Source organism: Oryx dammah, unplaced genomic scaffold, assembly GCF_014754425.2.
Source record: "Oryx dammah isolate SB20612 unplaced genomic scaffold, SCBI_Odam_1.1 HiC_scaffold_2, whole genome shotgun sequence".
Lineage (NCBI taxonomy): Eukaryota > Metazoa > Chordata > Mammalia > Artiodactyla > Bovidae > Oryx > Oryx dammah.
The window spans coordinates 106,650,264-106,794,442 of record NW_024070186.1 but is presented as its reverse complement, the minus strand read 5'-3'; the positions used below and the strand labels follow the sequence as shown (position 1 = coordinate 106,794,442).

The following is a 144,179-nucleotide window of genomic DNA, read 5'->3' as shown; positions in this document are numbered from 1 at the left end:
CAGAATCAAAATAGAAGGTCTAGTGAATAAGGTATCTAGAATGAAGTATTTTGCCATAGGTATAACACAGTTATTGAATGAACAAAATGATATAATTCAGTTATGTACATAGGGGTATATATTGGAGACAGATGAAAAATAAGATAATTAAATGACAGCAATAAACAGAGGGTAACGCTGACACAGAAATTGTCCATCATAAGTGTTTTTAGTTCATATCCAGATTTCTCTCTTAAAACCTGAAGACTTTAAAAGGGCCTGTTTTGTACTCTTTGATTTATCCTAGCCCTTGAACTGGAAACTATTGTAAACAACGGAAAAGAATTAGAGCCAGAAATGATGATAAGCATGCAGTCTCGCATTTGACAACAACAAAAAAATCAATGGACTTGCATTAGGTTTTAAAGGGTTCCTGTTATATTCAGTAGACCCTTAGAAAGAAGAATGCAAAATCTTATCATCTTACCAACGTGCACTCTCTCACATTGTTCTCTCTCTCTCTCTCAGCAGAAGCAGGATACAATCTTCTCTTTGAAGTTGCCATCACACTATTTTTGTGGGCTTCTACTTATGGCAGGCTTACATGGTCTAGGGATGAAGAATCATAGAAAGCAGAGCCACTTGTCTATAACAAAGTATTGATACAAAGGCAGGGGGTAGAAGCAAGATATCAGTTGAACAGTAGGACTTTCATTTCAAGATCTATTTCTTGAAATGCAGAATACCTGCTTTCTCTTTTTTTTGCTGCATGCTGCTAAAGTGGAGACTAAATGATTGCAAGATATGGAGTTTATTAACAAAGAACATGAGAGAGGCAAAAAAGCAGAAAGAGATTACAGAACAGTGCTGATAGTAGTTAGTACCAAGTATTAAAAGCATCCCCTTTGCACAATTGAATTCAGTGTGGAACATTTGGAAACAATAGAAGCTAATAATAATAATAATAATAATAATAAACTGGCCTGGCCTTCTCCAAGTGAGGGAAATGCAGAGCTATGTAAATACTTTCAGAGCTATGTAAATACTTTCAAAGCTATATAAATACTTGGCAATGATGACAGCAGAAATCAGAGCAATGGGCTCATGATGAAGCTGACAAGAAGAATCTCCAGCTAGAATAGTGCAATCGCAAAGAGCAATATTAGTAGCACTGACTGGGATCCAAAGACTGATCTATGTTGATTCAAATAGTGAACACCCTGATATGAGTTTCTACCTTTGTTCCTCAGAGATGTCAAAACTTACTAAATCAATGTTGATTTTCTTCTTTTCCCTACCCTACAGCCACAAGTGTAAGTTCCGCTCACATGAGAAGAATGTATGTTTACAATTATAATTCTTGAACTTGGCAACATTGGTCCTATGTTTACTTACTTAAAATAGTATTTGAGTAACCCAGACTCTGATCACTATCAATACCAAATGTCCATGTTAACCTAGGCAGTCCTAACTTTATTCCATCTCAGCAGAGCTACTTTTCTGCTGATGAATTAAATAGCAAAATGTTGTTTCAGGTTGTGTTTTAAGGTTGTGCCCTAGAGAGAAATTCTAGAATTGGCTTAGTCAACAGAACTGCATTTCCTAGCCTACATTTTGATTGAATGTGTTCTGTCCACAGAGTGCTTTGGAGCAAAGACAGTAGGTGATATATAATAACTAAATAGATAGAACTATATTGGGGCACTCAGGGTGGGAGACAGAAGAAACAGGACCATTTATAGATGCTGCCATCAGGCTGTTCAAAGGGAACATTAAACAGTATGTGGTGTTAATAAGCTCAGATTCAATAACTCATTGTATTCATGTTAGAAAAAAAATCAATCACTTGGGTAGATACAATTTTTAAATATTTATTTGATCATCAGGTTTTGTACCCAGAGTACCCACATTCATTAATTTCCTTTCTCCACATCAATTTTCATCCCATTTTAGTATTCTACATTAATAATATAAAGTACACATTACTTTCAACAAAGTTAAATTGCCCGCCAAACACTGATAATATCTAAAAAGACCAGGAAAAGAACTATCTTATTGATACCAGTCAGCCCAGACTTATTGGGAAAAAAATACTATTGTTTTAAGTTACTAAGTTTGAAGTGTGATTTTTATGTTGCAACATATATCTAAAAACAACATAGAAGAAAATAAAAATGTTGAAATTTGTTCAGATTTTTTTATTTTTTCACATTGATAAAGTATGACCTCCCAAATTTATATTACATCTCAGTCTGCCATGAATTACTGAAGGACAAAAATCACAAACACACATACACACACAATGCTCACACATACACTCATTCTCTCTCTCTCATACACACACTATATTATAAAATAGAACTAAGTCAAACATTAAAAGAATAATAAATACTACAAATAAGTATGATGCTAGGAATAGAATGGAAATCTGGGTAATGAGGTATTCTCACATACAAACAGAAGGGGAATAATCTGAAATGATCTTTGGGAAGGCAACATACCAATATCAAAATTTAACATACTTAACATGCATATGCTTTTTTGCCAACTAATTCCATTATTAGGCACTTATCTGAAGGGAAGTTTGAAATGAAAATATGGCCCCAATACATACAAGATAGATGACTGATTGTGGCACTGTGTGTAAGAGTTAAAAACTGAAAAATAAAATCTAAATATCCATAAATAAGAAAATGATTTATTTTTAAAATCCTTATTTGGTAGAAGTTTACAATGAATTAAAAGGTATTTAATAGCTCTAAGATGGATATATTGAGGGGAAAATGTATGTTATAAAATGATACAGAATGAAATGAGCTGTTGCTACTTTCCGTATAAAAGGTGCATATGCCTTTTCTTGAACTTACATGCAAAATTGTAAGAAGGGTACCCAAGAAAACACTAAAGCCATTACAGTAACTAATTTGGTTAGTGGTATAGGGAAAGAGGAGAGAGAAGAGAGAACTTTACTAATTATATTAAACATTTCTATTTTTCTTGGTTATATTCATGAATTAGGTAGACAGAGAGACATTTCTTGTTTTTGCATTGATCTCAGCACTTTCTGATGCATTTTCTTCTTTTTCTCAAGTACTCCTGTCATCATTTTTGTTAGGTAAGCAAAGGTTTTTCTCAGTATCTCTCTTTTAATAAAATTTAAAAAATTTTATTAAATTTCTTAACTAAAAGAGATAATACAAATGTGTACATTTGAAACAATTATTTCACTTATAGAAATACAACTTAAAGCAATATTTTGTAAACTATAATTTTATTAATTAATGGGTGGGGAAATCAATTTATCAGGTAGAAACCAACATTTTACATAGAATAGAAATATAATAGAATCAAACAAGAAAATACAAAGTTCACAAGATGTAGAAATCACAAGATGAGAACTGTGTTGGTAAAGTTCTGATGTATATATATATATGCATATGTCTGCATATGTATGAATTGTGATGAATACTCACATTGCAAGGTTTTACCTTTAAATAATGGACCATTGGTCAGCCCCAAGCATGCTGCTACTTTGCCATAGACTGTGGTTATTGGCTGAGTAGACTGTACTGTCCTGTGCCTTGTCTGCTTTGCGTATTTCAATGCTATGTTACTTGGTGCTAAGTGAGAAGCCAAAACTCTAACAAGGAAAAGCTTGATAACTGAAGAAATCATAATTTTTGGAGACCTTTACAAAGTTAAAACCACAAAGAAACCTGATTAACTATATTTCAAATGGAAACAAGCCCCTTCAAGAAGCAGATTGCATGGTTTTAATTAGCAGCATCATAAAATAGGAAGAGAGGAAAAGAAGGTAGCCTTTATATAAGTATGTAAGAAGGAAACAAATGAAATTTAATAAATTAACTATTATTCAGTGTGAACTAGTGCAACAGTTTAGAATACTTGGGCATCTCAGATACAAAGGGAATTTTCATCCACTCTCCAGTCTTTTTCACAGACCTCCAAGAAATCCTCCCCCCAAATTAGGGGCAAAGTAGAAGATCTATGAATGCCATTTGGGCGGTGTGGACATCAAGGGTCGGTGTAGGTTTGAGGTTTGAGTAGCAGTACCTGGAGGCACCATTCATGCTTCGGGACAGGCACAGAATCTGCTATCTTCTTGGAACCTTCTATTGCCTAAGATAAGTCTGCTGTTAAGGAATGAGTAGAAGACCTCCTATTCACCAAGACTTGCTGTGGTACTTAGCAAGATATATTACCCCTGGGTTAGGCCTGTAACCAAAGAGGAGCAGGAATACTGAGAAAGTCTCAACACTACATTTTACTTGAAATGTTATAATAATATTTAAAAGATGCTTGTAAATTTGAGATCTATATTGTGTAAGTATAAAGGTTTCTTAAGTGTTACCATATGATCCAGCAATCCCATTCCTGGACATATATCTGGAAAAGAGGAAACCTAATTTGAAAAGATATGTGTACCCCAATGTTCATAGCAGCAAGATTTAGAATAGCCTGAACAGTGCAAGTGTCCATCAACAGATGAATGGATGAACAAGATGTAATAGTCTAAAAACAGAATATTACTCACCCATAAAATGAATGAAATAATGCCATTTGCAGCAATATGGATGGACCCAAAGACTATCATACAAAGTGAAGTCAGACAGAGAAAGACAAATCATATGATATCCCTTATATATGGAATCTAAAATAAAAGGTACAAATGAGCTTATTTACAAAGCAGAAATAGACTCAGAAATAAGCAAAAGAGACACAGATGTATAGAACAGAGTTTTGGACTCTGAGGGAGAGGGAGAGGGTGGGATGATTTGGGAGAATGGCATTGAAACATGTACACTATCATGTAAGAAATGAATCACCAGTCTAGGTTCGATACAGGATACAGGATGCTTGGGGCTGGTGCACTGGGATGACCCAGAGAGATGATATGCGGAGAGAGGTGGGAGGGGGGTTCAGGATTGGGAACTCATGTACACCCGTGGCAGATTCATGTTAATGTATGGCAAAACCAATACAGTATTGTAAAGTAAAAACTAAATAAATAAATAAAATAAAACAAACTAGTGATTAGCAAAGGGGAAAAGTGGAGGCGGGATAAATTAGGAGGTTGGGATTAACATATACATATGACAAGGATGTATTATATAGCACAGGAAACTATATTAAATATCTTGTAGTAACCTATAAGGGAAAATAATTGAAAAAGTATATATATACATGTAAAACTGAATCATTGTGCTGCATACCTAAAAATGTTGTAAGTCAACTATACTTCAATTTCAAAAGAAATAAATAATTTCTCTTGGATGTATGGCAAAAACCATCACAATATTGTAAAGCAATTGTGCTAAGTCACTTCAGTTTCGTCTGACCCTTTGCAACCCCATGGACTGTAGCCCACCAGGTTCCTCTGATTCTCCAGGCAAGAATACTGGAGTGGGCTGCCATTTCCTTCTTCATCCAAAGTAATTATCCTCCAATTAAGTTAAATAAATTTAAAATGAACAAATACATAACTCTAAAAAATGATTTTAAAAATCTATTTTGTAAACACTTGAGAGCATACTTTCTCAATCTTGGAGCTGTTGACATTTTGAGCCCGGTAATTTTTGTTTTGTAGGCCTGCCCTTGCATTCCAGTATGTTTAGGAGGATTTCTTACCTCCATCATCTAGATGCCAATAGCATCTCCCAGCTTCAACAGCCAAAAAGGTCTCCAGTATTGCCAAGTAGTCACAAATATAGAGACCAACTGCTGCTGCTGCTGCTGCTTAGTCACTTCAGTTCTATCTGACTCTGGGCAACCCTATGGACTGCAGCCCACCAGGCTGCTCTGTCCATTGGATTCTCCAAGCAAGAATACTGGAGTGGGTTGCCATGCCCTCCTCCAGGGGATCTTCCTGGTCCAGAGATCGAACCAGGTGTCCTGCATTGCAACCAGATTCTTTACCACTGAGCTACCAGAGCAGCCCGGAGACCCATTGGCCTAGATCCATTAGATAGGGTTTAATCATAAGTTCAGAGAAGGCAATGGCAACCCACTCCAGTACTCTTGCCTGGAAAATCCCATGGAGGATAGAGGAGCCTGGTAGGCTGCAGTCCATGGGGTCGCTGAGAGTCGGACACGACTGAGTGACTTCACTTTCACTTTTCACTTTCCTGCATTGGAGAAAGAAATGGCAACCCACTCCAGTGTTCTTGCCTGGAGAATCCCAGGGACGGGGGAGCCGGGTGGGTTGCCATCTGTGGGGTCACACAGAGTTGGACACGACTGAAGCGACTTAGCAGCAGCAGCAGCAATCATAAGTTGGGCTTCCCAGGTGGCACTAGTGGTAAAGAACCTGCCTGCCAATGCAGGAGACATAAAAGAGATGTGGGTTCGATTCGAGGATCAGGAAGTTCCTCTGGAGGAGGGCATGGCTACCCACTCCAGTATTCCTGCCTGGAGAATCCCATGGACAGAGGAGCCTCGCAGGCTACAGTCCATAAGGTTGCAAAGAGTCTGACACAACTGAAGCAACTTAGCATCATGCATACAATCACAAGCTAATATAGAAGATAAAATTGAATCACAAAAATGGTCAATTTTTAAAGAGGTAGGAAAGAAAGAAAAGGAACACTGAGTAAAGAGACAATAAACAACAAGATATAAAGTTTAATCATCTAAGCACTCCTTGGAAGGAAAGTTATGACCAACCTAGATAGCATATTCAAAAGCAGAGACATTACTTTGCAAACAAAGGTCCATCTAGTCAAGGCTATGGTTTTTCCTGTGGTCATGTATGGATGTGAGAGTTGGACTGTGAGGAAAGCTGAGTGCCGAAGAATTGATGCTTTTGAACTGTCATGTTGGAGAAGACTCTTGAGATTCCCTTGGACTGCAAGGAGATCCAATCAGTCCATTCTGAAGATGAGTCCTGGCTGTTCTTTGGAAGGAATGATGCTAAAGCTGAAACTCCAATACTTTGGCCACCTCATGTGAAGAGTTGACTCATTGGAAAAGACTCTGATGCTGAGAGAGATTGGGGGCAGGAGGAGAAGGGCACGACAGAGGATGAGATGGCTGGATGGCATCACCAACTCGATGGACATGAGTTTGGGTGAACTCCAGGAGTTGGTGATGGACAGGGAGGCCTGGTGTGCTGCGATTCATGGTGTCACAGAGTCAGACACAACTGAGTGACTGAACTGAACTGAACTGAACTGAAGCACCCTAAATAAAAGTTAAAAACTATTTCCATTTAATCTCAAAGTTATCATTTTGGGTATCTCACATGTCAGTGAATGTGTGGTGATACCTGACAGTCATCCCTGAACTTCTTGTTTTCCCCCCTTTATAGGTCCCCACCCTACAGTAACCCTCATGTTTTTAAGTAGACCACTTAACTCTTCACCAAAAATTTAGGCCTTAGAACTATCCATCAAAAAAGTTTTTTTTTTCATTTAATTATTTATTCTAGATTCACTTCTTTAGATGAATCTTGACATTATATCATCTGCTTATCCTATAGGATCTATATGGAGCTTAATGATGAGAGGGACTTTACTATGCTTTATTCAATACTCATGTTCAAGTAGTTAGAACAGTGCCTGGAACCTAGAAGTTAAAGAAAAATACTTGTTGAATGAATGAATAATTGAAATTATGCAGTAATAAGTATTTAATTTCCTCTTCAATGTTATCTGCCACTTCCTTATAAAGAAAAGAATTCACCTCTCATTTTATGGTTTTTGTTATAATTTTTGTCCCCATTACAGATAAGATGAGGATTAATTTATTTATGCAGGAGACTCAGGAGACACAGGTGCAATCCCTGGGTTGGAAAGATTTGGAAGAGGGCACAGCAACCCGCTGTAGTATTCTTGCCTGGAGCATCCCCACGGAGAGAGGAGACTGGCAGGCTACAGTCCATAAGGTCGTGCAGAGTCAGACACAACTGAAGCGATTAGCACAGCATATAGTTTTGAGTAGAAGTTATTACCCAAAACATAGTTATCATTGCCAAGAAAGAATGTACTTTAAAAAAAAGTCAGATGGCAATATTGCAGCCCTCTAAGAAACTAAAACATATTTATGGGATCTAAAAAACTGAATATATCTAGAGAATAGCTACAGTTTATCAGTCAGTAGAGAACAATCTGCTATAAAAATGAAAGATGGGATCTGAGTGGTATAGGAAGTAAATCCAGAGAGAATTCCTAGAAAGTTATTTTTCGAATAAAATGTTGAATAAGGTGTTGGAACATGGATTATCAGCTCAGAATACAGAGAGCATTCTCTAAAAATTAAAAAGCTGACACTAAGCATAAGGAAATTTAAGCAAATTTCAATGCATGGAGCAAAATATTAGGAATGAAAAACAAAAGAGAAAAACATAAGAAAAATGACAAGTTCAATACTAAGGGGAGAATATGAGAGAGTTTGCCAATAAGTTTAAAAATATGAAATAAGAATTTAGAATTGAATTTGCAATATTTCCTAAATTATAAATGTCATTATGAGTCTTCATAAATATATAGGGTTGGGGCATAGTAAGTCAATACATTCATACATTCTCCTACGCCAAATAACAATGATGATTAAACACAAAAAGTGAAATTCTAGAAGAAAAATACAACTTAAAACCACTGTAATGATCTCTGTAAACAAGAATTGTAACAAAATTATGCATTACTGAGTTGAAATGAACCACGTAAACCACATATAGCCATGCTAGGCTCCAGTTCAGAAAAAGGCTGTCGCAGATGGGAATTCAGCTCCTTCAAGGTCACAGGGGCTAAAGTCCTGCATACAGGACAGGAAATCAGATGTCAGGGTTTAACAGCTGAGGCTTTGAAGCTAATATGCTTGAATTCAATCCCTAGCTCTACCACTTACTAACGAGTTATGACCCTGGGTAAAATGGGGATGTTAATAACTATCCTATAGGATAGCATGAGAATGAATCAAGCTGACACATGTAGGGCACTCAGAATACTTGGAAATCTAGGTGCTAGAATGCAACCCTTCTAATTCCAGCATTACTCCACTCCCTTCACATCAAATCTGTTCTTTCTGCTGGATCATACAAACATGTTGAGCTCACTATTTCCAGCAAGCTGCTCTCCTATTTCTTGCTCCCATTTGCAGCAACATTCTGAAAGTGTTGCCATATTAAGGTCCCCACTTCATCTACTATTATTATCGTTAAGCCCACTTTCATCACCCCAATGAAACTGCATGTTAGGGCCACTAATGACTTCTTCATACTTACATCCCCTAAAGTCAATTTTCATTCCCAATCTGTGACCGTTCTGCAGCATCTCATACAGCTGATGTTTCCTAATCTTTGTTGATGCCCCCCCCCCCCCCCCCCCGCTCCAACTTGGCTCTATGGGTTACTCCTTTCCTTTATTTTGATTAGGTTCTCCCTTTTCTCCCAGATTACTTAATGTTGTAGTAATGAGGCAGGGCTCACTTCTGGGTTGTCTTCTCTTCTCTATCATGCTCACTTCTTTGGTAATCTCATCTGGTCTGGGGCTTTAAATACCATTTGTATGCTGAAAACTTCTTAAATGATATATTTTATTTAAATATCCCATTCCCAATTCTAATTCCTCAATCCATTTGCCTACTAATGATCTCCACTTTAAAATCTGAAACACTCTAAACTCAGAAGATCAAAAATTGCACTCATAATCTCCCAGCTCCACGCCAGAGACTACTCTATTTCAGCCTTTACAACAGCTGATGTTTCCAAATTTTAAGTTATTCAAGCCAAAAAATAAGGGGGGGGGGCCTGGTGGGAAGAGAGAGAGAAAGAAAGAGAGAGGGAAAAGATCTGTGACATAAAACATAAAATCCACCAGCAACTGTTTTTAGCTATTCCTTCAAAACATATCTGAAATCTGACTACTTCCAACCATATTCATTGCTACCAACCTAGTATGAATCACTTTGTTGGCAACTCTAAAGCTTCTAGGGACTAAGCTCCTAAGGACTCCTGTCTTCATGTTTTTATTATCTATACTCAACACAGCAGCAAGAGTGATTCTTTTAGTGCTTATGAGTGAGTGAGTGAGTGAAAGTCACTCAGTCGTGTCTGACTCTTTGTGATCCCATGGACTGTAGCCCACCAGGTTCCTCTGTCCATGAGATTTCCCAGGCAAGAATACTGGAGTGGGTAGCCTTTCCCTTCTTCAGGGGATCTTCCCAACCCAGGGATCAAATCCAGGTCTCCCACATTATAGGCACATTCTTTATCATCTGAGTCATGAGGGAAGACCTTAGTGCTTATGGGGAGGGTAAATCATCTTATTTCTCACCACACTTTTCTCCAATAGTTTTCCATCTCATTTAGAGCAAAGTTAAATTCTTACAATGGCTTACTGTGCCCTCATAATCTACCCCACCTCTTACCTTTCTTGAAATCCTACTACATTCCTCCTGCCAGCCAAATTGGCCATTTTACTAATCCTCATGTGTTCTAGACTCACTCCTGCCTATGAGTGGTTCCTTGAAAACATTTCTCCTGACTCTTCACTGCACTACCTACCCCATCTCCTTCAAGTATTTGCTCAAATCTCAAATTCTTAATAAGGTCTAACTTACCACTTTAAATAGTCACTTGTAGTGCAATTAAAACTGTGTAATTTATTATATATCCCATACTCCTGTCACATAGAAATTCATCATAGATTGAGCAAAAAATGAGCCATTGAAGATTTATGAGGACATAAACTTAGAATTATAAATTTGGAGAACTAACTGTTTAGTTCATAAGGTGCATTAAAGCAGGGAGTGATGAGACATGAGTGAACTAGGTGAGAAATCCTTAGAAAGTCATAGTAAAATACTGGATTAGTGTGGAGATGGTGAAGTAACTGTAAGAGCAGAAATGCAATACATATTGTTGAAGGAGATATGGCAATTGATTGAATGCTTTCAAAATACAGACACAAAATTTTGGATAAATATGGAAAAGAAGAGTGATTAGCTGTTCATTTAATCTTGACATCCAATAATCAGTTCCAACTAATTAGTGTGAGTTAGTTTCTAGTATGAGCTTACTAGAAATGCATGCATTTGTATATGGTATTATTTTGTCAGTGTTCCATAATATTGACTACTTGAACTTCTAAAAATTCTGGTATTCTTCCTAGCTTCTCTTTCTTAGTCTCCTTTGCTAGATTTTCTTTCCCAGGTGACCCCAAAATTAGTGTACCTTAGATTCACTCTTAGACATTCTTATCAGTCTATACATTTTCCTTGGGCTAATTTAATAAGCTAATAACCCATAAATCTGTCTCTGAAATGCATTTCCCTCTACTCTATTCCAGAGCTATATGTACAAACTCCAAATTATTATCTCCATATGCATAACTAAAAGCCCCTTCAAACACATGATCAGAAGTAAACTTATTACCCTCTCAAAAATATTTTTTAAAAAAATCCCATAATGACGAGCTCTGAGCCCATATCAGTGTTTCCCACATTAGTAGTTAACACCACTATCTGCCAAATTATGCAAACAATAAATCTAGGAGTCCTCATAGAATCTCCCTTTTCCCACATTTGCCGTCTAATGAATCACCAAGTCCTTTCAGTTTGACCTGCCAATTATTTCTCAAAATGTTCCACTTATCTCTTTTCCCATTCCTTTGCATTAGTCTGAGTCACCATCATTTCTCCTAATGAGTTCAATTCTCTTACTCTTTCTAATCTTCTTTTTTCATTGCATCCAGAAAAATATTGTGAAATATAAATTTGATCATGTCACTCACATTTTTAAATCTTCCAATGTTTTCCTATGAATAAATAACATAAAGACCAAAGCCATCCTATCCCCATATACATGATTCTGTTTGTATAGATCTTGTGTTTCTCCATTCTCTCTCTATATATATATGTTATTTATATATATATATATATGTATGTATATGCTATATATTTTATTAAATGCAATATATACATTATATTTATAATTTTATTTCAGTTTCTTGAAATTACTCCACTCCCCACTCCTCTCATCTTAAGGACTTTATCCATAATGTTTACTCTATTTTACAAATACTCTACATTTTGCCACAGGAGCCATAAATGAGCTCTCATACTAGGTTCACACTATTGTTTTAAGGTTCCATTGTATTCTTTACTTCAACTTTTTAAACATATTACATTTCCAATTTCTAGGTCAGTGTTTGTCTTTTCCATTAAACTGTAAGATCAATCACCATTTGTTCACCATTACATCCTGAAGGCTCAACCCAATGCTTGGAGTATAGTAGACTCAATATTATTACTTACTTATTTACTTACTGACTAGTTAATTAATTAATACTGCATTTGGTTTTTAAACATTCACTTAATTTAGATACATTTCTATACATCTGCTAATGTTATTGAAGAACAAAAATATTAGTTTAACATTGTTTTTGATTTTGTTTGTTTTCATATAGTTTGATTAACTGATTAAGAGAAATAAGCTATGGGAATTTTGTACTCAAGAAGTTCCTTGTTATTTAAGCCAGTTCATGGCATAGAAAGAGCACCCTACTTCATTATTTTTTTTAAGACCATCATAAAGCAGTAATTGTACCATTTTGAATCAAGTAAAATTGAGTTACAAAGAGGTTGCTTAACCAATAAGGTCTCTAGATTAGACACCAGCAGATAGTAGGCGGTGAGTCAGGATGAATACATACATGCAAAAGGGTTTCAATAATACATATCAAAACATTGTAACCTTGAGGATCACTAAACAGGAAGGCTGAGAAGAACATTTTTCAAGGACCATTAATAATCCTACCATATACTTGTGCCATATAGAGAATTAGAGCTATTCAGTGATTTACCACACCCACCACTAAATCTTTCATTTCCAATGCTATTTACTCTGATGTGGAATATTAATTAGACAAGTTCTATACTGATATAGTCTCTTGAAGTGCTAAAGCAAACACTTGAAGTAGTCTCACTGAGACTGATGTTAATATCAAGTTCATCTACAAAATCCCCAGAGTACCTGAAGAATACATACTTTTAGTTTTGAAAAATACTGGGTCTGACATTTCAATTTATTCAAGTATTTTTTTTTTTATTTCCATGTTCTGTTTATGTGTTGCTTTTCATTTTTTAAATGGGAATGAGTTGAAATTAGTTGCTTGGTTGCATGAACTTAATAATTACAAAAATCTCATATGAGTTATTGAGCACACTCCATTTTAAGAGATGCTTTTGAGTAAGAAAAACTGACTGAAATAGTGTTTTATGTATGAATGCACCTTCAATGGAAAAAGAGTTCCCTGAACCTTGAGCTGATTGTAATGGAGTTTTGTATTTTTCTGTAACCATATCCTAGATTTTTTGACTTTTAGTTTTCTTTCAGTGCTCAATCACAGAGGTCACATCACACTTTAGAAGTCCATTCTTGTACAAAGTTCTCCACTCCACTTCTGAGAAACTTAAAATTTTTGAGACTAACAAAGCATGTACATACGCTCTTCAAATCCCTCCTGCTCATCACTTTCATTTTGGACCACAGATGCTCCCTAAACCTGCTACTAGCAAGTAGCTTCCTAAATAAAGCTCCTGTCCCTCACACTTTGCAAGCGTTGTTAACGAGTTGCTTTTTTCATTTCTCAAATCATGCCCTGGATTAAGACATAATATTTTAAAAACATTTTCACTAAAGGGATAAGAAAAGTGAGGAAACAATAGCCAGTGTCCCAGCCTAGCTCTTGGCAAACTGACACGGGGAAAGTCAACTCAGACTCCACCAAAGTTTAGTGTCTCAGTACAACTCTGCTTCCATTCTGGAACAAAAAAGAAATTCTGCTCCCATCCAAGACTTAAAACATTTCTTACCCCAGAGTTTTACCCTTTTCACAAGAGGGAGTTATTATTATTATTGTTGTTGTTTTATAGGGAAATTTCCATTTCCACCTACAAAATAGGATCCAGGAATGCGGGGGGCACTCCGCAGAAAGAGAGAGGCAGTGGAACTTCCCTCAGCAAAGCCGAGGGGTCCCGAGGAGAGGTGAGCCTGCTGTCCGCCAACCCAGCGAGAGACAATCAGACGCGACAGGGGTTCCGTCTAAGCAGTTCCGGTTTATTGTTGCAAGCTCTTGGTTTTTAAAGGCAAGCAGGGAGGGGTTTGTGAAGGACTTTCCATAGTTGCACCAATCACATTAAAGGTCAAATCATCATGTGCCATTATAACAGGAGTCTATGGTGATCACGCGCTGTCTACGTGCACAGAAATCAAGAGAGCCAATCAAAAGTTTTGACAGACAACTTAGGCCGCACCCTCATCTCTTCCGCCAGGCGCCATCTTAGCTCTAAACCACAAAGCTAGCCCTTCTTTTTTAAGGTTTCCCACATACGGCACCACACGGGAATCAAGATAATCATATGTATCTGGCTTTTAAAATATGACATAGCATTGTATGTAGGATTTTAATAAAGTACCACAAGTTGGGCTGTGACAGTCTCCATCCAGCTAATAGCCTTTCTTGTATGGAGTGAAGACACTATCAGATTTACACATCTTTTCTGGAGTGATCTGTTCTTCTAATAAATGCAAGTAAATGTTCAGATGTAAAAGAACACTATCTCCTAAGCACAAATAATAGTTTCCAGTCATGGGGTAGCATATATCCAGATTCGAAGGAAAAAAAAAATGATTTCTCTATCTCAGCAGGGAAACAGTTTTGCATAAGATAAACCTAACTTCTGTCATTAAACAGAACACATTTCGTTGGAAGCAGCTGCATTTTGATTACTTCTCTTTTTCAAGGTTACACTATAAGGAAAGGGTAACTATTTGCTTTATATATATATGCATGAGTAAAAGAGCAAACCAGAGTAGCAAGTTCTCTAGTCAATGTAAAGATATAAAGTCCAATTTCTAGCCCCAATCACTGGAACTTCCAGCAAACCCAAAAGTGGCAGTCTGAAACTTTCAACATTTTAAAATTAAATTTTCATTATTCAGAGACACACACACACATTCCCAAAAATCTAATAGTCAGTAACTCTATTTGCTTTTCCCCTGAGGAAAGCTGACATACTGTGTATTTCCTCGAATTTCTATTATGTCTTTTTCTGGCCAATGCTAATTAACCTCTCTCCTTTTAAATCTTGTAAATCGTTAAGCAATTAATCATTCACTGCCTTGGAAAATCATCTCAATTGTTTCCCAGTACTGCTTTTAATTACACGTTACAGTCAACTCCCCATCTCAATTGTATACTTGGAGGGTACAATTGTGGAATGGGGACAGATTTGTGTCTTTCAAACCACCTTGAAATGTTTCTCTGCACTAAACTGATAACCAATAAATATATGTTGATTCTATTCTATGAATACATTCAGAATAATACAGTCTCTAGTGTCTCTTATTAACCCTATTGTGTCCTCTATAAGTTATCGTAATTTTAGTTTCACTGAATATTAAACATGCTATCTCAGTTAAAGCTGTTACCTATCTCCTAAGTTATGAGCCCAAGTTTTAATAGGCCACTCTTTTCTTATTGTCTCTGTGAATTATCCAACAATTTAACTAAAATTTCAGCTGAGAAAAGCCTATGTAACTTTATCTCTGTCTTAAATTCCCCCTGTATTTGCCTTAGCTTAGGACTCACCTGGAATATTCTAAGGACTGCTAGTAATTCCTCATACCTTCAGTCAATTAACATGACTGTTAATCACGTCCGAAGTCAGGGACAGAAGCCAGGAAGACCCCATGCCCGAGGGGCGGTGGCCAAGAGGAGTTACCCCACATCCGAGGTCAGGGGCAGTGGCCGAAAGTGCCAGGCTGCAACAGCGCAGGAACGGCCAAGAGGAGCTACCCTGCGTGCGAGATCAGGGGCGGTAGCTGGGAGGAGCTATCCCCTGCTCAGAGGAGCAGGGGTTGCAAGGGCACAGGAGGGCCTAGAGGAGCTATTCCACGTTCAAGGTCAGGAGGGATGGCGGTGAGGAGATACCCCTCATCCAAGGTAAGGAGCAGCAGCTGCACTTTGCTGGAGCAGCCGTGAAGAGATACCCCACGCCCAAGGTAAGAAAAACCCAAGTAAGATGGTAGGTGTTGCAAGAGGGCTTTCAGAGGGCAGACACACTGAAACCATACTCACAGAAAACTAGTCAATCTAATCACACTAGGACCACAGCCTTGTCTAACTCAATGAAACTAAGCCATGCCCATGGGGCCACCCAAGATGGGCGGGTCATGGTGGAAAGCTCTGACAGAATGTGGTCCACTGGAGAAGGGAATGGCAAACCACTTCAGTATTCTTGCCTTGAGAACCCAGTGAACAGCATAAAAAGGCAAAATGATAGGATACTGAAAGAGGAACTCCCCAGGTTAGTAGGTGCCCAATATGCTACTGGAGATCAGTGGAGAAATAACTCCAGAAAGAATGAAGGGATGGAGCACTTTATTCATGTCACTAATATGGTACTCATGATATTTATTTGCTTATATGTTTTTCTCCTTGTTATGTATTGAAAATGAGTACATATTTGTACCCTACAAACTTAGTTCCATTTCTAGAAATTTATTGGCCTTACTGCAAGAAAAAATTATACAAGTCCAAGTTATAAAGATACAAGTTGAAATTTCAATTTTGTGGCTGGATTCAAAGTTAAGATCCAACATTGACTGGCTGTAGAAAATATTCAACCTTCCTGTAAATGAAATTATCTACAATATATAGCTTATAACACTTATCTAATCGCTATAATAGATAGTACAATAATTATAAAAATGATTTTACCTGTATATTATACACTCCCTTTAAATAAAATTTTTTTATTATATCACATTAGAAAACAGTTTAGGAAATGATTCTTTAAACTGTTCCATAATTTTATTATGTGGTTTAGCTTCTAGCCACTGAATCTGCACCCAATAACAGGTTAAGAAAGAACAGATATAAAACTACCTCTTCTGCTTAAATGAAAACAGTGCAAAGAATGTTGTTTCCACCTCCACAATGAATAAAAGCTGAAAAAACACAAAATCACAATTTCTTGAATCATAATCGAAGAGCAAAACTCATAAAGGACTGTCAACCAGGTAACTTTCAAAGAAACAAGCTTCTCCAATGAGAAACAAGGTACAAAAATGTCATATCTGTGATAGAGCACAGAATAAAGAGACACCAACCCACCATTTAAACAAATAAGAAAAAACAGCCAGAATTTAATTTAACTGCCATAGTCCTAGTCTAGACAAGTTTATCAGTTTGAAATAGCTGAATCCTGGACAAAAAGGAAGTCTCCACTCATCTGCAAAACTTTCTCATAGGTCTCTACCAATTGAGATAAGAAAGATTTGGTGCAGAACATGAGCAGAGAATGAGTAATGCAGGTGTGTGTTCTAAGTCGCTCAGTCATGTCCAACTCTTTGAGACCCAATAGACTGTAGCCCACCAGTCTCTGTCCATGAGGTTTCTCCAAGCAAGAACACCAGAGTGGATTGTCATGCCCTTCTCCAAAGGATTTCCCCAACCCACTGATTGAACCCTGGTCTGCTGTGGCTTCTGCATAATAAAACAAAGCTAGTCAGTGTCATTATTGCAATTTATCATTGTATTCAAAATCATACCAATACAACTATACAAGAAAAGGAAATGAATGGTAAAGAAATTAAAAGGAAAAAATAAACTTTTTAGGTAAAGAAAAATATTTTCTGCATAGAACATTCCAAAGTCTCCAGAGGGCCAGGGCAAGGGGGTGGGGGTGGGGGAAGCTACTAGAATCAATAAGTAAAATTATTTGTATCTTCAAGCTATAAATGAAAAACTAATTGAAATAATTATTACCATCTGAAATAATACTAAATATATAAAATTCTTAGAAATAAATCTATCAAATTATTTGAATTATCTATATGCTGAAAATCACTGAGGAGATAAATCAATGAACCAAAATAAATGAAGAGATATACCATGTACATGGATATGAAAAGTTGATATTTTTAATAGGACTTTTATCTCCAGGCCAGAATACTGGAGTGGGTAGCTGTTCCCTCCTCCAGGGGATCTTCCCAACCCAGGGATCAAACCCAGGTCTCCCACACTGCAGGCAGATTCTTTACCAGCTGAGCCACCAGGAAGGCCCCAAATAGATGTAGAGAGTGAATGTTATCCCATCAGAAATTTCAGAAGTCTGTTTTGTTTGTGTTCTATTTTATTTTGCTTAATAAACATAGGAATCTAAAAATTATATAGAAAAATAAATGACAACATGGATAAACACTTTGGAAAACTTAGAACTAACCTGAAGGATTCACATCTCCTAATTTAAAGCATACTATAGAGCTAAAATAATAACTGTAGTATTGACAAATCAACAGATATAAAAGTCAATTAAATAGAACAAAATCCAGAAATAGAAGCACATGTAAGAAAAAATGATCTCCAACAAAGATACAAAGATAATCCAATGGAAGAAGTTAGTAATTTCAACAGTAATGCATGAAATACTGAACATTCATATGCTAAATAAACTAACTTTTATTTTCTTGTGAAATATACTGATTTATGTACTTCTTGAAAATACACTTATTGCAGCAGAACATCCTTAATGTCTTAATTCATTTCCACATCTATTCTAAAGATTAAAATCCATAGTCTCATCTAAATCAGACATGGATAGGAAGAGGACAGCTCATCCTGAAGCAAAATTGTACTCAAGCTGCAGACGTGTAAAACCAGACAAGCTACGTGCTTCCAAAATACAGTGGTTGGACAGGCCTAAGATGGACATTTAAATTCCACATGAAAGAAATCAGAAGAAGGAATGGTGCTTTCCAAGAAAGTTAAACCTAGCAAGTCAAATTCCATCAGCTCTTAAGGTCTGAGAATAATCCCTTTTGGTTTGATGTTCTGCCCTACAGGACAGAGTTTAACAGTGTTACTCCAACAACTCCTTTGGTTCACTAAAGCATCTCCACTCCAATGGCTGTCTGTGGCAAATCCACCCATTAGACCTCTGTGATAACTTCCCAGTCAGCTGAAACCTTGTTTCCCATACCAGTGGAGAGAGTGGCAGTCCTAATGATCTATGAATCAACTTTGGGGTCATTACTCTCTTTTCTTGAAGGATAAAGTGTTCTTGCAGCTAAATGTACCCCTGACCTGCCCTGAAGAATCCAAAAGTCTGACAGATGACAGATTTCCTTAATTTTATTTCCTTTTATCTATCCCCTTTAATTCAAATTGACCTTGTCTCTGCTAGTATAATCCTCTTTCCCTTCATGGCTTGAGTAAGGTGGCTGATCAAATCCACGAATCACACTCATAATTTCCTAATCAATGACTGTTTAGTCACACTCTTAGTCTTCTCTTCAGAACATGCTATCTCATTTTTTGCAATGTGGATAGGTTGAGAATATTCTAGTTTTTCAAGTTTTGGTTTCTTGTTTTAACAATTCTTTCCAGTTACTTCTCTCCTCTTATAAAAAAAAGTTAAGGAGAGTTTACAAAAGAGTTAAGAGGACAGTTCATCCTGTCCTCACTCCTTTTACAAAAGAGTTAAGGAGAAGCAAAGCCACTCTTTCAACACAGTGCTTAGAAATCTGATTTTCTAAATATTCAGTTTCACTGTATGTAATTTCTAACTTCCAAAAAACACTGGAACACAATTCAGCCAAGCTCCTTGTCCCTATAACAAAGGATACCTTTCCTCCTGTTTTCGAATATGTTTCTAATATTTCTCTGAGGCTTCACCAGAATAGCCTTTAGTATTTCTACCCATATTGCTACAAAATTCCATTGCTGATGATATAAGAATAATAAAGGTTTAAGGTTTTCTCCATAGCTCATTTTTCCTTTTTAAGCTGTCATCAGAATCACCTTTAACATCCATATTTGTACTACCATTCTCTTCAAGACAATCTTGGCTATTTCTACCATGGACCTTCAACTTCTCCCAGCTCTACCCATCATCCAGTTCCAAAGCAACTTCCATATTTTTAGATATGTGTTAAAGTAACTCTCTTTCAGAAGTGTTTTTCACAATCACCAATATCTGGAAAATATCCACATGTTCTTCAACTAGTGGATGAATGAATTTAAAAAAATGTATCCAAGGATGGAATCAATATGTTAGAGCAGCAAGATTCTAAGCTTACTACTCCCATCAGTTCAGCTCAGTTCAGTCGCTCAGTCGTTTCTGACTCTTTGTGACCCCATGAATCGCAGTACGCCAGGCCTCCCTGTCCATCACCATCTCCCAGAGTTCACTCAAACTCACGTCCATCGAGTCAGTGATGCCATCCAGCCATCTCATCCTCTGTCATCCCCTTCTCCTCCTGCCCCCAATCCCTCCCAGCATCAGAGTCTTTTCCAATGAGTCAACTCTTCGCATGAGGTGGCCAAAATACTGGAGTTTCAGCTTTAGCCTCATTCCTTCCAAAGAACACCCAGGGCTGATTTCCTTTAAAATGGACTGGTTGGATCTCCTTGCAGTCCAATGGACTCTGAAGAGTCTTCTCCAACACCACAGTTCAAAAGCATCAATTCTTTGGTGCTCAGCTTTCTTCACAGTCCAATTTTCACATCCATACATGACCACTGGAAAAACCATAGCTTTGACTAGATGGACCTTTGTTTGCAAAGTAATGTCTCTGCTTTTCAATATGCTCTCTAGGTTGGTCATAAGTTTTCTTCCAAGGACTACTCCCATGGACAAATCTAAAACACAACTACATATAGAAAAAAAAAAGTCTCTGAAAAAGACCCAACAATTAGCAAAAGAGAACTTCTGCAATTAAAAATGTAAAGAAAAAAGACACTGAAACAGGTAGAAGGGATAGAGTTGCAATTTATTCAGGACCCATACCCCTGCCACAGTGACTCAGAGGCAGGGCACTGTCTTTCCTAAGAGGTCTTTCCTAAGGAGTGAGAGGTCTCAGCCATGCATTTGGCACTCCCGCCCTGGGTAATAGCACCAAGAAAAGTCGTCCTCATACCATCTGGTTTTGAAAGCCAGCAAGGCTTTTATCTGGGAGAGCTTGAGGGTTGAAGGAAACTAAGACTCCACACTTAAAGGGCTGATGTACAAGCACACTGGCTCCAGTACCAAGACAGAGATAGCAACTTCAAAAGTACCTGGTAGTCCAGCCATATTGCCAAGGCCACCCTAGTTGTACTTTAGATCAGTAGAGGGTATTACATAGTTGCAAGCTTTTTGAGATAAAGTCAAAAAATATCTTGCTTTCTAGGAATATTCATTCACAGAGCCCCCTGAACTGCATTGCAGGAAGTCTGACTATCTTGAAACCACTATAGTGGACAAACACAGAAGGAAATATACTTCAGAAATCATAACTATAAAGAGAGGGAGGGCTGCTTGCTCAACCCCACGGTAGGTATTGTAGTCATCCCAGAGGTTGTAGATCAGAGATTCTCTGCCCTACTCTACACTGAACAGATTGAAGGTTTATGAGAGAAAGGAATGATTGTAGTTTAAGTCACTAAGTGTTGGCATGATTTTTATGCAATAATAAATGAAAGAGAAAATATTAAAATAAAATATAATCATCATTAATTGTGTCTAAGCAATCAGGATAAATGTTAAACAAATGTTAATAACTCAAGCAAATAAAACTATATAGAACATAATTATTAAGAAAATAATTTCTTCCATTTGGGGGAATTTCTCTCCCCTTTCTTTTTCTGAAACTCCTTGAAACATGTTAATGGGAGTCACAAGATTGAAATAAAACAACCTGTTGCTTAAACTTAACATTAATTTAATCAAGCTTTCTTACACTATTTCAACCAATAGTTTAAATATGATATTCCTAAAATCTAAGAAATACATTATGATTCAGATTCACAACATGAGCATTCTTAAACCTCACCCCAAATCCATCTTTGAAATCTATGAAATACAGTTAAGCATGTGTATGATAAATCATAGGATAATCTATAAATTGCCTATATATTTGTAATCACAGCATTTTGCTCAACAAAGTTAAAGCCATTTCTTTGCTAGACCCAGCTGTAAGGATTTAGTTATGAAAACATGATAGTCATTGGCCAATTAAAAAAAAATAGTCTTTAAGGAAAACAAAAATACCTCTTAGAGAAGGTCTGTATATCTCCAGTTTTACCTTTTTTTTTTTTTAACATGTTAAATGTACAAAATTAATTCTATCTGCCAGATAATAGGAACTTTTCTGGGTGACAAATAGTAAAATGCAGAGGAGCACAGTTAAAATTTGAGGGGCAATCAAAGCCATCTCTGAAATTTCTGATGAAAGAGACCCAACTGAATTACTGTTGACACTGCTAGGCTTAACTATTGTGAACGCAAAAGAGTGTAAACATATATACCAAATGACATTCCATAGTAGAATGTCAAGTCAAGATAGCCCCAGGTAGAACATTAATGAACCAGATATTAATGTATTGAAAGTAAAATCTTGAAAATAAGAAGAGAAAATGGCTTCAGCTCAAATAAAAACTGATTCCTCCTTCACCTTTAAAAAAAAAAAAAAACACATTCTTCTCTAATTTTGTAACCCATTTTCCCACCATCTTTCCCCTTTAACCATCATTGTGTGTTAGAATGCACTATTTTTCAAATTTCTACATCTTCTGATAGCATACAAACTTTCAGAGTAAGCTAGAAGAGAGATGGACAACAAATTTACTGCACTGACATTTACTGGCCTGCTGTTAATTGGCTGTCCCCTTAAGAAGATAAGACTTCCTTGATAGCTCAGTTAGTAAAGAATCTGCCTGCAATGCAGGAGACCCCGGTTCAATTTCTGGGTCAGGAAGATCTGCTGGAGAACAGATAGGCTACCCACGCCAGTATTCTTGGACTTTACTTGTGGCTCAACTGGTAAAGAATCTGCCTGCAATGCAGGAGACCTGGGTTCGATCCCTAGGTTGAGAAGACCCCCTGGAGAAGGGAAAGGCTACCCACTCCAGTATTCTGGCCTGGAGAATTCCATGGACTGTATGGTCCATGGGGTTGCAAAGATTTGGACATGACTGAGTGACTTTCACTTTTACGAAGAAGACAAGAGTCTAAATCAAAATGTAAAATATATATATATGGAAAAACCTGAAAGAAGTTTCAAGCCAACCCAATAATTAGAGTTGTGGTAAATGCAACAGAAGGCTGTATCAGTATCAATGTGTAACTAAGTCTTCCAGGTACAGCAGGCTTGCTGAACACATCAGATAGACATTTATTGGACATTCATGAGTTTGCCAAGAGGGCAAGTGGTGAGTAGTTTGGCCCAAGAAGAGGAGAATAGTAGATGCAAAGACAGGAGGCTAAAACAGCATGATGCTAGGTATTTGATACATCATCCATAAGTATGATTAGGGCAATAGCAGGAAGTAAGAAGGAAATCAGATCAAAAAGGGTCTTATATTTATACCAAAGCTAGAGGGAAGGAGTGAAGTTCTTTAACTTGAAGAGCAACATGATCAAATAAACATTTTTTTAAAGATCACATTAGCAATAAAGTGAAGGATGGATACAGTGGAAGAAATTTAAAAACACATTTAGGTCACAATATATCTCATCATAAGATTAAAAAAAAAAGCCTTAAAAGTGGCAAAGGCATAGAGGGGTTAGTTCTGAGAATATCAAGATTTTTATTTAATAACTTACTAATAACTAATTAGATATAGACACTGAGCTTGGAATAACCCTTAGGTTTAACCTGCTGCTGCTGCTGCTAAGTCGCTTCAGTCGTGTCCGACCGTGCGACCCCATAGATGGCAGCCCACCAGGCTCCGCCGTCCTGGGGATTCTCCATGCAAGAACACTGGAGTGGGTTGCCATTTCCTTCTCCAATAGGTTTAACCTAAGGTAGTAAAATAACGAGTGAGTCATCATCCAATACAGGTACATAGAAGGAAACCATTTGGGGGCGAAGATTAGTTGAAGTCAGAAATTCAGAGGTTAAAGTGACCATAAAAAATATAGCTAGAAATGAAAATAGGAGTGAATAGTTTGGATTTCCTCTAGCACTTGGAACTCCTACCTAATCAGTGACATTTTCAGGTTGTATTATCTATTAAGGCATATTTTGTATGAGTAGCTGCATCATGTGTGCAGAGCACAGACTCCAAAGCCAAACTACCAGAATTCCTATACTTGCTCTGCTACTTGGAGCTGCATGAATTCCAGCAATTGCTCAAACTTTCTATGCCTCAGTTTATTAATCTGTAGAATGGAGGTAACAATGATTTTGTTTCCATAGGGATATTATGAGAATTCAATGAGTTATATTAGCACTGCATTAAAAACAGTGCCTGGCACATAGTGAGGACAGAGTGCTTGCTAAATAAATTAAGCCAAGAGACAGGCTTCTTTTGTGGCTCAGTGATAAAGAGTCCGCCTGCCAATGCAGGAAACACGGGTTCTATCTCTGGCTTGGGAAGATCCCCCGGAGACCCACTCCAATATTCTTGTCCGGGAAATCCCATGGACAGAGAAGCCTCGTGAGCTACAGTCTATGGAATTGCAAGAGTCAGACATGACTTGGCAACTAAACAGCAACAACTAAGCCAAGAGAAACCATTGTTTCAATAGGATATAATTTTGACCTGGTATAGAGACATACCATGACTACATTTTATCTTGATTGCACACCATAATGGCAGAAAGGGTTTTGTTTTTGAAAACATTTTCTTAAAAGTTGATAAAGTATTTGATTTATATGCTTCTAAAGAACTAAGGTACAGGGCTTCACCTTTGTTAATTTGTTTTTCTATTGATTGCAGTGTGGTTTACAGGAGACACAAATCTTGTTAAAGCTGTTCTGATTTGAAATTCAGCATTTAAATAGCTTACTATTTTTCACAGGAAGTCATAAAATCTGAAAAATAACTTTTTCATAATTTAAACTTGTTTTAATTTAACATTGGGGCATAGGAGAGGAATACTCTTGTTTTAGGTCAATAATATTATGATGGGAAAATATAATTTTTAATTCAGTGGCAATGTAACAGGGTTTTTTCTAGAAAAAAAAAGAATGTTTCACAGGCTTACTTTATTGTATAGCTCAGAAGAATGGTTCATGAACTTTTGTTCTGTCAAGATGCCTTTTCATCATTTTATTAAAGTTCAATGATCCCTTTCAGAATCCCTCTGAACTCACACCCTGTTCACTCTTGTCAACTCATTAACTAACTTCTGTTTCTTGCCTACTAGTCTGTGGATTTTGCATTTCTGTATCTTTTTTAGTGCCTTCTGGAGTTAAACATCTTACTCCCCTAGAGATGCTGCATAAAGTTGGAAAATTATGGGGAAAAATTTACTTTTGGAACAACTTCATTGTAAATATTGCAATTATAAAGATGACTCTGAACATATGGCAAAATTCCAAAATTGGAACTGATTTTATCTGACTTAATGGCACTTTGGGGGGAAAAATCATGGAACTGGTTAACTTTTCATCTTAATTCATTTCTAGAATATTACTTGAGTTTAGCTAGTAGTGATTAGTTTAGAGGAATCATTCTCTTGGTACTTGAGGTAAGAAGAAGCAGAGATCAGCAAATGAGGAAAATTAGTCTTTTGGATAGTCTCAACTGTTTAGTAGTTTCACCTTAACATAAACTCCTTTTCTTAAATAACTTTATGTTTTCTTATGGAATAAGTAATCTGGTACCATACTCTTGACTAATTCTAAATACAATATAAAACCATAGATATAATGAACAAAATGTCTGTTCTAAAACCTTTCTATTTTAAAATAATACAGCAATGACATCCTTGCCAGAAAGCCTACACAGAAAGCCCCAACGGTAAAGCATACACAGGGTGATTAAAAACCTCCACTCTCATATCATAAATTTAAAATAGAATTGTTACTTATATTAAGAAAGAAATTTGTTTCCATTATAAAAATTTAGTGGATTCTTGGAGAATAATTGTCTTGGCCCAGGTCTCTGCTAAAAAGCTATCCAGAGGAGCATGAAATCATGCCATCTTTTTATAAATTTCCCCGTAGCAAGCAGAAGCATTCAAAATCATTTCATTTGTTCAGACGGTGAGGACTCTCTAAAGGGACCTAGACCTTTACTGCAATCACCAGCACCTGCAGAATTTATTCTGGGGCTCAGCACACACCTGTGAGCCTTCATCCATCCGCATCAGAAAAACTACTTAAAAACGGGGCAGAGGGATTATCAGCCTCATCATGGGATTTGCTGTTGTGTTTCCACCGCACACATGGGTAAGAGATCCACCCATGCATTCAGGCGCTGATCTTCTCATCCCAATACATTCGTCACCTTTTCCTTCATAGCTGCTTAAATCCCAAACTCTGTCCTTACACTGCTGCAGCTTCAGCTCTCCCACCTGCCTTAGACTGCCTGTCAGGGACCTCAGCCTTCACATATAATATTGTGGATTCTATCCCCAGATGTTTAGTTTGAAAATTTGGCAAATACATTTAAAAAAAAAATCATTTGCCTCTGGAAACATGCTTGATTATAGTAATTTACAAAGTTCCTTTATATACACTGTTAAATTTTAAAATCATAACCATTAAGTGAGATGAAGAGTCAACGTTGTGTTACAGCCCCTGCATTTATCTTTCTCCTCCTGGTTTCCAGGGCTGAATCCATTCAGGGTCTTCACCTACAGACCCAGACTGAGTTTAGTTCCTGAGCCAATGAACGGTGGTTTGAAATAAAACTCTAGTAATGCTGTTTCCACACAGTAATTATTCAGTCTTTAAAATAACTCCATGGGCTAGAATATATTATTCTCTTCATTTTATAGACAAGGATATTGAGGCACAGATGAGCTTAATCAAATAGGAAACTGAGACTGTCACTGGAAGCAATGTCACTAAGAATGGTAACAATGATAGTAGCAGTTCAGTGACAGATTTTATTTTCTTGGATTCCAAAATCACTGCGGATGGTGATTGCCAGGAAATTAAAAGACACTTGTTCCTTGGAAGAAAAGCAATGACAAACCTAAACAGCATATTAAAAAGCAGAGACATTACTTTGCCAACAAAGGTCCGTCTAGTCAAAGCTATGGTTTTTCCAGTAGTCATGTATGGTCCAACATAAAGAAAGCTGAGCACCGAAGAACTGATACTTTTGAACTGTGGTGTTGAGAAAACTCCTGAGTGTCCCTTGGACTGTAAGGAGATCAAACCAGTCAGTCCTAAAGGAAATCAGTCCTGAATATTCATTGAAAACACCAATGCTGGTTATTTATGTGACTTAATAAAACTCCTAGAGGAGAACATAGGCAAAACACTCTCTGACATAAATCACAGCAGGATCCTCTATGATCCACCTTCCAGAATACTGGAAATAAAAGCAAAAATAGGAGGCCAATGCCTTATGTAAAGTAAAATAAAGTAAAAATAAAATATTAAAAAAATAAAAATAAAAAAAGCAAAAATAAACAAATGGGATCTAATTAAAATTAAAAGCTTCTGCTCAACAAAGGAAACTATAAGCAAGGTGAAAAGACAGCCTTTGGAATGGGAGAAAATAATAGCAAATGAAGCAACTGATAAACAACTAATCTCAAAAATATACAAGCAACTCCTGCAGCTCAAGTCCAGAAAAATAAATGACCCAATCAAAAAATGGGCCAAAGAACTAAATAGACATTTCTCCAAAGAAGACATATGGATGGCTAACAAACACATGAAAAGATGCTCAACATCACTCATTATCAGAGAAATGCTTATTAAGACCACAATGAGGTACCACTTCACACCAGTCAAAATAGCTGCGATCCAAAAGTCTATAAGCAATAAATGCTGGAGAGGGTGTGGACAAAAGGGAACCCTCTCACACTGTTGGTGGGAATGCAAACTAGTACAGCCACTATGGAGAACAGTGTGGAGATTCCTTAAAAAATTGCAAATAGAACTGCCTTATGACCCAGCAATCCCACTGCTGGGCATACACACCAAGGAAACCAGAATTGAAACAGATACATGTAGCCCAATGTTCATCACAGCACTGTTTATAATAGCCAGGACATGGAAACAACCTAGATGTCCATCAGCAGATGAATGGATAAGAAAGCTGTGGTACATATACACAATGGAATATTACTCAGCCATTAAAAAGAATACATTTGAATCAGTTCTAATGAGATGGATGAAACTGGAGCCAATTCTACAGAGTGAAGTAAGCCAGAAAGAAAAACACCAGTACAGTATACTAACCATATACATGGAATTTAGAAAGATGGTAATGATAACCCTGTACGTGAGACAGCAAAAGAGACACAGATGTATAGAACGAACTTTTGGACTCTGAGGGAGAGGGAGAGGGTGGGATGATTTGGGAGAATGGCATTGAAACATGTATACTATCATGTAAGAAATGAATCGCCAGTCTATGTTCGATACAGGATACAGGATGCTTGGGGCTGGTGCACGGGGATGATCCAGAGAGATGATATGGTGTGGGAGGTGGGAGGGGGGTTCAGGATTGGGAACTCATGTACACCCATGGCGGACTCATGTCGATGTATGGCAAAACCCATACAGTATTGTAAAGTAAAGTAAAAATAACAATTAAAAAAAAAAAAAGAAAAAGAAAAGACCAATGCTGAAGCTGAAACTCCAATACTTTGGCCACTTGATGTGAAGAGCTGACTCATTTGAAAAGACCCTGATGCTGGACAAGATTGAAGGAAGGAGGAGGGGACAACAGAACATGAAGTGGTTAGATGGCATCAATGACTCAATGGACATGCATTTGCGCAAACTCCAGAAGATATTAAAGGACAGGAAAGCCTTACATGCTGCAGTGCATGGGATCACAAAGAGTCAGATATGACTTAGCCACTGAAAAACAACAGATAACAACTGTAAGCTAGATTTTAACCCACAAATTGTTTTGCTTCTATAATCCATGCTCTTAACCAAGAGTCATTAAATTCTGCAAGAGCATGGACTTTGGATACTGCATCTTGAATCACTGGTTTCCTTTGCAGAGGAGGTTACTATCACCAGTCTGTGTGTTTCAGCATCACCCTGTGCCCAAGTCCCAGCTTTAGAATTTCCCTCATTTAGTAGACTATTTCCAGATATGATTATAAGAATATCTTCCATATCATATACCCTCCGCATAGTGATTTCACCACTCCTCTCATCCAATGGCGGGTCTGACTTTTTCTCCCCTTGAGTGTGGGCTAGCCTGTGATTTGCTTTGTCTATAAACCATGGTAGAAGGGACACAGCAGGACTTCCAACATCTTTTAGGAGCTCTGTACCATTTATTCTCACATTCCTAAAATCTTCCCTACTGGAACATTGCTTGAGATCAGGAGGCAGTGAGAAAGCCCAAACTAGCTCCATGTGAAGGCCCAGTGGAGGAAAGCTGAGTCACCTTGTCTGGCAGCCCACTGAGTCCTGCTCCTAGACAATTCCAGACCTAGAGGCAACATGAATCATCTAGGTTAGATCAGCAGTAAACTCACTCAGTCAACCCACAAAATCATGAAAAATGAATCATCTTGTTGTAGGACAATAAGTTTGGGGTGATTTGTAATGCAGAAGTAAATAACCAAAACATATTCCCAGTCCTGGGCACCTGGATTCCAGTATATCTCATACTTCAGTTGCCTGAAATAGCACAGGTGTGAATTTTAGAAAAGATGAAACAAGCTCAGAGAGATTTAGTAAACTGTTCTAGATTATATTTATGAGATAACAAAGCTTAGACTTCAACCTTACTTAGCCTTCTGAAATTTAAGTGCCCTAGATTCTTAAACCCACTCACTCCCCTATAACAATATATCATCCCTACCATTCCACCCTTAAAAACACAGGAAACCACATTCTAGTAGACAACCCGCTTATGTTCAGGCCTTTGAATTTTACCCAAGATATTTCCCAGACACAGCTTCTCCTGGAAAGCCCAGTGAGACAGCTGACACCACTAGTCTTATAATTCTGTTCTAAGAGCTAAAGTGAATGCTTTCCCATGAAAAATGGGAAAATGCTTCTCTCATGGACAACCACTGGTAAAGCAAGGGATTTTTATAACATTTTTCACTTTTACTTTCTCCTAAGTTCTCAATTTATTCAAAAGAACAGATGAACTAATTTAGCACCAATTTCTGAAACATTAAGACTTACTAATTGGTTATTATTGCCTTTGTAGAAATTCTATTTTACCACTTGTTCACAAATATCCCATGGCTGATTCATGTCAATGTATGGCAAAAATAATCACAATATTGTAAAGTAATTATCCTCCAAATAAAATAAATTAATTAATTTTAAAAATAAATAAAAATATCCTCCCAAAAAATCAGGATCCTTTAAATGTCTTTAAGAAGCCACAGGAAAATAAATGTTTACGATTTTGCATATAATTTTAAGTCAGCTTGAGATGGATTTTGTGTTCTGGCCATGTAAGAACTGTTGCTTCAGAATAGTTAAAATCTCATTTTAAATGGGTACTAATTAATTAAAAATCACTAGATAAATAACACTGATGAAACTAGAAGAATAACCATGTAACCACACAAATCAGAAAGGAATAATTAAAATTTATTGAGTGCTTTTGGTGAGAGTTTGGATTCTGCTATAAGATTACATTCTAAAATGCTTTGCTTTTCTAAGATAACAACATGGAAGAAAGTAATATTAGATTGTCCTCATTATTGCTCTAAATTAACTTTCTTCATTCTGTCACAACTAAAAAACTTTATTATAATTGACAGCACTCACTTGTCCTATATATTCTTTTCTATACAATTTTTGTAAATAAGATTCATTAATATAAAGCTAAATGTGATATAGGTTTTCTAATTCTGCAATAGATTTCATATATTTAAAAAAATAATGAATGGTATAGGCCAGGTAATAACATTTTTGATTGAGAAAATGCTGGAATCATGAGTATATCATTCTTTCCTCACATTTCAACAAAAACAAATTTAGGAAGAACAGATGTACCCTATACTCCTAAGGCTTAAGTAAGATTAAGATTATTCTTCTGTCCAGAGATATATTCTTGGAAGCAACATTATCAAGGAAGCATGAAGAATTCTCTGCTATAAAGAAATGCCATATGTGTTATTTCTCTATCCGAATAACAATATATTGTCATGCTTCCTTCTTCCTTATTGACTTATAATAGAAAAGTCATCCCAGAAAATGACTTTAAATGTTATAAGAAATTTTTTTAATTGCATGCTTAAGTACAATCATAGTGATGGAGATGTGATTTATACATTTTAAGCCATGTAAATTAAAGCTAATACAGATAAAGATGCACATTCCACACAGGCATCTCTGATGTAACTGTGAATAAATGTCTTTATCTATTTGTAACTCAATTCTCAAACTTAAATTTTCTTCTCTAAGGTACTTGTTTATAAAGTACTATACACTCATGCATAGTTGATGAGTACATACATCAGTGCATCAATCATGCATACATCAATGATTCCTCTACAGATAAAAATGAAAGTAACAGGTGTTCTCCATGTATACAGGCTAATAATAAAATTGTAATTGTAAAAGGACTGTGTACACTGTAGCAAGTTCTGGGAATACTTTAACTATTTAATTCACTTAGGACCCAGTAATAGCAACATCAGTCAGACATTCTTCTAGCATCTATCCATAATTTAAATGCAAAGACGGCTGTTGGTCAGTTCTCTGCATCTTATCACCCTATTTGACTGAAGTGCCACAGTTAAAAGTAGAGTCTAATTTTAACAAACCAGGAAGCAGATGATTTTTCTTTCTGTACCTTCAACTTTTCAGGACTACTTTGCCCTCCAACCCTTCGCATTCTGATACTATTCCATGTCCTGTTCCTACAGGACTGAGTGTCTGATTGGCTTTGCACTGTGGGATTAACAGATACAGCCTAAGATTTTCTAAGATGATTTACAATGTAATAGTTGCACTTTTGAAAATTAAAAACTTTTCACACAGGAGTGAATCTGTATCTCTGAAAGGACAAACTGTTGGGACTTAAATCATTAGCACAATGATTTCTATTTGCAACTTCATCACCTCCTAGAACAAAGATCAGATCCTGTTCTGCTTTCTCTTGGCATCAGCTCTAACAAGGCTTCTGTTAATGCCTCTTCCTGCTGATGACATTTCTCATACAAGAAGCATTTCTCCTTTTTATTATGAAGAGGAGAAGCAATGAAAAATTTGAACAAGCTTGCACATAAGTTTTAAAAATAAATATGGATAAATTATACAAACACACTAAGTAATAAAAAGCTGGGCAACTCTGTCAAAGTTCTATGACCCTGCTAAAGTATGCACTTAATTGAAGTTTCTTTCCATCAGTATGGCATTTCTTACCTGAAACATGTCAATTACTTTCCTATTAAATAAAACCTGTGTGGGCAGAAGGCAGAATATGATGACTCTGGGTGAAAGTTAATGATTCAGGAGTCAAAGAAGGCTTAGCTTCAAAAAGGTCTTTGAGATTCACATCAGATCACATGCAATATGAACAAGAGCTGATGGCATGTCAGCCGCAGACAGGACATCAGTGCTGGGGGGTTAGCGTGGCAACTCGGTAAGTGTTCAGAAATGGGGATTAAAAACTTCCAGGTTAGCAGATACTTTCCCTTCTCCAACACTTCAAGTGTCATACAACTTCATCCTGGCTAAACATAACAGATGATGTTTCCATTCTCCCTGGATTTTGCCTTGCAATATCATTGCAAGAAATGTGAAAACAATCAAGACATCCTACCTTTCAACATCAGTTTGATCTAGAGCTGGGAGGAATATAAAAATGACTTGGAGCCAAAATGTCCATAAAGAGAAATTTGACAGCCCTCTTTGGGGTTACCCTTTGGAAGTTACTCTTCACATACCCTCTCCTTGCATCTCTCAGTCATGAACATAAACCCTGGAATGTGTGCTTAGGAATGAGAAGCAACCTATGTGGGTCAAATGAAAACCAGACAAATAACAAAATGAAAACCAGGCTGTGAGGCTAAGTGACAGAGCATCTCTGCCTTTCTATTCCCTTTTCTTTTTACTTTCAAGGTCTCTTTGAAAGTATCAGTGCATCTGCTGTTGCCAGAAGTTTGTTGTGTGATAAGAAAAGGTAGAAGTAACCAAGGAGGAGGAAAATATCTGGAATAAGTGCTGAACAATCAAATGCAAAGGTTGGGAATCAGCTAGAAACTAGACATTCATATTACCTTTCAGAATGTTTTGCAAACTAGATCTAAAACTTAATGTGAGAGGAGGAAAAGGAATGGAAGCAATAAATAAATAAAGATAAGTAGAATAATTCACTAGAAAGGGGGAAACAAAACAGGGATCAATGTGACAACCTAAAGGTCATATTGAAAAGCCCAACTAGCTCTGCTCCTTTTCAAAACTTGAGCTGCTATTCTACTCCACTGCCCAAGCATAAAATCACTAGTGATGTGAGCAGCAGAGGCACGTTAGATGAAGTCACTTAAAAAAAAGAACTTCACAGCACTGAGGGTCTCTCAGAATACAGAGGCATTCAAAAGGAAAGTTATTGCTGTGATTTTCTTTGAAATAAAACTTTGCATCATTATCTGATGTTCTCATTAATTTCTAAGCTGTGCTAAGCATTTTTGTGGCAAAGGAAAAAAAAGACCCATGTTCAGGAAAAAGGGTTGCTTTTCAATAATGTGTGCCTGTGTGTGCACGCTCAGTCATGTCTGACTCTTTGCAACCCCATGGACTGTAGCCCATCAGGCTCATCTGTCCATGGGATTTCCCAGGCAAGAATACTGGAATGGGTTGCCATTTTCTTCTTCAGGTGATCTACCTGACTCAGGAATAGAACTCATGTCTCCTGCTCTGGCAGGTGGATTCTTCACCACTGAGCTAGTAATGGGAGCTCAATATTTAGAGGACAATCCAACAGTTCTGTGAATAGAAGACCAAATATAAGATTTCATATACTCTTTTAAAATGGCATTCAGAGGTTTCAACGTTGACCTTCAGACAGTGAAGGAATCTCCTGAAATAGAATGCTGAATGCATATGTAACTTTTGCAGAGAAAGAGGGTCCACTGCTTTACATTGATGAACCTATTTGCAGGGAAGGAATAGAGACTCACATGTAGAGAATGGACTTATGGACACAGTTGGAGGAGAGGGTGGGACAAACTGAGAAAGTAGCATTGGCCTGTATACATTACCATGTGTAAAACAGATAGCTGGTGAGGTTGCTAAAAACACAGGGAGCCCAGCCAGGTTTTCTGTGATGACCAAGAGGGAGGGGAGGGAGGCTCAAAAAGGAAGTGAGATGTGCATGATTATGGATGTTTTGCATTGCTGTATGGCAGAAACCAATACAATATTGTAAAGCAATTTTGCCTCTATTAAAAATAAATTTTAAAAAAAGAATTCAAAGGGACATATGTTCCCAAGAAATTTAAAAGCTACTAAACTAGAAAATCTATGAAGTTTTCTCTAAGTCTATGGTTCTGAATTTTAACATTTTTTATATCAAGATAAAATTAGTCAATGCTTTCTGAAAGGTATGACTGGAAATTTGAATAATACCAAAATGAGTGTTATATTTTTAAATATTATAATATGCTGGGCATTTGGCTTTCTAAACATTATCTCTTTTAATATACAAAACAGGCTTATAAAGTAGGTATTTTTATTGTTACTTACAATAGGAAATGGGAACTTGGGAAAGATAGATAATTTGCCAAAGATTAACAGGGAAAAATAAGAATTTGTCATAAAACCTATATATATATATCTTACTCCAAAGCTGGTGCTTTTATGAGTATAGTTTACAACATTTCATAAAGACATGAACATGTAGCCTCTGCCAAGAAATGAAAAAAAAAAAAATAAGAATTTTCCTTGAATGTCCAGAGCCATATGTGGGATACAGAATAGCAAATGGGAGAAAACTCACTTTGCCTGCCAGTTTTTTAATTCATGTGTTCAGTTCAGTTCAGTTGCTCAGTCATGTCTGATTCTCTACCACCCCATGGACCACAGCATGCCAGGCTTCCCTGTCCATCACTAACTCCTGGAGCTTACTCAAACCCATGTCCATTGAGTCGGTGATGCCATCCAACCATTTCATCCTCTGTTGTACCTTTCTCTTTCTACCTTCAATCTTTCCCGGGATCAGGATCTTTTCCAATGAGTCTGTTCTTCACATGAGGTGGCCAAAGTATTGGAGTTTCAGCTTTAGCATCAGTCCTTCCAGTGAATATTCAGGACTGATTTCTTTTAGGATGGACTGGTTGGATTTCCTTGCAGTCCAAGGGACTTTCAAGAGTCTTCTCCAACACCACAGTTCAAAAGTATCAGTTCTTTGGCACTCAGCTTTCTTTATAGTCCAACTCTCACATCCATACATGACTACTGGAAAAACCATAGCTTTGACTAGATGGATTTTTGTTGGTAAAGTAACGTCTCTGCTTTTTAATATGCTGTCTAGATTGGTCATAACTTTTCTTCCAAAGGGCAAACATCTTTTAATTTCATGGCTGCAGTCACTATCTGCAGTGATTTTAGAGTCCAAAAAATAAAGTCTGTCACTGTTTTCATTGTTTCCCCATCTATTTGCCATGAAGTGATGGGACTGGATGCCATGATCTTAGTTTTCTGAATGTTGTACTTGGATTAAAATAAGTATCAAGTGGTAAAAGAAAGAAAGAAGAAAACAGAACACTGTACATGGATTTGGCATATGAGCCAATAGCCACAGTCAGTTCAAGAGCCTCAGGTGCCTGGGGAATCAGCTCACAGGTAACATCAATAGCACATTCCCCAACTTTCCCAGGATCCTATCTTCCTTCTATGGTACAATGAAGGTACATGTTTCTTCTACCCTAGGGACAGCTCTGCTACTGATATTTGGAGGATTGCAGAGTTGAAGGGGGTAACCTTTGTAGGGCCAATTTCACAGTATGAGACCTGAGACCATGCTCAGAAAGACCCTGTGATTGTTTTAATGCTCTATAGTGCCATCTTGAAATTTTTAATAATTTTTGGAAAATGAATTCTACATATTCACTTTACAATGTACAATTAAAATTATGTAGCCAATCTTGGGTCTCAGTTTGAAGCTTATGTATTACCTATATATATATATATATATATATTTTTTTTTTTTTTACTTCATTTACACTGAACTGCTAAGTTCTATCCACATTAATTGTTCCAGCTTCAAGATAGGGGTAAGGGTAAAGCGTTAAGTGAGACCCTTAGCTGCCCGTACAGTACCACTCAGTATCAAGTCATCCATGTTACATACTGCATCCCCTTTCATCCCTTTAATCCAATGTATGCTAAAGGTGAGAAAATGCCTTAATCTTCAACAGACTGATACTCCCATTTTTATAGGAAACTGATTCACTTCATTGAGTTTCATTCAAGCCATGAAAAAAAAGATTCAACTAAGCCATTTCCCCACTGGTCCTTGAGACCGCCTGTCACACATAGAAACACAATCTGATGAGAGAGGCCTCATGCTTGATAAGTTATCTTCTGCAGGTGGCTGAGGGCTACTAGTTATATCTGAACATACTGGAGCTGCTTAATACACTTACTTGTGTTTCACAGTCCCTGAAGTGCTGAAATAAAATACTATATGCCCAATTAAACAGCTATTTCCTGGATATTTTTAATTCAGAGGGCAGAAACTTTATCTAATTCAGTTTTTCTTAAACTTTCCAATACAGGAACCATTTCAGTAAAACAAAGTCTACATCTTCTTACCAACACCACCTCAATAGTCATAGAGCATTTATTCTCACAACCATTGTAATTTAAACTATAGATGAAAATCTATTTATCTCATTTTCTCTGGAAAATATACATTAAGGAAATCTGTTTTTATCTGTATTTTTATGCTTGCCACCTGACAATATTAAGTATCTAAGAGAAATTCACAGAATTCTCAGAGAACCACAAATGAAACATCTTTCATATATGATATCTGGATAGAAAGAATACATTCTGAAGTACCTTGTAAGCTGTGGAGAGTAATAAAACATTGATTACTATTCTAAGAGTGATTATATTTAGTTCTTTTTCCAGAAAAGTGCACTTGTAAGAAATGTCAGTGAGACATTGAACAGTTTATTTAAAGTCATATAATTGTTTTGTATGTTGGAACATAAGCTCTACACTGAACAAAAAAAGACAGGATATTTGAGAGTTGTGGTAAGGTCTCCTTGTGATGAAGATTCTGTTGCACAGGTTATGTAAAATACTTAAAACATTATCACAAGGAATATAGCTTCTATAGCTCAGGAGTCCAGGTGTGACTTACCTGGGTCTTCAACACATATTTTCACAAGGCTGCAATGTGGTGAGATTGGGCTGCTTTCTCATCTGAAGGCTTAATTAGGAAAAGATATGTTTCCAAGCTTATTTCTCCTTGTTTGCCTTTATCTATACAAGCACTGAATCTATTAGTGTCTACAAGGAGAAGGTAATATATTAAGAAATAAGTTGAATTAGTTTAAGCTTTTCAATATTTAGGTAAATGAAAGTCCAGGAGTAGTGGGTGGTATACGGATGAAACAAAGTTTATGGTTAGTTTGATGTACTATTAGACTCTTTTACTAAGGGGTATGTACACAAGGAAAGTTCTTAAGAGGGTCCCAGAGTATAAACAGAATGGCAAAATGCCCCTGCATGCTGGAGAGAGATATCTAGATACATTATCAAGGTGTGTGTTAAGGGGGCAAAGCAGGAGCAGAAAGGGAAAGTACTTTGTCACTAGCCATCTTCATAGTCCCTGCCCCCCCACCCAGCAAGAGTCAGTCCAGACTGAGATTTTAACTTAAACTCATCATAAGGAATATGTGTGACACCTGTCAAGACAGGCAAGGTGTACTTGCTGGTTGCTCTGAGTTGAGCCTACGAGGGGAGGCAAGGTCAAATGATCAGTCACTACCTTAGAAGAACCTTTCTTTAGTAGTCATGCCAGTAGAACACAGTAATGGCTCATGTATAAGTATTACATATAAGGACAAAGACCTTCATGTCTATAATCTCTTTTAATCCTCAGAGACTTGTGTGGGTATTATCATGTGGCAGACAAACCCAAAGGTGACCCCCCCCAGTGAGTCATGCTTTTGTATAATTGCCTCCTCCCCCTAACTAGAGCTGGAGTCTCGGGCTTGCCTCTCAAAATAAAATGCAGTAAAAGTGATGGAAGTCATGCTTGATTAGGTTATGTCAGATGTCACTCTTGTAATTATTTTATATGAGATTCTGCATTAGTAGAATAGATCTAGAGTATCTCCTTGCTTGTTTGATGAAGTAAACAGCTATGTTGAGGTGGTCCTTATAGTAAGAACTTATGAATATTATCTGGGACTTCCCAGGTGCTGCTATTGGTAAAGAATCTTCTGCAATGCAGGAGACACAGGTTTAATCCCTGGGTTGAGAATTTCCCCTGGAGGAGGGCACTGCAACCCACTCCAGTATTCTTGCCTGGAGAACCCGATGGACAGAGGAGCCTGGTGGGTTACAGTACACAGGGCTGCAAAGAGTCAGACACGACTGAAGCGACAGCACAGCAATGCACAGGTAGCCTCTAGGAATTGCCATTATGAAGGATAATCAACAGTGAATCAGTTCAGTTCAGTTCAGTTGCTGAGTAGTGTCCGACTCTTTGCGACCCCACAAATCGCAGCATGCCAGGCCTCCCTGTCCATCACCAACTCCTGGAGTTCATTAAGACTCACGACATTCAAGTCAGTGATGCCATCCACCCATCTCATCCTCGGTCGTCCCCTTCTTATCCTGCCCCCAATCCCTCCCAGCATCAGAGTCTTTTCCAATCAGTCAACTCTTCGCATGAGGTGGCCAAAGTACTGGAGTTTCAGTTTCAGCATCATTCCTTCCAAAGAAATCCCAGGGCTGATCTCCTTCAGAATGGACTGGTTGGATCTCCTTGCAGTCCAAGGGACTCTCAAGAGTCTTCTCCAACACCACAATTCAAAAGCATCATTTCTTCCGGGCTCAGCCTTCTTCACAGTCCAACTCTCACATCCATACATTACTACTGGAAAAACCATAGCCTTGACTAGACAGACCTTTGTTGGCAAAGTAAAGTCTCTGCTTTTGAATATGCTATTTAGGTTGGTCAAAACTTTTCTTCCAAGGAGAAAGCGTCTTTTAATTTTATGGCTGCAGTCACCATTTGCAGTGATTTTGGAGCCCCCCAAAATAAAGTCTGACACTTTCCACTGTTTCCCCATCTATTTCTCAGGAAGTGATGGGACCAGATGCCATGATCTTCGTTTTCTGAATGTTGAGCTTTAAGCCAACTTCTTCACTCTCCTCTTTCACTTTCATCAAGAGGCTTTTTAGTTCCTCTTCACTTTCTGCCATAAGGGAGGTGTCATCAGCATATCTAAGGTTATTGATATTTCTCCTGGCAATCTTGATTCCAGCTTGCATTTCTTCCAGCCCAGCGTTTCTCATGATGTACTCTGCATAGAAGTTAAATAAGCAGGGAGACAATATACAGCCTTGACGTACTCCTTTTCCTATTTGGAATCAGTCTGTTGTTCCATGTCCAGTTCTAACTGTTGCTTCCTGACTTGCATACAGATTTCTCAAGACACAAATCAGGTGGCCTGGTATTCCCGTCTTTCAGAATTTTCCAGTTTATTGTGATCCACACAGTCAAAGGCTTTGGCATAGTCAATAAAGCAGAAATAGATGCTTTTCTGGAACTCTCTTGCTTTTTTCCATGATCCAGCGGATGTTGGCAATTTGATATCTGGTTCCTCTGCCTTTTCTAAAACCAGCTTGAACATCTGGAAGTTCACGGTTCACGTATTGCTGAAGCCTGGCTTGGAGAATTTTGAGCATTACTTTACTAGCATGTGAGATGAGTGCAATTGTGCGGTAGTTTGAGCATTCTTTGGCATTGCCTTTCTTTGGGATTGGAATGAAAACTGACCTTTTCCAGTCCTGTGGCCACTGCTGAGCTTTCCAGATTAGCTGGCATATTGAGTGCAGCACTTTCACAGCATCATCTTTCAGGATTTGAAATAGCTTCACTGGAATTCCATCACCTCCACTAGCTTTGTTCGTAGTGATGCTTTCTAAGGCCCACTTGACTTCACATTCCAGGATGTCTGGCTCTAGATGAGTGATCACACCATCATGATTATCCGGGTTGTGAAGATCTTTTTTGTATGGTTTTTCTGTGTATTCTTGCCACCTCTTCTTAATATCTTCTGCTTCTGTTAGGTCCAGACCATTTCTGTCCTTTATCGAGCCCATCTTTGCATGAAATCTTCCCTTGGTCTTTCTAATTTTCTTGAAGAGATCTCTAGTCTTTCCCATTCTGTTGTTTTCCTCTATTTCTTTGCATTGATCACTGAAGAAGGCTTTCTTATCTCTCCTTGCTATTCTTTGGAATTCTGCATTCAGATGCTTATATCTTTCCTTTTCTCCTTTGCTTTTCGCTTCTCTTCTTTTCACAGCTATTTGAAAATAGCTGTGAGGACTCCCCAGATAGCCCTTTTGCTTTCTTGCATTTCTTTTCCATGGGGATGGTCTTGATCGCTGTCTCCTGTACAATGTCATGAACCTAATTCCATAGTTCATCAGGCACTCTGTCTATCAGATCTAGGCCCTTAAATCTATTTCTCACTTCCACTGTATAATCATAAGGGATTTGATTTAGGTCATATCTGAATCGTCTAGTGGTTTTCCCTACTTTCTTCAATTTAAGTCTGAATTTGGTAATAAGGAGTTCATGGTCTGAACCACAGTCAGCTCCTGGTCTTGTTTTTGTTGACTGTATACAGCTTCTCCATCTTTGGCTGCAAAGAATATAATTAATCTGATTTCAGTATTGACCATCTGGTGATGTCCATGTGTAGAGTCTTCTTTTGTGCTGTTGGAAGAGGGTGTTTGCTATGATCTGTGCATTTTCTTTGAAAAACTCTATTAGTCTTTGCCCTGCCTCATTCCGCATTCCAAGGCAAAATTTGCCTGTTACTCCAGGTGTTTCTTGTCTTCCTACTTTTGCATTCCAGTCCTCTATAATGAAAAGGACATCTTATTTGGGTGTTAGTTCTAAAAGGTCTTGTAAGTCTTCATAGAACTGTTCAACTTCAGCCTCTTCAGTGTTACTGGTTGGGGTGTAGACTTGGATTACCGTGATGTTGAATGGTTTGCCTTGGAGACGAACAGAGATCATTCTGTTGTTTTTGAGAATGCACCCAAGGACTACATTTCAAACTCTTTTGTTGACCATGATGTCCACTCCATTTCTTCTGAGGGATTCCTGCCCATAGTAGTAGATATAATGGTCATCTCAGTTAAATTCACCCATTCCAGTCCATTTTAGTTTGCTGATTCCTAGAATGTTGATGTTCACTCTTGCCATCTCCTGTTTGACCACTTCGAATTTGCCTTGATTCATGGACCTGACATTCCAGGTTCCTATGCAATACTGCTCTTTACAGCATTGGACCTTGATTCTGTCACCAGTCACATCCACAAGTGGGTATTGTTTTTGCTTTGGCTCCATCCCTTCATTCTTTCTGGAGTTATTTCTCCACTGATCTCCAGTAGCATATTGGGCACCTACTGACCTGGAGAGTTCCTCTTTCAGTATCCTATGATTTTGCCTTTTCATACTGTTCATGGGGTTCTCAAGGCAAGAATACTGAAGTGGTTTACCATTCCCTTCTCCAGTGGACCACATTCTGTCAGACCTCTCCACCATGACCCTCCCGTCTTGGGTTACCCTGCAGGCATGGCTTAGTTTCATTGAGTTAGACAAGGCTGTGGCCCTAGTGTGATTAGATTGACTAGTTTTCTGTGAGTGTGGTTTCAGTGTGTCTGCCCTCTGATGCCCTCTTGCAACACCTACCATCTTACTTGGGTTTCTCTTACCTTGGGTGTGAGGTATGCTCTAGCATAGTGCTCTAGCAAAGCACAGCCACTGCTTCTTACCTTGAATGAGGGGTGTCTCCTCACCACCACCCTTCTTGACCTTCAACTTGGGATGGCTTTGAATAGCCAACAGAAATTTGTGGTCTTCAATTATACAATCTCAAGGAAACCAACTCTGCTACCAAACCCAGTGAGACCGGAATCATGTCTATCACCAGTCAGCATCCAGATGAGAATTCCACCCTGCCAGCACCTTAACTGCAGACTTGAATGACCCTGAGCAAGGGATCCTGCTAAGTTAGGCCCAGACTCCTGATTTACAGAAACTGTGAAATGATACATTGGTGCTATTCTAAACCACCAAGTTGTGATTTTTTTTAATGCTTTAATAAAAAGATATAAAACACTATTTTATAATAGGACTTAGATATCAGATAGGTTAAGTATCCTCATCCACCTTGAAACAGGGATCACACCTACATCTGTCCAGGAGCCAAGTCTGTGTTTCTTTGAGTCTTATCAACACAAACATCAGGTGATAAACACTCATTCTTTTCCCTGAAACCCCGATCTCTAAGTTTCTTACATTTATCTTGCCTTTTTCTTCAGCTTCTCAAATTTCAGTTATCCTTTACCAGACCTTACTCTCCACCTCTACTCTCCATAACTGCTGAGCCCAGGCCCAGAAATAAGCTTTGGGTGATGTTGATTTGGTTAAAATCTGAAACTATTCCAGATTTTTTTTTGGCTTATCCTTTGTCCTTAGAACAATATTAGAATATAAATTTGAAAGTTTGTTAACTCATTTTGTGTTCTAAGATACAAAATTTATCATAAATCTTTACAAAGCTTTTGTCCTGGAAAGGAGGAATTCTCGAAACTAGAGTTTCTTTCAAGTTTTGGACAAAATTAATGCTTTTTTACAGTTATATTTTTGCAGTTTCAAGGAAGGAACTAAATATTTTTTAATTTTTCTTTTAAATTATAGTTGATTAGCAATGCTATACTAGTTTCAGGTACACAGCAAAGTGACTCAGTTATACATATATATGCATGTATTCTTCAATTTTTTTTCTCCTTTTAGGTTGTTGTATAATATTGAGCAGGGTTTCCTATGCTATACAGTAGATTCTTATTTATTATCCATTCAAATATATCAGTGTGTACATGTCAACTTCAAATTCCCTAACTATCCCTCCCCCTAGCCCTTCCTTTCTGATAACCATAAGTTCAAGGAACTGAATAATTGACCAAAACATATTATACATCATTAGTGGCTTAATGTTGGGGTCTCCTCAGAATTCATATGTTGAAGCCCTGACATCCAGTGTAGCTGTATTTGCTTTTATGGAAATAATCAAGGTCAAATGAGATCATGACTATGGCCCTGACTTGATAGGATTAGTGTTCGTATGAGAGACAACAGGGATCTCACTCACTCTCTCTTTGTGTATGCACCAAGGAAAGGCCATGTGAAGACATAATGAGAAGGTGGCTGTCTTCAGGCCAGAAAGAGAGTCCTCACAGGAAACTGACTCCTACCACCACCTTGCTCTTGGACTTTCGAGTCTCTAGAATCATGAGAAAATAAATTTACATGTTTAAGCCACTCAGTATGTGGTATTTTGTAATAACAACCTGAGGAGACTAATATACACATTTCATGAAAAAAAAAAAACACTTCAGAATTAGAGTATAAGAAATTATTTCTGCTTCAACATTAAAGCAGATATAGTCAAATCTTACCACAAGCTAACTGAAAATCTTATGCAAAAAAAAAAAAAAAAAAATGTTCCCAGCGCACCACCCCATTTAGATTCTGATTTCATAAATCTTGGGAGGAACTCAGTTATCTATATGTTTAGTAGTATGAAGACCAAAGTGCACTAAGTGATTCATTGCTGAGATGCTTGAACCATACATTGAGAGGTATTACTCTAAGTATTCTGAGAACACTGAGGATATCTAAGTATGTATCTCTTGTGGACTGTGATAATGAAATAGGGAAATACTCCATGTATTTCAAATGCATACAATTATTTTTCAAGATGAAGGAAGATATTTATTTAGAGCTAATAACTTCTTGAATGTATGCATACCTAGGCATCCATGTTCAAATTTAATAACTGAAATTCTTTCTCTTAGAATAAAACAACAAAAATGTAATTCACATTAATTTTTTCTGTTCTAGTTGCATATTTGTTTTACCTCCACAGAAAATACACAAGGAAATATTTTTTTTCATGATTATTTTACAAAGTTAATATATACTTAGCATTACAGAAAAGAATCCCAGACCTAGGAAACTGAATAAGAAACAGATGTTGGGAAATTAGTGAGATCTAAAATGCAGCCTACCTTCATTGCTATTATAAAGAGACCCACATCAGGACCCCTGTTGTGGCTATATGCTCTTAACAGAAGTTTCATTTGGATTTTTTTCCAGTAATAAAACCCAAGTCAGGAAGTTTTCAAGCTGCTGATACCCCTACAAAGACTATGGATTCTTTTAGGCAACTGTTATTTTGAAAATACCTGTTCCATTCAAAAGATTGCTGCAGGGCACCAAAGCAATAGAAAATTTTTAAGCCCTGATGTCCTTATCATACCCCGTCTGGTGCCCAGCATGATATTCCATGAGCAAATATATGAGCTACTAGCTAAAGAAGTGTTCCTTTTAAAAACTTATTATTTACTAAATCTGGGGTGTGTCTCAGAACGTTACCTACTCATGTCCTTCAAATCTTCAGCCTGTAGATTCTTAGCTGAGAGGACATCTTTGAGTATATTAAGACCTACTTTACTAAAACTCCATTGCATTGATCCTTCTAAGAAGTAACTGTCAAGCCAAAATAAAGACATCCTTCTTATGCACTGATATCCAATTGGGTTTAAGAACCATACTATTTTGGTGTCCTGATTTTCTGAAAGAAAATTACTAGTTTAAGGCAATCAATAGGCTTCCCATGTGGTGCTAGTGGTAAAGAACCCATCTGCCAATGCAGGAGAACTAAGAGACACAGGTTCCACCCCGGAGTTAGGAAGATCCCTTGGAGGAGGGCATGGCAACTCACTCCAATATTTTTGCCTAGAAAATCCCATAGACAGAGGAGCCTGGTGGGCTACAGTCCACAGGATCACAAAGAGGTATACACAACTGAAGTGACTTAGCATGCCCACACAAAAGGCAATTAATGATACAGTCAGTCAGAAGCCCAGGCAAAGTGAAGAAATACTGCAGGCAGACATAACCAACCTTAAAGACTCAATTTTCCCTACATTCAGAAAATATTTTAAGTTTTTGAAAATAGTTTTAGAAAATGCAGACCTAGACAAAGTAAACTTGAAGATTAAAACAATTAACATTCTTTTACTATTTTGTATATTTTTTTAAACAATGTCAGGAACTAGTTTTTTTCCTTTACTTTTTGTTTTCTTTTTTTTAACTGTCATCCATACTCTTCTTAGAGTGTGGATTTTTGTTATTTAAATGTAGTCCTAAATTTCTTTTTCTTTTCTTTTTAAATAAGTTTGAACTCCCCTTTTTTCCTCTGGTCAAATCTCCTATGCACAACCACCCTTATACATTTTACTACTGCTTTACTATGTTACATCACTACTCCAATGACAATTTCATTGATCAGTTAACAAAAGCCACCTGGTCGGTCACCTTCTGTAAAAATAATCTCCTCCCAAATTTGTGAGATGACCGTTTAAACATAATTTTTATTAACTTACTTGTGAATTTAAGATATTTCTCCCCACAATAAGAATAACTATAAAACAAGCAAACTAGATCTTAACTGTAAGAAAGTGATTAAGATAGTCTCTCTATAGTCCATAATGCTGCGGTTAATGCTTCTGAACAGAGGTATATTGTCTCCCTGGAGCTATAGTGCCACATCATTTTTCTCAAAAGCTTACTTGATGAAACAATATTTTTACAATATGATAACAGCTACTAAGGAAATAAAGACATTTGAGAAATACTGTAGCAGTTAAAATTTATCAGGTATATACAGTCTAAAATTTATCTTGGAATAAGTAAGACAAAAGCAGAGACATTACTTTGCCAACAAAAGTCCGTCTAGTCAAGGCTGTAGTGTTTCCAGTAGTCACCTATGGGTGCAAGAGTTGGACTGTGAAGAAGGCTGAGCACCAAAGAACTGATGCTTTTGAACTGTGGTGTTGGAGAAGACTCTTGAGAGTCCCTTGGACTGCAAGGAGATCCAACCAGTCCATTCTAGAGGAGATCAGCCCTGGGTTTTCTTTGGAAGAAATGATGTTGAAGCTGAAACTCCAGTACTTTGGCTACCTCAAGTGAAGAGTTGACTCATTGGAAAAGACTCTGATACTGGGAGGGATTGGGGCAGGAGGAGAAGGGGACAACACAGGATGAGATGGCTGGATGGCATCACCAACTCAATGGACGTGAGTTTGAGTGAACTCCGGGAGATGGTGATGGACAGGGAGGCCTGGCGTGCTGCAATTCATGGGGTTGCAAAGAGTCGGACACAACTGAGTGACTGAACTGAAATGAACTGAACAGAAATATGTAGTGCTTCAAAATTGTGTGGTATGCCTATACAAGGACTATGCTAACATTCTGTTCCTTTGCATCTTTTTGGTATATGTGCAATGCTAACTGAGCAAGCACAACTGATTTACTTTTTGTAAGGCACTGCAGATCATTGAACACACTAATATATTTTGTAATTCCCAATGGGAAGAATGGAATGCAGCCAAATATATTTAACCAAAAATTCCACCCCCCATTCCTTCATTCATTGCCCTTACTGGCTTCTGCCTAGAAGTCTTCCTTTGAAAAATACTCCGTTGTGCACAGCTGAGAAAATTCACTCTAGACGGGACCTTCACAATATGATATGTCAAAGAAAACACCAAAAGCACAAGCCAGTACAGTGGAACTTTGGAGTCAAACAGAATTGGCTTATAATTCATTTGTCAATTATATAACTTGCTGAATTACTTGAGGATGTTTTTCAAATCTCTCAGAAATATAAGTTCTGCATCTTTGAAATGGAGGAGAAAATGCTATGCATCTTGTTGACAAAATTTTCACAAGTCCTTGTACATAATCATACCATTCATAAAGCACCTAGTAAATGCTATAGTCAGCTTAGAGCATATTAGTAAGGATAACAGTAAGTCAGAAAATTCGATTACACATTATTGGTTGTGAAATCTTGCTGGATTTAAGCAAATGCTCATTTTTTTATAGAAAATTTGTGATCATTTTTAAACAAGTGTTTTTTCCTGAGTCTTAAGGGCATTTAAAACAGAGGTCTTGTTCATCTTTCCATGTATCTGAAAAACAGTAGCTAATCAATTCTGATAAAATTAATTGAAAAATATTATGTCACAATGTCTGGACAATCTTTTCCAACTATTCACGCCTAATACAACAAATTTTCATCTGCTATTAAATTATGAATAATATGTTAGAATAATTTGTTAGTCAATTTATATATATATAATTGAATGCAATTCATCAGTTCCTTTACAGATCGATATGAAAATATCTGGGTACAATTACAAAGTGGAAGCAGATTCTATCAAAAGCAAGTTTTTGTGATTTAGAAGCACATATAACTTTTTTAAACAACTGTATTCACTACCTTAAGTTTAAGATAGATGGCTTTTTAATGTGATCATTTGGTAGAAATTCAGACTTATGAAGAAAGTAGGGAAAACCACTAGACCATTCAGGTATGACCTAAATCAAATCCTTTACGATTATACAGTGGATGTGACACATAGATTCAAGAGATTAGATCTGATAGAGAGAGTGCCTGAAGAACTATGGATAGAGGTTCGTGACATTGTACAGGAGGCAGTGATCAAGACCATCCCCTAGAAATAGAAATGCAAAAGGGCAAATTGATTGTCTGACGAGGCCTTACAAATAGCTGTGAAAAGAAGAGAAGTGAAAGGCAAAAAGAAAAGGAAAGATATAGCCATTTGAATGCGAGTTTCAGAGAATAGCAAGGAGAGATAAGAAAGCCTTCCTCAGCTATCAATGCAAAGAAACAGAGGAAAAGAATAGACTGGGAAAGACTAGAGATCTCTTCAAGAAAATTCAAGATACCAAGGGAATATTTCATGCGAAGATGGGCTCGATAAAGGACAGAAATGGTATGGACCTAACAGAAGGCAATGGCAGCCCACTCCAGTCCTCTTGCTTGGAAAATCCCATGGACAGAGGAGCCTGGTGGGCTGCAGTCCATGGAGTCGCTGGGAGTCGGACATGACTGAGCGACTTCAGTTTCGCTTTTCACTTTCCTGCATTGGAGAAGGAAATGGCAACCCCCTCCCGTGTTCTTGCCTGGAGAATCCTAGGGATGGGGGAGCATCATGGGCTGCTGTCTATGGGGTCGCACAGAGTCGGACACGACTGAAGCAACTTAGCAGCAGCAGCAGCAGCAGCAGCAACAGAAGCAAAAGATATTAAGAAGAGGTGGCAAGAATACACAGAAGAACTATACAAAAAAGATCTTCATGATCCAGATAACCACAATCATGTGATCACCCATCTAGAACCAGACCTCCTGGAAGGCAAAGTCAAGTGGGCCTTAGGAAGCATCACTACGAACAAAGCTAGTGGAAGAGATGGAATTCCAGTTGAGCTATTTCAAATCCTAAAAGAAGATGCTGTGAAAGTACTGCACTCAGTATGCTAACAAATCTGGAAAACTCAGCAGTGGCCACAGGACTGGAAAAAGTCCATTTTCATTCCAATCTCAAAGAAAGGCAATGCTAAAGAATGTTGAAATACCACACAATTGCATTCATCTCACACGCTAGCAAGTTCAGTTCAGTCACTCAGTCGTGTCCTACCCTTTGCAACCCCATAAACTGCAACACACCAGGCCTCCCTGTCCATCACCAACTCCCGGAGTCCACCCAAATTCATGTCCATTGAGTCGGTGATGCCATCCAACCATCTCATTCCCTGTCGTCCCCTTTTCCTCCTGCCCTCAACCTTTCCCAGCATCAGAGTCTTTTCAAATGAGTCAGCTCTTCACATCAGGTGGCCAAAGTATTGGAGTTTCAGCTTCAAAATCAGTCCTACCAATGAACACCCAGGACTGATCTCCTTTAGCATGGACTGGTTGGATCTCCTTGCAGTCCAAGGGACTCTCAACAGTCTTCTCCAACACCACAGTTCAAAAGCATCAATTCTTTGGTGCTCAGCTTTCTTTATAGTCCAACTCTCACATCCATACATGACCACTGGAAAAACCATAGCCTTGACTAGATGGGCTTTTGTTGACAAAGTAATGTCTCTTCTTTTTAATATGCTAGCAAAGTAATGCTAAAATTCTCCAACGGAGGCTTCAACAGTATATGAATCAAGAAATTCCAGATGTTCAAGCTATATTTAGAAAAGGCAGAGGAACCAGAGGTCAAATTGCCGACAGCTATTGGATCATTGAGAAAGCAAGAAAGTTCCAGAAAAATACCTACGTCTGCTTTATTGACTATGCCGAAGCCTTTGACTATGTGGATCACAACAAACTGTGGAAAATCTTCAAGAGATGGGAATACCAGACCACTTGACCTGCCTCCTGTGAAATTTGTATGCAGGTTAAGAAGCAGCAATTAGAACTGGACATGGAACAACAGACTGGTTCCAAATTGGGAAAGGAGTATGTCAAGACTATATATTGTCACCCCGCTTATTTAACTTATATGCAGAATACATCATGCTAAATGCCGGGCTGGATGAAGCACAAGCTAGAATCAAGATTGTCAGGAGAAATATCAATAACCTCTGATATGCAGATGACACCACCTTTATGACAAAAGGCAAAGAAGAATTAAAGAGCCTCTACGAAAGTGAAAGATGAGAGTGAAAAGTTGGCTTAAAGCTCAACATTCAGAAAACTAAGATCATGGCATCCAGTCCCATCACTTCATGGCAAATAAATGGGGAAACATTGGAAACAATGACAGGCTTTATTTTCTCGGGCTCCAAAATCACTGCAGATGGTGACTGCAGCCATGGAATTAAAAGACACTTGCTCCTTGGAAGAAAAGCTATGACCAATCTAGACAACATATTAAAAAGCAGATACATTACTTTGCCAACAAAATCCCATTTAGTCAAAGCTATGGCTTTTCCAGTAGTCATGTATAGATGTGAGAGTTGGACTATAAAGAAAGCTGAACGTTGAAGAATTGATACTTTTGAACTGTGATGTTGGAGAAGACTCTTGAGAGTCCTTTGGACTTCAGGGAGATCCAACCAGTCCATTCTAAAGGAAATCAGTCCTGAATATTCATGGAAGGTCCAATGCTGAAGCTGAAACTCCAATACTTTGGCCATCTAATGCAAAGAACTGACTCATTTGAAAAGACCCTGATGCTGGGAAAGGTTGTAGGTGGGAGAAAGGGTCAACAGAGGATGAGATATTTGGATGGCAACACTGACTCAATGTAAATGAGTTTGAGCAAGCTCTGGGAGTTTGTGAAGGACAGGAAAGCCTGGCATGCTGTAGTCCATGGGGTTGCACAGTCAGACATAACAGAGTAACTGAACGGAACTGAACAATACTAATTTCAAAAAGGTTCAGTCATCAAATTTCCAGAAATGAACTGCCACAAATGACCACTAACTATACATCTCTGATAGTGTCATCACTAAAAATCAAAAAGCATGGTTTTCACATGATCATTGATGCTTATGTATTCGGTGTCTACAAACTATAACTAAGTTAAATATTGACAGGAGGGTAACATGATGCTCAGTAAGATAGTGAAAAATAGAACTTAAGCACTTATAGAGAGAAATTTGAATACTACAGTCTAATCCTTCAACTTTGAGTTCTAGGCATTTTCAGAGACTTCAGATTAAGGTTCAAAGATTTCAGCACACTGGGACCTAAGATTCTCAGGAGATAACATGAGTTCCATACACAGAGACAGATCCAGCAACAGAGCATGTAACTTGTGCGGTCATTCAGGGATCTTACATTTGATTCAATATTCTGCTCTTACTGTCTTGAAACTCATAATTTTAACTTTAAACTTGTGTTGTAAGTCAAATGCAATGGGACAGCAGAGCACACACATGGGAAGAGGAGATACACTAAGTGCAAACACAAGCCAAGGTCAGAAACCCTGGTGGGCAGCATGCACACTAAGCAGGTGACCTGACCACATGGTGCTCATGTCTGGGCCAGTTCGTGGCACCACGGGGCTCCAAGAAAGCAGTTTGGGCTGGGTGTTGGGTGCAGACTGGTGGCAATAATAGCAGCAATGGTAGCTGAAGCAACAATACCAGCAGCGGTGGTGGGGCACCAGCCTGTCCATGCATTCACTGCCACATACAGACCCTGCCACATCTGCACAAATCACAAAGAGGAACTCTCTAGTCAGCTCCTGATACAAGAACTCCCAGTGCTCCTGCTGTAAACTTTTTCACTAAATTATAACAAATCACAAGTGTACACATGAACATTGCAATACATATCAGCAAACTATTAGAATTCTTCAAAGGATTTAAACTCAGGTTTTGAATACTGCTGCAATGTTGCAAACCATATATCCATAGACATAGAAATTGATTTTGAAATTGTCATATTTGATGAAAAAGAACACTATTTTCATGTGAAGTTTCAAATGAACCAATCATTTATATAGAAGATAATTTTAAATTAGTTTTTCTTATAATTGAAGACACAGTGAGAGAAAGCATAAACATTTTTAATTACAAACAAAGCATGAAGTTGTTTGCTTTTCTGTGTAACTTCCAAAAGCTTTTGTTTTTCTATGTAACTTTCACAAGTTACAAGAAATGTTAAAGATATGTTAAAAAGACATTGTACAAGTTACAATTAAAATTAAAATTAGACTCACATGAAACTTATTCTTATGAAAAATTAAATATTTTTAGGAAAATTATTTTTCAGGAACCATCAGCTCTATACTAAAGTGTTTATTCTAAAATAATTATTGGAAAGTTACTCCATCTGTAGTAACAACTGTATCAGCAAAAATATGCTTCTCAAAAATAAAAATTATCAAAAAATATTGATATTACTTTCATTTATGTAGATTAAAAATAAAGTTGTTAAAGGTACAAATTTGATGACCTAATAAAGTTTGGAAAAGCAAGTCAGAAAAATCAAAATATAACATTAGTAAAATACTATCTATATATATAATGATATGTAATAACATATCATTATATATCATAATCATAAGCTGTGAGACTAAATTTAGTTTTTCTGTAATTTTTGTTTGTTATTACTCATGTATCTCTATTATACCTGTTACATTTTATAAGCAACATAATTTTTTTAAAACGAAAAATTCTTGGACTTCCCTGGTTGTCCAGTGGTTGGGGATCTACATGCTAATGTGGCAAGCAAGAGTTCAATCCCTCATCTGGGAAGATCCCACCTGCTGCACAGTAATTAAGCCCATATGCCACAATTACTAATACCCGCATGCCCTAGAGTTGGTGCTCCACAACAAAAAAGCCCACTGCAATGGGAAGCCTGTGCACCACAAGGAATAGTAGCCCTGCTCACCGCAACTAGAGAAAGCCCACTCATAGTAGCAAAGACCCAGGGCAACCAAAAATAAATAAAGACATAAAACAAGAAGGATTTAAATTTTAGTATCTTACTGAATATTTTCTTTCCTGCATTTTAAATAAAGGACTCTGAATTTCATATTTACTGGAGCCCACAAATTGTGTATCCAGCCCTATATACAGATATCTTAATTCATGTCCACCTATCCCACTCCAGTACTCTTGCCTGGAAAATCCCGTGGATGGAGGAGCCTGGTAGGCTGCAGTCAATGGGGTCCCAAAGAGTCGGACACAACTGAGCGACTTCACTTTCATTTTTCACTTTCATGCATTGGAGAAGGAAATGGCAACCCACTCCAGTATTCTTGCCTGGAGAATCCTAGGGATGGCAGAGCCTGGTGCGCTGCCGTCTGTGGGGTCACACAGAGTTGGACACGACTAACACGACTTAGGAGCAGCAGTATTCTTGCTATCTGACTTAATTCACTAACTTCTAAATTCTCCTCATTCATAAAAAAAATTTTTTGTACTTTCATTTATTTATTCATTTCTAATTTATTTATTTTTGATTGAAGGATAATTGCTTTATCGTATTGTGTTGGTTTCTACCAAATATCAACATGAATCAGCCATAGGTTTACCTGTGTCTGCTCCCACTATCACTCTTCAAAAATTTTGGAGTTTTTAACCTGGCATGGATACCCTAAGATAAAATGATAGATATTATAAACTAACTTCAAGCAAGGTACATGATATTTTCAAAATTTTAATTTATTCACCTATAAATTTGGTTGATAAGTTATAGATTGTAATCTCTAGTGTTCTGCGAAATACAGATACTATAAATAGTAAAATACATTCTCTATCTTTTTAAATACTCTTGGTATGTTTTTTTTGCAAAGTTGTTATACAAATCAGTATATCTAAATCTCTATGGAGTCTTGTAGAAATTTTATTTAACCCAAGATTGCACAAATATCTGTCCATGGGCCCTTTATCATATAATACTGGATACTCTCTATGGGCTAGTGTTTCCTAGACATTCTCTGAGAAACATGTATAAACACAAGGCTTTCTTCAGGATTAAATTTAGCTTTTTTTTTTTTTTTTAAGTCATGCTAAATGCTGAGCTGGATGAATCCCAAGCTGGAATCAAGATTGCTAGGAGAAATATCAACAACCTCAGATATGTATATGATACCACCCTACTGGCGAAAGCAAAGAGGAACTACCAACTCTTCTTGATGAAGGAGAGTGAAAAGGCTGGCTTAAATTTCAATATTCAAAAAACTAAGATCTTGGCATATGATCCCATCACTTCATGGCACATAGGAAAACAATGGAAACAGTGACAGACTTTATTTTCTTGGGCTCCAAAATCACTGTGGATAGTGACTGCAGCTGTGAAATTATAAGATACTCGATCCTTGCAAGAAAAGCTATGACAAATCTACACAGCATATTAAAAAGCAGAGACATCACTTTTCTGACAAAGGTCTATATAGTCAAAACTATGTTTTGTTGTTTTTTTCTTCCAGTAGTCATGTAGGGATGTGAGAGTTGGACCATAAATAAGGCTGAGTGCCGAGGAGTTGATGCTTTCAAATGGTGGTGCTGGAGAAGACTCTTGAGTGTCCCCTGGACAGCAAGGAGATCAAACCAGTCAATCCTAAAGGAAATCAACCTTTCAAATCAATCTGTTGGGAGGACTGATGCTGAAGCTGAAGCTCCAATACTTTAGCAACCTGATGCAAAGAACTGACTCATTAGAAAAGACCCTGATGGTGGGAAAGATTGAGGGTAGGAGGAGAAGGGGGTGACAGAGCATGAGATGGTTGGATGACATCACCAGCTCAATGGACATGAGTTTGAGCAAACTCCCAGAGACAGTGAAGGACAGGGAAGCCTGTGTGCTGCAGTCCATGGGGTCTCAAAGAGTTGGACACAGCAGGGACAGAAGAAAAGGTCAAAATGCTTCAGGATGTAGGCTAATTTTTATGTTGTTCAGCTAGGATAGGTATTTGTTTTTGCTAGTTTCTAATAAACAACCTAGATAGTATATTCAAAAGCAGAAATATTACTTTGCCGACTAAGGTCCGTCTAGTCAAGGCTATGGTTTTTCCTGTGGTCATGTATGGATGTGAGAGTTGGTCTGTGAAGAAGGCTGAGAGCTGAAGAATTGATGCTTTTGAACTGTGGTGTTGGAGAAGACTCTTGAGAGTCCCTTGGACTGCAAGGACATCCAACCAGTCCATTCCTAAGGAGATCAGCCCTGGGATTTCTTTGGAAGGAATGATGCTAAAGCTGAAACTCCAGTACTTTGGCCACCTCATGGGAAGAGTTGACTCATTGGAAAAGACTCTGATGCTGGGAGGGATTAGGGGCAGGAGGAGAAGGGGACGACAGAGGATGAAATGGCTGGATGGCATCACGGGCTCGATGGATGTGAGTCTGAGTGAACTCTGGGAGTTGGTGATGGACAGGGAGGCCTGGCGTGCTGCGATTCATAGGGTCACAAAGAGTTGGACACAATTGAGTGACTGAACTGAACTGAACTGAATAAACCAAACTTGAAAGACATTTATATATATATGGATTTCCAACCATTAAACCAAACCAAAAATATGTTTGTTTGTGTTTTTCCTGTCAACACTTCAAGTTTCAGGGAAGAAACACAGAGAAAATCTTACCAGTAGCTCAGTTATTTTTCTTTATAGGATACATGCTAAAATTATAACCTTTTAATGAAAGGTTGAAAGTGAAAGTTTTAATCACCCAGTTGTGTTCAACTTTTTGCAACCCCACGGTATTCTCCAGGCAAGAGTACTGGAGTAGATTACTATTCCTTTCTCCAGGGGATCTTCCCAAATCAGGTATTGAACCCAGGTCTCCCTCATTGAAGGCAGACTCTTTAATGTCTGAGCCACCAGGGAGGCTCAGCCAAAGGTTAGGATATATAAACTGTTCATCTGCTATAAATAATATGATCACACAAATATGTATTATAAGAATAACTGTATCTTCTTAAACATTTCTAAAAATTTAGAGAGATTGCCTAATTTTAAACATATAATCAATGAGTCATATTTACTGTTCTCTCTAATTATGCACAGGGTTATTTTTTCAGCAATAGCTATTCTGAAATAATCAGTCCTCCAGTATTAATGTGGAAAAGGCAGGGTTAATATAGCTTATGAGGGATAACTGGGAAGTCATGCCTTAGCTTGACTAGATCAGTTTGCTGCCAAGTTATGTGGGGGAAATTATTTTAAGATTTTTTTATATATATAATGTGAAGCTTAAAACAGCTCTTATCTTTTAAAATTACTTTGAAAATTAAGTTGAAACATAAAAACAGAAATAAGATTAAAAGAATAGAGACAGAAGGAAATTGAGATAAAAGAAGGAATAGATTAAAAACCTAATGTAGTATAAAACCTAGCAGATAAACATCTTTTAATTATGTTCAAAGAGATAAAAGAGAATACAATATCCATGAAATATATATGGAATGCTATGCTTTTAAAATATAGTACTGTATATATTTTATTCTTTTATTTTATCTATATATATATACACAAGAATAAAATAACTTTTGTAAGAGTTTAAATGATAAAAGCAGAAATAAAAAGAAAATGAATAAAAGTTATAAGATAAACCTGACAACACCACTGAAAAAGTAAAGAAGAAAAAGAAAAGAGAACGGAAAAGATAATTAAAATCAAGAACAACCTGGGAGTTTCTATTGGCAAATAGTTTGATTTTCAGGAACAGCAAGTAAGAGGATAATGGAGGAAAGAAGTAAAGCAAGACATAAATCAAGAAAATTCCCCAAAATTTTCAAAAAGGAGATATTCTTTTAGATTTAAAATATGTTAGAACAATAAATTTAAAGAGACTCACACCAAGTCACATTGACATATTGCTTCAGAAATGGTGGTTGAGTGAAGAAATTAAAACTTTAAAATCTAGAAGCATATAATCTATATGTGGAACAATTGCAGCAATATAGCCTGAGGGAAGAAAAAAAGCATTTTTGCATATCTAAGTTTCCAAAAAATGTACCCCCACTGCCTGTAGCTACTAGATTCACCCATCTGGAGGACATAAGGTGCTTCAACAAACAAAGAAGTGGGAAAAAAAAAAACTGATTAAAAGCCACCTTGTAAACAGAGGACCTAAAGAAAGGAGTGGAATAGAAATCCCCAGGTGGTAGCAAAATGCAGTTCTCGGAAAACATCTGTGCATCCGTCTAACAGAACAGACAGTCCAGATCAAAGTAAGCAGACAGTCGTCTTCAGGAAGAATGTCTTTAACAGAAAATATATGGAACTGATAGAATCCTCGTGATATTGGACTATGAGGTGATGTTTCAGGTTTTGGGGAGAATTTGAAATAAATTAGTAATAAGCAAAAAAGAATAATAAGAAATGATGAAAAAAGAGAGGACTACTATTCCCATAAAAATAGATGCACAAAACAGTAATGTAATTATTTAACATTCTATGGATAAAAAAGGAACAATATTGTTATAGTAAGAAATGTAAACTTTAACAAAAATTGTGATATGTTTTGGAAGTATGGGGTCAGGGGACAGCAGGAAGGGGTCAAAAGAGAGATACAAGGAAAGTAAAATATCGGTGTCAATTTAAAGTCAAAAGTTAATACCAAAGTTTAAAAAGCAAAATACACACACACACACACATATATATAGATGGGCTTCCTTGGTGGTTCAGATGCTAAAGAATCTGCCTGCAATGTAGGAGACCTGAGTTCGATCCCTGGGTTGGAAAATATATATATACATAAAATATATATATATATATGTCAGAGCAAAAATTACTTATACTGGTACCCCCTGAAAAGTAGAATTTGAGGGTAGGGATAAGGTAAAGGAATCCTATTTTTCCTTATGGGACAAGTAGTACTATCTGACAATGTTTAAACTGTGGATATAAACTATCTGGATAAAATTAACTCTGAAAAATAAAAAGCAATGCCATGCAAACTATTTAGCACAGCTGTGTCCAAAAGTTACTCTTGTGCTTTGCTTTTCCTTTAATCTATCTTGAATATCTCTCTGTAAGAAAATTTTAAACTTAGGGGATTTTTTCCATGCAACCCTCATTTATGGAACCTATTTCTTTTAATCTATCATTATTTAAAAAGCACATTTTATATACTGAAGTGTCAATAAAATAAATATTGCAATATCATCTCTTTTACTTTATCTATATGAATGTTTTCAAATGCTTCATGTATACTAATTACCAGTAGATCTTGCTAAAATGCAGAATCTGATTCTGGAGACTTCAGGTAGCTCCTAAGATCCTTTATCATAAACAAATGCTCAGATGAGATTGATGTTGATGTTTCCTGGACTATACCTGAACTAGCAATACAGATCCATACCATTTTTCCTCTTAACACTGAAAATAAAAGTTTAATTTATTTATTCCATTTCAAAAGGATTTAATAATCAAATAAATTTTGGAAATTTTAGGTTATACATTAACTGCATGATTCGCCAGGATTTTCAAAGATGCTAATGTAGATTCAGTTCAGATGAGTTCAGTTCAGTTCAGTTACACAGTCATGTCTGACTCTTTGCAACACCATGGACTGCAGCATGCCAGGCCTCCCTGTCCATCACCAACTCCCGGAATTTACTCAAACTCATGTCCATTGAGTCGGTGATGCCATCCAACCATCTCATCCTCTGTTGTCCCCTGCTCCTCCCGCCTTCAGTCTTTCCCAGCATCAGGTTTTTTTCCAATGAGTCAGTTCTTTGCATCAAGTGGCCAAAGTATTGGAGTTTCAGCTTCAGCATCAGCCCTTCCAATGAATATTCAGGACTGATTCCTTTAGGATGGACTGTTTGGACCTGCTTGCTGTCCAATAAACTCTCAAGAGTCTTCTCCAACACCACAGTTCAAAAGCATCAATTCTTCAGTGCTCAGCTTTCTTTATATTTCAACTCTGGCAACCATACAGGACTACTGGAAAATCCGCAGCTTTGACTAGATGGACCTTTGTTGGCAAAGTAATGACTCTGCTTTTTTATATGCTGTCTAGGTTGGTCATAGATTTTCTTCCAAGGAGCAAGCATCTTTTAATTTCATGACTTCAGTCACCAACACAGTGATTTTGGCGCCCAAAAAGATAAGGCCTCTCACTGTTTCTATTGTTTTCCCATCTATTGGCCTTGATGTGATGGGATCAGATGCCATGATCTTCATTTTCCCAATGTTGAGTTTTAAGCCAACCTTTTCACTCTCCTCTTTCACTTTCATCAAGAGGCTCTTCAGTTCTTCTTCACTTTCTGCCATTAGGGTGGGGTCATCTGCATCTCTGAGATTATTGATATTTCTCCACAGTCTTGATTCCAGTTTGTGCTTCATCCAGTCCAGCATTTCTCATAAGGTACTCTGCGAAGTCGCTCAGTCATGTCTGACTCTTTGTGACTCCATGGACTGTAGCGCACCAAGCTCCTCCATCCATGGGATTTTCCAGGCAAGAATACTGAAGTGGGTTGCCATTGCCTTCTCCAGGGGATCTTCCTGACCCAAGGATCGAACCCAGGTCTCCCGCATTGCAGGCAGATGCTTTAACATCTGAGCCACCAGGGAAGCCCGAGGTACTTTGTATATAAGTTAAACAAACAGGATGACAATATACAAGCTTGACGTACTCCTTTCCCAATTTGGAACCAATCTATTGGTCCATGTCCAGTTCTAACTGTTGCTTCTTCACTTGCATACAGATTTCTCAGGAGGCAGGTCCGGTGGTCTGGTATTCCCATCTTTTGAAGACTTTCCCACAGTTTGTTGTGATCCACACAGTCAAAGGCTTTGGCACAGCCGATAAAGCAGAATTAGTTATTTTTCTGGAACTCACTTGCTTTTTCGACGATCCAATGGATGTTGGCAATTTGATCTCTGGTTCCTCTGCCTTTTCTAAATACACCTTGAGCATTTGGAAGTTCACAATTCACGTGCTGTTGAAGCCTGGCTTGGAGAATTTTGAGCATTACTTTGCTAGCGTGTGAGATGAAAGCAATTGTGTGGTAATTTGAGCATTCTTTGGGATTACCTTTCTTTGTGATTGGAATGAAAACTGACCATTTCCAGTCCTGTGACCACTGCTGAGCTTTCCAAATTTGCTGGCATATTGAGCGAAGCACTTTCACAGCGTCATCTTTTAGGATTTGAAATAGCTCAACTGGAATGCCATCATCTCCACTAGCTTTGTTCATAGTGGTGTTTCCTAAGGTCCACTTGAATTCACATTCCAGGATGTCTGGCTCTAGGTGAGTCATCACACCATCATGGTTATCTGGGTCACGAAGATCGGTTTTGTGTAGTTCTTATGTGTATTCTTGCCACCTCTTCTTAATATCTTCTGCTTCTGTTAGGTCTATACCATTTCTGTCCTTTATTGTCCCCATATTTCCCTTGGTTTCTCAAATTTTCTTGAAGAGATCTCTAGTCTTTCCCATTCTACTGTTTTTCTCTATCTCTTTGCACTGATCACTGAGGAAGGCTTTCTTATCTCTCCTTGCTATTTTTGGAACTCTGCATTCAAATGGGTATATGGTTCCTTTTCTCCATTGCCTTTGGCTTTTCTTCTTTTCACAGCTATTTGTAAGTCCCCCTCAGAGGATCTTTTTGCCTTTTTGCATTTCTTTTTCTAGAGGATGGTTTTGATCACTGTCTCCTAGACAATGTCACAAACCTCCATCCATAGTTCTTCAGGCTCTGTCTATCAGATATAATCCTTTGAATCTATTTGTCACTTCCACTGTATTGTAAGGGATTTGATTTAGATCATACCTTAATTGTCTAGTGGTTTTTCCCTACTTTCTTCGATTTATGTCTGAATTTGGCAATAAGGAGTTCATGATCTGAGCCACAGTCAGCTCCTGGTCTTGTTTTTGTTGACTGTATAGAGCTTCTCTGTCTTTGGCTGAAAAGAATATAATCAATCTGATTTTGGTATTGACCATCTGGTGATGTCCATGTATAGAGTCTTTTCTTGAACTATTGAAAGAGGGTGTTTGCTATGACCAGTGCATTCTCTTGGCAGAACTCTATTAGCCTTTGCCCTGTTTCATTCTGTACTCCAAGGCCAAATTTGCCTGTTACTCCAGGTATTTTTTGACTTCCTATAATGTAGATTCCCATAATGTAGATTATGAGTCTCCATGTTAGGAATAGAGGAAGACTGTTTCCATGTGTTCTTCGCCACTGTTAAAGAAAAAATTATTGATGACACAAAGAATATTAAGGCAGACTTTTTTCAGGGGCGTTTCTTTAGCCATATTTTAGTTAAGGAGAGAGATTGAGCTCAACTCCAAATATAATAATAAAAATGGATTTATATAGCTTGAAGCAGGGTAATGGGTTAGTGGATAGAAAACTTACTAAGAGGTAGGGTAATATTTTTGCTAAACAACTTAGTAGGATTCTTTCTGAGTCAGGTCAGGGCAATTAAACACCAATGGGGGAGGATTTTCTCTAAACTAGCTCATCAGGATTCTCCAGAAAACCAGAAAAAGTGGGCCAGGAACAGAGTCCAAGGTCGGGGCTTAGTCAGAAAGAGGACTTTGAGGAGAATGAGGAGAATTAGGTCAAGGAAGGAGTCTTTGTCACAACGTAATTATAAACTTTCTTTGTTTGTTTTTTGGCTGCACAGTGCAACTTGCAGGATCTTAGTTCCCGAACTGGGTATTGAACCTGGGCCCTCAGCAGTGAAAGCATGGAGCCCTAACCACTGGACCACCATGAAATTCCCATAACTCATATTTTTTAAAAAAGAAATGATGTATTAATATTATTTTTTGATATTACTTATATTCCCAAGAAACTTGAACAGTTAAATATCTTTGTACTTTATTTTGCTTGAAGAATGAATATACAGAAGAAAAATAAAAACTTTTAGAAAAAATATCAGGTAAAGAAATAAAAGCATAAAATTAGCTCTTTCTAGAATTTAAGGCTTCCATTAATAAATTTAATTGAATACGTTCTACCCTGGACTCTGTTCCTGGCCCACTTTTTCTAGTTTTCTGGAGAATCCTGATAAGCTAGTTACACAAAAGAAATTAAACCAGTCAGTCAGTATCAAGAATCTAAAATTGTTTTGGAAGAACCTTGGAACCTTGGCAGGCCATAATTTTCAGTTTCATCTTTCACTATAGCAGGACATACGAAAAGGATTTCCTCCCTTCGGCAAGCTCTGGCTTTCAGGAAACTATTGTCTCAGGTGGTCTGTGTCTGCTGCTGCTTTTTAAATTTTGTTACAAGCTCTTTGACCCTAAGTTGAGCCACTGGTTCCTGCACATACTTATACATCTGAATCACTTGGAGATTTAATAAAGTATAAATTTCTGGGCCCCAATTTCTTCAGTATCACATCACTAGCTACTACTTATATTTTCAGCATGCACACTGGATAACACTGAGGTAGCCTGCCTGGGAGTTCTCCTTGGGCCAGCATTTGATTAGCAGTGATTAAACTTGCTGACTATCTAGGGGTATGATGTCACAGTGCCTGAAACTTGCTCTGAAATGGTTTAAAAGTGTGTGTGTGCAGAGAGTGTCTGAGAGAGACACAGAGCACTAGACAAAAAGATTTAACAACTGGTGAGTCTATGTCTGGGAGAAAGATATTTAAACTTTCCATACAACTATTTTTGGAGTTTTAAAATCTTTTAAAATAGAACATTGAGAAACATTCACAATGGTCCCTCCACCATCATCAGCATCACCAGCAGCCCCAGCAGCCCCTGCTGGTCACTATCCCCTTTACCATACTCTATTTTTTCTTCCACAGCATTTATTATCTTCAGATAAACTATTTGACTACTTATTTATGATTTTTTTTTTTGCCTGCTGTATTACTCCACTAAGAAATAGTCTCTGTGAAAGCAAAGATTTTCTTCTCTTTTGTTTTCTGGTATTTTTCAAAAGCCCTGATCATAGCCTGGCACAGAGCAGCACTGAGCACAAATTTTCTCATCTCCAAAATATATTACTACGAAGATAAGATGTCTATAGTGAAAGTGAAAAGTGAAAGTGAAGTTGCTCAGTCATGTCTGACTCTTTGTGACCCCATGGACTGTAGCCCACCAGGCTCCTCCATCCATGGGATTCTCCAGGCAAGAATACTGGAGTGGGCTGCCATTTCCTTCTCCAGGGGATCTTCCTGACCCAGGGATCGAACTCAGGTCCCCCGCATTGTGGGCAGATGCTTTAACCTCTGAGCCACCAGGGAAGCCCTAAGATGTCTATATATTGTCATAATTCCTTTACAAGTTACTTAATATTTTTAATCAACTTTAGGTTGACTCATTTTATATGCTTAACCTCATTATAAGCAAAACTATACAGGAAATTTTATAGTCTTGCTATATTTCTGAGTGAGTGAGTGAGTGAAGTCGCTCAGTCGTGTCTGACTCTTTTGTGACCCCGTGGACTGTAGCCTACCAGGCTCGTCCATCCATGGGATTCTCCAGGCAAGAATACTGGAGTGGGTTACAATTTCCTTCTCCAGAGGATCTTCCCGACCAAGGGATCAAACCCAGGTCTCCCTCATTGCACGCAGATGCTTTAACCTCTGAGCCACCAGGGAAGTCCTAGCTATATTTCTAGCAAATATTAAAATTGTAACTATTAGAATAACCTCTAAAATTCCCTCACAGTTTACCAGTGGTGTTGAAAATGCAGAGCTTTGTGAGCGCACCAAACACAGTGACTGGTTTGTGATAAAATCTCAATAAACATTTAAATCTACTTGAAATCCTTTTTAATAAATTGTTTTTCATTGTAAATAAATAAATAATACATTAGGACAATCACCAGAAAAACTAAAAACTTTCAAAACTCAGTGTGAAAAGTGGAACAAAGAAAACTTGCTCAAAAAGAGAGAAAAAATGAGAAATAATAAAAAATGTAAAATAGAAAATCATTAAAATACCACAAGCATAAAAAATATATTCCTAACAACAAAAATATGAGTCAAACAGATTTTATAGTTTACAAACTCTCAAAGTGTTTTTTTGCTTCTTGTTTAAAAAATCACCAGTCTACTGGTGTCAAGCCAAATTAAAAACTTTCATGGTCCAATATTCATCAAACCATATAGCTTGCAATATTATATGCTGGTCTGGTAAAACAAGTTAAAAACTGATATACAACATGCTATTTTAGTGCACATTTCTGAAAATCTAGAGTTCAGTGAAAAAAATGGCATGCAAATAACTAATACTATAGAAAATTTGGGGAACACAATTAAATATACTCATACACATATAAATTTTACAGTCCTATCTCAGTAAATCCACAATAAATTCCACATAGTGAAAATAATTATCCTACATTTTTAACACAGTGCAATAGCATTAGAATTCTATTTACCAGTCACATTTAGACAAAAAAATCAACTTTCTAATCAGAAATTTGTTAACACTTCTAGTAACTCTAGAGGAAAACAAGCTATTAAATGGAAATGACAGATCATATATAAATGAAGATTAATGAGTTTTATATAAAAATCTTACAGGATATAGGCAAAGAACTATTTTCAGTAATTATTGAAGTTATATATAAACTATACACATATCCATATACTAAGAGGGGGAAGTTTGAATGTAAATAATGCTTTTAAAACTCAATTTAGAAAGAAAAAGATTTTTTTTAATATATTTTTGCATCCTTGGCTATTCTGAAAGGTTGAGCCATAGATATCTTCTCCAAACCTCCTTCTAACCCATCTTTCAGTACTGCTCCTTTCAAATTCCAAGCTTTCTAGAAGAGCATTATCCAAAACTCATAAATAAGGTGGCTCCTGTGCTCTGGTTGAGTGATCACTGAGAGACTATCGATAATGACTGCAGCTTTTAATAACTAAATCCACAAGGTGAATAAGTCAGCTCTTTCCCCCTCCATAAAGATGACCTAGCTACCACCACTATAGAGAATCAGATAGTTCCGCATTAGCAACCAACTTCAAGTTTCTATATCAGTACCAACTATCAGGCTTCAGGGAGAAGAAAGAGTTGATCACACAGGGTGGCATTTTGAACACCTTGAATTTAGGAGAAAGAACAAAATTAACTCATTGAAGTAAAAATATTCTGGAATGTCATAGCCAAAGAGGATTTATTCCAAGAGTTCAAAAGTGTTTTATTATTAATTTGTTAACAATGCATTATATACATAGGTCAAAGGATCCAAATACTTCATTTTCCCCGTATATGCCCCAAACTTATCAAAGAAATTCATCAGACATTTCCATTAAATGTAAGAGGTAAAAATGTAAAATAAAATATAATTTTCCAAAATTTGTTAAGATTTAAAAAATGAGACAATAGTCCACAATATCTCCATTCTTACTTAAAATGCTAGTTGATGTAATTAAGAACAGTAAGATGAGTAAATACTATGTGGGTTATTTAAACATTAAAAAGAAAATATACATGTAAAACACAGGAAAATTAACTGAAAAAATTGGAAGAATTAGATTAGTGTAGAAGAAAGTAAAAAAATTAACATAGAAAAATGTCACAGATGAACATAGAAATTCAAAGAAGTAAAGAATAATATTCAAGTTATAAGAATAAATATTTCTGAAATGGTATTGATGTGTTTGAAATGTGCAAAGGCATAACAAGGGAATCCTTCATAAACATATATAAGCACATAAGCCTATAAATTCCTGGACAGGAATCAAAGGAGAAGATTTAGTATAAGGTCCAAGAATGAGAACTTCAATGAAAAGATGAATAAGGGTGATAGAATACAATATACATTGAATGTGCTTTTTAAAATTATAGAAATGTCATTATTAACAAGAAAAAAAAGTGGGGGAGGGAAAAACAGACTAAGCTTGCTGATTTCCTGCTAAGTCATAACTGATAACCTAAGGGAAGTTTCTGAAGTTGATAAACTGGCAAGAGTTTAAAAGGAATCACTTTGTACCAGAACTGTTTCTAAATTCACCACAAAACGCACCTTCCAGATCCATAAACGAGATCTGAAAACATTCCTGATATTGATCATTCTGGATACTACAGATGTCAATGTGAGTCACAGACTCTTGACAGCTGTTGCTGGTAACACCGGAGAGAAAATTTAATTTCAGACTTTATACAGACAACAAAAAGTTCATTATGGGTGCAGTTTTAATAATTATAACCAAACTCTAAGTCATAAGGTTTTGTTATTAGTATCATTACTTTCCAGTTCCTCTTAGCTGAGAATTAGTGAAAACCCACTAGAAGATTTGGAGAACTCCCCACATCTAAGCCAGCCTGACTTTCTTAGTCATCTGTGATCTGCTGTTTCCCTTGGAAATGCCTTGTGTAATTCTTCCTGGAGTGGTTTAAAGCTTGTATCAAAACTCTCATTATCAGTCACAGAAAGTGCTTGATCTTTGTTCTTGTTAGCATCATAAATGCCATCACTGATCTTGAGCATGATCTCTCTGTGGGCACAGACTGGCTCCATCTTTGCAATCAAGTACATGCTGTTTCCTGACCCCTGCCTCTTTTTAAAGACCTGTTCTCATCAGGGTGGAGCCATGAGAAGGGTGTGTGTGTCTAAACTTATCACTTTTTTGTTGGGAAGAATAACAAGCAATCCCACTGGGCAGGAACATAATAATTGGGAGTTACAGTGATCAACGTTTATCCCTCTTCTTAACCTACCCTGCACTGTAAATGATTAAGAACTCACTTTTTAACTATATCTACTTCTGTGCGAGTTTGAGGATAATTGGTGACATTCACCTAGTTTTATATAATTTAATATAAACAGGTAACATTAATTCCTTGAGAAAAAAAATGTGTTCTATTTCTTCCTATTAGAGCATCACAAACCACGCATTACTTTTAAAAGAAAGAAATATATATCAGTTGAAAAAAGGAAATGAATTCACACCATCAGAGACATTTTTAAATCAGTGATTTTCAAATTTTAAAGTGCATAAGAATCACCTAGAGATCTTGTTAAAATTCAAATTTTAATTCAGTGTGTGTCTGGAGTGGGGTCTACAATTCTGCATTTCTAACAATTTCCCCAGTGATGCTAATGCTTTCTACCTTTGGCCCATATTTTGATTTATAAGGATTAAGTAGACTTTCAAAACCTCTGTGCTTTATTACTAATTATGACTAGAGAATTATGCATGTGTATACATGCATACACTCATACATACAAATGTTAAAAAAGACATTTTTAAAATGAGGCTTCCTACAGGGGAGCCTGGTGGGCTGCCGTCTCTGGGGTCGCACAGAGTTGGACACGACTGAAGCAACTTAGCAGCAGCAGCAGCATTAATATAAAAAGAAACATAGTATTTCTTATGGATTACCTTTTTCTGATACCTAAAAAAAAAAAAAAGAGTATTTCCTTTCATTTAGTAAAGGAAAAATATCTTCATAAAACATCATCAAATTGGAAGTTGACTATTTTCTCATAATTCCTTACAGACTTTCTCAGGTTGTATAGCAATATCTGAAAAATCAGAACAGTCTGCTACAATAGATATCATGAGGTAATGTCCAGTTTTAAGTGAAAACAATCACAAGAAGGATATGTACACAGTACCATTCACAGGAATATATGCAGGCTTCAAAAATCAAAAAAGATTGGTATACATTAAGACATTTTAATGAAGCCTGGGAGAATTTATTTGTCCAGGTAAATGATATGCTTCAGTGATCACATGTTAACTTAATAAAAATACTTTTAACTAGTTCTAAGATATTGGTAGCTTTTTTATACAGCAAATATAAAATATTACCATCATAACTATATTTTTTAAACAAATGTTATGAGTTCTTTGGTAAATCTTCATTGTCGAGGAAAAGTTACTTTAGATTATATCATTAGAAAAGACCCTGATGCTTGGAAAGATTGAAGGCAGGAGAAGAAGGGGACAACAGAGGATGAGATGGTTGGATGGCATCACCAACTCAATGGACATGAGTTTGAGTAAACTCCAGGAGCTGGTGATAGACAGGGAGGTCTGGCATGCTGCAGTCCATGGGGTCACAAAGAGTCAGACACAACTGAGCAACTGAACTGAACTGAATATAATGATGATATTACCATTTGTTGAATACATACTAAGTGCCATACACTATGCAAAGCATTTGTTTACTGAAGTATAGTTAACTTGTAATGTTGCATTAGTTTCTGGAATACAGCAAAGTGATTCAGTTATATATATTTTGTTCCTGTGTTTGTTTATTCAGCTATGAGTTGTGATCAGTCAATTGCGTGTCTTTATTTCTAGCTACTCAGGTGAAAACAGGAACCCTTTGTATAAGTGCATCAGAGACATTTGTTGGTTAAGATAAAACCAGTAAAGGAGGACTGTTGTGAGTTAGTTGCTCTGTCATGTCCAAATCTTTGCCACTCCGTGGACTTTAGTCCACAAGCCTCCTCTACCCATGGGATTCTCCAGGCAAGAATACTGGAATGGGTTGCCATTTCCTTCAACAGGTACCTGGTCTCCTGCACTGCAGGCAGATTCTTTACTGTCTGAGCCATCAGGGAAGCCATATGTACACATATATATGTATATATTCATTTTTCTTTTCCATATTCCTTTCTATTATAGTTTAATGCAAGATACTGAATATAGTTCTCTGTGATATATTATAGCACTTTGTTGTTAATCTATTTTATATATAATAATTTGTATCTGCTAATCCCAAACTCCTAATCTATACTTTCTCCTATCCTCTTTTCTCTTTGGTAACCATAAACTTGTTTTCTATGTCTGTGAGTCTATTTTTGCTTTATAAATAAATTCATTTGTATCACAGTTTAGATTCTACATGCAAGTGATATGCTATTTGTCTTTTTCTCTCTTACTTACTTCACTTTAGTATGGTAATCTCTAGGTACATCCATATTGCTGGAATTAGTATTACTTCATTCTTTTCATGACTAAGTAATTTTTTATTGATATCTATACCATATCTTCTTTATCCATTCATCTATCAGTGGACATTTAGACTGCTTCCATATATTGGCTATTGTAAATAGTGCTTCCATGAACACTGAGGTGCATGCATCTTTTCGAATTATAGTTTTCCCCAGATATATGGCCAGGAATGGGGTTTTAGGATTATATGATCTTTATTTTTAGTTTTTTTTATAATCTCAATATTGTTCTCCATAGTGGATGTATCAATTTACCTTCCCATCAATAGAGTGGGAGGGTTCCCTTTCCTCCATACCCTTTCCAGCATTATTTATAGACTGTTTGATAATGACCATTTTGACCACTGTGAGGTGATATCTCATTGTAGTTTGGATTTGCATTTCTCTAATAGTAATGTTGAGCCTCTTTTCATGTGCTTATTGGTCCTCTTTGGAGAAATGTCTCTTTGGGTCTTATGCCCATTTTTTGATTAGTGTTTGTTTTTTTTTTTTTTTAACTTTTTAGTATTGTGAGCAGTTTGCACGTTTTGGAAGTTAATTCCATGTTGGTCTCATTGCTTGCAAACATTTTCTCCTAGTCTGTTAGTTGTCCTTTCATTTCATTTTGCTTATGGTTTCCTTTGCTGTGCAAAAGCTTATAAGCATAATTAGATCCCATTTGTTTATTTTTGCTTTTATTTAAGAAAACATCGGTATGATTTATATCAAAGAATGTTTTGCTTATGTTTTCTTCTAGGAGTTTTATGGTCTTATATTTAAGTCTTTAAGCCATTTTGAGCTTATTTTTATGTATGTTGTGAGAAGTGCTCTAACTTCACTGATTCACATGCAGCTGTGCTGCTTTCGGTCTAGTCAAGGCTATGGTTATTCCAGTAGTCATGTATGGATGTGAGAGTTGGACTGTGAAGAAAGCTGAGCACCAAAGAATTGATGCTTTTGCACTGTGGTGTTGGAGAAGACTCTTGAGAGTCCCTTGGACTGCAAGGACATCCAATCAGTCCATTCTAAAGGAGATCAGTCCTGGGTGTTCTTTGGAAGGAATGATGTTAAAGCTGAAACTCCAATACTTTGGTTACCTCATACGAAGAGTTGACTCACTGGAAAAGACTCTGATGCCGGGAGGGATTGGGGGCAGGAGGAGAAGGAGACGACAGGGGATGAGATGGCTGGATGGCATCACCGACTCAATGGACATGAGTTTGAGTGAACTCCGGGAGTTGGTGATGGACAGGGAGGCCTGGCGTGCTGTGTGTGATTCATGGGGTCGCAAAGAGTCGGACACGACTCAGTGACCGAACTGAACTGAACTGTGCAGCGTTCACAACACCACTTGGTGAAAAGGCTATCTTTTCTTCACTGTATATCCTTGTCTCCTCCTTGAAAGACTGATCATAAGCATATGGGTTTGTTTCTGGTATCTCTATTCTGTTTTGTTGATTCATATGTCTGTTTCTGTGCTAATACCATGCTGTTTTGATTACTGAAACTTTGTAGTATTTTCTGAAATCTGGGAGGGCTATGTCACTAATATGCAAAGCACTTTAAATGAATTATTTAATACTTAAAACCTCTTTTTGAAATAGTATTATAAGTAATAGTTCTACCTTACGGATGAGAATACTGAGTCTCACAGAAATTATATGTTTTCCAAGGTTATACAGCTAGTAAATTGTGGAGCTGGAATTTCTAAATTAGGTCAGTATGATTCTAAATGATGAGCTCTTTAAACATGCTATACTACTTCCAGTCATCCTCTATCAGTGATTCTCAAAGACTGTTTCCCAGATCAAAAATATCCACATTGTCTAGGAAACTATTAAAATGTAAACTCTTCAGCCTGCCTTTGACTTACAGGAATAGAGACCCTAGGAACTGTCTTCAATAATCTATGTTTTAACATCTTCCAGGTTCATTTTGATGCATATTATAAAATGTGAAGCAGTAGTATTAAAAGGGTTTTACACACTATTTCACTAGAGGGCAGTGGGAGAGAGGGAGTTTCCTCAGGCTACCAAACAATTTTCCTATAGTTCAACTTACTGCTGACACTATTTACCTGGAGATAGCATCAAATTCCACAGACGAAGGGCTCAGTCCCATTAAGGTTGCCCCCTCTCCTTCACATACCACTCACAGGTCCAGGTTGTCAACTCTGCTTCCAACTGACTAGCGATAAATCTGAAGTTCCCAAGACCCTCTTCCTGGCTTTAATTAAATTGCTAAACTAGTTCACGTAACTCAGGAAAGCCATTTAGTAACCAGATTACTAATTTATTACAAAGGATATGAAGGCCATGTATCAACAGAGGAAGAGATATATAGAGCAGGAATGAGGAAAGGATATGGGGATTCCACACTCTCTAGAAGTCACTCCCCCAATCTCTGTGTGTCCACCTACTTGGAAGCTCTCCAAACTTCATCTTTTTGGGTTTTTGTGGAGGCTCCAGTATACAGGCATGGCTGAATAAGTCATTGGCCATTTGGTACTGAATTCAATCTGTAGCTCCTTTCCCCTTTGTTGGGAAGTCAGGGTAGGTGGGGGTGATGTAAGTTCCAACCCTCCAATCACAGGTTCTCATTATAAAATGCTTGTTCCCCTGACAACCAATCTCACCCCTTTCAAATTTTTTTTAGGTGCACATTTCAGAAGTCACTTCATTAACATAACAAAAGACACATTTTGTTGCTCTCATCACTTAGGAAATCCCAAGGGTTTTAGGAGCTTTATGCCAGAAACTGGAATGAAAACCAAATATATATTTATTATAAATCATAATGCAATAGTATACATTAACATTAAGACCAAATGTTAGCAATTTGATTTTCCTTAAGTTAGGTATGATTAGAGATATATGTTCGGACAAAAGGAAAAATGCCTAAATGGAATGATATGAAAGATTCTGGGAAGATGTACCTACCCGAAGAATTGCTTATGGTTCAAGGTTAACCTTCTTTTAAAAAGAACAAATTATTTCATACAATTAAAACTAAGGCACAAATTTAACAGTCTTATACTGCCTAGAACCCTCATTCCATGCTGCTACTTCTAATTGATTTTTTGTTTGTTTGTTTGTTTCTTACTTTTTAAGAATCAAGTCTCCTAAAGCCTCACTTAGTTGATACAATTATTGTAATATTAACTGTCAATGAAAGTGTGCTTTCTGTCAAGAACCATGATCGGTCCAAGAATTTACCCTAGTTTTAGCCTAACAAGTCAGTCTGCAACTCTGTGAGAGTAATCGCAAGACAAAGGACTTTACTACTCACAGCAGTAACAAGAGCCAGAAAATTAGCTTTTTCTATGCAGGTTCCTCCAGCTCCAGTTCCCACAGGGTGATGCAGACAACCAGGTGATATAATACTTGTACACACAGTGAATTGCATTACCTAAGAGGAACCGTGAGCCTAGAGAAAACGTGAACCTTTTATAATGGGCGGTAAACATGCTTGCTCTTCACTGCAGAAGGAGCCACTATTTCCACCTTTCGAAGGTAAGCAAACCTGCTTTTTATTTTTTTGCTCTAGAGGGAGATACTTCTCTACCTTCCAAAATTATTTGTTATACAAGCATCCTTGAAAAGAGAGTCTGGATAAAAGGCTTTCAGTCCTCTACTTACAAGACATGCAGAAACACAAGAGACCCATAGAGAACTGTCTCCAGACACCTTCATTTCATGAATGTTTGGCAGGAGTGACCCTCTCCATTAAAATGCCAACAGCACAACTAATAGTTGTGCTAATAGCTGCACAACAATAAAACATTAGATTTGTTTGTAATATAATTGCTTATTAAATTTTTAGAAGATGACATATGCTATGTATTTTAAAGTCTTTTGTAACTTAAATGAAAACATATCTTGATTAGAAAATTTTCCAGATTTTAGGAAGTTCTGCTTCGTATAATTTAAAGACATATATGTCATTTAATATTAATTTACAGATTAAGAGATTTTTTAATCCACCACTATATTTTCAGAATTCAGCTCTTCTCACAGTGTGATGTTGCTTAGCAACAAGGCCGAGCAACACACTGCTTTTAGAGAGGAGCCAAAGTATCAAACTGGAGTGTCCCAATAAGAGGCATTTAGAAAAATAGCAATTATTTGCAGTGTAAAGTATTAATGTCTGATACAATTAAGACTAACACTTATTTCCCACTTTGGAATCAATTCTGACTTAACTGCTCACACTTCTGTCTGAATCAGGAAAAGGGTAAAAGCTGGCTTCAGAAGCAGTCTGAGAAAATTAGTACGGCTCCATTTATATTTCTTCCTTAGTAAATAATATTTCTTTAATTTAGGCCTATACCCTATGAATAACTACATCAGATGTATTTTATATTTTGACATAGGTGATAATTATTTTTTCTGGTCCTTGTTTCCTGTTTTCATTTACTTACTAACAATAGCATTAATTGTAAAACCCTATCACTCTTTAAATACCTCTCAGAACAAAGAGCAAATAAATCAAACTGGTAGAAGGAAAAGAAGAAAGGAAAGTGGGAGAGAAGGAATCAAAAAATAAAGAGAAAATAAATAGAAGCAATTTAAAGTACATAGCTATTTCTTAAATGGTTATGATAAACACTGAGAGAAACATATTAGGAGGAAAGAATTTTTTTTCAAGTTAAAAATGTTTACAATTTTGGCAACACTTTATTATAGAAATGATAGTTCAAACAACAAAATTTATCTAATACACCACAGTGACCACAGTGCTTAAGGCTTACTAACAGAAACTATAAATAACGTTGAGGCTTCTTAGTCTTTCTGAGAACAAATTCTTATTTTCTTAATATTATCGCTCAGAATTGCATTAACACCAAGCTTTTCTTTCCCTAGGCCCGTGTTAAAATTCATCCTTCAGAATTTCCCCTCTGATTATTCTTCTGCTTTTCTTTATAACTTTGTAATATCCATGCATGTGTGCAGAATAAAACATAAATTATTCTATAGCTTCTCAAGTACACTTGTCTATAGACCTGAATTACTATGTCAATGTATAAGGACAGAAAGTCTTCTGGTTACTTCCTTTTGTAAAGCTCAAGAAAAGGAGAGGTGTGTAATCATACACCACATGCAGAAAGTACTCAATATATATACTGCTACTTAATGCACTAGCATGATAGCAATTTTAAGTAAAAATCAAGGTAAGATTGTTGCTCAAGGAATCACATGGGGATTCAATAAATTAAATAGTAGGAATCTATTTCAGTCATTTATTGTGTAACGAACCACCACAAAATGTGGCTTAAGGCAATAACCACTTTATTGGGTCATAATTCTGTTGGACTAGATGCTCATATGGGCAGTTCTTCTGCTGGTTTATTTTACAGTCACTCAAGTGAATGAAGTCATCTGATGGCACAATTGGGGCTGGAAGACTTAAGATAGCCTCAGTCACATTTGGATGGTTGCTGCTGGCTGGCTGATCTTAAACACATCTACTATGATGGCTTTTTTCTACTTGTGGCCCTTCATATCACAGTGTGCTAAGTAGCACACGATGGTGGAAACATTTCAAGGCAAAAACTGCAAGGTCAATTTGGAACCAGACTCAGACACTGTACATCACTTTGCCATATTCTATGAAAGTTATGATGGACCCAGATTCCAGGTGGACAAAAGGATTCAATTTTCAGTTGGGAAAAATGCTTAAGTCACACTGCAAGGGGGCAGGCACAGAAAGGTAAGGATAATTATTATAGAAATCATTACAGGTAATCTACCACAGGATTGATTTGAAGTTTATGCTAGTGTTTATAACATGATTAAAAATAAAAAACAGAGTAATCTCACACACATACACAATTCTCTTTCAAATTTAGGGAACTAACAATTAGAGTCCCCATTTCTCTTTTTATTTCACGTTCTAAGAGAAAGCACAGGCCAACATTATCTAGATATTTTGAGCCTCTCTTTAACTTCTGACATTCATACTTGGTGACATGACACAGGTATGCATAGAAAGTGGATATAGATATGCACATGGTGGATCACCAAATATTTTCCAAGATTAAGTTTTGAAGGGACAACCCAGAATTTTGACTAAATATATGTAAATGTCCATCTTTGGATTGATGCAAGCTCCTCTCTGATGTTAAAAGATCTTTTACTTTTTGAAAATCTATGTCAAAAGCAGTTCAATAAATTTGGTCTCGCACCATCAACACAACCCTACCCCTAGAGTTCCCTGCCCTCATTTCTGAAAGTAAATCTCTAATTAGTGCTTTGATCATAAAATATGCTTATACATATTTGTGGAATAAAGTCTTGACCGCTGTCCTCTCCTAGCTATACTCAGAGGAACTTAAATGGGTAAATCCACAGAGAATATCAATCAGCTGTTTTCAGTGGATGTACAACACAGACTTCTTCATAAAAACAACAGAAATTAGGAATTCAAAAATTCAGTTCAGAAAGCATCCTGTCAAGGAATCTATTACTATGTTTATGTGCTCAGTAGTGTAGTTGTGTCTGACTCTGCGACCGCATGGACTACAGCCCGCCAGGCTTCTCTGCCCATGTGATTTCCGAGACAAGAATACTGGAGGGGGTGCCATTTCCTCCCCCAGGGGATCTTCCCTATCCAGGAACTGAATCCACATCTTCTGTGTCTCCTGCATTGGCAGACAGATTCTTTACCACTGACCCACCTCGGAAGCCCATACTGTTACTAGATTTTTACTTATTTTTTGTTTGTGATGACCTCTTAAGAGTCTGGAGTTAAAACACATATTCTTAAGGATGTTCATTCTGGACAATGCTAGAAATAGTTATGTAAAACATTTTGGTTTGAGAGCTCTTCCTTTATTTCTCTATTATTATAGTAATTTTAAATTGAATATTGCTTTTTTACTTTCACCATCTGGCCTCTCTTTTTTCCTAAATCCAGGAACAATCATCTTTTTATAAAATGTCTACTAAAATGAAAAGAATCCAAGTTCCAAATTCTGTATTGATTTCCTAAATATTCCTTCTAGAGATAGGAAACATAGAACTTAGACTTCACCTCGTTTCAGAACATCAGAACAAAATTGAATCTGAAAACCAAACTTCTAGTGATGCCCTTAAAAGGAGACACAAATGAGGCAAATAGGCCTTGACACCTCCACCCAGATGTAATAACTCCAGTCAAGTGGTAATATTATTTATTAAATATTGTCCTGGTCTTTGATGCCATGTAGGACAGGAGACAAATCAGTCCTTGACCCAAGCCATGTGCTTCATTCATTATGCAAGTGAATCCAGCACAATGATAATTTGTGTACAAATTTCTCCCCTATTATATTGTATTGTGATATTTTCCTATGTTCACATCTTTGGTAAAATAGATTCTTTTTTTCAGAACTTACAGGTTGAAAATATAATATGACGAAACTAAGAGGTTTCTGTTAAGAAATTTATAGGAATTTTCCACAAGTAAAGATATTGACTTGGAAAATAAAGCCAGACAATTCACATCCATTAATAAAATGAGTCCCTGCAAAGATGGACACAAATTTAAAAGCTTTACTGAAATTCTACAGTTAATATAAAAGAATAAGAAAATGAGCTGTGGAGTTGTCATGGATTCTAAATGGAAGCATTTACTTTGTTCTGTGGAATTCTCCTCCTTTCTCTTTTTGCCAAGACTTCAACCCTATTTCCTTTCAGAAGAGGAAATTACACAGGTTCCATACTTTAGGTTCTGGAGGTGAAGTGTGGATACCCCTGCTATATCCTCACAGAGGAGATGAAGCCAGCAGAGGCCTTAGAAACCAAGAACCTTTTTTAAAGTCCTTTGTGGTAAATGTTCTGATAAAAGAGGAAGAAGAGTCATATGACAGGAAGGATGAAGACTAGAAAGCAAACTCTTCTGTCCCTTCATGACCTAAACTAATTCACTAAATTAGCCTTAGATATTTTCTAATGCAAAGAAGGAAATATCATCCAAAAGCTGAGGTAGAGGTTGACGTAACAGTCATCTGAAACAGTGTGTGCCGCTCGCTAATGTCTCATTATATAGAAAACAGTCTCCTACAGTTTGTACATAATTTGATATTGAACCATGGGAACACAAAGATTATATTTTTATGGCAATTTTTAATGATTTCTCCCTTCAACCCTTATAAAGAGTAATCTATATGCTGACATTAATGTTTGTTTTAGATCTATATTACTTGATAAGGTAAGCAAGGAGAAGACCCATTCAGGCACTAATTAATAAAAAGTGTTGGGCAACACAAGGGTGACTAGAAAAGACTTTGCCGTTGTTGTTCAATTGCTAAGTCATGTCTGACTCTTTGTGACTCCATGGACTGAAGCACACCAGACTTCCCTGTCTCCCAGAGTTTGCTCAAACTCATGTCCATTGTGTCAGAAAAGTCTAGAGAGTCCATCAGTTTCTTATATTTCCCTAACAATGATAAGCCCACTTTCCTTTGCAGTAAAGAAACAAATGTGGCAAAATAATCAGTTTCTTGTAATTAGGCTCATTATGGTATTATCTTACTAGGGGCTTACCTAGTAAGTATTGGTATTACCTAGGATTTCCCAGGTGTCCCAGTGGTAAAAAATCCATCTGCCAAATCAGGAGATGCAGGAGATGGGGGTTCAGTCCCTGGGCTGGGAAGATCTCCTGGGGAAGAAATGGCAACACACGCCAGTGTTCTTGTCTGGAGGACCTCATGGACAGAGGAACTGTCCATGGGGTTGCAAAGAGTAAATATAGCTGAGGACTAAGCATGGCACAGCACAGCATGGTGTTATCTATACGCAATTTACCAAACAGCCATTATGTGCTGTGCTGTGCTTAGTCATTCAGTCATGTCTGACTCTTTTGAACACCATGGACTGTGTACTACCAGGCTCTTTTGCTCATGGAGACTCTCCAGGCAAGAATACTGGAGTCAGTTGCCATCCCCTCCTACAGGGGACCTTCCTAACCCAAGGACCAAACCCAAGTCTCCCACATTGCAGGCAGATTCTTTATAGACTAAACCACCAGGGAAGCTCAGCAGCAGTTACACCAATAGTTATATTGATATTATATAATATTTCTGGGGTCTTTTAATCATCAAATGCTTACTACTCTTTATCTTTGATTTTCTTTAGTTGGACTATGATATACCTAGATGTAGTTTTTTGTTTTCTCTTTTTTTCTTTCTTTCTTTTTATTCTTCTTCTTCTTTTTTTTTTTTTAACTATTTCTCTTTCTTAGTGTTCCCTGAGCTTCTTGGATCTGTGGTTTAGTATCTGATATTTATCTGAGAATATTCTCAGTCATTACAGTTTCCAATATTTCTCCTTTTCCTTTCATTCTTCCATCTCCTTCTGATATTCCCATTGCACATGTATTACACATTTTGAAGTTGTCCCACAGTTCTTGGATATTCTGCTCTAGTTTTCTCAGTTTGTTTTCTGATTACTGTTTAGTTCTGGAGGTTTCAAATGAGATATCATCAAACACAGAGATTCTTCCCTCAGCTGTGTCCAGCTTACTAATAATAAGCCCATCAAAGGCATTCTTGATTTCTGTTACAGTGTTCTTGATCTCTAACACTCAATTTTGGTTCTTTTTTAGAATTTTCATCTCTCTGCTTACATTGCCCACCTATATGCTGTCTACTTCACCTGTTGGTTCCCTTAGCATATTAATTATATTTGTTTTAAGTTGCTGGTCTGATAATTCACATCTGCCATGTTAGTGTCTAGTTCCAGTACTTGCTTTATCTCTTAAAACTGTCTTTTTAGCCTTTTAGTATGTCTTGTAATATTTTCTTTATAGCTGGATGTGATGCACTAGGTGAAAGAGACTGTAGTGGTGAGGTGTAGGGGAAGGGAAGCATTCTATACCCCTATGATTAGGTCTTAGTTCTGTAGTGAGTCTATGCCTCTAGACTCAGACTTTGTAAGTGTTTTTCAGTTTTGTTTTGTTTTATTCCATCTTTCCCTTAGTGGGACAGGATGACTCAATGGAACTGAAGTTGAGTTTTTTCTTTCCACAGGTCAGTTGAGCCTTAATAAAACCCCAGAAAGTTAGGCTTTGGTTAAATAGTTTCTCCCAAGGGCAGACCTTATTAAGAAGCACAAAATGCTCAGGTATATTTCAAAATGATTCCTTTTGCCTCCCCTTGAAAGAAGCATGAGGGGATTTATATATACTCACTGTGAGGACCTGGGTCCTGATAGAGCTCCTGGAAATAAAAGTCATGAAAATGGCAGGGTGTGTAGGATTTGACTGGGTCCCATGAACATTTTTTTGGCAGCATGTGGGATGGTTCCCCAACCAGAGATTGAACCTGGGCTTCTGCAATAAAAGTGTGTAAACACCAAATCCTAACCACAGGGTCACCAAGGAACTACCCTCCTTCCCAACTTCTTAAATATGAGTTATCCACACTGAGCCTCCAGCAATTCACCAATTACAATTCAGGTTTTCCTCTCCCTGTACTTGTTTCCATTGATGTTTCTACTTGCAGGTTTCTGCTCCAGTAAGTACTGACTATTTGCCTGTCAATCTCTCCAGTTTTGAAGGCAGCAGTTTGTCCTGTGACCTCATTTCCCTTATAGACCTAAGAAGATTTGTTGATTTTCCAGTTTGTTCAGCTTTAACTTGTTAGGACAGAGTGGCAACTTCCAAGTCTCCTACATGCTGGACCAGCCTACTACTGTCTACTAAGCAGTTCACATATTTTATCTCATAAAACCCTTACAACCATCTGTTAAGAAGTATCATTAGTCCCATATCAAAGATGAGGAAGTCAAAGCTTTCAACAGTTGATTATCTTGATCAAGGTATCCCAGGTAGTTTCTGACTGAGTTATCATCAAACCCAGGAATGTCTAATACCCAAACTACAACACTATATCTCTGCACTCATCCTCACTTTCTCTTCCACTGCCCTAGCCTGCTCTATCTTATGATTTCTTTCTGAAAGTAGTCCATGACTCAAACTTTCAAGTCAGAAAAACCTTAATATAATGTAGAATGATATGCAATTTGGGGACTCATTAAAATTACTTAAGCCCCAATTTTCTTATATATAAAATAAGAAAGATAATTATCATGGAGAGGCAATACAAAGGTTATAGGGAACAATCAGAGACAGAGATAGCAATATATCCATTGACTGGATTCATATATGTAAATGTAATTATATCTATATTCATATGTACGTGTGTTAGGCACTTAATACATATGTGTTAGCCACTATACCTTAAACAATGTCTGCTTGCCCCTTATCCATTTTGATTCAAACCAGACCATTCATCTCTATCCTTCATTTTCTTCATCAGTTCAAAGTGGTTCTGCCATTACCTACCTCAGTTAAGTCCCTGTCTTACTGGGTTCCATGGCTTTAGGTGGAGAAGGTATCTTCTAAACTGAGCGCTAACTAGAAGACCATTCTTTTATTTAATAAAAATACAGTTGCTAATTCTCTCTAAAAACAAAACAAAACAAAAAGTATTTCACTGCTCAACCATTACATGCAGAGAATCATATTATTATTAATAACAATATTATGTTTAGGTAACTGCTGCCACTTACTATTTACAAATAGAATGCTCCACACTGAACAAATATTATCTTGTTTAACTTATCCAGACTGCTTCTTAACTGATGGAGATTTTGTTAATGGGTATTAGACATTCCTGTGATTGATGATGATATATATTATTAATATAATGATGATATGTATTATTAATAACTTCCACATTTACCCAGTGGTGAATGAAATTATCCACGTTGTTGTTGTTTAGTTGCTAAGTCTTGTCCAATTCTGTGACCCCATAAACAACAACCCGCCAGGCTCCTCTACCCAGGGGATTTCCCAGGCAAGAATATTGGAGTAGGTTGCCATTTCCTTCTCCAGGGATCTTCCTGATCCAGGGATTGAATCCAGGTATCCTGCATTAGCAGGCAGATTCTTTACCATGAGCCAACAAGAAGCTTGAGATTCTCCATAGGGACCTCCTTTTTTAAAACAACAGCAACATCAGAATAAGCACATGTGGATTTTGGTTCCTGAAAAGGCACCTAATTGTGAAACATGAAACTGTGCTCTGACAATCACACATGAAAGCAGCTCATAACTGGCCTTCATGATTGCATCCTACAATTGGTATTGACCTCGTTTGTTTTCTGTTTGGCTCACTGATATCCGAAAAAGGGCCTTGGGTTTTATTTTCCTTACCACCCTATCACCATTCAGGGATTACACTTAACAAGTCTGAAGGGACAAACTTGATTATATGTCATCATAATATGTCTCTTGCCCTTTTGGAGACTGCCATTTTCAAAAACTGTTAACACTGTTATTAAAGGTGTTTGCCAAATCATAGTCTTGCCAAATCAAGACTATGATTTTTAGACTTATTCCTAATATGTCTTTGCTAATTCGAACTGACCTGCACTGTTTGTACTTGATTACCAAAAAATAGCCTCTAATTCCCTAAACAGGAAGATCATTAAAGTCACATTTTTGAGTGAAGGGATAGGCCTTAATTTACAGAGAAATAAATTTCCTGAAAGGGAGATACATTAAATAATTAGCTCTTCCTAACCAGTTTGAATTTGTGAATAAGATTAAACAGAGCCATTGATGGGATGAAGGAGCAAAAAGGAAGAGAAAGTTAGAGTATGTCCAAGAAAGATAAAAATGAGGAGCTAAAATTTTGGATCCCTGGATGCAATGGACTGGCAATGTCAAAATAAAAGGAAGCACTAATACAATATCCACAAGAATAATTCTAAATATTTCAAAATTGTGCCTAAGGCTAATCCTGAAAGACCAGAACATATCTCAGACAGGTTGTCAACAGCATAGGAGAATTTCTACCTAATGGAAACAAGTAAAAGGGGGCGTACTGAGCTACATCTGAGGTATAGTTTCTCCTTCTGGTGTTTATGAAAATATCAAATCCATGCTAATTTTTTTCTAACTTCTTTCTAAAATATGTTTCTACCTCCTGTTTAGGAGTCATAGATTTCAATCTTTAATTCATAGTTGTGATGTCAACGTAATTCAGAGAGGCAGATGATCAATCTTGCTCTTAAGTTAGTACCTTTAGAAAACTAGAAAAAAAAATAGAAAAAGTATTAATCTACACCTAAAAGGTAAAGAAATTGAAATAATTAAGTTCAGCTTTTGTAAGTATTAAAGCATCTGTGGTGGTACAGACTGTTGTTTTCAAATCCAAATACTGGAAGAGTACAGAGGAAGGTGTATTTCAAAATCAGAGGACTGTTAGAGGATCCTTTGGCTCCTCTGTGTTTACACTAATCTCAAATTAAATATCAGCACATTCTGTCACATTAATTTAAATCTTCACTCAATTTACTTTGCTAAAAGGTATAGACAACTTGTTCTCAATGTAAATCAGCAAAGAAGAAAACAGAAAAAAATCATAGACTTACTGATTCCCTAGACTCATTCCCTACTGATTTAGAGACAAACTTCAAATTATAAAAAATTATTTTGGGTCATTTTAGAAATCATAATCAGTCTCATATTTGGTAACCTGAAGCAGTTTTAATTTATTAAACCAAACAGCATTGTTAGAAATTATCTGACCCCTAAATTTTAAAGTGTGTTGATTTATTCAAAACTTATCTGTGACTACCATGTACCTGGAAGTCTTAAGTCCTAGGTATATGGTAAGAAAGAAGAAAATCTACATGCAAGGAAATTTCTAGTGGGGCGAGGCATGTGTGCATATGTATGTACAGGAGTTGTAGAACATGTATGATAAAAAAGCAAATAGGAAAAACAGTAATTTATGAAAAGTGATGAGAGAATGACTAAGTCACCAGTTTAGATTTGATAGACAAAAAACTTGGGTAATATTTAACCCAAAATCTAAATGACAAAAGGAACCAATTAAGCAAAGATTAAGAACAGGTGGAACACGGGCTTTTGAGTGGGAATGAGGAAGGAATAACCAATTTAGTTTATGATAGTGGATGAGAGAAAGAGTTGTACAGAGGGTAAATCACATAGGATTTTTGAGACAAGATGAAAAATTTGGATTCATCTTGATTGTGATGGAAGTCATGAAGGGTTTTGAAGGCTAATATAATTTGAAAGCTAATATAATTCAAATTATCATTTTAAAACATCCCATTGACCTCTGTGTGAATTGTTAGCTTACATACAATAAACATTTTAGGATAAGTAAAAATATACTGTCGCTTCTCTATATAGATCATTCTCTTTTGTTCATTTTTTCAAAATGTGAGTGTCAATTTGGGGACAAACACTGTATTTCTTGTTAGAGATACAAGTGAGCTAACATGGGGCCTCATTCTCATGAATCTTACTGTCTGAGAAAAGACATAGATATGAATTAAATAATCACACTAAGGATATATAAATACTATCTGCAAAAGTCCTCTGAAGAAAGGGAATGGGTTTATAACAGAGCATGTATCAAAGAATCCAAACTTAACTGGGAAGTCATGGAAAAGTTTCCAGTATCTGTAATCAAAAGAATGAATAGGAATAAATTGATTTTTACCTTAAGTACAACAAAAGTTTTAAACAGGATGATGTGATTTGATGTGAGTTTTAAAGTGATCATTCACTCTAGCTTCAGTTGAAGAATAGATTGAAAAGAGAACAGAATGAACATAGCAGGACATGTCAAGCAGGATCTCTTAAGAGATAACCAAAGCTAAGAGCAGAGTAAAGCTAACAATGAAGAGAAAACAGATTTCATAGATATTGAGGTTATAAAGGCAATTGGTCTTCAAGACAGATTAGATAAGAGGCTTGAGGGAAACAGAGAGGATTGGCCAAAACTAGTGAATGAATGATGATGCCATTTACCGTGAGAAGGAATAGTGAAAGACAACCAGATTTAAAGAAAAAGACCATGAATCTGGTCATGTACATATAAATTTGTGATATCTTCCAACTCTCCAAGTGATATGTCAAGTCAATAGTTGGATATACTGATATACCAGAGAAGAGCTCTAGGCTAGAGAAATAAATTTGGGCACCTGCATGGTAACTAGAACTATGAATGTGTTGAAATTTCCTGGTAAGGGACTATTAAAAAGGCTTGTTTCTGATCTTTAAGAAACTCCAGAGTTTGATGACCCAGTAGAAAAGGAACTGCTTGCAAAGAAAATCTGAAAGGCATGGCCAGAGAGGCAACACTTGAAGAATGTCCAATAATGTCAAATGATTAAGAAGAACTGGGGAAAGCCAAGGAGTTTTCTCTACATAAATATCTGTTTCTACTTTATGAACACAGAAGACATGAGATTCCTGGGCTAGAAACAAAGGACTTTTTGATTCATGGCAAAAATAGTCACGTGATGTTCTTGCTGGTTCCCTATGTATCCTAAATCCCATGGAGTGATGTGAGGTGCCCAATATGGATACCTGCACATTTAGTGGGTTGCATTATAGGAAAGAGACACTGAGCATGGAAGATTAACCACTTTTATAGTAAGGTGGAGACAAGCATGCTCTTTATCTGGAATAAAATGTCACCTACTCCTCAGGGTTGCTTGCTGGAAACACAACCTAAGAAAGGGCCCCAAGTAAGAACTGGACATGAAACAATGGACTGGTTCAAAACTGGGAAAGGAATACAACAAGGCTGTATATCATCATTCTGCTTATTTAACTTCTATGTAGAGTACATCATGCGAAATGCCAGGCTGGATGAAGCACAAGCTGGAATCAAGATTGCTGGGAGAAATATCAACAACCTGAGACATGCAGATAATATCACTCTAATGGCAGAAAGTGAAGAGCAACAAAAGAGCTTCTTGATGAGGGTAAAAGAGGAGAGTGAAAAAGCTGACTTGACACTCAACATTCAAAAAACTAACACCATGGCATGTAGTCCCATTGCTTAATGGCAAATAGATGGGGAAAAGTGGAAACAGTGGCAGATTTAATTTCATGGGATCTAAAGTCACTGCAGACAGTGACTGCAGCCATGAATTTAAAAGACATTTGTTCCTTGGAAGGAAAGCTATAATAAACCTAGACACCATATTAAAGAGCAGAGACATCACTTTGCCAACAAAAGTCCCTATAGTTAAAGCTATGGTTTTTCCAGTAGTCATGTATGGGTGTGTGAGGCAGACCATAAGGAAGGCTGAGAAACAAACAATTAATGCTTTCAAATTATGGTGCTGGAAAAGATTCTTGAGAGTCTCTTGAACTGCAAAAAAAATCAAACCAGTCAATCCTAAAGGAAATCAACACTGAATATTCACTGGAAGGACTGATGCTGTAGTTGATGCTCCAATACTTTGGCCACTTCATGCAAAAATCTGACTCATTGGAAAAGACCCTGATACTGGGAAAGATTGAAGGCAAAGGAGAATGGGGTGGCAGAGGATGCCATGGTTAGATAGTATCACCAACTCAACAGACATGAATCTGAAAAAACTCTGGGAGATAGTGCAGGATAGAGGAGCCTGGCATGCTCCAGTCCATGAGCTCACAAAAAGTCAGATACAGCTTAGTGAGTTTTGAACAACCATGAACAACACAACAACAAAGAATAGTCAGGAACCTGATTGCTTAGCACAGCCAGAAAGAACACACAGGGATGCCTAGGGCCTGTTGGAGATTGTATCTTTCAACAATGATCCTGAAATGACAAACAAATTCAGGGTAGAGAAAAAGTCTCAAATGGATACAGCAAAATAGAGGTAATCTTCAACTTAATTAGGAGCTATTTCATTACTGAGCATGCGTGCTAAGTCACTTCAGTCACATCCAACTCCTTCAGACCCTATGGACCACAGTCTGCCAGGCTCCTCTATCCATGGGATTCTCCAGGCAAGACTACTGGAGTGGGCTTCCATGCCCACTTCCAGGGATCTTCCTGACTCAGGAATTGAACCCATGTGTCTTATGTCTCCTGCATTGGCAGGTTAGTTCTTTACCACTAGCACCCCATGGGAAGCCTTTTCACAGGGTGGTATAATGTAAAAACATATTGTGGGGTGAGTGTGGGGTATAGAAACAAAGATCACAAACACAGAATACTTTTTTTAAAGAGGTTCAAATATAAAAAGAGAAAATTTTAAAATGATGCTTTGAAGTGATATACTAAAATGATAGAATTTTTTTAATAGGTAAAGTCTTGAGCATGTTTAAATAATCACAGAAATTAACAAATGAAATGTTCTACAAACATGAGAATATAAAATACCATTAAATTTACATTAATCCTGTTTAGGACATTATTATGAGTTTAATTGTGTCCTCCCCCTAAATATATAGAAGTCCTAGCCATCAGGATTTCTGAATGTGACCTTATTCAGACATAAGGTTATTACAGATGATCAAGTTACAATGAGGTTATTAGGGTGGACCTAATTCAATCCCAAAGAAAGGCAATGCCAAAGAATGCTCAAACTACCGCAAAATTGTGCACATCTCACACTCTAGTAAAGTAATGCTCAAAATTCTCCAAGCTAGGCTTCAGCAGTATGTGAATCGTGAACTGCCAGATGTTCAAGCTGGTTGTAGAAAAGGCAGAGGAACCAGAGATCAAATTGCCAACATCCTCTGGATTATGGAAAAAGCAAGAGAGTTCCATAAAAACATCTATTTCTGCTTTATTGACTATGCCAAAGCCTTTGACTGTGTGGATCACAATAAACTGTGGAAAATTCTGAAAGAGATGGGCATACCAGACCACTTGAACTGCCTCTTGAGAAACCTATATGCAGGTCAGGAAGCAACAGTTAGAACTGGACATGGAACAACAGACTGGTTCCAAATAGGAAAAGGAGTACATCAAGGCTGTATATTGTCACCCTGCTTATTTAACTTTTATGCAGAGTACATCATGAGAAACACTGGGCTGAAAGCAGCACCAGCTGGAATCAAGATTGCAGGGAGAAATATCAATAACCTCAGATATGCAGATGACACCACCCTTATGGCAGAAAGTGAAGAGGAGCTAAAAAGCCTCTTGATGAAAGTGATAGAGGAGAGTGAAAAAGTTGGCTTAAAGTTCAACATTCAGGAAACGAAGATCATGGCAACTGGTCCCATCACTTCATGGCAGATAGATGGGGAAACAGTGGAAACAGTGTCAGACTTTATTTTGGGGGGCTCCAAAATCACTGCAGATGGTGATTGCAGCCATGAAATTAAAAGACGCTTACTCCTTGGAAGGAAAGTTATGACCAACCTAGATAGCATATTCAAAAGCAGAGATATTACTTTGCCAACAAAGGTCTGTCTAGTTAAGGATATGGTTTTTCCAGTGGTCATGTATGGATGTGAGAGTTGGACTGTGAAGAAAGCTGAGCACCGAAGAATTGATGCGTTTGAACTGTGGTGTTGGAGAAGACTCTTGAAAGTCTCTTGAACTGCAAGGAGATCCAACGAGTCCATTCTGAAGGAGATCAGTCCTGGGTGTTCTTTGGAAGGACTGATGCTAAAGCTGACACTCCAGTACTTTGGCCACCTCATGCGAAGAGTTGACTCATTGGAAAAGACTCTGATGCTGGGAGGGATTGGGGGCAGGAGGAGAAGGGGACGACAGAGGATGAGATGGCTGGATGGCATCACCAACTCCATGAACATGAGTCTGAGTGAACTCCGGCAGTTGGTGATGGACAGGGAGGCCTGGCGTGCTGCGATTCATGGGGTCGCAAAGAGTCAGACACGACTGAGTGACTGAACTGAAATGAACTGAATTCAATATGAATGTATCCTTTTAAAAAGGGGAACTTTAGGCAAAGAGACAAACACGCATTGAGGGAAGCTGGTGTGAACACCTAAGGAGAATGTCATCTTCAAACCAAAGAACCCCTTATGTTACCAGAAGTTAGGAGACATAGAAGAAAATCCCCACACAGCCTTCAGAAGGAGCTAACTACACCTACGTCTTGATTTCAGACTTCTAGCCTCCAGAACTGTGAAAGTACATTTCTGTTCATTAAGCCACTATCTTTTGGTACTTTGTTACTGCAACCCAAGAAACTAATACAATCATTTTCAGAAATACTAATTTCAGATTATAAGAAACAAAAAGCAAAGATTAAAACCTTATGAACACATTTTGTTTCACTGCCTTTCAGTGGAACAATGGTCACAGCGTATGTCTTTTTCAGGGGCATATCATGTGAAGAGCACTATTAAAATGTTCATTCTTGGAGAAACCTCAAAAAAACAAAGTAAAGCAAGTGGGAACAGAAACTCTTGTGAAACTGTTCCCTTAACAAAATTAGAGTTCAATGCAAGTTGGCTTATTTAATGGATATTCAATTATCAAATACTTTGCATTTGTTAATATAATTTTTCAAAAGAAAATAGCGAATACAATTTCTTTTAAGTATACATGAAAAATACCTGTGATCATTGAGGAAGTGGCTTTCTGAAATGGACTAAGCTCATCTGTCAGAACAAGAAGCTTAAGCAATGACATCTCTAGTTAAAAATAAATAAATAAATAAATAAATCATTTAACTGCTCACTATGGTTTTATGTTTCCTTATATGTACATAAAAAATTATATTAGATCACCCCCCCCAGAATGATTATGGGAATTATTTCAAAGGCATATGTTTTTAGTATAAATGCTATATCCTGCATGAATTAAACACATAACTGAAGCTGAAACCACTTCTGATTACCTAGTAACCTTTGGCTCCTATACACAATTCATTTGTTTTGACACAGATGACAAACTTAATCTTTATTTTTTCTTACTTAGTTTTCTTTAAGATGCCTTTCTGGGGTTTGCTCTGGACTCCATCTGGGGCTTTCTTTAATTCTTTTAGATAGAATGTTCATCCATTCACATGGTTCCAGCTACAGCTGGTTAAAGGAAGCCCAGATCTGCACCTACAGCTGGACAAAGGCTCTCTAGCGGGCTGGCCATGGTTAATCTTCCACAAGTTTAACACAGATGAATTTCTACAGTTCCTAGCTCTAAAAAGTTGTGTTTTTTTTTCCTATTTTACAATTATTATTTATTTGAAAAAAGGAAAATATATCATACTTTGTCTGGCTAAACAATATTTGGGACATTTCCATTTAGCTCTAAACATGCCTCCAAATATCACACAAATTTCTCCTTGCAGCAGAACTGAAATATAAGTCAATGACTCTGACCACATGATCAGAGAAATACTCCAGCAAAATCAAAGGTAAAGAGAATGTTCATGGACAATCCAGAGGAGCACATATCCATCTGGGCAAACAGAGAAGAAAAACTGGTTCAAGTTATTGAAGTCATTTCAGATTATTGCCAGCTCTTCAGAATGTACACTTCTGTGATGAAAACAAAATCAAACACTCATTGGAAATTTTATAATTAGCTATATTGTTTCCCTAGTTCTTAAAAAAAAAAAAAAAAAATTCCAGGGTGGGCAGGGAAAACTACACCCTCATTGTGCAGGTCAGTGATTATCAAATAAAAAATGGTTCAATCATCTGAAAAAAAAAATCTTCATACAAAAAGTAAATAGCAGGCATACCAGCCTCGCCTTGACACACTGGCTAACGTTCACAGCATAACTTGAAAACAGCCTCTGGTTAAAATAGTGCTGCAAATATGTTGTGGTGGTTTTAAGACAAGTAAAACATGAAAAATCCATTTATTTATAAAAATAAACTCATCTTAACTTTTCATTTATACAAATATGCTTTTGTGCAATGGCTTACTCTTCAAAAAATATAGCTTATATTTCAGAACTCTGCAATATCAAGTTCTAAAATTCCTGAGAGTTAGTTTTATCTTTATAATTACTATCATTAGTATTTTTTTATTATTTAAAAGTTATTTGGTTTATTAGCCACTAGGCATGTAATTGCACACATACACACACTTCAGTATAATTTTAAAGTCCATATTAAATTCTTTTAATTACATGCATTTGGGTATAACTAAAATCCCAGAAACTAACCTATATTTTTCTCCATATAGCAGTAGCTAGGCGTTGGGGGCAGAGAGAGGAGTGACATACTATGTAAAAATAATTTAAATATTTTTGGATAAACTCACAATTTTGTATCCTAGAGCTCACAGTCAATGTTTTTTTCTTAAATTTAAGTCTCTGTTTAGTAAATTCAGATAATAGAGTACTATGTCCATTATCATTTTCCAGTAGTTCAGCACATTCTCAAGAGAAAAACATACTATTAAAATTATATAGGATATTTGTTATGTTTATTAAAGGAAATAGTTGCTTATTTTTTAATGCATGGATTTTATTATTTAATTGTAGTTCTTGTACTTGAATATACAGTTTTAAGTATATTAAAAGAATATAATACAGTTCTGTCATAAATATTTTAAAATATAACTGAGGAATATCCCAGGGCTCCTTTAATTACAAATAACATATCATCCTGTTTATTATTTTTTTTCTAGATTATAATCTCACATCGTTCTTATGCACAACCGGATTGAAAACAAGGAAGGGAGCCATTAAATTCCAATATATTCTTTCTTACGCCTCCCATATGAAAAGGAATCAGAGATAACAGCCATCATAGGGTATCATGAAAACATTTCCTTTGGAATGATTCAACAATTAGTTGAAAATGTAAAACAATTTAAGAAGATAAAGGAGCTGTGACAGAGTTGAATATCATCCAAGTAACAGGGAAATTGAAACTACGGAAAAGGAAGAAAAACTCTGAGGACATATATAGAAGAAAAACATTGGGTCAATGCATAAACCTTGGGAAACGTCACCTGAGTCAAGCATATGTCAAAATATGTATGAAATCGGAGCATTTCAGATAAATTTTCAGGGTCCAGACTTCTACAAGAAGTCACAGGGTAATGAGTCTAAGAGGAAAATTAAGCAAAACTGTCACTTCTCCGTTTTTTAAAAAGTAAAGATTTATCACTGATTTTATTTTAGATTTTTATATATCAATGCTAGTTTGAGTGTTTTGGACAATGCCTAGTAACTATATAAGAACTAAAATTACTAAGATTATAATATTGCTATTCTAGTATGTCAGAAATGTGGATTCCAGCTCTACAGTTCCCCTTCAATATAATTATGTTCATAGGTATCCCATACATTCCAGTCACACTGCTATGACTCAAAATACTCTGAAAATATCTCCCAAGCCTGTAATATATCATTCTGAATTCTCTGAATAGTGAAGCCTTCCATATGAAGGTATACTTGATTTTGAGACAACTCTAAACACAGTTTGTAGTTTAAAACTACTATATGCAAAATAATTTTAAAATTGTTAATTAATAGCTCCTCATCATTGCTTCTTCATTTCCTGTCTCATCTTTGTCTTTTCGTATTCAAATACCTAACCAGATGTTCTCAGACCCACTAGCATGCTTTTAAAAAAATATTTTTGCCTGCAATACATCTTTAGGGGTGGGCTCACACACTGGTATTTTTCAAAAGTTCCCAGAGATGATTCTTTTGTGCAGCCAATGTTGAGAAAACTAATTTGGGTAATTTTATACTTATTATCAGGCTTCCCTGGTGGCTCACAAGGTAAAGAATCCACCTGCAGTGCTGGAGACCTGGGTTTGATTCTTGGATTGGGAAGATTCCATAGAAAAGAAAATAACAACCCACTCCAGTATTCTTGCCTGGAGAATCATATGGACAGAGGAGCCTAGTGGGCTACAGTCTAAGGAGTGGCAAAGAGTCAGACACAACTGAGCAACTAAGCATGTACATATAATTATTATCTCAAGAAGGTGATAGGGCAGAACTGAAAAAAAAAAAAAAAATCTTGAGTCTCTTTCTATCTTTGTGCTTCAGTAGTCTACATCCTTAAGGAAAAGTCTGAGGGTTTAGAGAGGCAACTCCTGCCTTTGGACCAGGAAAGGATGAGAAAAATGAAAAGGTTCCAGGAAGAAAGGGTTAAGACAAAAGAGGACAAGGCAGCTGTCACAGTCAAAGGGCAATGTAAGGAGTATTGTCCCAGCATCAGAGGACTGTGTAATCATTTAAGTCAGCCTAGATAAAAGGTCCCAGCTCCACCTAAATGAGACCCTTACTCAAACCAGAGCTTATATTAGCTGTTTTGTCCCATTCACATCCATTGGCAACTTCCCTTTTGTAGTGCCCCATACTTTTCCTGGATAAAGCCTTTCTACACCTTGAGAGTTTGAGTCTGTCCTTTCTCTTTCAAACTAAACCTGCAGCTTCTACTTGGAAATCCGAGAGAATAAATGTGATAGTCTTTTCCTACAGAATGACTTATGGCACGTTTTCAAAAGGAGACAGGAAAAAAAAAAGAAAATTTCAATTTGAAGACATATCAGGCTTTTCTGTTTCTTTCTGTCTTTAAAAGGTATGGCAATGAAATGCTTTATAATTATCTAGTGCTTGTATTACAACGGGCTTCCCTTGTGGCTCAGCTGGTAAAGAATCTGCCTACAATGCAGGAGACCTGGGTTAGATCTTTGGGTTGGGAAGATGCCCTGTATTACAATAGGTTATCTCATTTTATAGATGAGAAATATACAGAAAATAATCACGAGTCATCCTTAGTCACAGAATAAAACAGGCCCTGAAGATCCCCTGTATTACAATAGGTTATCTCATTTTACAGATGAGAAATACACAGAAGATAATTAGGAATCATCCTTAGTCACAAAATAAAACAAGCCCTGAACCTATTCTTTAGCCTCTGAAATCTCTCCCATTTGGGAACTGAATTTTATGCCATCTGGCTCCAAAAGCAGAGCTTGCAATGTCAGGCAGTACTAGGAGGAAACAGCTGCATACAGATCACTCTGAAACTCTCATAAAAATATATGGTACTATCATTTTTTTCTTTTAAAAAATGTTTTATGGGATCCCCCATAGTATCTTTCACTAGTCTTGCTGTAAAAATAATGTTTATGGTGATTGAATATACTTTCAGTAAATAGCTTCTGTGGCTATCAAATGACTGTTTTTCTTCTGCATTTAATCACCTAGGAGGAGAAAAAGTGATGGCAAACAGATTTCACTGCCTTAAACAATATTTGTTAAAGAAAGACTTTTGCCCTGGAGCATCTTACTCAGAAAGTAATTTCCTGGTCACTGCTTTGGAGCCATTGCCTTACTATTTAGGATTTTCTTTCTTCAGCATGAATCAGCTCTTTTTTTTTTTTTTTCTTTCTTTGTCTGGCCACTATCTACATAGTCCTAAAATGACATCATAGTCTTTTAACATCACAGTGAGTGAATAACAGTCTCAATTTTTCTGAGGCTTACCAAGGCTCAGATATTCCTGTGCTGGTGATGTTGTATCTTATTTTGTATTCTTAAAAGACCAGTGACCTTTGAGTAACCTGTGGATTCATGTGGATCTATGTGGATGATCCACTTAATTATGCAGCTTTTGAAATAAAATCTGGCCTAAGCAGTCTTAGAAATGTGTCACCCAGAACTAAAATGTCATCTATCTCTGAAATCAATTTATTAAGTGAATTAATATTAAATGTTAAATAATCAGTTTTTTATAGTTTTAATATATGTTTCATGTATATTTCAGATAAATTCTATCTGCTATCCAAACTAAAAAGTTAGGTCTTTATTTTTGACTAGTTTCTTTCTCACCAAAAAATATGGGTTCACTTTTGTTTTTCATAAGTTTGTTCAGAATAATAGTAAAACCCTACCAACTGCTTCAACTTGAGAACACTTATTCCCTTTAAGAATGCTTGTCATTGCTCAGTCGCTAAGTCATGCCGACTCTGCAACCCCATGGACTGTAGCACAGCAGGCTCCCTGTCCACTATCAACCTGAGTTTGCTCAAATTCATGTTCACTGAGTCACTAATGCTATCTAACCATCTCATCCTCTGCTGCTAATATGTAAGGCAGCATTGGATCCATGGCTTGCTGTTATGACCCCTGAAGAATGCAAAGATTTTACTCAGCATTTCACTATCTTTACCAATGCTGCATCATTTTAGTCTGAAGATTTTGCCTTCAGGATATAGCAAAGAGTTAGTTCTCTGTAGTGGTGACCCCAGCAACTCTTACCAGTGGTACAGCTTCTGCAAAACATCTGGGCTCTACTAAATAGAGTCCCTTGTCGCTTATTCATTGATGTGGTACATTTGCTCCTCTAATCTCTACCAAGCAAAGAAAGGTGTCAAAGTCCTCTATGCACTGGTCTTCAGGGAGTAAGGAAAATCAAGGATTAGCCACGACTATTTACAATACTGACTGGGTCACAAAGGGATCTGGAAAGCAAGGAGTTAGAATTAACAGGAAACAGAGTTTAAAATAGACCCATGTTCTTTATATTTTCTGATAAAGATAAAGAAGGTGCTCTAAGAACCAGTCCATTTCCCAAGTTCCAAAAACATAATCTTTAATGACACAAAGGACAGAGTATTTGAGTCTTTTATAGTTTTCTTTTTTTTTAACTTTTATATCATAGCATTTTATGATGTGTCCAGCATATATGTACGTGCATATGTGTATGCTTGTACATATCTAAAATAGATATGCTTGACACATTATTCTACTGATCGACTATTATATCACTTAAAAATATTTATTAGTCAAATACTGACAAATATTTTGATACAAAATAAAACTGAGACTTTAGGAACCTGCTGTGTTTATACAACACAATCAACATTATTTTTTATTTAGTTTCAAAATAATCATTTGTAAGGGCAAAACAATGCCAATTATCAATCTGTTCCCAAGTCAACGTTTCAGTGTCCAAAGTATACTGTAGTGGAGAGTGAGTATTTTCAGAAGAATGTGTTTTCAGGATGTACTTAAGAATGATGACTGTGCTATGGTTTTTTACACTTCAAGATTAAATGATATCTACTAAAAATAGAGGTGTGAATAAAGCTAGCCATTAAAAGAATACACAGCTCATGTTGAAAGCAGCCTGGAATTGATACACTGACACTTAATGTCACCAATACAGATAATGACAGGCATCCTAAACAAATGAGCTACATTTTCCATTTCTACCCTAACATCAAACTTCTTGTATAAAATTCTATCCTCTAAGTTAACAGATAATAATAAACAACCAGTAAACAATTCATACTAAGATTAATGCTCATAAAACTCATTTTTTCTGTATTCAAAAAAAGGAAATGTAAGCTACTAAAAGCAAACTCCAATTTTTTAACACTTCTGTATATATTAATAGTCAGTTAAGGACAGTGGGCACTCAATAAGCTTAGATTTTTCTTTACTATTCTATTTTTGCCATGATGAAAGACAATGGTGTATCCAAATTATCATCAGCCAGTGCCGCTAGAGGGCCCATTGGCTGTGTGTTTCGATGGTGAAGTAAATACAGAATGGAGTCTAATAAATTTCCTACAAGAAACAGTTTAAGTTAAGGATTAGGTAATGTATGGTCCTACAGCCCACTTTAATTATCTGTGATGGAAATCACTGCAGATGGTGATTGCAGCCATGAAATTAAAAGATGCTTACTCCTTGGAAGAAAAGTTATGACCAACCTAGATAGCATATTCAAAAGCAGAGACATTGCTTTGCCGACTAAGGTCTGTCTAGTCAAGGCTATGGTTTTTCCTGTGGTCACGTATGGATGTGAGAGTTGGACTGTGAAGAAGGCTGATCGCTGAAGAATTGATGCGTTTGAACTGTGGTGTTGGAGAAGACTCTTGAGAGTCCCCTGAACTGCAAGAAGATCAACCAGTCCATTCTGAAGGAGATCAGCCCTGGGATTACTTTGGAAGGAATGATGCTAAAGCTGAAACTCCAGTACTTTGGCCACCTCATGCAAAGAGTTGACTCATTGGAAAAGACTCTGATGCTGGAAGGGATTGGGGGCAGGAGGAGAAGGGGACAACAGAGGATGAGATGGCTGGATGGCATCATGGACTCGATGGACGTGAGTCTGAGTGAACTCCGGGAGATGGTGATGAACAGGGAGGCCTGGCGTGCTGCGATTCATGGGGTCGCAAAGAGTCGGACACGACTGAGCGACTGAACTGAACTGATGTTATAAAAAGTTATGTATGTCTGTAAAACTTTCTAACTTTCTGTTGTTATATTTTGTCCTCATAAAGTTTTGTAAGGTAGGCAAGGCAGAAAATGTTATCCCTAATGCACAGCTGTGAAGACTGAGGCTTAGAGAGATCAGATGATTTGCTTCAGGTCTCCAGATTCTTCAGTGTTGTAGTCAGAATGTGAATCCAGGTCAAAATAATGCATCAGCATCAACTTGTAAAAACATAACAGGATAACAGTTATTATCTCCCCCTGCCCATCATCCCACAACTGTCTGGGACTGCGAATATACATTGTATTAGGGGTAAACTGACCCAGATTTACATGATTTACAATCGTGGATAAACAGACTCAGATTTCCTGCCCCAAGAGAATATCTAAATATATAAATAAGAATCTGAGTCAGAAATTTTATCTGATGCCCTCAAAACACTAATGGCTTAATAAACAATTGTAATACAAAAGAGTACACAGGAAACAAAAAGACAAGAATTATTAAATTAATTTTGCTATGAACTTTCATGACTTATTCACCCCTCTTCTCAAATTATATTTCTACATTCAAAAACCCACTGGACACTGAACAGCTCACAAACAGAAACTACTATGCAGAAAAAATTGTCTGGAACATTCAAGCTTCCTCAGCCGAAGGAATGAGGTTGGGGGAAACAGCGTCTTCCTCCTGGCAAAACTAGAAGTGACCCATTGCCAATGTTCTCCAAGATATAAAGGAAGAAATGAAAGTGTTATTTGCTTAATTGTGTCCGACTCTTTGTGGCCCTATGGACTGCAGCCCTCCAGGCTCCTCTGTCCATGGAATTCTCCAGGCAAGAATACTGGAGTGGATTGCCATTCCCTTCTCCAGGGGATCATCCCAACCCAGGGATCAAACCTGTATCTTCCGCATTGAAGGTTAATTCTTTACCATCTGAGCCACCAGGAAAGCCACAAAAGGAAGAGATGAGAACAAAGAATATGGCTGTGAGTTCTTTGTGAGGGAGGAAAAAAAAAATTAAGTGATATCTAAGTATCCTCCAGAGAAGGCGATGGCACCCCACTCCAGTACTCTTGCCTGGAAAATTCCATGGACGGAGGAGCCTGGTAGGCTGCAGCCCATGGGGTCTCGAAGAGTCGGACACGACTGAGTGACTTCACTTTCACTTTTCACTTTCATGCATTGGAGAAGGCAATGGCAACCCACTCCAGTGTTCTTGCCTGGAGAATCCCAGGGACAGGGAGCCTGGTGGGCTGCCGTCTATGGGGTCGCACAGAGTCAGGCACGACTGAAGCGACTTAGCAGCAGCAGCAGCACCAAGTATCCTCCAACATTCTCCAGTACTGGCCTCATAATCAAGGCAAGATAGTTACCGTTTTATCTGGATCAAATCACCTATTTCTGCCTCCCTACCTTTCTCTCTCACCATTATCACTGATTACAACGTCTTCATGGGCAACTTTAGGAATGGAAAATATGCATCAGACATACCACCAATCCATCACCCCACACCCAAGGCAAATACAATGGAACTTAGTCCTCTTTCTGCATTCTTACCTGAGCTGATGCAATAGCATAAGAATGCTGGAAGTTTTCCATCCTTATATATACCATCTTGAGAATAATAGGAAAAGTGTGGTCATATTTTCCAACTCTTTTGTTTACTCCTTCCCATAATGGAGGAATAACTTAGTGAGACAGGTAAAGGGCACTGCTCATGTATGGGCAAGCATATTGACTCTTGCTCTACCTCCAGAATTCACCTGTCTATAAAGAGAGTATACTCCTTTCCTATTCTTCACCTCTGCCCAGTTGAAAGTTGAACATGTTCTTTGCCCACTCATTCTATTTTCTTTTTTAATTAATTAATTTTTTAATTGAAATATAGCTGATTTATGTCAGGTTAGTTTCAAATGCACAGCACAGAGATTCAGTTATACATAAATAAAGATATAGATATAGATATATCTTTTTAGATTCTTTCTACTTATAGGTTATTACAAAATATTGAATATAGTTCCCTGTGCTATACAATAGGTCTTTGTTGGTTATGTATTTTATATATAGTAATGTGTATATATTATTTATTTATCCTACCTCAACTGGTTGTGAAGTATCCTGAGGTTTTCCAAGCAACTAGTTAGCAAAAGATCTGTTCTGTCCACTCACAATCTTCCTCAGCCAAATCTCAAGGCTTAATTTTTAAAAGTCATAGGAAGTTATATTTTGGTCTCAAATAAGAGATATACTCTGCAAACCGAATTTCTGATCAGTAAAGGTAATATGTTGATACATTGATTGGTCACCTGATCTTTAACATTGATCTGGGAAGCCATTACCTATTAACTGGAATTCTCACTCAAATTGAAATCTATTTGTCAATTTTGCTCTGGGTCATAATTCTCCTTTGAAGACTAGCTTATTTTTTGTATTTTTTTTTAATGAAACTCCCCCCCCTCTGATTCCTCTAATTTATTTTAATCTGTTACTACTAAATTCTAGTGTCCTTCACTGGCTTTACCACTGATCTAGTACTTAGCATATCCTACCTCATTATGTGAGCTATATATTCAAATATATCTTATTCTTTAAATGAACTATAAGCCCACTCAGGGGAAGCCCTGCCTCTCATGCTCTTTAGACACCTCTGGAGTCTAAATTCAGTGTTCAATTACTACTCCCTGACATCAATGATGAGATTCTAAGGAAACTACCATGACAGAAAATGGTAATAAATGATTTGTATATTAAATTACCCTTGATTCATTTTATGTACATCAGCCTGAACTTCCAACCTTCTGGACAGATTAAGTAAAGCAGCATAAGGAACACTTTTTCAGAGAAATCTCCATTGTAAGAATGGTTAGAAGCTGATCTGTCTAAAATACAAGAGGCAAATTATCTTCTTTAAATATTCAGAGGCCACATGTTGGTTCCTTTGAAATTAATGAATTGTAATTTGACTTATTCTGGTATCTCAGGCAAATGCTAAGGAATGTATTTCCCTGGCTGTGTGGAGATTAATACAGAGAAAATACTGTTAAACATAGTTATGTAGTTTTCAAATCTCTAGGCAATATTTTTCCATATTTGGGGATATTATGAAGGAATATAAAGTAAAATTTGGTACAAGCTCCATTAAGTATATCTGAATGAACCCTTTTCTCTCAATGACCTTCTCAAGTAAAACATCTTTTCAATTCAGATCATCATTGAACTTGCCAACCCAAATCATCAGTTCTCCCATCAATTCATTTAATGTATAATCTTGAGCAAGTCACTCTACCTCAAATTAATTCCTGCTCTCTAGCTTTAGTATGAAAATATTAATGCTTCCCATTTGCTGGCTTTCATGAAAAATTATATGGAGCTCAGGTAACTTCCAGAAATACTTTGTGCTCTTCAAAAGAAAGATGTTTAAAGAATCACAAACCTTTGCTTTCAACTAAGATTCAGAGAATAATACTACCTACCAATGAGATACTAACATGTGAGCTAATTGATCAATGTATTCAAAATATTTTAGAAGTTTTTAAATTAGTAAATATAAGTTTATCATTGTTATAACTTCTTCCTCAGTGGTTGTCTTTGTAAACCGACCTACTGAATTCATTTGTACCCTTTCATAACTTTTCTGTGGAAGATATTGTTCTGTAGTTCACATTAGAACAGGATAAGACAAATTTGTATAATAAAAGCAAAATGGAGCACATTTTTACATGTTGACAGAACATGCTTCTGCATCTAAAATCTAGATAATATTTAATATGCAAAGTTAGCAGTAAACATAGTAAAGATAGTGGTCTACCATGTGTCATCCTTAGTATATTTAACATGTATATTTACCATCCTCCTAGTGACATAAATTCTTCTTGTGCAAACATTCAGTAAATACTGCCCAAGGTTAACACTAAAGCTCACAAGCCAGCAGAATAAAATCACAGTATCTTAATCCTAAAATAAGCTAAATTTTAATGTAATATCAAAAGGAAACAATAACAACAGCAACAACCCTCTGAAGCACTGTTTAAAAATTTCAAAAGCATATATAACCTAACTGTTTGGGGGACGTGAGCATATGTACCCACAGAAACATATTAGCTGAACGGAGAAAAATTCTATCCTTTACTTCTCTACTTTAGAGAAGTCAGAGTAGAGAACCAAGAATCAAATCATGGAGAGAGATAATTTTCTCATTCACTAATTTATAAACCGCTTACATTTAAGAGACTACCATTCACTTTCCTCTGAGGTGTTACCTTCTGCCCCTTTGTCTTCTTTTCAGTAACTACTATGTTAATCCTTCACTATTAATCTTCCTAACTAGTCTTCATCCTTCTGCACACAAACAAAAGGATGCTAATTTCATTCAAAATGTCCATAGTTGAAATATTTTCAATATGTCTGTCCCCTGTTCTTTCTCCTTTTCTTCCCCTCTTTCAATGCAAGTATCATTTACAGCTATAATGCATGCCAATGGAGGACCAATTATGTGTAAAGGACTCAAAGAACTTTGCACATACTCACATAGTCAAATCACATATGCATATATATATATATATATATACACACACACATACACATAGCCATACGCACACCTTCACAAATGCAATTACATATAGTCCACAATCACATATACATATACAACTGCTGCTGCTGCTGCTAAGTCGCTTCAATCGTGTCCGACTCTGTGCGACCCCATAGGCAGAAGCCCACCAGGCTCCCCCTTCCCTGAGATTCTCCAGGCAAGAACACTGGGGTGGGTTGCCATTTCCTTCTCCAATGCATGAAAGTGAAAAGTGAAAGGGAAGTCGCTCAGTCGTGTCCGACTCTTAGCGACCCCATGGACTACAGCTCACTAGGCTCCTCGTCCATGGGATTTTCCAGGCAAGAGTACTGGAGTGGGGTGCCATCTAACTACTTATACATAAACAGATTCTTAATTACACACATCACAATTATACAATCATATAATAACATATTCACCTATGTATACAATTTAATCCTCTTAAAAATACTATGAATTGGGTTCTATTATTGTCATCTTCAGGGCTTCCCTGGTAACTCAGCTGGTAAAAATCTGCCTGCAATGCAGGAGACCCAGGTTCAATTCCTGGGTTGGGAAGATCCGTTGGAGGAGGGCATGGCAACCCACTCCAGTATTCTTGCCTGGAGAATACCCATGGACAGAGGAGCCCAATAGGCTACAGTTCATGGTGTCGCAAAGAGTCAGACATGACTGAGAGACTAAGCACAGCACAGCACATCATCATCTTCACTTTTCAGATGATGAAGCGAGATACACAGTGTTGTACAATATTGCACAGCTTGTAAGTAAGGCCTGTATTTGAAATGTAAGCAATCTGACTCATTCTTAATCAAAACACTATTTGATTTTTTACCAACAAAATGCCTACAGTTTTTAATTCTAATAACTGATTTCCCTGTCCATACTCTGTGTTTATTCTATAATTATTCATTTCCTAGCCATATTGTTAGTCCCAAATCATGACCTCTCAGATAAAGAAAAGTGCATCAGTTTTTATATAATTTCTTTCATAAAACACATTGGTAAATATGTAATAAAATATATTTTAACCATTATTATAAATTTAGGTAATTGGATCATCCTCTCTGAATGTTAAATGTGTATTTGTGCTCAGTTGCTCAGTTGTGTCCAACTCTTTGTGACCCCATGGACTGTAACCCTCCAGGCTCCCCTGTCCATAGAATTTTCCAGGCAAAAATAGAGTGGGTTGCCATTTTCTACTCCAGGGGATCCTCTCCACCCAGTAATGGAATGTGTGTCTCTTACGTGCATCTCCTGCATTTGCAGGCAGATTCTTTACTGTTGAGCCACCAGGAAATGCCTGAATGGTAAATATTTTCAAAATAATATTTTACTAAATTTGAACTATTTAATGATATCTATGTGTACCTATGTATTGCTTCTTCCATAATATTCCAACTTCACTTTCTTTACTCATGCATAGTATTCTCCCCCATTTCTTGGTTCTCTCTTTTCTATATTCTTTCCGATTACTTTTATTCTAGCACAGACACACAAGAAACACATAGCATTATCTCACCAGGATCATGTTCACCCTGAATCTTTGGACTCTGTCTGAACAGTACTAGAAAAGCACTATTAAAAAGACCAAACAAAGTAGTCATTGGAATATATGATCCATTTATTACACTAAAGTTGTAATTTACTAAGTAGATCTAGGAACTTTGGCTTTAAAAAATTTTTTTTCAACATTTGAAGATTTTTAAGTGCTTCATCTATTGACACAGGTTTTCTTTTGAACAATAAATATACCCCCCACCAAATCCAGGAATATAATACATTTTATCAAGTCATTTAACAAAAAGAAAATACAAAATGTTTTTATAGCATTTTACCTATTTAACAGTACAGTAAAAATAGCTGTTAAAAAGACTGTGTTTATCAATCAACTTTCTTGCCTAAATTTCATTTATTTATAAATTTATCAACTATTGGAACACTACATAGGCAATGCTTTAAAATTTGTTTTCCAGCAGTAACACTCTTAATTATGTCAATAAAAAAAGCTTTCTGCCTTTCCATTTGGGAAGGAAAATGTGTATTTCATGAGAGCAAGAAGCTGTCAGATAACCAATTTGTAAACCTAGAGAACTATGAAAAAAAGATGAATTCATGCTCAGTTTACACTATCCCTCAGAAATTTATAATCCTGCAAAAATAGACAATAAGCTCAAGGAATATTATTCAGTTCCCTCTCCAGACCTCCTCCTTGTCAAGCTCCATTTTATAGACCAAAAAATCAATGTGCAGAACATTGTATACCACTAATTCACTTAAAAAAATAGCCCATCTTTCCCAAATGTCGGTGGCATTATATAGTAAACTTCTTTCATGTTTCTTACAAGGGAAATTCTGCCCTAAAATAATTCTCAAGACGTCTTTTCTCAGAAAAGGGTCTCTATATACCTATTACAAAAAATACATACATACATGTATGCATCTAGTTATCTAGATAGAATATCAATATTATATTCAAACTACAAAGTCTGTAGAGAAGTCCATATATTCATAGCAACATTAGCAATGACCTCAATTCAAAGTTTAATTTAAATTACTAATTCATGACATTAATTTATCAACCATATATGCACCTTACCAAGGACACTACAATTTTAACTACTGCATTTAGTGATATTTTCTTTTAAAAAAATAAATGCACAAAACTCTAGGTTTAATGTATTTTTCAAATTGTTTTGCAAAAATGTAAAGAGAAACAAGAAATTCAAAACTCTTCATAAACATTTACCTCTTTAGCAAACTGTCTTTCATGTAAAAATGTCAGCTATGGATTGTTTAATGAAAATAAAGATCTTGTTTAGGATCTTCTTGTGTCATGGAAAACATTCAGGTTTCTAAGCTTGATGGAAATTCTGATTTATTTATGTACAAATGATATTCTCTACCATCTACTTTTTGTTGGTGTTTTGGGTGTTTTCCCCCAAGTCACTCTACCTGATAACTGGTTAGGAAATATTTTCTTCACAAGCATATGTCTAATTTAGGAAGTGTCATTTCCTCTGTAGTTGAGGTCATGAACTTTCATGAAAGAAAAATTACTCTCAGGTCCCTTTAGTGAGTCCATAAGTGTTAATGCTACTGAGCATCAAAACAGTAGTTAATTCAGTGATATGATAACTAAACCAGTATTTTGATATTGTTTTTCAAATGTAAAATATTGCATAAAATTTATGCTTATTGCCCAGATGGGTTTAGCAGAGGATAAAGAGGTATACATTAATTCTTTCCACACTTATTTAAAAAATTTAAACATACAATTTTTGTTAATCAAATTGCTTTTATTTTAATTGGTTAAAAAGTTGGAATTGCTGTAAAGGAAAAGTAACAGAATAAAACCATCCATCTTCCTATACTGAGAAGGTTTGTACCACCCTGTTAGTAGATTTTCTTTGTAATATAAACATAACCTATTACACTTTCTAAAGCAGAAAAAAACAATGAGAAAGCTAGGAGATTAAATAAAAGACCAGAAAAACAACAATCTATGCAACTATAGCAAGTTTCCATATAAAAATACCTCACTTAATCATGAATTTCAACTGCCTTCTTCTTTTGAAGAAACTTCTGAAGAAAAAAACATAAGAATAGAGAAAATTTTCTAAGTTGAGCTAAGGGAAGTTCAAGAAAATGACAGTGATGAAGCCAGAATAGTCCACAAACCAAGTAATCAAACTCTATATTTTTAAAAAGAAGCACTATTTATCCTCTAGTAATTACTATGACTTTTTTCAGTTTAAAGAATCCTTGACATTTAAATCTTACATCCAGTGTTATCTTAGTGGTAATCATTTCTAAAATGTTCATTGCACAGTAGCTAATTAAAATCTAGAATAAAGTTTCATTATATCAAAACTTCTAGGTGCTATATTATTTAGGTTACATGAATATATTTCAAATATTGTTGACATTTCAACAAGAAGCTCCCACCTTATGTTCATTTCTAAATCCCGCTAATTACTTTTAACTAGAAAGACATTCAATTATGGTGGCATTACAGTTGTATGACCCTGAACTAAGTGATGGGATGGCAGAATAGTGAGTATGTAAAATATATGTCAAGGGTTTGACATATATTTTATGTAACTGGCACTTAGTATGTGCTCAGTAAATTTAGTTCTCTTCCTTTCTTTCATAAAATAGATTTGCCCTCTGTTGACTAGGCCTGTCTTTCTTATCCACTGCTCTCTCTCTTCACCTAGCCTGATGCTTGGCACAAAACAAGAAATGTATAGGTAAAAAAAAATCAATGAAATAAGACAGTCATTTGAATTTAGCTTAGAAAGTTCCATTATGTAGTCATTTACATGGATCTTCAAAATCATGAGAATTAGCATTTTGTCACAATAAATTGTAGTTTGAGAAGAAAAGTATTTTTAACTTGTTGCCACAAAATAAGTCGACTGTCTCAGTATTCCCAGAATCAGTTCAGTTCAGTTGCTCAGTTGTGTCCGACTCTTTGCAACTCCATGGACTGCAGCACACCAGGCTTCCCTGTCCACCAACTCTTGGAGCTAGCTCAAGCTCATGTCCTTTGAGTCAGTGATGCCATCCAACCATCTCATCCTCTATCGTCCCCTTCTCCTCCTGCCCTCAATCTTTCCCAGCATTGTCTTTTCCAATGAGTCCAGAATACCATCACATATATCTGTGCAGATGTTACCGTGAGTTGGAGAATCAGTATCAGTTCAGTCACTCAGTCGTGTCTGACTCTCTGAGACCCCATGGACTGCAACACTGCCAGGCCTCCCTGTCCATCACCAACTCCCAGAGTTTACCCAAACTCATGTCCAATGAGTCAGTGTTGTCATCCAACCATCTCATCCTCTGTCGTCCCCTTCTCCTTCCTCCTTCAATCTTTCCCAGCATCAGGGTCTTTTCAAATGAGTCAGCTCTTTGCATCAGGTGGCCAAACTATTGGAGTTTCAGCTTCAACATCAGTCCTTCCAATGAATATTCAGGACTGATTTCCTTTAGGATGGACTGGTTGAATTTCCTTGCAGTCCAAAGGACTCTCAAGAGTCTTCTTCAACACCACAGTTTAAAAGCAGCAAAAGAGACACAGATGTAAAGAACAGACTTTTGAACTCTGTGGGAGAGGGAGAGAGTGGGATGATTTGGGAGAATGGCATTGAAGTATGTATACTATCATGTAAGAAACTAATCACTAGTTTAGGTTCAATACAGGATACAGGATGCTTGGGGCTGGTGCATTGGGATGACCCAGAGAGATGATATGGGGAGGGTGGTGGGTGGGGGGTTCATGGTTGGGAACTCATGTATACCCATGGCAGATCATGTCAATGTATGGCAAAACCAATACAGTATTGTAAAGTAAAAAAATAAAATTAAAAAAATAATAAAAGAAAAGAAAAAAGAAAAAAATAAAATAAAAGCATCAATTCTTTGACACTTGGCTTTCTTTACAGTCCAACTCTCATATCTATACATGACTACTGGAAAAACTATAGCCTTGATGAGACTACATTTGTTGACAAAGTAATGTCTCTTCTTTTTAGTATGCTGTCTAGGTTGGTCATAACTTTACTTCCAAGGAGCAAGTGTCTTTTAATTTCATGGCTGCAGTCACCATCTGCAGTGATTTTGGAGTCCCGAAAATAAAGTCAGCCACTGTTGCCACTGTTTCCCCATCTATTTGCCATGAAGTGATGGGACCAGATGCTACGATCTTGGTTTCTGAAAGTTGAGTTTTAAGACACATTTTTCACTCTCTTTTTTCACTTTCATCAAGAGGCTCTTTAGTTCTTCTTCGCTTTCTGCCATAAGGGTGGTGTCATCTGCATATCTGAGGTTATTGATATTTCTCTCAGCAAACTTGATTCCACTTTGTGTTTCACCCAGCCCAACGTTTCTTATGATGCACTCTGCATATAAGTTAAATAAGCAGGGTGACAATATACAGCCCTGATATACTCCTGTCCCAATTTGGAACCAGTTCCATGTCCAGTTCTAACTGTTGTTTCCTGACCTGCATACAGATTTCTCAAAAGGCAGCTCAGGTGAGTTGGAAAATATCTGACAGAATTTTAACAGAGTTAATGAAAGATTATTACTTGCTAAACTTTACAGAATGCCAAAATGAGCTCAATTTTTAAAATCTATCTCTGTTATTTCATAAGAAATGATTAAAGGACTTATGTATTGACCAACCCAAAATGAACACAGGACCTTCAATGATGAAATAGAACTTATGATATTTTGAAGGCCACGATTCACTCTGACTGTTTACAGGGGAACACTGGCAGGGTATCTCCAAAACCTGTGATGGGAACCTAAAGTCTACTGCTATAAATTTGAAGGCCTACAACGATTTATTCTCAGGCATCTTTAACACCATTGTATTCACCTAATAATTAACTAGAGCAACAACAAAAACAACCTGTTAGTACCATATTTCAATGAGATTTGACTGAAAAATGCTCCTTCCAGACACAAGCATCAGTAAATTCTATGCAATGCTTTTGACTCTAAGCCAAACCAGTGTTATCAAGAAGTGGAGGTTATGCATACTTTGGGAAAATCCAACTGTCATATCAGAGTGATCTTCTAAACCTCAGTAACAGTCATGTCATGTGTTGTTTTTCAGTCAACAAGTTGCATCTTACTCTTTGTGACCCTATAGACTGCAGCACACCAGGCTCTCCTGTCCTTCACTATCTCCTGTAGTTTGCTCTGATTCATGTCCATTGAGTCAATGATGCCATCCAAACATCTCATGCTCTGCCACCCCTTGTTTTTTCCCTTCAATATTTCCCAGCATCAGGGTCTTTTCCAAAGGCTTGATTCTTCACACCAGGTGGCCAAAGTATTGGAGCGTCAGCATCAGTTCTTCCAATGAATATTCAGGGATGATTTCCTTTAGGATTGACTAGTTTGATCTCCTTACAGTCCAAGAAACTCTTGAGTCTTCTCCAGTACCACAATTTGAAAGCATCAGCCAACTCTCACATGCATACCTGACTACTGGAAAAACCATAGTTTTGACTATAGAAACCTTTGTCAGCTAAGTGATGTCTGTGCATTTTAATATGTTGTCTAGGTTTTGGGGGCTTCTCCGGTGGCTTAAACAGTAAAGAATCTGCCTACAGTGCAAGAGATCCTTGGGTTGGGAAGATCCTCTGGAGAACTGAAAGGCTTCTTACTCCAGTATTCTTGGCTGGAGAATTCCATGGACAGAGGAACCAGGCAGGCTACAGTCCATGGGGTCACAAAGAGTTGGACATGACTGAGCGACTAACACTTTCACACTTAGGGGCTTCCCTGGTGGCTCAGACAGCAAAGAATCTGCCTGCAATGCAGGAGACCTGGGTTTGATCCCTGGGTCAAGAAGATCCCCTGGAGAAGATAATGGTTACCCCTTCCGGTATTCTTGCCTGGAGAATTCCATGGACAGAGGAGACTGACAGGCTGCAGTCTCCTGGGGTTGCAGAGAGTCAGACATGACTGATTGACTAACACACATTAAGTTTGTCATAGATTTTCTTCCAAGGAGCAAGTGTCTTTTAATTTCATGACTGCAGTCACCATCTGCAGTGATTTTGGAGCCCAAGAAAATAAAGTCTGTCACTGTTTCCATTTTTCCTTCATCTATTTGCCATGAAGTTATAAAAATATATGCCATGATATTTGTTTTTTGAATGTTGAGTTTTAGGCCAGTTTATTCACTCTCCTCTTTCACCATCACCAAAAGGTTCTTTACTTCCTGTTCACTTTCTGCCATTAGAGTGGTATCTTCTGCATATCTGATGTAGTTGGTATTTCTCCCAGCAATCTTGATCCCAATTTGTGATTCATCCAGCCCAGCATTTTGCATGTCATGTCATATTCGTTTTCAAAAACTTTGGTGAATTCCTTCAACTAATAAATAAGGCCAAGCTTATAGTATATTTTAGAATAGAGTTCAGGAGATCAAAGAACTATCAAAGATTACCCAGACATTTTACTTTTCTCATACACTGGGAAATCTAGATGTAAGTGAAGGAAAGGTAGAATGTCTCCAAAATTACAAATAAATGAAAGGTTCTTTCCATTTACTCATGTGAAATGCTGGCCACACAATTCTTATGCCATAATTGCAAGATAGCTACTGTGCCTTCATCACTGCATCCTTAATCCATGCAGGCAAGAGTGGAAAGGCAGCTTCCTGGTACCCAGCAGCCTCTCCTAGTTCATTCATTTCCCCACTGTCCAACAAAGCCTAGTTCTCACATTCTCCTCTACTTAAGCCTCCATATCTCCATAGGACATCTTCACATTCAGCTTATGAGCTTGCTGTATATGTGCCTACAAAACCTGAAACAAGTAATAGAAATTTTCTGTAAACTTCTGCCTCCACATCTTCTCACCTGCCAGCTTTGACTGAATATTTTTCCAAAACTTCCTCTTGTGCATAATATTTGTCTATTTCATCCACCAGAGAATACTGTTCTCTTTCTCTTATTATTTCTTATCAGCAAATAGACATGTTGTCATTTCTAAACCTTAGTTATAAGAAAAATCTCAAGTTTGCAGTCCCCTTAACTTTTTGTTGTTGTTAACTTATTTTATATTGGGAGTACAGTTGATTAACAGTGTTGTGCTAGTTTCAGGTATCCAACAAAGTGATTCAATTATACATATATGTGTATCTATTCTCTCAAATCCTTTTCCCAATTATGCTGTTACAGAATATTGAGCAGAGTTCCCTGTGTTATACAGAAGGTCCTTGTTGGTTAAACACAGAAGTGTGTACATGTCAATCTCAGGCTCCCTACCTATCCCTCCCTCCCACCTTTCTCCCATGGTAATCATAAATTAATTCTCTAAGTCTGTGAGTCTGTTTCTGTTTTGTACACAAGTTCATTTGTATCATATTTTTTAGAACTGCTCCTTTGATCTTTATTTTAATAGCACAGTTCCTTGAAGAATGACTTGTGTATCACAATTCTTTCCAATACTTCTCTTTCCACTTTTTCTTGCCTTCAATTAAGCTAGATCTTAACTTCACTACTCCACTCAGTTGTTTCGCCAAGCTCACTGATGAACTCCACGTTGCTAAATTCAATGGGTATTGTCTGTTCTCTCCTAACTTGTACTACAGCATGCGTTTGAAAGAGTTAATCTCTCTATCCTCTCTGAAACTTCCTTGACATACAGAACACCTTACTCTCTTGGTTTACTTCCTACCTGTCAGGTTGCTTCTAAATCTCCTTTGCTAGTGCCCCTCCCAACTCAAATTCTTCACCAGGGAAAGCCCCATGACTCAGCTCTTCCCTTTGTCTCTCTATGTACATTCAGTCTTCTGACAACCTTTCATAGTATCAATACTTTAACACTGCCTTTATACTGAAGGGATCCAAATAAATGTTTCCTTTAAAGATTTCTCCCCTACCTAAATCCATGACAGTTCTATAAAAGTGTTAACAGACCTCTCGATTTTACGAGTCCCAAACTGAATCCTTGATGTTTACACCTTAAAAAAATAAATAACCAAAGCAGAACAGTAACAACAAAACGCTTTTCCCCCCAAATCTTTCCCATCTGGGTTTCTCAATTAAAAATCATAACAATCTACCATTAGTTTAGGACAGACGCTCATAATTTTCTCAAATTCCTATGTTATTTTCACACCCACATGCTCTCAGCAAACTACCTATCTTCAAAATACAATGTACACAGACTCTGACCACTTCCTTTCATTCCCTACTTCCATCCTGGTCTGAGCCACTAGCATGTCTCATTGATGACTCTAATAACTTCATAATGTTCCTCTCTTCCATTAACCTTGATCTCTTAAAATCTACCATCAACACAGGAGCCAGAGAGATTCTATTAAAAGTCAAATCAGAGACTGTCATTTCTCTGCTCAAAATTTTCAATGGCTTCCAATCTCACACTGAGTAAAATGCCCACAGAATTCTTGAGCATCTACCCTCTGAGTTCCTCTCTGACTGTCTTTCCTACTATTATTGATTTTCCTTGAACACACTAGGCACATCGTTGACTCAGGGTATCAGTACTTTCTGTTCCTCCTACCTTGAAATCTCTCTTCCCAGAAATCAATAAAGAATTCTTCCTTACCTCTAAATTTTTGTTCCAACAACAGAGCTCTCTATGACCATCCTATTTAAAAAGAAAACTATTTTCTTGCCTGTGTTTCCCCACGGTATGTGTGCTGCTTACTAAATATTTACATTTTGAAGGGACTTGTGTTGAATGGCCTCCCTTTCTGCTACTAGAATTAAGCTCATCCAGATTAGAGACTGTCTGTTTCATTTGTGTGTGTGTCTTTTCTAATTACTGTATTTCCAGTGTCTAAAAGAGTGTCTGGCTTAGAGAAGATAACAATAAATAACTGTTAAAATAAATTAAACACATAAGAAAATTGTAGTCTGGTCATTTCCAGAAGCCTTCAGTTCAGTTCAGTTCAGTCGCTCAGTCATGTCTGACTCTTTGCGACCCCATGAATCGCAGCACGCCAGGCCTCCCTGTCCATCACCATCTCCGGGAGTTCACTCAGACTCACGTCCATCGAGTCAGTGATGCCATCCAGCCATCTCATCCTCTGTTGTCCCCTTCTCCTCCTGCCCCCAATCCCTCCCAGCATCAGAGTCTTTTCCAATGAGTCAACTCTTCGCATGAGGTGGCCAAAGTACTGGAGCTTCAGCTTTAGCATCATTCCTTCCAAAGAAATCCCAGGGTTGATCTCCTCCAGAATGGACTGGTTGGATCTCCTTGCAGTCCAAGGAACTCTCAAGAGTCTTCTCCAACACCACAGTTCAAACTCATCAACTCTTCGGCGCTCAGCCTTCTTCACAGTCCAACTCTCACATCCATACATGACCATAGGAAAAACCATAGCCTTGACTAGACGGACCTTAGTTGGCAAAGTAATGTCTCTGCTCTTGAATATGCTATCTAGGTTGGTCATAACTTTTCTTCCAAGGAGTAAGCATCTTTTAATTTCATGGCTGCAGTCACCATCTGCAGTGATTTTGGAGCCCAAAAAAATATAGTCTGACACTGTTTCTACTGTTTCCCCATCTATTTCCCATGAAGTGATGGGACCAGATGCCATGATCTTCGTTTTCTGAATGTTAAGCTTGAAGCCAACTTTTTCATTCTCCTCTTTCACTTTCATCAAGAAGCTTTTTAGCTCCTCTTCACTTTCTGCCATAAGGGTGGTGTCATCTGCATATCTGAGGTTATTGATATTTCTCCCCGCAATCTTGATTCCAGCTTGTGCTTCTTCCAGTCCAGTGTTTTTCATGATGTACTCTGCATATAAGTTAAATAAGAAGGGTGACAATATATAGCCTTGACGTACTCCTTTTCCTATTTGGAAGCAGTCTGTTGTTCCATGTCCAGTTCTAACTGTTGCTTCCTGACCTGCATACAGATTTCTCAAGAGGCAGGTCAGGTGGTCTGGTATTCCCATCTCTTTCAGAATTTTCCACAGTTTATTGTGATCCACACAGAATGTACATTTTCTTGGGCACATCATTGCTGCAGAAAACTTAGGGTGTCATTTGTAAGGAAAACAGGTTGCAATGAATCCTATGTATATAGCCAACAGTCTTTAACACAGTCTTCTAAGAAATGGCTCAAGCTAATATTCTTTAGCAACCTCTTCCTCAGCTTACACAACAGGGCTATTTACAGACATCAGGCAACTAGCCCTTCTTTAAGCACAAGTAATTTTTCTTTTTTTTTTTTTTTTCTGAACTCTTGCTAAAGTTTTCTTCCATAAAATTCACACTGTCTATCTCTAATTTAGAGAAATCTTTGAACTTGCATGACATTCTCCACTTCTGTTTCTGAAGTACTCATAATCAAATCTGAAGATCCATCTCAAATTCACTTGTCTTCTTCTGGAAAGCCAATCCATACCCTCTGGGGCTTTGATGAAATTGTCTTTGGCATGTTTTTGTTACTGTATCCCCAGTGCTATATCTGTTTTTATTGACTTCTTAGCTGAAAAATTTGTAAGCTCCATAAATATAAGAATTTGTCTTATTAATTTCTTAAATTTATTGCACTAAAATTTGTTCTATATGTGCCCCATTTTTTTCCACAAATAAGTGAATGAAGGTGAATTGTGAAAGATAATTTCTTTAAAATATTTTATTTAGGAGAATTCTATCTCTAACTCAGAGTTTAAATATAGATTCTTTTCCTCCATGTTCCCCTTGCTCTTTCCCCTTGGTTTTCATTATCACACTCACGTCCATTACTTCACTACTTAAATCTTCAAATCACAGGCAAGAACTTAAAAAGAAACCAATTCACTAGTCACTAGACTAAGCTAAACTGAACTATGTAGAGCTTTAAAAAGAACTCTGAGTTAATCAGGGATGGAATTCATTGTCTCAATACCATTCAACATGTGCAGTGCCTGGTACATAGTAATATCTAGTAAGTATTTATTGGATAAGTGACACAACGAATGATTAAATGGAGTTAATATAAAACAAGAAACACAGAGTACATAGGAAAACTCATAGGCATACATAGGAAAGTACATAGCAAAATTCAGGAATGGCTACAGTGGTATTTAAACAAAACAGCAATTAAGTGGTTTAGGACAACTGAAGAAGAAATTTAAAAAGAAATATTGAAGCCAATCTCATAATTTATTTCAATTTTTATTTAATACATAAATGGATTTAAAATTTTAAATAATATAATCTTGAAATTAGGAAGAAAAAATTGGTGGATTTATATTGTTTTTATATATTTTATATATCAAATAACTTCAGAAAGAAAGAAGAGACAAAACCAAAGCAAAAACAACACCCAGTTGTGGATGTGCTTGGTGATAGAAGCAAGGTGCGATGCTGTAAAGAGAAATATCACATAGGAACCTGAAATATTAGGTCCATGAATCAAGGCAAATTGGAAGTGGCCAAAGAAGAGATGGCAAAAGTGAGCATCGACATTTTAGGAATCAGCAAACTAAAATGGACGGGAATGGGTAAATTTAACTCAGATGGCCATTATATCTACTACGTGGCCAAGAATCCCTTAGAAGAAATGGAGCAACCCTCATAGTCAACAAAAGAGTCTGAAATGCAGTAATTGGATGCAATCTCAAAAATGACAGAAAGATCTCTGTTCATTTCCAAGGCAAACAATTCAATACTACAGTAATCCAAGTCTATGCTCTGACCAGTAATGCTGAATAAGCTGAAGTTGAATGGTTCTAAGAATACCTACAACCCCTTTTGGAACTAACACCCAAAAAAGATGTCCTTTTCATTAGAGGGGACTGGAATGCAAAAGTAGGAAGTCAAGAAACACCTGGAGTAACAGGCAAATTTGGCATTGGAGTACAGAATGAAGCAAGGCAAAGACTAATAGAGTTTTGCCAAGAGAATGCACTGATCATAGCAAACACTCTCTTCCAAGAACACAAGAGAAGACTTTAGACATGGACATCACCAGATGGTCAACACCAAAATCAGATTGATTATATTCTTTGCAGCCAAAGATGGAGAAGCTCTATACAGTCAGCAAAAACAAGACTGGGAGCTGACTGTGGCTCAGATCATGAACTCCTTATTGCCAAATTCAGACTTAAATTGAAGAAAGTAGGAAAACCACTAAACCATTCAGGTATGACCAAAATAAAAAACTTTACGATTATACAGTGGAAGTGAGAAATAGATTTAAGGGGCTAGATCTAATAGACAGAGTGTCTGATGAAATATGGACAGAAGTTCATGACATTGTTCAGGAGACAGGGATCAAGACCATCCCCAAATAAAAGAAATGCAAAAATGCAAAATGGCTATTTGAGGAGGCCTTACAAATGGCTGTGAAAAGAAGAGAAGCAAAAAGCAAAGGAGAAAAGGAAAGATAAGCATCTGAATGCAGAGTTCCAAAGAATAGCAAGGAGAGATAAGAAAGGCTTCCTCAGTGATCAGTGCAAAGAAACAGAGAAAAATGATAGAATGGGAAAGACTAGAGATCTTTTCAAGCTGGAGATACCAAGGGAACATTTCATACAAAGATGGGCTCAATAAAAGACAGAAATGGTATGGACTTAACATAAGCAGAAAATATTAAGAAGAGGTGGCAAGAATACACAGAAGTCCTGTAATAAAAAGATCTTCATGACCCAGATAATCACAATGGTGCGATCACTCACCTAGAGCCAGACATCTTGGAATGTGAAACCAAATGGGCTTTAGAAAGCATCACTATGAACAAAGCTAGTGGAGGTGATGGAATTCTAGTTGAGCTATTTCAAATCCTCCAAGATGATGCTGTGAAAGTACTGCACTCAATATGCCAGCAAATTTCGAAAATGCAACAGTGGCCATGGGACTGGAAAAGGTTAATTTTCATTCAAATCGCATGCCAAAGAATGCTCAGACTACTGAAAAATTGCTCCCACCTCACATGCTAGTAAAGTATTGCTTAAAATTCTCCAAGCCAGGCTTCAGCAATATATGAACCATGAACTTCCAGATGTTCACGCTGGTTTTAGAAAAGGCAGAGGAACCAGAGATCAAATTGCCAACATCCACTGGATCATCGAAAGAGCAGAGAGTTCCAGAAAAATATCTATTTCTGCTTTATTGACTATGCCAAAGCCTTTGACTGTGTGGATCACAGTAAACTGTGGAAAATGCTGAAGGAGATGGGAATATCAGACCACATGACCTGCCTCTTGAGAAATGTGTATGCAAGTCAGGAAGCAACAGTTAGAACTGGATATGGAACAACAGACTGGTTCCAAATAGGGAAAGGAGTATGTCAAGGCTATATATTGTCACCCTGCTTATTTAACTTATATGCGGAGTACATCATGAGAAATGCTGGGCTAGATGAAACACAAGCTGGAATCAAGATTGCTGGAAGAAATATCAATAACCTCAGATATGCAGATGACATCACCTTTACGGCAAAAAGTGAAGAAGAACTAAAGCACCTCTTGATGAAAGTGAAAGAGAGAGTGGAAAAGTTGTCTTAAAACTCAACATCAGAAAACTAAGATATTGGCATCTGGTCCCATCACTTCATAGCAAATAGATGGGGAAACAGTGAAGACTTTATATTGGGGGGCTCCAGAATCACTGAAGATGGTGACTGCAGCTATGAAATTAAAGGACGCTTACTTTTGGAAGGAAAGTTATCACCAATTTAGACAGCATATTAAAAAGCAGAGACATTACTTTGACAGACATTACCACAAAGGTCTGTCTAGTCAAGGCTATGGTTTTTCCAATAGTCATGTATGGATGTGCAATTTGGACTATAAAGAAAGCTGAATGCCAAAGAATTGATGCTTTTGAACTGTGATGTTGGAGTAGACTCTTGTGAGTACCTTGCACTGCAGAAAGATCCAGCCAGTCCCTCCTAAAGGAGATCAGTCCTGAGTGTTCATTGGAAGGACTTATGTTGAAGCTGAAACTCCAATACTTTAGCCACCTGATGCAAAGAGCTGACTCATTTGAAAAGACCCTGATGCTGGGAAAGATTGAAAGCAGGAGCAGAAGGGGACAACAGAGGATGAGATAGTTGGATGGCAGCACCGACTCAATGGACATGAGTTTGGGTAAACTCCGGGAGTTGGTGATGGACTGGGAGGCTTGGCGTGCTGTGGTCCATGGGCTTGCAAAGAGACATGACTGAGTGACTGAACTGAACTGAACTGATATATTTTCAAAGAGGAGAAAGAATAAATAAAAAATTAAGTATTTTTGATTAGACAATAGTAAGAATTACAAAGAAAAATGAAAGAACAAAAGGAAATGGGAATTATTGGTTTCATTTTAAAATAATTAAAAAATTTATTAATGGCTATCTATATGCTGAAAGATTACTCTTTTATACTTTTATGCATTACTTAATTTTTATAATGATTTATTTATATAAGAAATTGTTTAATTTCCTTTTTCATAAGGAAAATTAGAGTAAATATAAAAGTAAATAAATTTTTTAAATCTCAGTGTCATAGTTTTCTATGGGGTTGAAGTTATCCTAAAACAGTATTATTTTCTGAGAACAGGAAGAGTTTCACTGATATGAAGAAACTTAAGGAAAAAAATCAAGACAGCAGATTATTGCAAAACTGCCAAAACAAGCAAACCTTCCTAAACCACCAGTTTTGTAACTGAAATTACCAGCTTCAATATTTTTAGAGTTTAGTCACTGCGATAGTTCCACACTATGATGGTACTAAATAGTGGCTCTTAATCTTACAAATATGTCAGTTTCATCTTGCTCTTACTTGAACCTAGAAACAAGCACCACCTTTGAAACCTAAGAACCAATGTAATGATTTGCTTACAAATGTTTAGCAACCAGTTCTGTATGGGTGCTTATTGAAGAACAGGAGCCCTAATTTGTACCATTTTTCCATTTCTACCATGTAAGCACTTTCATTATGGCTGATTTTCCAAAGGTGGGAAGAGATAAGCCAAATAGGCTCCCAGGAACCAGTTTAAACCACATTAAGCCAAGTGTTCCATCACCATCCACTTCATACGTTTAACCTCCTCTTCTATCATTTCATACAGAACTCTCTGCTCAAGCTAAATAAGAACATCCTTTACATGCTGGCCTTGTTCCTTGTTTCCATGATGCTTCCCTCACTGGAATTACAGGACAACCATCTCTAGATGGTACCCACCAGCCCATATATTAATATTACCAATAGTTTTACACTGGATTCAGATTCACCTCATGTCACATGATAAAGTTTCCTTTGCTCCCCTATTTCTCAGTGATGTTTTCTTCTTCAGAACCCTTCCAGTTTATATTCTTAAACACTCTTGAGTTAGCACTAAGATCAGAGTCCACATACAGCACAACAAACAGCTACAGACCATGCCCTTATAAAATATACTTTTGAGATATTAATCAGGTACTCACAGCAATGTATACAAGAAACTGAGTTATTAAGAAGACTGTTAAGAGAATAGCACTTAACAGATGACTTGAAGTCTTCAGAAGGATCTTGTCTTCTGCCTCTGTGTGGTATATACCTTATATACCTTATTTCTGAAAGTATCTTGTGTTCCTGAAGTTCAGGGTATATGCCTATTACATCGACATTGATTATACCTTGTCTCAGCATTATTTCTGCCTTTAGTATGTTTTCCAGAAGGGAGCTGGAGCTTTAAAAGAATGCCATGATCCGCCTTGACCTGACAGAACAACTGATGTTACTGATGAGAGAGCAACAGAGACTATGGACGGAAAAGAAGTCTAGAGAGAAGAAGGAAGCCATGTAAGAACGAGGTTGACCCAGGGGCCTGGCCAGAGCGCTAATTGGGGTTGAAGCAGAGAAGACTGGGTAGAACTGTCCATGGAGCTGACAGCCAGGAAGCAGTTACTCAAGACCGAAGAACAATGACAGCAGTTCACCTAAGATCAGATGGAGAAGGATCTACACCTCTCACTGAACCAGCTTTCCATATGCAAAAGTCTAAAGTGATGACTTCAATTTCTTTTCACAAAATCAGCATCCTCAAAAAACTGGGTATTAACAAATTTACACCATTCCATTAATGATAATGAACCAAAAAGATTAGGGACAATAGTAGGGTTTTAAACAATTAATATTTATAGGCATCTTCCTCACAAAGATCTATTGATTGGCCAAGACAGAGCTTCCAACCTCCTCAACACTCAAAATCTCACCTTTATTCCAACCTCCCCAATACTAAAAATCTCACTTTTAATATATTTTATGACTTTATTTAGAATAACAGAAAAGGAGAAGTATTTGGAGGAAAAACAAATTATCCATCCTAGGTAGAAAAATCCTGATAGCTTACAAAAGATATAAGAAGATATCAATTTGAAATGATTAAGCTTTCTTTCTTCCTCTATTTTCACAGAAACACTTTATATTAAAGTTTAGCTGATATGTAATATGTTCCACCTACATTAGATAGATACATGAATATTATAAATGAAATAAAACACAATAAGTAAGACTTATTCTTAAGTACAAATTCATATTAGATTTAGCATAATCTATGAATTATGTTTCTTATGGATGCCCTGTAAATGGATGTTGGGAGAATGTGAGATGTTGAGGAACATAAATAACTTAATAGAAGACACCCAGGTAATTTGACAAACTCACCACTTTACCTTTGGTCACACCAAAACAACTGCTTTGAGAACCACTGATATTCGGCCACCTTGCTCAAACCTAGCCTTGGACATTTGCCAGCATCATTCTTCTTTCATGATAATATCAGAAAAATAGCTCAAACTATCATAACTTTTCAGCACTGAATTAGTTTTATAATTCTTATTCTCAGAAAAAAAAAAAACTTATTTCCACTACAAAAAATACTTCTTGTATAAAGAATATAAAATTTTAATACCTTTGTAATGAAGCAAATCTTTCTAGCTTCTTTAATTTCCTTAATTTCAAAGAGCTAAATTAAACCTGAAGTGTTAGTGTTACTCGCTCAGTCATGTCTGACTCTTTGCAACCTCATAGAATATAGCCTACTAGGCTCCTCTGCCCATGGGATTCTCCAGGCAAGAATACTGGAGTGGAGAACCTATCCCTTCTCCAGGGGATCTTCCTGACCCAGGAATCGAACGAGGATCTCCTGCATTACAAGCAGATTCTTTACCAAGTGAGCAACCAGGGAAGCCCCAAAATCTGAAGACCATCATTATTATAATACTAAATCAAGCTTTTATTTATAAAAACAAGTGCTAAATGAGTAGCACTCAGATGATCAAAGCATTTTAACATGTGCTAAATCTTTCAGAGTGCCCCCCTTTCTTAGCTTTTATTTGTATACAGAACAAATTATTAGATTTCTGATACCAATGTCTCAGCAGCAATATTTTCTTTAATGACCTAATGTTGTACTATCAAAACTTTAAAATTTTCCTGACTTCTTCCAACATTTTCAGTGATAAACTAAAGCTAGAATAAGACGTCCAAGTGAGCTTAAAACAAAGTCTCTTGTCCCCTGAAGGAACATCAAAAAATATCTATCCAATACCTCGTAAGTTCTGTTGCCAAATCTGAGATGGTTTGACTTCCTTGAGTTTATCTTTTTTAGTTTTCTTTTAGTTTAGATCACTGGTTCTCAAATTTTAGCATACATCACAATTATGTGTAGACCTCATTAAGACACAGATGGCTGGGTCTCAACCCGAGTTTTTGACTGTGTACAACTGTGGTAGGACCCAAGCATTTGTTTTCTAATAAGTTTCTAAGTGATGGCACCTCAGGTCAAGGGATCACCATTTGAAAGCCACTGACTTAGATAATCACAGGATTCCACTTTAGGGTAAACTTTGTCTTCAGTTAGCTGCATTTGATCAAATGATTCTTAGGGAAAGTTCACAGCAATAATCAAAATTCCAATTTGAGAATCAACTTTCATCTATTTTCCAGTCTTCTTTTAATAGCCCTGCTGGGAGAACATTAAAAATATTCAGTCTAGTCATGAATAAAGACACATCAAGAAACTTAATATTTCTATAAAAGAGGAATCAATGTGTGTACAACATATTGGTTAAAGGTTAACAGCCAGAGGACAGCTATTATTACCTTTCTGCAATAAAGAAATACAAATGCTAATAGCTTAAAGGACTTACCCAAGTCATTTAAAAATTCTCTAATGATGTTTAGAAGAGGATCTGATCAGCATTCCTAGTTGTTTATTTGTTATAATCACAAATAAGTGGGGTATTTGTTATATCCCCTATATAACCCCACTATAATGCCTGCTCTTGGATGACAAAATCTCCCTATTTCTTCACACTGATACTTAAGACACAGTTTTAGAAAAAAATATGTTTTAATATACAATTTAAAATAGAAATTTACCTAACAGAAAATAAAAATATATATGACTGTCAGTCATGCATATTATTATAAATAGATAATGAGTGAAATTGCTATGATAAAGCACTTGCTTGCCTGGGACCTATAAATACACAAGGTCTTAAACAAAAGAATAAGAACAAATTCATCTTCACAGGGTGTTAGCCAAGGAACTGCCCAAGACTACGAACACCTTACATTCACTCCCAACCAAGTCTCCAAGGAGCTTTTATGAAAACTAGACCACCTTCTGGACATAAGAAGCCTCATCTGTAAAAGGAAGACTATTGGACTTGATGAGGTCTAAATTCATTCAAACTCTAAAGTTTACAGTTCACATAGAAGTCCAGTGGGCAAAAATTTGTTTCCTTTGCTTTTTATTTTTTTTTAATTATAGATTTCAATTAGATAAAAAGCAAATCTTTAAAAATATCTTACTCTGACCACATACCTAAAAAACAGAATCACTGAATTTTGCTGCAGTGAAATTACTGGTCCCAAAGGGAAGCAAACAAATACATAATCTGTTAAAGTTATTGCACACTATACAAATGATAAAGAACAAATGTATAATAATTTTTAAAATCCTACATGAGTTGTTTACTCTTTGTTAACATTAATGGATAAATTTATTTCTTTTTCCTAGTAAACCATCAAAGGCTATTTTAAAATATGGCCTTGCTTTTCTTCTCTCTCAGTCTGTCTCTCTCCCATACACATGTGCTCTTTGTTTTCCTCCATTACATCAACTTCAAAATAATTATGCAAAAAGGTTGAACTGAAATTACAGTCAAGGTTTGATTGCAACTCCAATCTCAGCAAAAAAAAAAAAAAACAACCTCCAATTGCTAAATTTAGACATCTGGGTAAACTTCAATTAAAGATGCTCACCAGGAGTCAAATAACTCAAATATTTATTAAGGATGTAATATCACCATTATGTAAATAGACAGCATTATCTCAAAACAATAATTTCAAATGTATTTTATGAAAACTATCAAATTGTTCTATCATCTAAATAGATACATGAACATTTCATTTAGCTTTTATTTTCAAAGTAGCTTATCTATTTGTGCACTCTAAGGACAGAAAATAATCTTTTCATATACAAAGGTTTTTCAAATCTAAATATTAGTCACAGATACATGAGACTAAAATATGCAAAATAGATGACTTCAAAATAGTCACCAACCTCCATTTATTTGTATCATGTTGATGCCTGTTGACTGATCATGACCAACATGAATATACCACTGGAAGCAGGAAACTTGGCTAGAGAATTCAGCCTACTATTATTATTAGGGGAGAAAAAAAAAAACTCTCCATTCTAGAAAAACCCCTCTCTACTTACATTAGATTTGCTGATATGAACAATTTTACTCTAAGAAAGAGTTTGGATTGTATGGAAACTTAACCATTTTTGAGAGATGTTACACTTAATTTTCGTCCCCAGTGACCATTTACAGTAAGCCAGACACACTGGCAACTTTAGGGTCACTTTAATGGCTACTACCCCATTGTAAAAATTAGGATCAGGGGGGTTAATTGATGAAAATAATGAAACCAAAGATTGCATCATCCTTAGTGCATTAAGATCAAAATATAATATTGATTTAATTTGAATGATTACTATTCTATAAATTATTTATATAATCACCTTAGATTTTCATCGTTCCTTTTATGGATTCCATGTTCAGCAATTATCATGCTAGAGAGGAAGACAAGTTTCACCCTTTTGTTCCATTCTTCACTGAAGGGAACAATTTTGTGAGGCAGGTTTGTCTCTTCCTTCATGATTCCTCCAGGCCATTCATACAAGAGGGACATGTTCTTGTTGGTAAAGAATGTCGTGGGCTGGGGCTCTGTCTGCCACCTCCCTCAGATTAGGTGTGACATATTAAATGTTTCCATGCTTCATTTCAGGAAAGCCCATCTCTTTCACTGTATGGTTCCTTGGAAACACTTTCACCTTTGCATCTAAAAGCCACTAGTCTATATGATGAAATATCATAAAGCTACTAGAAATCAGGTCTTGGAAGATTACTTACTAATGGGAAAATTTCCAAATTATAAAATAAAAGTTGCATGTGTGCTCAGTAGTGTCCAGTTCTTTGTGACACCCTGGACTGTGGTCTACAAGGCTCCTCTGTCCCTGAGATTTTCCAGGCAAAAATTCTGGAGTGAGTTGTCGTTTCCCACTCCAGGGGATCTTCCCAACCTAAAGATCAAACCTGTGTCTCCTGCATTGAGGCAGATTCTTTACCACTGAGCCACCTGGGAAGCCTCAAAATAAAAGCTACATGGTCCTAATTTTTATAAAGTTAAATCTTAATTATATCTCCAAAATGCACAGAAAGAAATTAGAGAAAATTCATGAAGATTGTACCTATGTATTCTCGTTTTATAAATTATAGTAGATTTTTATGTTTTATTATTTTGTCTACTGTATTTTTAAATCATTTTAAAAATATGGAGCATTTTTAAAGTGCTATCATAAAACAAATGACCTCTGGAGGAACCAGTAGAAGTAAAGGACCAAATCCTTACTCTCATATTCATATCGAATTTGTCTGCCATGACTTTCAGAGGTCAGCAGGAGATTTGAACAGGCAAGGAATAAGTTAGAGGGGAATAAGTGTGAGGGGAATTGAATTTAAGAAATGAGAATAATCAAGATAGACATGGAAATATGAAGCACAAGGAGACAGTAAAGCAAAAAAGGAGATACCTTCCAAAATATTCATGACATCTTGGATATTACATTTATATCACCAATTAAAGTATTAATGCAAATAAAAAGATGACACTGAACACAAAGTGAATGATTTAAATTATGATTTCACAACAAGCTATTATTTGAAACAAGAGATATTAAAACCACTATTTGATAGAGATATTGTTTGGTCACTTTTCTTAGCATCGCAAATTATATAAAATTGCTTCTGTTGTTCAGTCTCTCAGTAGCCTCCGACTCTTTGTGACCCCATAGACTTGCAGCACACAAGGCTTCCCTGCTCTTTACCATTTCCTGGAGCTTGCTCAAACTCATGTCCATTGATTCAGTGATGCCATCCAACTATCCCATCCTCTGTCGTCCCTTTCTCCTCTTACCCTCTATCTTTCCCAGCATCAGGGTCTTTTCCAATGAGTCGGCTCTTCACATCAGGTGGCCAAAGTATTGCAGCTTCAGCTTCAGCATCAGTCCTTCCAATGAATATTCAGGACTGATTTAATTTACAATTAACTGGTTTGATCTCCTTGCAGTCCAAGGTACTCTCCAGAGTCTTCTCCAACACCACAGTTCAAAACCATCAGTTCTTCAGTACTCAACCTTCTTTATGGTCCAGTTCTCACATTCATACATGACTACTAGAAGAACCATAATTTGACTAGACGGACCCTTGTTGGCAAAGTAACATCTCTGCTTTAAAACATGCTGTCTAGGTCTATCATAACTTTTCATCCAAGGAGCAAATGGCTTTTAATTTCATGGCTGTAGTTACCATCTGCAGTGATTTTGAAGCCCAAGAAAATAAAGTCTGTCACTGTTTCCATTGACTCTCCATCTATTTGCCATGAAGCAATGGGACCGGATGCCATGATCTTAGTTTTTTGAATGTTGAGTTTCAAGTCAACTTTTTGACTCTCCTCTTTCACATTTCTCAAGAAGGTCTTTAGTTCCTCTTTGCTTTCTGCCATAAGGATTGTATCATCTGCATGCTGCTGCTGCTGCTGCTAAGTCGCTTCAGTCGTGTCCAACTCTGTGTGAACCCATAGACAGCAGCCCACTAGACTCCTCTGTCCCTGGGATTCTCCAGGCAAGAACACTGGAGCGGGTTGCTATTTCCTTCTCTAATGCATGAAAGTGAAAAGTGAAAGTAAAGTCTGTCAGTCGTGCCCGACTCTTAGCGACCCCATGGACTGCAGCCCACCAGGCTCCTCCGTCCGTGGGATTTTCCAGGCAAGAGTACTGGAGTGGGGTGCCATTGCTTCCTCCATATCTGAGGTTACTGATAGTTCTTCCAACACACTTGACTCCAGTTCGTGCTTCATCCAGCCTGGCATTTCCCATGATGTACTCTGCATATAAGTTAAACAAGCAGGGTGACAATATACAGCCTTGATGTACTCCTTTCCCTATTTGGAACCAGTCCATTTTTCCCTGTCTGGTTCTAACTGTTGCTTATTAACCTGCATACAAGTTTCTCAGGAGGAAGGATAGGTGGTCTGATGTTCCCATCTCTTGAAGAATTTTCCACAGTTTGTTGTGATCTATACAGTCAAAGGCTTTAGCATAGTCAATGAAGCACAAGTAGATGTTTTTTCTGGATGCTCTTGCTTTTTTGATGATTGAATGTAGGTTGGAAATTTAATCTCTGGTTCCTCTGCCTTTTCTAAATACAGTTTGAACATTTGGAGTTTTCAGTTCACGTACTGTTGAAGCCTAGCTTGGAGAATTTTGAGCATTACTTTGCTAGCATGTGAAATGAGTGTAACTGTGTGATAATTTGAATATTATTTATAATAAAAAGTAATATGGAGTTACAAGAGCTATTTACTGATCTTCAGTTTGTCTATTCACTAATGAATTTTACATAAGAAATAAACTTTATACCAAATAATTCTTCTATCTAAAATATATTGATTATTAGAAATTCTACTTTTTAAGGTAGGATTTATTCCTCATTTATTTATTCCATAGTTCATCAGGCACTCTGTCTATCATATTTAGTCCCTTAAATCTATTTCTCACTTCCACTGTATAGTCATAAGGGATTTGATTTAGGTCATACCCGAATGGTCTGGTGGTTTTCCCTACTTTCTTCCACTTAAATCTGAATTTGGCAATAAGGAGTTCATAATCTGAGCAACAGTCAGCTCCCAGTCTTGTTTTTGCTGACTGTATAAAGCTTCTCCATCTTTGGCTGCAAAGAATATAATCAATCTGATTTCGGTGTTGACCATCTGGTGATGTCCATGTGTAGAGTCTTCTCTTGTGCTGTTGGAAGAGGGTGTTTGCTAGGATCAGTGCGTTCTCTTCGCAGAACTCTATTAGCCTTTGCCCTGCTTCATTCTGTACTCCAAGGCCAAATTTGCCTGTTACTCCAGGTGTTTCTAGATTTCCTACGTTTGCATTCCAGTCCCCTATTATGAGAAGGACATCTTTTGGGGGGTTAGTTCCAAAAGGTCTTGTAGCTCTTCATAGAACCGTTCAGCTTCTTCAGCGTTACTGGTTGGGGCATAAAATTGGATTACCGTGATATTGAATGGTTTACTTTGTAAACGAACAGAGATCACTCTGTCGTTTTTGAGATTGTATCCAAGTACTGAATTTCAGATTCTTTTGTTGACTATGATGGATACTCCATTTCTTCTAAGGGATTCCTGCCCACAATAGTAGATATACTTGTCATCTGAGTTAAATTCACGCATTCCAGTCCATCTTAGTTCGTTGATTCCTAGAATGTTGATGTTCACTCTTGCCATCTCCTGTTTGACCACTTCCAAGTTGCTTTGATTCATGGACCTAACATTCCAGGTTCCTATGCAATATTGCACTTTACAGCATCGGACCTTACTTCTATCACCAGTCCCATCCACAACTGGGTGTTGTTTTTGCTTTGGCTCCATCCCTTCATTCTTTCTGCAGTTAGTTCTCCACCAATCTCCAGTAGCATCTAGTCAAAGCTATGGTTTTTCCAGTAGTCATGTATGGATGCGCAATTTGAACTATAAAGAAAGCTGAGTGCCAAAGAATTGATGCTTTTGAACTGTGATGTTGGAGTAGACTCTTGTGAGTCCCTTGCACTGCAGGGAGATCCAGCCAGTCCATCCTAAAGGAGATCAGTCCTGGGTGTTCATTGGAAGGACTGATGTTGAAGCTGAAACTCCAATACTTTGGCCACCTGATGTGAAGAGCTGACTCATTTGAAAAGACTCTGATGCTGGGAAAGATTGAAAGCAGGAGGAGAAGGGGACGACAGAGGATGAGATAGTTGGATGGCAGCACCGACTCAATGGACATGAGTTTGGGTGGACTCCAGCAGCTAGTGATGGACAGGGAGGCCTGGCGTGATGCTGTTCATGGGGTCGCAAAGAGTCAGACACAACTGAATGACTGACCTGAACTGAACTATTTATTACAAGTTTTGTGAGATATTCTGATACTCAATCCCCCCAACCCCATTCAGTGAATTGAGGCAAGATATCTATATGAAGTACAGGATAGCACAACCATTTATGAAGATTACAAAGTTATAATGTCCCTATCTTTATACCCAGAAGTTTTAAAATACATATTTGATTAAAATGCAACAGAATTTGTCTGAAAAAATCTTAATGGATTCAAATATGTCCTAATCTCTCTTGCAAATGGGGGAGAGTGGTAAATTAACATTAACAAAATAAATGGTCTAGAGTATCACAAACTGTTATCAAAGAAATATATCCAGAAAGACATGCTAAAGATAGACATCTATTAAATTTATAAAGGTTATAAGAATTCATAAACCAATTCAGGCAAGGTTTATTAAAATTACATATGCTAAATAAACAAGGTATTTTACAATCTGACCCTACAAGATTGTGGCCTTATTTCCTGTCACCCATCATTCTAGGAAGTGGAATAGAAGGTTTCTGACAAATTAAAATCTAAAATGAGTTAAGACTCTTGTGTAAAAATAATATTCCTATAAATAAAAAAGTAAAACCATACATGTGTGTTTTGGAAATCGAGCTTGCCTGGAGAATCCCAGGGACGGGGGAGCCTGGTGGGCTGATGTCTATGGGGTCACACAGAGTCGGACACAACTGAAGTGACTTAGCAGTAGCAGCAGCAATAGCATACAACACTTGTCCTGGAAGATGGATGGTTATAATAACCATACCAGAGTTAGAGTAACTTAGGTATAAATATGCCCATATCATCCTGTTTCCAATGAAAATTTAGACATATGTACAAAGAGTACACAAAGAAAACTAACTTCTGATTTCAAGCCACAATTAAATTAGTGGTAATAACCAAACTAATGAGGGCATAGGTTTAACCAAAGTTATAATTCTGATTCCAAATTAGCTACTTGCCTGAAAATCTCTTGAGAAAAAGAACTATGTCTAAATCACAGTGCTCAATAAATATTTTCAAAGTTAATTCCCTTATTTCAATTCAATTCAGTTCACAGTCACTGAACACTGACTCTATGATAGACAATGGTGATATAAAAAACAGAAAGAACATGGATCTCCTCATTTTAGTTATTTTGGCCTCAGTTTCCTTATCTCAAAAAAAAAAGAATACATTAAATCATTTCTAATGTTCCTTCTCACCTGCAAATTTTATGATTCTACTACCTGAAGTGTTAATTATTTATGTTTAAAATTATGCAAAGCCTCATTATTATCCATTTTAATTTATCCCTGTTAATGGTAAGGAACAGTGGTTATGGTCTAAAAGCCCAGAAATAGATGTCAGACAGTCTTACATCTAATCAAGAGAAGCCACACAATAATTTGAAAAAGGAAAGTTTGATATAATGAATTATTAACTATAATGAAGAATTGGAATAAGGAGGTGTTGGCTAGTAAAACATAAAGAGAACTCTAAAAAATATAGGAATAGCAGACATAAGAAGCAATCACTACTCTTAGAGCTGAGAGAGAACACGCTAAAGAATTCCCGCCCCCACCAGGGCTAAGAAATAGACCTGAAGGTGAGGAAGGCACAGCCATGATTGGCTGAATGGCAGAGAATTTTCTGTGGTGCCTAGCTGGCAGAACTTGATGGATATCTGTGGTCTAAAGTGCTGCTTGTGAAAGCTGTTCACAGAGACGTGCCTGTGACTACAAAATCAGCCACCTGGAAGCTACTGGTTACTAGATGCTGCTGGCTGCCATGCACTGCAGGAGCTGGGACTAATTGAGAAGTTACACAATTCAGGGGCTGAAGAAGCCAAGCAATGAAGAAGCCAGCCACATTATTGGAGACCGCTGGTCAAGCACTCCAAAACCGGAAAACAAAGCCCTTCCTTGTGCATTAACTCTCCATCCTTCTGATAAGGCTTAACATTGTGCCAATTGTCAAAGGGTCCAGATCCCTTTTCACAGAGCAAATAAAAAGTGTTAATTTGGAGCACATAGGTAATCAATAGATAAGGAGCACAGTCTACTTCGTTGACTCTCAACTTCTGCATGGTCCCTGCTGCTCACATTTTAGATCCCATACAGTAAAACAACTGCATATCACTACATAATAATGTAGAGTTATGCTTCTTAAAAGAGATTATATTACTTCCTCCAAATGAGAAACAGTCCAAAAAGTCATTATACCCATCATTGGCTATGTTGATTGCTCCTCAGATTCAGTAAGACTCCCACTGAATATTCTGTTACCTAAACACTAAATTATAAATTTAACTGCCAATAGCATTCATATGACACAGAGAATAAGGTGAGATATAAAGAAAATTGTAGGATACAAATAAGTGCACACACATACACACACACATATAAAAAAACAGTCAAATAAAATTATACAAGGCTTCTATAGGCCTCATTTCTGTGATTGATCCTGGGACTTTTACTAATATCTTTGGCTTTCTTCTCTCATTATCCATTAGTTATTACCTCTATCATCAGCCAAAACTTTAATTAACCAGGGTTTAAATGACCCAAAGATTCTGAGTCCTCAATTATTTCATCCTTGCACATTTGGTAAGTTGCTTGTCCTCTTTAACCTCTTGTTACTTCACAAATAGCTAGTTTTCATCTCAAAACTTTGTGATACAGTTTAAATGAGTTAAGGTATGATGAATTCTAAGTACATAATGCTGTTGCTGCTAAGTCGCTTCAGTCGTGTCCGACTCTGTGCGACCCCATAGACGGCAGCCCACCAGGCTCCCCCATCCCTGGGATTCTCCAGGCAAGAACACTGGAGTGGGTTGCCATTGCCTTCTCCAATGCAGGAAAGTGAAAAGTGAAAGTGAAGTCACTCAGTCGTGTCCAACTCTTCGAGACCCCATGGGCTGCAGCCTACCAGGCTCCTCCGTCCATGGGATTTTCCAGGCAAGAGTACTGGAGTGGGGTGCCATTGTAGATATTTTGAAATTCGTTCTATATGTTTTCTGCATCAATTCTTCTTTAAATGAAGGTTACAAGAAACATATTAGAAGTTATATGTGTATCAATATTTAGCTTTTGACTTCCAAAATAATTTTAAGAGTGAGTTTTACAGATCTTAAACCATATATTTGAGTCCTATTTAAAAACTAGAAAATATACATGTATACATACATATATATATATATTGTATCTCAGAAAGGTAGAATATGTCCAAATTGAGGTACAGTAAGATTGTTTCTTTCTTCATACATTTCTGTAGTATTTCAATTTGTTACTATGAGTATGCATAATTTTTCTCATAGTCCTATGTTCACAAATTTCTAGATTTATTACCCAGAACACTTAACCTATCTGGAGCTCTTTTCTGATCTGTAAAATAAGGGAATTAGAATAGATGCTCTCTAAATTTTCTTCCAACTCTAATGTATATGATTCTATTTTTATAACTTCAGTTATACTTCACATACGATGAATAGTGTATCTTTAAGTTATGTAAAAAGACACAATCTTTGGACTAGAACAATATCAGCCCATATGCCACCATTTGCTAGATATATAACCTCAAGTGAGTTGCTAAATTTTGGACATAAATTTCCTGATTTGTAACATAGGAAAAAAAAAATAAGACTTCATGTGCATTAACATACAATAGGAGTTCATCTAATTGTAGTTATGCTCTTTAATCAAATAAAAGTTCGCACTGATCCTAAGATATATCATCAACATATTATGATCCATGAAAAGGAAGGAGTGGAGGGAGAAAGGAAGAAGAGTCTACAATTAAATCATAGTATGCCATTATTGTAGATCCTTTCCAACATCAGAGATGTCAACATGTGGGAAGAGGAAGATGGTTAAGTTTCTTTTTAAATCTGTGAAATAAGACAATACTGCTATTGTTATTCATTCATCATACACCACTCTGGTTGAAAAGGCAATTCAGCAATCATTTTTCATATTCAATTCCCATAATTAAAAATATTAAAACAATATTACAGAATATGGAAAGTGAAAAGCAAGTACTCTGCCTTTTATGAAAGGGCAGAATGCAGGCATTTTATAATGAATTAATTATTAAGTGTCTACTATGTGAAAGATAGGATGTTAGATGCTTGCGATAAAACAGTGAGCTAAAAGAGAAACCCTGTTCATATCGGACCAGACAGCCTAGCTGGGAAAAAAACTATTCATAGAATTTGGTAATGATAAAGAGTAAAAGAAGTATTAATATTTAACAAAAGAAACAGGACAATTCTCTGTTATCTTTTTCTTAAAGCAGAGAATTAAACGCTTAAAAAATGTGAACACTTTTCAGTATTTGTCCTGGAAATTTCTATGTGTATAAAGTGAAAACACAGTATCAAGTTGAATCAACATGAAGCAAACAATTCAGTGATCAGGGAACTGTGCCACGAGGATTAGAGTAAAAAGCATTATAAGAAAAGAAGCAGAAATTTAAAATATCTGTTTCCCAAGCCTGACTGATTTATGAACCTTTTGTCTTAAAAACTCTGGGGTTTTAACTCCTGACTTAAACAAACAAAAATGTAGGAAAGCAAATAGACTTGTTTGTCTAATAACAAAAGGGGGTGGAAGGTGAACTCACAGAAGTTTTCAATACGGAAACAAAAATGACATACTTTAAGGTTTTACTGTCATCTCAGTCAAGAACAAGCAGATATTCTCAAACTAGATAAGAGTGCTTATGGTAATACTGGACTAGCAACAGACCCAGGAGGCATTTAGTCATCTTTTATTTAGTTAAACTCATACCCTGAATATCTTCTTTTTTTCTTCTACCTGTGTGAGTCATTTTGATTTATTTTAAAGCTGTTTTAAGGGTATCCCTCATGGCTCAGATGGTAAAGAACCTGCCTCCGATGTGGAAGGCCCAGTTTCAATCCCTGGGTTGCAAAGATCCCCTGGAGAAGGAAAAGGCAACCCATTCTAGTATTCCTGCCTGGAGAATTCCATCGAGAGAGGAGCCTGGAGGGCTACAGTACAGGAGGTCACAAGAGTTGGACACAACTTAGTGACTTTCAGTTTCAAAGCTATTGTAGGATAGATAGGCATTTTGATTAATGGTTTTCATAACAAAACAAGCCATTGAAAAATTTAAATTATATATATATAGGAGGTTTCTGGGGATTTGTTTTCTGTATTTTCTCATATTTATTTCAGTTCATATTTTAGGGAAATTGAGTTCACATTCTAGAAATGTAGCTATCTATCTCTTTCAAAAGTTTTCACAGTTTAACACATTACAATGGCTGCAAAATTTTCATTCAGTACAAGAGTGTATTCTGTTTGTAATCTTGAACAACAGAGAAAGGAAAGTTGAAATGACAAATACATTGAGGAGACTTCAATAGGTGATTGTGTGAACTCTTTTCCCTCCAGCGAGCTTGGCGAGGAGAGGGATGTTAGAATGAATTTGTATAAACATCTATAGAAAGGAATTCCTCATTTCAAGCAACCTATTTGGTATTTATTCATTTGACAAGTCCTTTACTTGTATTCCATGGACATTAGAAAGACAATGTGCAATATACTCTGTCTCTTGGTTCCATTTAGATTAACTTCATAAGGAAGCACTGTATTAGGTATGAAGTTCTGGACAGTTGTTACTGGTGACATTGTAGCAACATATAACACTTAGCAATAATTTCCCAATAGCTTATTTTGAAAGAAAAAAAAACAAATCAGATTTTATATGCTATATAATTATAGTTAAATAAAAACAAATATCCAGAAATTATCAAGAGGATAATTACAACTATAATGACTACTCTGTTATTTTTCCCCTGTTTTTCTTTCTGTACATCTTTATGTCTGATAAATTCACATTCTCTAAGCTTTCCACATTCTTGCTTTCCTTCAATCTGCAATGTTTAACACTTGCTGCAGGCGCTTAGTCGCTCAGTCATGTCCGACTCTTTGCAGCCCCGTGGACTGTAGCCTGCCAGGTTTCTCTGTCTATGGGAATTTTCCAGGCAAGAATACTGGGGTGGGTTGCCATCCCCTCCTCCAGGGAATCTTCCCAACCCTGGGGTTGAACCCAGGTCTCCCGCATTGTGGGCAGATTCTTTACCGTCTGAGCTACCAGGGAAACCCAAGAATACTGAGTGGGTGGCCTATCCCTTCTCCAGGGGAACTGCCCTACCCAGGAATCGAATCAGGGTTTCCTGCATCGCAGGCAGATTATTTACCAGCTGAGCTACCAGAGAAGCCTAACAGTTGCTAGGTACTTACAATGTTTTTAGATAGAAAGAAAAACAAGAGGATAGAATGCTTTATATGTATAATTAATAAAACATAATAGTTACATAAATATTATTTAATGCATGTTTATAATCTTAAAATAAGTTATATTAGAAAGGAAGTAAGGAGCTTCCCAGGTGGTGCTAGTGATAAAGAACCTGCCTGGAGGTAAGAGATGCACATTCAGTCCTTGGGTGGGGAAGATCCCCTGGAGGAGGACAGAACAACCCTCTCCAGCATTGTTGCCTGGAGAATCCCATGGACAGAGGAGCCTGGCAGGCTATACAGTCCATAGGGTCACCAAGAGTCAAACACGACTGAAGAGACTTAGCGCACATGCACGCAGAAAGGAAATAAAATTTCAAAGAGCAAAGACAAAGAGGTATTTTTGAACATAGTTATTGTGGTAGAGTAGCTTCAGGAGCACAGATTCAATAAGTGGATTCAGTCAAGCTACAGAATACAGAACTAGAATTTGGGATGTAAGGAACAAAATTTATAACCTTTTGATAATACTGATCTTATCCATGGAAAGAAAGAGAGATAAAGATGAGGCATATAAGACAAAATAATATCAACACATTTTTAATACTGAACACAGTAAGAGAGGGAAAGTAGAAAATATACAATTCTAGAATAAACCAATTCCAATCTGTGCCAATCAGTGAAGAGCAGATATATAAGAAAGCCCAGGAAGAGTTAATAGAATTCAGAGTTCCCATTATTATCCAATCTGTCCATGGAAGGATTCTTTAGCACTTGATATTTGCTTATGAAAGAAATATACTTAAATTTTTCTGTTAAGCATTGTGAATTTAATACATGCATTTATTTCTATTCTGTCTAAAACACACACACACACACACACACACACAAGCAATTAAAAAGGAACAGACTCATCTGACTCCTTAGCAGAGTAGGCAGTGAATCAGTCTTATAAAAAAAGGATAGACTCACAAAGCCAAAGAAAATTAGAACAATGTAGGGATGTTAACTAAATTTTAGAATACTGGAAGCCAAATGGGCAGTTGTTACAGATTTAGGAGACCTGACAGGGAGATTCTTCCCTGTGAGGTGAAGGAAGATTAACAACAAGGTAAACATACTTTTAAGTTACCAAGCATGATTTGCTACTTAAAAATTTAAGTCTAAACTAGGAGCAACAGACTGGTTCCAAATAGGAAAAGGAGTACCTCAAGGCTGTATATTGTCACCCTGCTTATTTAACTTCTATGCAGAGTACATCATGAGAAACGCTGGGCTGGAAGAAGCACAAGCTGGAATCAAGATATCTGGGAGAAATATCAATAACATCAGATATGCAGATGACACCACCCTTATGGCTCAAAGTGAAGAGGAGATAAAAAGCCTCTTGATGAAAGTGAAAGTGGAGAGTGAAAAAGTTGGCTTAAAGCTCAACATTCAGAAAACAAAGATCATGGCATCCAGTCCCATCACTTCATGGGAAATAGATGGGGAAACAGTGGAAACAGTGTCAGACTTTATTTTGGGGGGCTCCAAAATCACTGAAGATGGTGATTGCAGCCATGAAATTAAAAGATGCTTACTCCTTGGAAGAAAAGTTATGACCAATCTAGATAGCATATTCAAAAGCAGAGACATTACTTTGCCAACAAAGGTCCATCTAATCAAGGCTATGGTTTTTCCTGTGGTCATGTATGGATGTGAGAGTTGGACTGTGAAGAAAGCTGAGTGCCAAAGAATTGATGCTTTTAAACTGTGGTGTTGGGAGAATCCTCTTGAGAGTCCCTTGGACTGCAAGGAGATCCAACGAGTCCATTTTGAAGGAGATCAGCCCTGGGATTTCTTTGGAGGGAATGATGCTGAAGCTGAAAATCCAGTACTTTGGCCACCTCATGTGAAGAGTTGACTCATTGGAAAAGACCCTGATGCTGGGAGGGATTGGGGGCAGGACGAGAAGGGGACAACAGAGGATGAGATAGCTGGATGGCATCACTGACTCGATGGACAGGAGTCTGAGTGAACTCCAGGAGTTGGTGATGGACAGGGAGGCCTGGCGTGCTGTGATTCATGGGGTCGCAAAGAGTTGGACACGACTGAGCGACTGAACTGAACTGAACTGATCAGCTGTGAGAATAGAAAAGTATTTTTCAATATACATGCTCTCAAATCATTTCTCCCTCTATATAATCACCACCAGCTGCTCGAGAATGTTCTAAAGCAAAACAAGGGAAGAAACAAGAGAGGAGGGCTTCCCTGGTGGCTCAGTGGTAAAGAATTTCCCCTGCTAAAGCAGGAGACCTAGGTTCTATCCCTGTGTTGAGACGATTCCCTGGAGGAGGAAATGGCAACCCACTCCAGTATTCTTGCCTGGAGAATCCCATGGATAGAGGAGCCTGGTGGGCTGCAGTCCATGGGGTCACAAAGGAGTCAGAAACAGCTTAGTGACTGAACAAATAAGGAAAGTACATTATATCTTCCAACTTTCTGTTAGAGTTCCTAGTTTCAAAAAACCAAAGAGAATTCTAGATGATTACCTAGATGAATAGCATTATCTGAAAGATATGGGTCATTTGTAGACTCATTGGATGTGCTAGAAAAACAAGCCATACCACTGCACTGACCCCAAAGAAATGTGACATTTTTCATCTCTCAAGGAGTGGTGGAGATAGGAGTGGGGTAAGAGCTGGTAGAATGAAAGGTTCAGTTCAGAGAACCCAAGATCATGTACATCTAACAAAGTCTGTTCATTAAATTGTACAGATTTTTGGCCAGAGGCTCAATTCCGCCTTCAATCAAGTTGTACTGAAGAGACTTTTCAAGAGTCACACCAACTGGCGGTGCTCTGTCCCTTTCCCTGATGATCCAGAAGATAAAGCATCCTGGCCCCAGAAGACAAAACAGCTGTGGCTGCCGGGACTATAGTGGAGAACAACGTGCATATCCAGGAAATGCCCAAACTGAAGTTGCGGGCTGTGCACGAGCGGACATGTGTGGGACCACACTCTCAAGGCCAGGGGTAAGATCCTCACCTTCAACCAGCTGGCCCTGGACTCCCCTAAGGGCTGCAGCACCATCCTGCTCTCTAGCCCTCACAAAAGCAGGGAGGTATACAGGCATTTCCTCAAGGCCCGAGGAACAGCATGGCCACACCAAACCCTTTGTGGGACCAGAGGTTCCAGCATGCCAAAGTCCAACCAGACAGATGTAGCTCCAAATACTAACCCAATATCCTGCCTTGTTATTAATGATTTTGGATGTAAGTAATAAAGAAAATGAACCAAAATGAAAAGAAAAAAAATCACTGAAGCTTTTTGTTTTATTTTGTAAACAAAATCACTGGAGATCAGTGGACACTTTGGAGTTGACAACCTAGATACATATTGGCTCCAGCCACTTGGTAGGAAGTGAGGTAAGAAAAAAAAACAATGATTTCGGTGTATCGCATGATTACAATCCAGATGGTCAAACTTCTGTAGCAGCTCGAAAGAAGCAGTGAGAACAGGAATTAGAGAGGGCAATTAACTACTAGAATTCCTTTCAAGAATTGATTGGGGGCCTTGAGTTACCCCTACCTATAAAAAAAACTGTTCCTTACAGTGTTATTTCTGAAACCAATGGAGAAGAGCACTCCCTGCCCCTTCCTTTATCCATCCTAAGCCAAGTTAAAGTTGGCCGTGGACACATTTGACTGAGACATCCTAGCTCATACATCTGAATCCCAAGTGAAAGGGTATTAGAGAAAGTGAGAATCTAACACTTTCAGCTCTGTTGGTATTTAGTCACTAAGTCATGTCCAACTCCTTCGTGACCCCGTGGACTGTAGCCCACAAGACTCCTCTGTCCATGGGATTCTCCAGGCAAGAATATTGGAATGGGTTACCATTTCCTATGCCAGGGAATCTTCCCAACCCAGGGATAGAATGTCTCCTGCTCAGTAGGTGGATTCTTTACCACTGAGCCACCTGGGAAGCCCAGCATTTTCAGCTACTATACAGTAAGACATTCTTTACTTTCCTACAATGTCCATCAGAGAGAGAATTTTCCTAATTACATAAAAGGCTTCAGATGCTGGGCATACAAAACAGACAACAAGTGTTTGTTTTGTTGTATTTTTCTATTTTTCTATGATATCCATGAAATAGTGGCCCTAGCACTAGAGAGAAGTGAAAGGAATTTTCCTAGAGAACAACATGGAATATGAGGACAATGGTTATTCACTGAACTTAGAGAACAACCAGACAGACTGGAGTGGAAGACTTAAGAATTAAAGTTTTGGGAGAGATTTCCTAAAATTAAATTAAAATTATTCCAAAACATAGATTATTTGACAATTTTGACTTAGTGGAAAATGGAACTGAGAAGTGTTAAACAATATGGAAAAGGCAGTCACAGATTGTAAGAAACACTAAATAACAATAATAATAATAATGGGAAATTAATTCCACAGATGAATACAAGTTGTGCAAGAAAAAAGTTTTAATACTGTGTGTGTGTGCGCTCAGTTTGGCTCTGAATTAAACAATATACACATAGCCATAATAACTAGAAACTCTGAAGAAAGATTCAACTTGAATGCTAAAACCTGGGTTCGTTAGCTAGGAAGAGGAGATACACATATCTGTAAGAGGAACATCAGGATGTGAGAGTAGTTTAACAGAGCTATATTTTCAGTTTCTATAGTAGGAAGTCAATACACAATATCTGAAATTTGGGAGATATGCAAAATGAGTTATTTTAGAACTTAGCCAAATAAAAAGGAAAATGACTAAAAAATTTAAAAGTGACATCCACCAGGGAGTACAGAACTGTTGCTGGAAAGGATGGACAGGAGACTACAGTTTACATTTTATATATTACATTTTGATTTTTATATCATTTCCAAGATTTATTTTTATATAAGTCACACTTAATCTGTAAATTAAAAATCCATAGCTACAAAGAATTCACTACTTACTTCTAGTAGCATTAAAGGTGCATTATTTGAAAACCTGTATGTCACAGTATAGCAAAAACTATGGAGATTTTTATATCTTTTGACTCAGTAATTCCAATCATGATAATTTATCATGAGGAAACAATTCAATAAAGGGAAATGCTATTTATTTTAGCATTATAGATTTGTGTATAAAAAAATAACTGTACAGGATTGATGACAAGCAAATATGTTAAAATCTACAAATTCAAACTATATTGAAAATATACCAATCACTTTAGAAGATAATATTTAAGTAATTCACTATTTAGAAAGTGGTAAATAAAGGGAAATAATCAAGTATCTAACATGTTTCTCCCATATAAAAAAAATGTTTAACAAAATACTTGACAGCCTCAAAAGAGACAACCATATATTATGTGCCAGCTGATAAAAGATACAACACATATAAATTGTTTTTGCCAAAAGTAACAAGCTTCAATCAGATCAAGCCATACAAATAATCTAGTTTTAAACAGATAAATTGCAAGAATAAAACTTAATAGGAAAAGTAATATAAGATTTAAAGATACTAAGGAGATACAGAAAAATAAATACAATGTTTTGACTTTATTTGAATACTGATGTAAACAAACTCATTGTAAATAAACTATCATATAACTAGCAAAATTTGAACATGGACATGTTATCAGATAATATTAATGGGTTATTTCTAATGCATTTTTAAGATAAGATAATACTGTAGGTATGTTTAAAAGGGAATCCTTACCTTTTAGCAATATATGCTGCTATATTTACAGCATATTCTTGGAATACATTTATAATATTCTTGGAAAATAATTGAAATGAAATGTAGGATTTGTCCTTCATTTATAATATTAAAAATTAACTGCACAAACCAAGTAGAATTTCAGGTATTTCATCAAATATGAAATCCAATTAACAATTCAAACCAAGTGAAATTGTATTTCTCTCATTCTTTCCTCTTCCTTATTCACTTCTTTTCTCTCTTTTTTATACTTATTCTCTATAGTCATATTTCATCTTCTTTTCTTCATATTATTTACCTTCTTGCTCCCTATTTCTTTGTCAAATAAATTTACCTATAAAGAAATTTCATTGTGGAAGTGCATTATGGATGTCCAAGTTTAGTACCAAACTTCAGAAATTTGGGTCTATTAGTAGCAAAATTCAAATTTAACAGTAAATGCAGTACGGTCTTTTTCATAGTCATCTCCTGATATATACATAAAGACTTAATCACAATAGTAACACCAGAATTTTCACATGGTCCAACTGTTAAATAGCTCAGCATAATAAATTTAGCTGTTTTCACATGAACCACTGATCCACAAAAATAATTTCCTTCTAATCAGTAATAATGACTATATACCCAATGAGTCACCGTTACACTTTAAGAAGAAGACTGTGCTAATGTGTGAATAATTATTGACCTGATTAAGTACCCAATCTTGCTCTCAGGAAAAAAAAAAAAAAAGCGCACATCATTTAACAATTCAGCTGTATATTGTCTGTGTGATAAAAGCAAGAGGTAATTTGGATAACTAATCCACAGCTAAATTCCATGAGGCAGTTCCCAAACATAGATGATTTTCATCTCCCTTAAACATTTCAGGAACCTACATTTTTCTCTGTTTTGTGTCCTTAATGTGCTGCCAACTATTTTCCTTTTTTTTTTCCCTAGAGGCAAGGGGGAAAAAAGAATTAGAGAAAATGAAGTAGATGATAGGGTTTTATCTGTCTCTCAGTTGAGAGGGCTTGGAGTTCAGAGAAAAAGCTATTACTAGTTAGTGCTAAAGAACATTCCTCCACAAGGCCACTTTTCGATGCCATTAGAAAGGTAAGCCTTTTTTAGAAAGAAATGTACAGATTCCAGCTATTTAGCAAAAACCAAGTTGCAGTGTGATAAAGAGCTAGGAGCTGTTATTTGAGGGATTATAGTTGTCTCTGATCAAATTGTTACTTGTTTGTTTCCCTAAGATTATCTGCCATTAAGTATAAAGAAAGAGCACTTTTGCTCTCCTGAAATGTCTTAACATTGTTAATCAGATCAGAAGTATAAAGCAGGAAAGAGGACTACAGTCTGGAAAAGATGTAAAGTTCTTCCTTTAGTGAGAGTGTGTGAGATCTGAATGCTATGTTATTAACCGTTGGGTAAATAGACTGGGTCAGAAAAGCTTTCTGAAAAATTAAAATTAGATATAGCTTGGATTCTGCAGCAAATCTCTTGGGAAAGCATCATAACAAGTTTCATTAGCGTATACCACTATTTAAATTTTTCAGTTCTACTGGGAGAAGGGGGATTAGTACAGCAAAGCAATGTCCTTTTCTTCAAAGGAGACATTTGTTTATGACCCAATATGAAACTGTCTGTTTATCACCCAAACTACACTGGAGCTAATATCAATAGAGAGTATTCCCACAACTAACATTTAACCAAAACAACTTTAATGATCCTCATAAGCAATACAGGGACCGTTCAGGAATAACTGAAAAATAACTACAACTCTAAGAAGGGCAGAATATTTTCACTGAAAGATGCATTTAGACATAATCAAAGTGAAAACAATAAGAAAACTAGAGCCATCTTTTTCCTTGGTGGGGGGCGGGGGAGAGTAATGCGGTTTGTGTAGCAGTTATGCCCATTTCAAACCATTCACTTTCATTTTAAGAGGAAGTGTGAGAATAAGCTACCTCAAGATACCTCAATCTATCTTTGAATCAATGAAGTAATATTGAGTTTTGGTGTCATGAGACCAGTATTTCTATAAGTTGTTTGCACCTCAATATTAACTCCAGACTTTAATCATTTAACCTTTCAATTTCTTCCTTATGGAATGGTATTCTCTTTCTTCATGCTATGAGAATACCGAGTTTCTCACTGTACTCTATCACTGAGCCACTGAGAAGGTTGTGCTCTCTTCAGACTGTAAATAATATTTCTATGCTATAGCACCAAATAATAATTATTCTTCATTCAGATGACTCTTGATCATTACTAAAATGAGCATATAATGATCATTATGCTCTGTTTAGAGAAGCAAATCATAACTTCCACCTCAAATGATTAAAATGTAAAGCCACAATAAATAAGAATAATTTGGGTTATCAAGAAAATTTACTGGCCTGAAATCATTGTATTTCATTAGAGTATATAAATTACTGCTATATCAACATAATAACACTTATTATAATGTTTATTCCAACATAGATTTTTCCATCTCTAAAGAGACAATATGATATTTCTTCTTCTGAAATAGACTCATCTATATTTGGCTGCTTTGGATCAGGCAAAAGGAATTCTGAATGGTGCAAACATAGTGTTAGATGAAGCTATTCTAATGTTTCTGTTCCAGAGGTGAAGTTTATGTTTTTCTTGGATTAATTCAACACTGCAGAATGTGGGTTATAAATACTCATAAATAGAGAGGACTTTACCAGTCTTCCCCTGTCTTCTCTTCTCTGAGCCCCTTCTTCAAAGTTGCATGTCAAGAGAACTAAAGTAGGTATCCTGCTCTCCTGCCCAGTTGTGTCTCTGGATTCAGATAGTTCATAAATAATACCTCATCTCTGAAAGAAAAATATATCTCCCTTATTGACACTGCATTAATATTTTTTGTTCCCCATTAGCTGGAATCACTAACTTGATGAAGTTTGTTTTTATGGTGCTACACAGAAATAAGAGGTTACGTCCTACATCTCCTTCTGAAGGCCAGAGTAAGTATGAGACTCCTAAGTGAAGACATATTTTCAGGGACAGCAACATTTAGTGCAGTCTAGAGCAAGCAAGTTGGGAGAAGTGATGTTTTCAGACACACTAAATTATCTGACTCTTTGCGACCTTATGGACTATAACACACCAGTTTCCTCTGTTCTCCACTATCTCCTGGAGTTTGCTCAAATTCATATCCATTGACTCAGTATTGCTATCTAACCATCTCATACTCTGCCACCCTCTTCTCCTTTTGCCATAGGGAAAATATGTAAGTTTGAAGAAAAAAAAAAAAGAAGAACCTTCCATTGCACTTTTATTTAGGATAGGGTATTCGCTTGTAATGGTAAGTCAGGATCTTCAAAAACTGTTTGCTCCACCTACTTTTGTGAAATTTAAAATTAGAGAAATAATGAAATTAAAACTATGTTTAAAAAAACTCACCAGAAATACTGACTTGGGGATATGAGAAGTGGAGAAATAAAAATATTATGCCATAAAATCTATGCTCACGAAGAGCCCTATGGCAGTCTGAACCTTCCTATTTACCAAGAGATAGGAAGGAAAAGTAGAATTCTCATCACCAAAATTTAGAATGCTCATCTGACCAAAGACTATACTTTCCTATACAGGAGAGCTGAAAGGAACCAGTAGTGGAGTAATTCATTCTCTGGATAAACACAGGGTTTTTTCTTTGAATAGGGGCAGAGAGAAACATAAGAGTGTGGGTCTTTTGAAAATATATAACAACTAAAACAGACACCATATGGTCTTTGCTTTAATCCGTATGACCACATTTCTTTAATATGAGCTACTGCGAAATAAATCTCTCTTTAGCTACTTCTGGGCCTCCTAAATTGTGTATATATTTCTCTACAGAAAGCAAATTTTAAGACAATTAGAGATTCAAACTAATAAGAATAATCTCACTGATCTAATAGCTAAAATCATCCCTTCTTCTATTACAGACTGTTGTCCTTTGGTCATTGTTTTCTAAATTTATTTTTTGGCTACTTTTCTCTAGTGGCCGCAAGCAGGTGCAACTCCCTAGCTGCAGAGCAGAGGCTTCACACTGTGGTGGCTTCTCTTGTTGCTGAGCACGGGCTCTAGGGTGCGTGGGCCACAGCAGTTGTGGCTCCCAGGCTCTGGAGTGCTGGCTCAATATTTGTGCTACACAGACTTAGCTGCTATACAGCATCCGGTATCTTTCCAGATCATGGATCAAATCCGTGTCTCCTCCATTGGCAGGCAGATTCTTTACTACTGAGCCACCAGGGAAGCCCCTGGTCATTCTTATTGACACTTTGATTTTATAAGAAGAAAAAAAAGTTAGTTTTATAACTTCATTGAAACTCTCTGCAAATATTTAGTAGGCAAGAAGATTTAAAACACAGGCCTAACTGAGCTCAATTATACAATGTGGACTTCTATTTTCCATCATCTCCATGGTCTCTTACAAGCCAATTCAATTCTGCATATATTTAATGAGCACCAACATGTGATGAATGTAGACAGTGCCAGGAGTTACAGGGGTTGAAAAAGATATATATGGAACAGTTTCTTCCCTAGAGAATCTTTAAATCTTTATTAGAGAAGGAATACATAAAGACTCTCTTTTTTTAAGTGGGAAACGTTAACATCAAATGATTTAAGGCACAAGCAAAAAAAAATCAAAAGATAAGATTAGAAAAGAACAATTCAGAGAAGACAGAGGACTTGGACTGGACCTTGAAATAAAGTTGGTGAATATAGGCCAGGGAAGTAATGTCAGCCAAGACTTGGAGGAAAGAATAAACAGCAGACTTTTATTGGAGATTGAGAACTGTATATTGGGAGAAATGGAGAGCTGACAGCAGGAGATAAACATGGATAGCTAGGAGGGTAAAAAAGTAAGTATATAAGTCTCCCTAGATTAGTAAGAGTACATAATTTATATATTAAATGTCATGCCGTAAATTCTTACACCGTAAGCTAAGACATTGTTTTGTTTCCACATCTATGAGAGTCTGCAGAAATTGCAGAGGTAAATTTTATTTCCTCTCTACACTAACTGGCAGAGTTAGTCAGAAACCCTGGCAAGCTCTGAGGGCAAGACATGTTTTACTTTTGCTTGAAAACATTAGCAGCTATTAAAATAATTCTCTTCATTTCATCTGTTACACAATAGACAGGAAACGCATGGGAGAAAAACACATATACCCAAGATCCATTAGTCCTTTCACAGCTGGGGAGAAATGAAACCTTGCTTTATCAAAGTAATTGGCTTATTACATGATACTAGCTTCACTCCAGACCCCTTTCCTCTCTGTGGGCAAATATGTAAGCATTCAGTGTTTTGTATCCCCATGCCTCACTACAGCCCTTTTAAGAATATTTATTTTATACCTTAATAGATAATATATGTATTTTTGCAGCTTAAACTTATAAGTTTATTGTTCATTAAATTATCATGTGAGTGCCCACTGTATATCAGGTGCTCTTATAAAGTACAAGAAACATTGTTATAAACATGGAGACTAAGGTCCCAGCCACTGTGGAGCATACATACCAGTGCAAGAAGACAGCAGCAAGGAAAAAGTAGACATGATGAGCCCAGGTTATGGCCAGGGCTGGAGTGGAAATAAACAGGGTCTACGACAGAGGATGATGAAAAAAGAATAACACCTTCTCTTGGTGGTGGTCATGGAGGTGATTCCTGAAAAGGTACCCTTGAGTTTTACTAGAAGAATGTGAGGAAGAAGTAGATAGAAGAGTCAGAAGAAGAGCATTCTAGGCCAACAGAACTATAAATGTAGAAGTCCTAACGTCTCTGGAAAGAACCAGGTGTGTTTAAGGAATAGAAAGCAGGCAACGTAGCTTGGTTGTAAGAAAAGAGAGAATGGCAGGCATGAGCTTGGAAGATGGGAAGGAACCCCACTGAAGGGTTTGGTTAGATGAAGGAACGAGGGAGAAAAGAGAGGATCAAGCAAATGGTTGAGAACTATAGGGGGAGAAAGGAAAATGGCCTTTCACAAGGTTAAAAAATGTTTTTCTTTTCTTGACAAACACATTCTCCCTAGTTTGCCAGTTTCTTAAGTAGGGAATTTTCTTTTTAATTAGCTACTTTAAACTATAAAAAGTTTTATTTTCCCTCTCTCTGGACTTTTTCCAAGAATGTATATACAAAGGAAAGTCAATAGAAAACTTCCAAATTGTCAACTAAATTTGACAAGTGCTTATTTGTCACTTACCATGTGCTTTATTATTCCTGGCACTGTAGATACAGAAGAAGGCAGAAGACATGGTTCTTACCCTCAGAGAACTTATAACCTATTTGAGAAGACCTGTATAAATGCAAAGACTAGAGAGCAGTGCTATCACAAATCTCTAAATAACCAGAAGGAATTAGAGCACAAGTTGTATGTTTAATTTTTTAAGTTGAGGAACAATATAGAACAATATAGAACCACCGTGGATTCCTCCAAGAATATTATGTAAAGTAGTAGTTGAGACAAAGCCTAG

The 144,179-nt window shown here is 36.9% G+C and overlaps 1 pseudogene; it reads left to right on the top strand.

Moving 5' to 3' along the window:
• The first annotated feature begins 32,400 nt into the window (after positions 1–32,400).
• LOC120881992 lies at positions 32,401–135,220 on the top strand (annotated as a pseudogene).
• Positions 135,221–144,179: the final 8,959 nt, after the last annotated feature.